Here is a 143,777-nt window from a genome sequence, read left to right as displayed (position 1 = left end):
GAGCTTTAACATTTGTCCAGGTCCACTGCAGCCATTATTTACTGACAGAGCTACTAGTGCATACATATTTACTCAAGACCACCACAGGGAGAAATTCCCTGTCCACTTGTTAGGATGGCAGGGGCACTTCTAAGGCTTCAAAAGATGTCCCCCCATCCCAGGATCAACATCTCTAGCTACCAAGATCCTATTGGATATGTTGTCCAAGACGAGATTTGAGTCATTAATACCTCAGGGGCTCTTGTGCTGGGCTCTGAAGTCTGCTCCCACAGCAACAGCATGAGAAATAATTGTTGCTACAAAGTGTTCTTTAATATGCCGAACCTGTTGTATTTCTCCTGCCATTTTCATGGGCTGATTATTAATGGCCACCAACTTTACTCCTGTGGAAATGGTTCTCTTCCCCTTCAGCACTCAGGGTTCTCCAGGAATCAAATTAATTTGGGAAGCTGAATCCAATAATAGTGTAGTTCTCCAGTAATTAACCACCCTGGTGACAAGCACATCCACTGGTTCAGATGCCAGTTGCGGTGTTTGTCAGAGCTGGGATGAGGTGGGAGTTTTAAGCTGGAATGCAGTGCTGACTGCTGATTGCTATGTGATAACTAGGGGAGAAAAAACACTGCTGCTTTGGTTGATTTTTGTATTGAATTTAGTTTGCTGTTGTGCAGATATTGGAGAATCATGACCACTCCATCAACTTCATTCCTGTACAAACCTGAACTCTTGTGCAACCATGTGGCAGGAGGTCAAGGTGAACAGGAGGAAAAGAGAATAGAAACAGCACTACAGACAATGGCTATCATCATTGATAGTGGCTGTTGGGAGTTTACTTTGTACCTTTGAAAAAAATTTCTTATTTGTTTTTTCCCTGTCTTTGATAGTTATAAAAGTTGTTCTGTGCACAGTTGAATGTTTATATAGATCACTTGGTTATTTATTATTTGGTTTTTTTTGCACAGGTGGAAGTTATGGTGCACTTATGCTTTACTGAACACTTAGTTATGTATTTGTTTTCCCCTTGTTTGTTTGCTATTAAAGCTGTAGTTGGCACTGATGGAAGTATTTCACACCTGTGCTTTACTGCAGTGAACAGTGAGACATTGGCGGGATCATAATAAAGTGGTGCAGCTTCACATTCAGGGAAATTACACATACAGCTGCATCTGAGACCCTGTAAGTTACCAGACACCTACACAACCACGTGTGTGGTGCATGCATCCATCTCTGTTCACTACTTACATGCCTGAGCACCTGTGCCATCTATCCACCAAAACAGTGCACATGGCTTGGTCATCCACTCATGAACCCATGATGTGTGGTGCATGCACCCTCCCCAGCATTAGAGTGTCAACCACGAACCAATTCAAGCATATATTGATGTAATATGTAAATGGAAAAGCTTGAATTTATTAACAGTCAAAACAGTTCCGGATCCCATTACATCATCAAATGTCATTAACTTTACCCTGGATTGCAAACATGTGGGCACACAGTGCATCCCTTATTTCCCTTGCACTCTAGGAAGCAGCCTCAGAAAGGACAGGTGCACTTTCTGGTTCTATGTACTTGGCTGGCAAACCAGCATTGTCTTGCGCCCACTCCATATGAAAATGTTCACTTTAGCCTCACAGATGTTGTGGAGGGCACAGCAGGTCACAATCATATGGACAGAGTTGGCGACATTGGCATCCAAACTGTTCTGTAAGCACACTCCACAGTCACCCTGCACCTGCTGAACATGTAACTGAACTGAACCTGCCAGGTCCTTTGTTGCTGGGGTAGGCTTTCATGAGCCATGGTAGCAACAGGTAGCCAGGATCCCCCCAAATAACAGTAGGCACCAATACCCCATTGATGATATTATCTAGTTTGTTTTTGAACCCAGTTATACTTTTGGCCTTCATAACATCCCCTGGCAATGAGTTCCATAGGTTTACTGTGCGTTGTGTGAAGAAGTACTTCCCTATGTTTGTTTCAAACCTGCTGCCTATTCATTTCATTGAATGATTCTGGGTTCTTGTGTTATGTGTTACATACCTTTGTCTGCCAATTTGAAGAGCCCTCTATTATCAAATTGTGTTCTCCATGTGGGTACTTACAGTCTGTGATCAAATAACCCCTTAACCTTCTCTTTGTTAAGCTAAATAGATTGAGCTCCTTGAATCTATTACTATAAGGCAGGTTTTCCAATCCTTTGATCATTGTTGTGGCTCTTCTTTGAATCCTCTCCCATTTATCAACATTCTTCTTGAATCATGGACACCAGAACTGGACACAGCATTCCAGCAGTAGGTGCATCAGTGTCAAACACAGAGGTAAAATAACCTCTTTGCTCCTACTCAAGATTCCCCTCTTTATGCATCCAAGGCTCACATTAGCCCTTTTGGCAACAGCATCACATTGGGAGCTCCTGTTCAGCTGATTATCTATCATGACCCCAAGTCTTTTTCAGAGGCACGGCTTCCCACGAGAGTCCCCCATTGTGTAAATACAGCCTGCTTTCTTTGTTCCTAGATGTATGTGTGATGTACAGGGAATTGTTATGTATTAATCTCTGAAGACTGATATATAATAATGGAATGAATATTATAAGTGATCTGGTGAGTGACGTAAAGTTACTGTATTCCTATGGTGGGTTATTAGAATTTCCTGTATGAATGTATAGCTGCAGGAAGAGAAAACAGGAAAGCAACACAATATATCTAGGTAAGGACCCCAGTATAAAGTTGAAGGACAATGGGGCAACCTGTAGCTTCAAGAAATCCTGACTTCTGTTTCCAACAGGTTGAAAACCTTGTTTTGCCAGAGCTGAGAGCCTGGAGGTCAAAAGAACCACTAACCAGTGGTAAAGCCCTTCTCAGGGGGCAAAGGGTTTACTTGTCAGAAGCTAGCTAGGGGACAGGCTGACACTCTGAGGACAGTGTCTTAGCCATAGAGCCATCCCCAGCCCAGGGAATGCTAAGCCTTAGGGAAGGGCAGGCATGCATACAGCTGATTTTATTGCTTGTAACTTCTGCTTTCTCTGAAATGTTTTTGTGCTAAATAAATAATACTTTGCTCTCGGAGGCTGTTTGATCACTTGATCCCACTGCCTTTGCCCCAGAGTGAACAGACCTGTAGGTGCAGGAGACAAATCAGACCTGCTGAGATACACAGGGATTGAAGCCCAGGGCCTGGTCTGTGAAGGCAAGAGTCACATGGTCCCACCCTGAGAGACAGGTGACCAGTTGGAGCCTGAGAGCTAGAGGGGGCATGCTCAGAGAGACCAGGAGGGGTCAGAGGAGCAGTTTGCCTGGATTATGCATGTTAACAGGAGACCCCCTCCCATTGGCGTAGGTAGTGTCTACACTGAAGCACTGCAGCGGAGCAGCTGCAGTGGTGCCTCTGTAGTGTTTTAAGTGTAGACAAGCCCTCAGACACCCCTCTGATGCACAGTTCCCTTCCCTGCTTCCCCCTTGCTCCTGGGGCAGGTAATTTGTTGCTGGCCTACCCCAGGAAGTCATCCCAGGAAGCTGTCTCCTCTGAGACAAGGGATTCACTTTCATTCCAAAGGCTAGTTTTGGACATTTCATTTCAGGTGTTTAGTTAGGAATGAGAAATGGGGAGCTGAATTGGAGAAATAAATTCTGCTAGTCAATTCTGCTGCCTGAAGTGAGGAATATTTGTTGTCTGCAATGTTTGTTAAGAGATTTCTTTCTCAAGTAGGCTCCACAGTCTACACCGCCCAGCAAGATCTATTCAAAGGGAATATTTGGAAGCCCCATAAATGGTGTGTGCGTGGGTGAAGAGAGACTCCTTACTTAAAAAGAACTTGTAATGTTTAAAACAAATGTATAAATCCCTGAGTTCATATATTTGGCCCAGCTCATATTCCCACTGCAGTTGGCAAAGCCATATGCTGCACTCACTCACTCCCCTGAGAGGCCCAAACTCCCCCTCAAGTATTAAGATGTCAGCGAAAAACTAGCTTCTTTCTGCTGAAACCTAACCCCAGGGAGCAGGGATACCGCTGCACATAAAAATAGCTTTCTGGTTCCTTTGAGACATGCTTATGAAGGAATTGCTGAGCCCAGGATAGAACACAGATTTTCATACCAAATCAGACCATGGTGGGTCCCTCTGATCTGGAATGCTCCCTGTGTGGGAGATCCCTGCACATCCCCCCGTGTTGGGGACAGAGGGGCAGCTTTCCCTCATGTCTCAATGTGCACCCCAGTCAAAATGCTGGTGGTTCTGATGCACTCAGGGTGTGTGTCCTGCCAACAGAGGAGATGTCTGAGGAAAGTGGGGCGTCAGTGGGGTATTGACAAATATTATTTCCCTTAAAAACACTCCTGCTGTTGTTACTGTTAATATTACCACTAACACTGCAGCAGTGCTCAACGGCCCCCGCTCAGGATCAAGCCCCATTGCCAGTGTTCGGCCCTAGACAAACACAGTCAAAGAGACAGACCCTACCTCAAAGAGCTTAGGAGCTACTCTCTGCTGTTTAATTAGTCTGAGGGAGACATTGCTCCACTGGGCTTCAGACAAGGACAGAATACACTTCCCTTTTCAAGGGACATGCAGACTGGGCAGAGAGAACAGGCTGAGTCTCTCTAGATACAGCAGCTGTGAATGGCTCCAAGTGAGGTGTAAACATTGTGAGGTGGAGTACACGATGCACAGATCTGGGAGCCCATAGCCACATGACTCCGTGAGAGAAACAGGGCAGCTTTCTCTTATTCTTGCCAACTGCAGAAAGTAGCTAAGCTGATGAGGAATTCCTGTCTTTACCAGGATAATAACACAACAGATGCAGAGCAAATACCAACATACCAGTTAGTTTTTCCCACAGCAAATATTTCTGAAGAATTCAGACTAGATGTTCCTATGGTCACCTCTCATTCTGTCAGAATCCCACCCTCTCCTTCCTTTAGTTTGGGAGCCAGAGCTGTTTTATCACTTCCGGTTGTAGCTGGAAATTCAGTATTTAATAAATAAATAAATATATGGAGATATACTTATCTCATAGAACTGGAAGGGACCTTGAAAGGTCATTAAGTCTAGCCCCCTGCCTTCACTAGCAGGACCAAGTACTGATTTTTGCCCCAGATCCCTAAGTGGCCCTCTCAAGAATTGAACTCACAACCCTGGGTTTAAGCAGGCCAAGGCACAAACTACTGAGCTATCCCTCCCCCCACATAGGTGTGCAGGTGTGTACATGAGGGGACCCATTATCTCTGTTGTCATGGTCAGACACCCTGGCTGTCAGCTAACTGTGCACATTAGACATGACTTTCTGCTCCAATAAGACAGGCTCCTCTCACCTGAGCTGAAAGAGTGTCTCCATGCACTGGCGGTATTGTGAAAGGAAAAAAATGGCTTTGTGCTCGTTATTTCTTCCTCGTGGTGTATGCAGCATGAAAGGTTTTTAAAAAGCTATCTGCTCACAATTCAGGTCTGGCCTGCGCTGGACGGCTCTGGCAGCTGGAGAGCCAGTGACATTCTGACACCACAAATGTGCAGAGAGTGCAGGCTGAGACATGAGGGGGCAGGGATTGCTGTCAGACTCTTTAACACCTTGGGGACTGACTGGTTTTGTTAACACCTACTGAACTGCCTACTGAAGGGCCCAGTAGAGGCGAGGATGAAATGACGGCTCAGAAATATTCAGCACCTCGTCTGCTCCGCTGTCGGGGAGGTCCCAAGAGCATCCTCAGAGAACCACCTGGTAGCCCAGAGTGACTCGAGTAGATTGTAATGGTTTCACCTCTCCCTCCCCATTGCCTTTCACTCCTTTCTGAGCTGCAGAGAAGCAAAACAGGACATGGTTATACCCACCTGGGCCTCCAGCCACTAAGGTTATGTCTGCACTCCAGCTGGCAGCCTGGGTAGACAGGGCCCTAGCTAGTATGCTAAAAATAGCAGTTGCAGCTTGGGCTGGAGCTTGGTTCTTAAGTCCACCCAGGAGCGGTGCCAGGGTTTTTGCTGCCCTAGGCGGCAGCGCTCCTCCTCTGAAGCTGTGTTCTCGGCGGCGGGGGTCCTTCAGCTCCGGGTATTCAGGGCACTTCGGCGGTGGATCCTGGAGCGAGTGAAGGACCCGCCGCCGAATTTCTGCCGAAGACCCGGAGCGGAAGAAGCCCCTCTGGGTGGCCCTGGTTCTCGGCGGCATTTCCACGGCCGCTTTTCTTCCCGCCCAGAGGAATCGCCGCCGAAATTCCGCCGAGGACGGCAAAATGCCGCCTCCCACCTCCTGCCGCCCTAGGCGACTGCCTAGGGTCACCCAGTGGAAGCGCCGGCCCTGAGTCCACCTCTATGCACCAGCCCCAGCCACAACATCCACATTGGTACTCTTAGTGCTCTAGCTCAAACCCCACTAGCATGTGTCTGTCCACCGGGCTGGGAGGCTCGATCCCCGCTGCGGCACAGCTGTACCCTACTGGGCAAGACAGTTACAAATGACTCAACACTCCATTGGGCAGGTGGGACATTCCACCGGGGCCGGCTCTAGGACTTTTGCCGCCCAAAGCAAAAACAATTTTGGCCGCCCCCCTCCCCCCCCGTTTTTTAATTACCCCACCCCCGGCCCCGCCTCAACTCCGCCCTTTCCCCAAATCCCCAGCCCTGCCTCCTCCCCCCTAGGCTCTCAAGCCTAGGAGGGAGGGGGAGAAGCGGCGCCCGCGCCGCAGCCACTCAGAGTCTCCCCCTCCCTCCCAGGCTCTCAAGCCTGGGAGGGAGGGCGAGTAGCGGCGCGCGAATCAGCTGTTTCACGCGCCGTGGCGCGCAAGCGGCAGCAGCAGCGGAGGTGAGCTAGGGCGGCCGGGGCACATTTTTAGGGGCGGCATTCTGGCGCCGGCCATGGTGCCCCTAAAAATGTGCCGCCCCAAGTACCAGCTTGTTTTGCTGGTGCCTAGAGCCGGCCCTGCATTCCACTGTGTAGAGGGCAGGCGGCACAAACACACTAAGCCCGGATCTTCCCCGCCAAGCTCCTCTGCTGGCATCTGGGGTTCAGAGGAGATCAAACCAGCTGCCAGGAGCCAGGCACCCCAGTACCAGTCAGAACCAGGGGCCTTCTCATAGAGTCATAGAGTGAAGGCAAGAAGGGACCACTAGAGCATCCAATCTGACCTCCTGTGTATCACAGGTCACCACCACCACCAGCCCCCACACACTAAACCCAACAATGGAAAAGAGACCAAAGTATCGCAGCCCACGGGAGACTAGACTAGTCTGTGCCACAGGCAGCGAATAGGAGGGACCGAGGTGCATCAGTGTCCTAGGGCATGGAAATGATTAAGTGAGATGAACTAAGATAAGCCTGGCAAGTGTCCCGCATCCACATGCTGCAAAGGAAGGTGGATGCCCTCCAAGGTTACTGCCACTCCAACCTGGGGGAAATTCCCATCCAACCCCAGATGTGGCAATCAGTTAGACCCTGAGCATGTGCGTAGAACCAGCCAAGCACCTGAGAGAGAATGCACGGTGCCACCTCAAAGCAATAGCCCTCCCCAATGTCCCATCTCCAGCCATGGTCATCCCTGATGCTTCAGTGGAAGATAAAAAATACCCTCTCCAAATACATTGGGGGAGAGTCCCTTCCTGACCCCTGCTGGTGGCCAGCTGACACCCTGGAACATGAGCTTTAGGAACATAATACATACAACTCCCCCATCATCACAAACAGCCCCGTCAAACAATTGCACTCAAAATTTGTCCAACTCTCTTTTAAAAGTACTTAAGTTGTTTGCCCCACAACTGCTATTGGGAGGTTGTTCCAGAACCTCACCCCTCTGATGGTTAGAAAGCTTCTAATTTCCAGCCTGAATTTGTTCATGGCCAGTTCAAATTTGTTCTTGTGCCAACATTGGCCATTAGCTGAAATAACTCTTCACCCTCCCTGCTGATGTTTACCCTCCTAAAGTATTTCTAGAGAGCAATCCCATCTGCCCTCAGGCTTCTTTTGGCCAGGCTAAACAAGCCAAGCTCTTCCAGGCTCCTCTCATAAGACAGGCCCTCCATTTCCTTGACCATGCTAGGAGCTCTTCTCTGCATCTCTTTCAGTTTGAATTAATCTTCTGCACATGCTCAGACTGCCTCTGTGGTAATGCTCCCCCACTTACTGGTGTTAAAGATACTCCTCCTGATTACTCGTGAGATGATGGATGGATTCTTCATGTGTGTGTGATGAGTGGCTGGAAGGAGAGCAGGCCTGGGGCTGTGATACGGAACAGTTCCTTCACAGATTTTGGCATCCATGCTGAGTTTTCAGTTTCACGATCAAGCGGCAGGGCAGGGTGCCTGGGAACTGTAGCTCTTATCTCAGGCTGAGCACTTCATCTCTTCCTGCTTGTTTGCTAAGCACAGCCCTCTGCATGTCTGTCAGCCCTGGTGGGGGAAGAGCTGCCACAGAAGAGAGAACAATGCCCTTGTTTTCCACTGGGAAAGAGTTGTTCATTTATTTTTCTAATGAGGAGCACTATTTCATCATTAGGGGGAATGACATCAGCTGTCTTGAAACCATCCCCCCAAATAACCGGTAACATCTGCCCCCCCCAGCTGCCTGTGGAGATACAAGAGCACAACTAGGTCACTCCTCACCTACAACATGGTGGCCTCATTCTGTGGGTCTCTTTTAGTGTTTCATAGCATAATTTATTTATTTTTTTTATGGTGGAAGGCCAGTGATAAAAGCCATTTGGTCTTGTTCCCTTTCGAAGCCCAGGTTCTCAGCTGAGAAAAGTGGAGTTTGCTGCTAGTTGTTTTATATGGCCATGGTGCCTGCTTGGGTATGTTAGGAAACCAGACAGGCCACTGTAAGGGCTTGTCTAGACAGAGAATTAGCGCACAGCCAGTTGGGGTGTGAATCTACAGGACGCCAGCCTGCTGTGCACTAGCTGGCTGCGTGGCTCTGACACCATGCACTAAAAGTTGTCTACTAATCTTTGACGTACTGCTGTTTGAAACGGGAGTAGACTCTCCATCCTGACAAGCCCCTACTCTACTTTAAAACCCGACCCATACATTGTAAGAGACTGTGCTATACAATGGGAGGACTCTATCTGTACCAAGCCCAAGTGGCAGAGGGAGAAGACTGCTATAGTGTGAGATATGAGAAGGGCAGGGCAATTGTGACAATCAGGGAAAACTAGTGCATGTCTCCTCAGCCCTCGTGTGCTACTGGCAGCCTCAGGCAGCTCCCGCCAGACTGACGTGCAGACCTCCTAGCACTGAGAACCCCGTTGTAACTGGGTGGTAAAACTGTGCTAGAGCCAGCGCTGCACAGAACCCAGTCAAAACTCTCTGTTTACAATTGCTGTGTCTGCCATCCTGTGAACAGGGCCTAGAGGGGTCTCCAGGAGGACATGGATGGTTCAGAGACACAATACAAGTACTGCACAGTCTGCCCCTTCTCTAGCAATGGCTCCAGGGAAGAGGAACAGGGAGGGAAGGTGTTTGCTCCCATGCACACAGCCCCGAGTGACAATATCCACTGCAGAACCGGGTTGGTGTTGTGGGTTCACTGGTGTCCTGGCAAGAAGAGTTTACCCTCAAAGTGTCTGGGATATGAGAATATCATCAAGTGTCAAAGGAAGTGTGGGGACTGAAGTCACCCTATTATCTCTACCTTGGGAGTGTATCCATGTCCTGGCTTGCGGGTATGCATCCATGTGTTAGCTAACCCTGCTGCCAGAGTCCATACTGCAGAGACATGTGTATGCCACCTTCCACGCTGACACTGGAGCTACAAGTTGTTCTGCACCTAGCTTTGTAGGTGCCTATCCCATAGTCCTTAGCATCTTCGCCCCGTGGAGCCACTCTACTACTACAACTTGTCTGTGCTTTTTCAACACCTGTGCAGAACTGCTTTCAGCCCGCCATCCTGTAGGTCTCTTCTGCCTGTGCAATGTGCTCAGCTTGTCGCTTCTAACCCAGGGATGAGCCATGAATCCGTTTGATCAGCTGCTCCTGTTTACAAGTGAATGGTTTATACAGCAGCACCAACGTTTGACGAGATACTGGCTAGCATTTCAGGAACAGTTTCTGAGACAAGGCAGAAGGACTCAGGGTGGGATCCTTTCACATCAGACCATATAGACCTATTGAATGCAGCAATTACAGCTTAGTTTCTATATGTGGAGTGGTGGTTCTGGTGCAGGATAACTAGCATAGTGTGGTGGGACCTCATCAGGCCTGGGATGACCAGCCATGGGGCCAGAACTTCCACATGAAGGAACAGACCTTCCTGGAACTGTGTGAGGAGTTTGTCCTGACCCTCCACCACCACCACCCTCTATTGAGGGAGACCATATCAGTGACGAAGCAGGTTGCAATACCCTTGACTGCTTCAGGTCCATGGATAGCCAGTCAACTGTGAGGGTTGTGGTAGTGGAGGTTTGCCAGGTGATTGTTACTGTGACATACCACGTGTGATTGGCATTAGAAGTGTGCCAAAAATAATAGCTGGCTTTCCAAGAATGGGGTTCCCCAAGTGTGAATCGATGGCACATGTGCCTGTAATTTGCCTACCACAAGGACAAGTGAATATATAAACTGCGAAGGGTACTACACCATCATTCTGCCGGCCTTGGGAACCACAGAGGCAGGTTCATGAACACCAGAATGGGCAGTTCTGGCAAGGGGCATGGCACAAGGGTTTTCAGGAGATTTGGACTGTACCTCTTGGGAGAAGCAGGCACATTATTTCCCCCTAATAATATCATCATCAGTGGGGTGTTGGTGCCTACTGTTATTTTGGGGGACCCTAGCTACCCGCTGCAATCATGGCTCATGAAAGCCTACCCCAGCAACACAGGACCTGCCAGGAGAAGGTTCAATCATGTGCTCATTGGCTGCAGGATAGTTGTGGACTGTGCGTTTGTCAGGCTGAAGGCAGCCTGCCACAGATTACAGAACCCTTTGGATGCATATGGAGTGGACTCAAGACAGCATAAGTTTGCACGCCGAGTACACGCAACCGGAAAAGGCACCTGTTCTCTCTAGGTCTGCTTCCCTGCATGCAAGGGAAGTAAGGGGTGCCTCTGGGCTCCTATTTGTGCACATCACAGTGAACTTACTGACATTTGATGATGTCCTGTTGTCCTACACTGTGTGCTCTGTTAATTAATGTTACTTCTGTTGTCAGTTTTCCAGTGTTAATTACCAATCCATGCATTTCTTTATGGTTAGTTGCGGGGAGGTGTCAGGGTTCCTTCCCCACTCTGAACTCTAGGGTACAGACGTGGGGACCCGCATGAAAGCCCCCTAAGGTTATTTCTACCAGCTTAGGTTAAAACCTGGTACGCTGCTACCACCAAGTGATTTAACAAGAAACAGGGAAAGGACCATTTGGAGTTCCTCTTTCCCCAAATTATCCCCCCAAGCCCTTACACCCCCTTTCCTGGGGAGGCTTGAGAATAATATCCTAACCAATTGGTTACAAAGTGATCAAAGACCCAAACCCCTGGATCTTTGCCACAATGGAAAAATCAGTCAGGTTCTTAAAAGAAGGATTTTATTAAAAAGAAAAGGTAAAAATCATCTCTGTAAAATCAGGATGGAAAATAACTTTACAGGGTAATCAGATTCAAAGAGCCCAGAGGAACCCCCTCTAGCCTTAGGTTCAAAGTTACAGCAAAACAGGGATAAACCTCCCTCTAGCAAAGGAACATTCACAAGTTGAGAAAAACAAAGATAAACTAACACGCCTTGCCTGGCTGTTACTTACAAGTTTGAAATATGAGAGACTTGTTCAGAAAGATTTGGAGAGCATGGATTGATGTCTGGTCCCTCTTAGTCCCAAGAGCAAACCCCCACCAAAACAAAGAGCACAAACAAAAGCCTTCCCCCCCCCAAGATTTAAAAGTATCTTGTCCCCTTATTGGTCCTTTGGGTCAGGTGTCAGCAAGGTTACCTGAGCTTCTTAACCCTTTACAGGTAAAAGGATTTTGGTGCCTCTGGCCAGGAGGGATTTTATAGTATTGTACACAGGAGGGTTGTTACCCTTCCCTTTATAGTTATGACAGGAGGGGAGACAGTACTGCATGGGGCCATTGCTGCTCCGGAGCCTAGCACACACCCTGGGTTCCCTTTGTGGGTGAGCCCACCCCAACATGCAATGGACAATGAGTGTACTCAGGGATCATAGTGAAGGGGTTCAGAATCACAAAGGAAGAAATGACACATGGAGCCCTATGCAAAGCCAGTCACTAGACACCTGTACAACTTTGTGAGTTGCCTGCATACATCACTGTCTACTTCGTAGACGGAGGAGCTGTCAATCCACTACCCACCAAGACAGTGCATGTTGGGGTGTGGTCAGCCATAAAGGGAACCCAGGATGTGTGCTGGGATCTGGGGTAGCAATGGCCCCACACAGTACGGTCTCCCTTCTCCCCCCACGAACCCTAAAGAAATGCATGGATTGCTCTGGTGTCCGGTGGCTGTCCTGCTCAGCTTGCAGCCACAAAAATCTTTTTGTAGAGATGAGGATTATGGGAATTTCTGCTAAAGTCATGGCTCTGGATGTAGTCACCCCACAGGGTCACCAGCACCCTGGTATGGCTCTCCAGCCAGCTTGCAGCATGCTGAGGGATGGAAATCTTTTTTTAAATGGCAGGGCAGGTAATAGTGGGAGCCAAACGTTGGAGCAATCCACATGCACAAAAGGAAAGGCTTCACCATGCTCAGGAGAATGTGAAAACGGCAGTAAACTTCTGGAGAAAAAGTGGGAGGCATGAAGATACAGGACAGGGGATTGTGGGAGTGATGGTGGAGGTCTATGGGGAGTAGAGAGCAATTCACTGCCTCATTGCTACGTTCACATCACAAAATGGGCGGGTACAGAGGCGGCCAGATGCTGACATGTAGTCTTAACCAGACCCTGGGCAGGTATGCTACCTCGCATTCTACATGCCCCTGGATGTGTGGCTAAGGGCTTCCAGTGTGGTTGCTGGGGAGGTAGGGACAAAAACCCGCAGCTTGCTGTGCCGAAAGCTGGAAGTGTAGACAGGCCCTGAGAGAGGAGAGAGGGTTACATTTCCCAGACCCAGAGTCTGGAAGCCTTTCAGGGAAAACACAATTTACCCCCACTACCTTCTTACACCTGGAATCTGCTTTTCTGACTGCTTTTTCTGTGCTGAGCCTCTCACTGCCCTGAGTGCTTGGTTGACGGTAGCTGTCACAGACCCTGGACAGACAGAGAATTAACATCTCCAGCAGGGGTGTTCTTTATCACTCTGCTCGTTATCTGTTGCCCAAGCTTGGCCCAACTGAGAGCACTCACAGCTGTCCAGCAGCCTCAGTGCTCTGCCCGATATGCATAGCTTGGGCCAGAAGGCAGCCACCCTTTTCTTTAATAAGGAGTGGTGGCCCTTAGAGGCTATGTGTTTTGACCAGATAGCTCTGTCCCTTTCGATCAAGGTTCTCCAATTGCATCCTGCGACATGTAGGGCCTGATTTGCATCTGGCTTTTAGTTTGTATACTCGTTGACACCTGTGCAATTTGGGCATAAAATGCTCCCAAAGCAGAGTTCTTTCCTCATTCACAATCATGACAGCCTTTCCTAGGCACTCTGTACAGGTGTCATTGGCTGCTCTCGCTCCAGGGCCCCAAGCTCTCAGAGGTGAGTGTAGCTGCAGCCCCATTGGAAAATGCTCTGCAAAGCGCTCCTGGGCTCTGACGTATCAGGAGAGGAACTGCAGAGGGGCATGTGAAAGGGATACTGCACAGTAGGTCACTGAAGGAAACTGAGTTTCAAGACCTGGTTCCTCATTTCAGGGAAGATTTTCTCATTTTCTCCTACCAGGTAAAGGAGCTTTTAAACAGACTCTGGCGGCCGCACTGCTGGGACTGCAGGGAGAGGCAGCGCTGGTCTCCTCATGGTCACTGATGTGACAAGTGTGTGCTGCATCAGGCTTTCAACTCACACATTAAACAGGGCAGGCTCTCAGCTCCAGTGTAAAGTCACGAGTTTGCCTCCAAAGGGAAACAGCTCCGCTAGGTATTTCTGTTCCTTGGGTACAGGAGACGTGGCCAAGTTAACAGAAGGGAAACAACCAGAGAGTTGCAGAGAGGATTCCTGCTCCATCTTAGAACCACCAGTGCTGTAACCAATTGTAGTGTTATTCTGCTAGTTGCTGGATGTGATGTTGAACTTAATTATACAGTGGTCACTATTAGCTACTTGAACCAACTCCTGCATTTTAGTTAGGACCAAGTTAGAGTAAAATGGAGCAAAATGAGCTGTTCCAAGAAGGAATTGCTTAAAGTGATGAGAAATTACTTCTCTAAACCTTGTCCATTGGGACCATTTGCCCAGGTTATATGCTGATAGCTGAAGGCCCCATTATTACTATTTTATTAGACATCATTACCATTGACTCCCTCAACACTGTGTACTCAATATGCTTTCCCGTCTCTGCAAGCTAGTAGTATGACCCCTTGTCTTCATATGGATTGGGATTTGCATCCATCCGGAGTCCTCTCCACTCAGTATTTTTACTTCACTGGATTCTAGGCAATCTTTTCATTTAATCTTTTGACTGAACAATTTTCACTTTAGGCTCTTGCTCTTTCTTTTCTTCCTCCAGTTTTTGCTCCATTTTTCTTTCCTCTACTGAATGAAGAATCTCTTTTCATCACACTCTTTCAGTGTCTATTTTTCCTGAGTCTGACTTCTTCTTGTTCTTCCTTTATCCTCCTCTGATCCCTTCCCCCTTTCTTTCCCTTTGATCCTCCTGACTGTACATTCTTTCATTCTCCTCACCCCACTGCCCTATAACCATCTCTCATACTCCCGCACATTGGCACTAACTCCATCATTCACATTCACTCTGGTGCTCTTACCCACACACACTTGTGCAGTTGCTCCTGCCCCCATTCACACTAATGTCTTACCTCGCATACCCATACATATGTCCTCCATCCTCACTCATGCTAACACTGCTGGTGCCAGGCCTAAGCAAGGATCTTCTTCTCCTCCTTGATTTATTGGGGATGGGTGGCCTTCCCCTGACTTCATAGGAATGGGTGGGAAGCCACTGGGAGAAGCTCTGTTGTAACTCAACCCCCCCGCCCCCAGGGGACCCATGGGAGCCCTATAGTAACACCCTGATATGGTGGGCCATCACCCATGGAGCACCCTTTTGTCGCCCAGTGCAGAATTGCAGTGCATTCCTGCATTCCAGTTTCCCGTAGAGGACGTTCAATGTGGCTTTTAAGTAGTGAACAGTGCCCCTTCAGGTGTCTGATTTATTTGAACAAAGGCCAAAATGTGGTACATAAACAAGTGTTTGCCCCAGCACCCTAGCTTGGAGGTGGGGGAGTTAAACTTAGTCTGTCTGCTTCCCATGAGCCCATCCATCTCCTCAGTCCAAGCTCCTTACCAGTAAAGCTCTCTTAGCTCAGGACTTCCTCTAGAGCCAGGCCTCCTGCCCTCAAGTGGGAAGGGTTCCCTCTCTAGACGCAGGGCTCCTGGAGAGGTCAAACCTCCGCAGCTCTTTTCCAGAGTTGTGTGTAAGTCCTCTTTGATATGGACCATCTGCTGTTCTCTGGTAAGGTCCTTTTGCTGAGACCAGGCCACCCTAGGGACTTGGCATTCATAGCTCTCCCCTTTCAAAACCTCTTCTCTCCAGAAGGACCTTTCCTAGGTCCCCTTTCCTGGTGAGCTCCCTAACCAGCTTCCCTGAGAAGCCCCTGTCCTCAGGAGCTTCCTGTCTTCTGCAGGCTTTCTGCCTGAGCTCTAATAACCATTTCATTAGGCCCAGATGTTCCTTAGCTAATTGACTGCCACCCAGCCACCCAGGCAATTAACTAATCACAGATGGCTCTGGGGTGGCTCATTCTCCTTAGTGGAGCCTGTCACAGGTAGGCTGGGTGCTTGAAGACTTGGGTGAGAGGATAGCTGCTGAGTCAAGAGGGCCTGCAGTCACCCTGCAGCTCCAGGGTGGTGGGGGATCTGCAGGGAAGGTCTGTCCCCTCCTGCAATGTTCTTATTCAAGGAGAGGGAAGGAAAAGAAGAAGGAGGAAGAAGAAGGGAGGAGGGCAGAAGGAGGCATTAGGAATGGCTGGAGTAATGGACTGGCACAATGGGGAGGTTACAGAGAGCTGTTTGGGACAGCCCAGGAGGGCTGGGGCAGGGGAGAAGGTGCCCATCTCCTAAGCCTGGGAGTGGGGAGAAGGACTTCTCTGGGGAGCCTGCCCCACCAGGGAAGTTCTTGCAGCCAGTAAACCAAAGGGCTCCTGAGAGGAGTGAGTAGGTCAGGGAACAAGGCACGATGTTGGGGTTCAGGAGGACTAGTAGTCTGGAGAGGCTGGGGAAGGAGACCCTGGAGAGGGTGAAGCGCTGTTGAGCAGTAACAGTCACAGGACTGGGGTGGGAGAAAAGCATTGTTGCACAGGGTGGCTGCTCTGAATTCTATTGTGGAACAGGGTGTTCGACAGCAACAGAAGGAGGCAGTGCCAGGGGGTGTCGAAAGAGGATATGGGTATGAGCCAGGCCCCTCTCTCTCCCCCAGTTGCTGAGATAGAGTCATGAGGTCTGGCAGTAGCAGTAGATGCTAATGAGCGAGGAAGCAGCAGGCAGGTAGTGGCAGAGGAGGCCGGTGTGCAATGCTAGTGGAAAGGCAGAGGCTTGGGGTGTGGTAAGCTGCACCTTCGGTGCCCAGTGAATCATCAGAGTGGGGGGAACCCAGTATGGGGCTGGTGGTGAAGGCGGCTGCTACTCATACAGAGTTCGGTTTCAGGGCTGCACTGAACAGAGATGCAGATGTGGATGATGGAAGCCCTTTAGTAACACCTCCAGGGGAACCATGAATGACCCATAGTAACTCCGCCAAGGGAACCATAGCTCCCCTATAATAACACCACAGGGAAACCAGGGGAGTCCTGTAGTCACCTCCTAGGGGAACCATGAGTGCTCTCTAGCAACACCCCAGGGGAAACACAGGAGTCCTGTTGTAACACTCTCAGGGGAAACATATTTTAAACAACCACATTTGTCTTGTAAAACTAGTTTAATGTACTCTGGGTCCACAAACACAATAATGCCTTAATCATACAGTTATTGTATGGCATCACTCTAGGGCAGAGTTCATTTAGTCTGGAGACTGTAACTGTGCATTTCAGGAGCTTAATTTGTTTGGGTTTCTTTTAAGCGTAACCGTATCTGTGAATTTCCTGCGTCTGTAATGTTTTTTGTGATTAAAAACAATAGCCCTGTAATGTTTTTTACCCTTCTGTTACTGATAAGTACTCTCAATTTTAACATATGGAGTGATCTCTGCCTGAATCTGCAGAGAGCCAAGAACAATAGTTCTAAGAGATGTGAACTGCTCCATTCTTTTCACTCAAATGCCTGTGGACTCTGCCATTTTGCAGCCAAAAAATGTGGCATTTTTAATTTATGTGGAGCTGAGCTTTATTTTATTTATTTATTTATTTTGCCTTGGAATGTGGCACTTTTCTGCACTGGGAGCCCAACATTTTGGTTTGTTTCCCTGCCTTGCTGGGACCTGCCTGCTGCTGAATCTTGCCCTCCAGCTTTCCCCATAAGGGGAGTTGACTGGATTACAATGCATGTTCCCTGCATTGATCCATGAAGCCAGGAGCAGGGTGGGTCACCTCTGCTCTCCCTATCTTACCCTTTCTTCCCTCTCCGATGATGCCATTGGACCAGAACCACAAAGGTAGTATTTAGCCTCTTTACTTCCACCAAAATCATAGCGTCATAGAATCAATGAAGCCTAAATACTTTTGTGGATCTGGGCCACTGCTTGCAACCTGATTTTCCTATCTGGTGGATCAGATCAAAACACACCCCACAATGCTTCTCAGCTACATGGCACTTCAAAGGGTTGTTGCAGTAGCTGGTACAGGACATGCATGCAGCCATTAGAAGGAGGGACACTACATCATTTGAGCTCAAGGATCTTTGCACAAAAACCCCATGGAATTCCTCTTGCAAATTCTTAAGGTTTTCAAATTCAGGAGACTGTTTTATTGCAGCAATGATGCAAACAGGAAGGTCCTCTGAGCTCAGACTTGGTGTTACTATGAATGGCAAGAGCCACCAAGTGTGACTGTAATTAGGGAAAGCGATGCTACGACATTTGAGACACAGGGCACAATCAGTGTTATGCTGGGCTCTGCTGCTGCTAGTCAAGACACATCAATTCTCCTCTTTGAAGATGCAGTCAGGTGACAAACTGATCCCCTAGTTGCCGATGTTCAGTACAGCCAGTACTTCTCTAGGCAATGGGGTGAAACTGCAGATGTCTTCTTCTGCCTAACTTTCAATGTTTGTCCAGTATGAGTAGGATGCACCCATACACAAAGAGTTCCTGTTTTGCTATTACTGACAGGATGTCCACTGGGCAAGAAACCCCACAAACAAACAAAACCTCACAAACATTTGTATGAAATATTTGTCCTTTTCCCCAACCCACTCCCCGGGAAGCTTTGGTGGGAAGAGGATGCCTGTAGGACTGAACAAGGTACTTGATGAAGCTGTGTAAGTTGTGCTCTTTATAATAGGTGAGCCTGAGGCATGCCACTGCTGCACTATTAGATGAGAAGAAATCGGTGCTCATTGGCAGCTCCTCTTCCACACTGGAGTTCTTTCATGGGGCAGAGTCTTGAACCACATGTTTTTGCTCAGAGAAGGTGCAAGGATTTTCCTGGCTGACTGAGTTTCTTCCCTTGCTGAATGCATCCCTGCTCAGTGCTGGCTTTCTCCAAATGCTTCTCTCCAGGAAAAGACTATGCCATGGGGCTGCAAACATGAGTCATAGAGTTGTGCCCACCCTGCCCTTCCTACGGTGCTAAATGGGACAGAAGTCCTGATTAGAAGAGTTGGAAGCACCAGAGTGGTTCTGGTGTGGAAAATGTGGAGAACCACTGCATTAGAGCTGTGGCACACTGATCCCTCCCCTCAGTGTCAGTGTGTGAAAGCTCCTTCTATAATGGTGTATTATCAATAGAGGGGTTCCTTCCAATGATGGGAGTGATACCTAACAAACACACAGGGTGGGCCAGGGCTGAGGAGAAGGCTACAGACTGGGAGTCTGGAGATATATCTACCTTCCCTCTTATGCTTTGCCTCCATGCTAGCACGCGTGACTTTCCCCTAGCCTCCCTTGTAATCTCAGGGCTTGGGGGAGGGGGAATTCTCATCTTACAGCAGGCAGTAAGCAAAGCAGCTGGCTGATCTCCGTCTCAAGGAAGGATCTATTTTCAGCACATCTGAATCCCCTCTCCTCTGTGGAGAATGTCAGCATTCCAGCCACTTGCCCACATGGCATTGCTTTGCTGGACGTGCTGTAGCTAGACATAGCCTTTCTTCTGCCACTTCTGTTTTAACATTTGTTCTGCCCTGGGCTGCTGAGAATCTGGTCACATACTCTGTTTCAAGTCCACGCAGATGCATTTGTGTGCATGGTGTCTATGTGCTTACGTGCCTGTCGATGGTATAACTGTGCCATGTGAAGTATCAGGGGGTAGCCGTGTTAGTCTGTATCTACAAAAACAACAAGGAGTCTGGTGGCACCTTAAAGACTAACAGATTTATTTGGGCATAAGCTTTCGTGGGTAAAAACCTCATTTCTTCAGATGCATCTGAAGAAGTGAGGTTTTTACCCACGAAAGCTTATGGCCAAATAAATCTGTTAGTCTTTAAGGTGCCACCAGACTCCTTGTGCCATGTGAATGTCTGGCCTCTTCACAAAAAGGGCAGTCATCCATCTGGCATGTCTGTTTTGAGCTCGGTGCACTCTGCTCAGTCCCAGCAGCTTGTGGTCTGGGCTCTGAGACTCGCTGCCATGGGCTGCCACTCACTGTGTACTTTCTCACTCAGAGAAAGTAATAACTGGGCATCTCCAGGAACATCCAACTTAGTAAGGATGGTTTTTCTTACATCTTTTGAACAGTCTGCAGCCTGTGCCATGGCACTGAGAGCCCTGATTTGAGTGGCTATAAATCCCTGAAGGCAATGGCCAATAAAGAACCTGCTTCCATTGACTGTTCCCATTAGCTATTTCTGCACTCTTCTGTGCCATTGACTACTGGGGGTTGATAATAAAACTGGAGTCCATGCCAGGTGATCATGGGGCTGTTCTCAAGTGGCTGTGCTTGATAGATATGGGTATGGGTGCTTGATAGATTTCACCTTTGGAGTTTTTCCAGTGCAAAGTGGTAGGGTTAGAATAGTAGAAATCTGTTCCACAGAAAATTTCCACCAGTGCTAGCACAGGCACAGTTGTGCTGCTGGAGTAGAGAAGGTGCCAGTAGTGGTTTTACCATTGTGTTGTCTAACACCAGCACTCTTACCAGGGCTGCACTGGGGACAGCAATATCTGGAAACTTTTGGCAAAAGGGTCTAGTGTAGATAAGTCCCCAGGGAGCAGTGTTAGGTCTCTTCTTATTTATCATCTTCATTAATGCTCTGACCATGGTAGTAAACAGCAGAGAGAGGCAGAAATAATACAAAGGGACCTAGAGAAATTAGAAACATAGGCAGGGAAAACAAAATGAGATTCAGCTTGAAAATTCTCCTAATACCTCTGGCAAAGATCATCTAAACCTCTCATTGCTAGGGCTGGTCAAAAATCACCATCAAAACATTTTTTTATACAAAATTGGGTTCTGAGTCTTTGACTAAATACATTTTTTCACAGAAAGACTCTGCTTTCCTTGAAACTTTTTGAGTTTTTGAAAACTGAAAAACAAAAAATTTCTACCAGTTTTTATTTAAAACATTTTCTGCTGAGAATTTTGACCAAAAAAAAAAAAATTACATTAAAATTTTCCACAGAAAAGAAACATTTGCCAACCAGCCCTTCTCTTAGCCCATGGGAGGAGGAACCTGAACAGGGAGCAAGGGATGTCAATAGAAAGTTAGACGAGAGCTCACAATGCAGTCTGGCAGGGAAGAGACCCATGTGGGTTGGGGTACACCTGCAGATTTGGTAGAGTATGAAGAGGCAGCAGGAGAGTCCACAGTAAAATATCAGGAGCAGAACACTGGAAGGAGATCTTTGTTCAGTGCCTCTGCATGGGGGAAGATAAAAAATACAGTTATCATCAATAATGAGAGTCAATGATATTCCTCTTTGGGAAGTAATGAAAATTGTCATGGCTGTTTGCAGGCAACATTTATGCTGAGTCCTTATTCCATAGAAGAGAAACTTGGTGCCACAAAAAGCAGGGTGTTCAGTGAAGTGGCCACTCTACTGAGGATTGCCCTGGGCTGCTGGGAAAGTACACAGTGAGTGGCAGCCCATGGCAGCGAGTCTCAGAGCCCAGACCACAAGCTGCTGGGACTGAGCAGAGTGCACCGAGCTCAAAACAGACATGCCAGATGGATGACTGCCCTTTTTGTGAAGAGGCCAGACATTCACATGGCACAGTTATACCATCGACAGGCATGTAAGCACATAGACACCATGCACACAAATGCATCTGCATGGACTTGAAACAAAGTATTTGACCAGATTCTGAGCAGTAACATTGCACTCTCGAGCACCTTGTCCCAAAATTCATCTCCTGTTGCTGTTCATTGAACCAATGATTTCTCAGAGGCTAAAGGAAGGGTAGGGGCTCCTAGATGCCATCTCCTCCATAGGAAAGACCAAAGGCTCATATATATGTATTCATGGCCAGCATAATCTAACATTGAGCTCTGGGTCAACAAAGGGATTTAGGTGTTGCCACACCTAACTTTTAGGCACCTTGAAAATCAGTGGGATCCATAAAGGCTGAGATAGGCACCCAGGTTCCCTATGGAGCAAGAGATAGGGGCCTGAGAATTGGCTCAAAAGCCAGCATTTTAGGGTTGTGATGTCCTGATTCTTGCCAATGTGAGACAATGAGCTGGCCACAAAAAAGGGACATCCTGGCCAATCACGGTGCATGGAGGCATGACATTCATAAACATATGGGCCAATGAAGATGAGCTGTCATCTACACAGATGTCACAGTCTCCCAGGAGGCTCCGTCATCAAAACAGAAAGTAGCCCCTTGATTTCTTCAGGAAATTTGAGGTGAACTGAGCAGGTTGGTACAGCAAAAGCATTCTGAATACAAACCTGTCTCAGGAGCTTTATGAGGCTATCATGTTCTTTAAGTCCCATGTCTCATGAGGCTGTATTCAGAAGAAAACCACAGCAGCACCATTACCCAAACAATTCCCCCTTGTCTGATGAAGAATTAACTCAGCCAGATTAAGATGTGCCAGTACTGGCACAAAGCATGTCCAAGCTGATCAGGAGGTGTGATCCAGATCAGGGAGTCTGTCTTATTACCCACTAACATTGCATTGAACATCACCCCAAGGGAATCTGCAATTCCATTGGCTAGAGGTTGCAGAGCTAAATCTCTTGCAAGTGCAAGAGGAACTTGGACTAAGCAGCTTTATAGTCGCTGACCTGACCACAGAACTTGTTCCTACCTATCTGCCCATGCTGAGATTCACAAAGGAGACTCAGACTCAGCATTGCAATGCCTAATTTTTAGGTGGACTCCTCAGTCCCAAGTTAGGCATGCAGGCTCCCTATACAATGTATTGGGAGGGTTAGGTACCTAAAAGAGGGATTCACAGAACCCAGCTTGCTGAGCAGGGAGCCACCTAAACTAACCAGTAGGAAATGCCGAGGAGAGGGGTGTGGACTAAGGGAGTTAGGTGCCTAAGTTTGGGCCAGAGGGAGGTCTACCACTTACGTGGGATTCTCAGCCATGAGCTCTCTCCAGGAGTTAGGAATCTAAGCCAGATCAGCCCTTTCTCACACTGTCACAAAACTGAGGCCCTGGTGACTGTGTGCCCCTTACACCCAATAGCCCATTGATTAATGTGCTCTCTGGGGATGTGGGAGACCTGGGTTCCCAACCCCACTCTGTCTGATTTTGTGTAGGGACTTGACCACTCAGGTGAACACCTGAACCACTGATTGATAGAGTCAATCTTTCTCTGACTCAATGAATAGTTAATTATTTATGCAAGTTGGAACAGTTTCAACATGAAAGGCTGAGAGAGACCCCACCCAGAATAGCTTATCTATTCAACTCCCTGTACCACATCAGCCAGAATAGGGATTTTAATTTGGGTCTATGTGTTTCAGTGCACTAACCATGGGGCTACTGGGGGAAGGGGAGGGCACTGCTATGATAACTATGTTTTATATGGGGCCCAATCTATTAGGCATGTTCTGAAGTGGCCTCTCAGCATGCCTACCAGATTGGGCCCTGCTGAGGAGATTGGCAGAGGAACGGCTAGTTTGTGAGATGCTTGGTGCCGTCAGGATTTAGGCAGATCTGCGTATGCCCACAAACCGAAATTTAGGCACTTGGGGGACTTTATAAGTAGAAACTTAGGCATCTAAAGGGTTAGGCAGTAGCTGAGCAGAGGTTTTGTGAGTATTAGTGGAACCTAGATGTTGGACTTAGGCACCTAAAGGGGCAATTAGACACCAGAGTCCCTCTTGTGTATCGAGAGAGTCCAGAGTCTCCAGCTGCCTTCCCCTCATGAAAAATGGTAAAGTCCTGTTCTCCCCTAGTGCCCTATAGGCAGACCAGTTGGTTGTGTTGTTATAGCTAAGGTGGAGACCATCCTTTCTATTTTAAATACCTATTTTCAGCTTCAGATGCATTTGTTTCAGGTGTTTCTTTTAGGTTGAGATATTTGGTCTCAATCCAAACGGAATTACTCAAGAAAGGGTGCAACAGAATTTCTTACTTAGAACCCAATTGTTCAGATACTTTTTCCTCTCAGATGACTCAAGAATGGCTTTGCCTTGGAACCTCATTGAGCAGTGTGGACTTTGCTAGGCTTAAAAAGCATCAGCTTTGAAATAAAATTTCGGACATCTGACAGTGCACAATCTGCACTTTGTCATTAGTAAGTTGAACGTATGCTGTTCCAGCAAGGTGCTTGTGGTCTGACAGGAAGTCTGTACATTTTAAAACAGGCAAGAGACGTCATCCAGGCATCGAGTGGTATTGCAGGGATGGACGGCAGCGTGACGGGTTCTGCAGTCTTGTTGCATGGGTGGGGATAACTTTTGAGGAGGTTTATCGATGGGGTGAGTGAGCTGTGTCATGGGTTTCTCACTGTGGTGGGGAAGCAAGCGGGTTGCATCAAGGGTCAAACTGGTCAGTCCTTAAAGGAAGTCCCGTAACCTCGGCACTCATTTTTCTGATGGGTTTGGAATTCGTTTTCTTAGGCTTTTAAAAATATTTTGAATAACAGCTAACTTCTGTTCTAGTTTGTTTCAAAGTGCAGTGAACTGATAGACACAGATGGTGCCTTCTAAACGCATTTCCATTCGTATTGGACTAATGGTGTAGCTGCTAAAACATCAGCTTCTAATTAGCTGGTGTAGTATTTGGAAGTTAGTAACAGATCTAATGCTGTTACTCAGTTACTTTTATCACAGTGTGTGCCAATACAAATAATTATGCTATCTTGAGATGATACTGAACTGTACTCCACTCTCAGTGTGCCTGGTGCTGTTCTTAAAGAATGGAAAAATGCCTCCATTTCAACTAAAAATTATCCCATCAAATGTGGCCATGAGTATTTCGCTCAAAGGGAGAAGAGATTCTATCAGAAAATTTGCCTTAGGTTTTTAAACTGGTTGGACACATTCAAAGTTCCTAACTAAAGGAGCGCTTCAGATCTCCTAGGTTCTCTGTGTAACTTGGCTTTGGGTAACTTGAGCATAGCCATGGACACTTGATAAGATCCACAGTAACTTATAGCTCTTTGGTGATAGGCACTGACAAGGAGCTAAAATAAATTTTCAGCATTAAAAGGTCAACAGCTTACACCCAAGATAAGTTCAATGCAACCGACTAAAGTATCAGTTTCTCCTGTTTGGAGTTACCTACTGTTTGCAATGGGCAGAGACCAGCTACCATGAAAACCACTAGTTCAAATAGAATGTAAAATGAACATTATTTACTATGTGCTTGCATAGCGCCCACTATGCACAGGGCACTTTCAAACACTTTAGGACAGCCCCTGTTCTGAGGAGTCACAATCTAAAGACAGAACTCAGGGAAGAGGCATAAAAATAGGCAGCTTATAAATGATGTATCTACAAATGAACAAGCATCAGTAGAGGCAAGGTGACGGAGGTGGGTCTGTAAGAATGTGGCATGGGTAAGGGGATGAGGTGGAAGTAGGCACTAGAATCTCCTTGCATTGGGCCAGGCTATGTACTTTACACAGTGCCTGTGTGAGGGTTAGTGCCGAGTCGAGCTGCACCATAGGGTGAGCATTGGGAGAGATGGGGCCAAGTGCCCTGCAGGAATGCCCCCGCTGCCCCCGCCCTTCTAATGGCACACTTTGCGCCCTGCGTGGTGTTCCAGCTCTGTGAACTGATGCAGAGAGGGGGATGCTATAACTCCATCTCCTCTCTGCTGCCATTGTGGTGATTTTTCCTAGGCCACCCCTCTCCCCTGGCTGATGGGATGGGAATGAATAACAAATACCTTTAACTGAACCAAAGAGTGTTCCTGAGCTGCAACCAGCCTGTAACTGCCTTCAGGCTGGGAGTCTCCAAAGGGTGCGGCATTGGCCTAACTGCTGCCATTCAAGTCCATGGGAGATCTACCATTGACTTCAGTGGGAGCAGATAGGCTAAGGGTGAACCCTTTGGCAAATCCCCACCCCCACCTCCCCCAATGGATACGTGTGTTTCACTCACACGTTTCCCCCAGCTGCCCAGAAATAACTTTGAGTCCATAAGCGGTTGAGAATGCTGACATGGGAAGCTTTATCTCACTTGTTCAGCATGGCATCACTTCCACAGGTTCACATGCAGTAAAAAGTGAGCTGGAAGAAAGCATAACTGCCTATATACACTGGAGCCTACGGATTTTCAGCTAACACATGCTTTGTGAAGTCACATGATATTGAGAGGTTCTCAGGCAAAAGAAAACAATGCTTGAATTAGTGTGTAATGAGCTACAAGATAAAGAGTTCTCTGTTGTTTTATCATTTGGTTACAGTAATCATAAGATCTAATAGAAAACTATGGGTAGGGCTACAAATTACCTACAGATACACCTATTGGTGGATTTCAAGATAATTTGGAGGTGGGTTTGTATCACCCAGTCCTGCAAAGATTTACACGTGTACTTACCTTTGTGCATTGACTTCAGCGACTGTACTCGTGCGTAAAGTTCAGCATGTGTACAAGTCTTTGTAGACTCGAGGTGTAAGTGCACAGCTGGAGGTTGTGTGTGATGTTTGTGCAGATGGGGGAATGAGAAAGGCTGAGCTCTGTGTAATTATCTGGGGATGCAATGTTGGGTTAGACTGACATTCCAGTCATTAGGTAATTAGTTTAATTTCAAAAATTCTAATTTAGTATTGTCTTTGGTTTAACTGTAACGGACAGTCTCATTACTTTTGATTATGATAAAGTATGGCTGACAAATCCACATAGGCCTGTATTAAAGATCCATAGCTCCATATTGGTATCAAAATGACCTCTCCGGAACCAAACAGTATGGAATTAGCATGAATTTACCACTGTGCTAAGACGTAGGGTTCCTGTGATTTGATTTGTTAGCGCTTGATACAATTTAACGGTCAAGGGTAAATTAATAGATTTGCAGCTTTTAAACACCATTTTTATTTTATTTTCTGTAATTTCTTATTTAACTTGAAATTCTATTTTGAGTAATAACACATCGATTTATTAGAATTCTTGAGCCTGTACTCAAGCCTGCACTAAATCACCTGAAATACAATGAATCTGACATTAAAATAGTAATGAAAATTGCTTATACTAATTTTTATACTGTTTTAACCCTAATGCTTTTGCATCAGCCTAATTTCCCCCCTTCTTTATTTCATCCCATTACTCTCAATTAACCCCCATATCTCACACTCCATACTTCCTCTCCTTCCTTTGGATTTGCACCTTTCTAATACAGTACGTGCAGACTGGCATGCCCATCCTTTACTCATTGCTCCCACAAGCTCTTTTTAATCTTTAAAGACTTTAATTTTTCACCATAAGGACAATTGGTCAAATAATTAATGAGAAATAAATTAACCAAACAAATTAACCCTTTTACAGGTCATATATGGTTGTGAACCAGGTGATTTTTGCAGGAGTAGTAGAGCAGGTACAGTAAAGGATACAATAGAGATCACTTGATTTCTTGGTGTTGGTATTTACATAGCTCGCTAACCGTATTTTCTTCTGACATGTTTACGAAGGTTAGTTAAACTAGAGCTGTGCTGTGTAACTGCAGTGCTGCAAGTGCTTGGCGGTGGACTCTCACTAGAGGAAAGGAGGAGGTACAGTACAAGAGGCTGGAGAGGGAAGAGACAACTGTTCTCTTGTGGTGCAGGCAGCAGAAAAGGGCATATGGACGCACATGTTGTTTCAGCAAGAAGTTTGTTAAAGCCGTGTTGTGTGCAAAGTGTCTCCTTAACTCTGCATTTCCTGGTTCTCCTGTGGTGCCTGTCCTGATACAGAGTGAGGGTTGGAGGGATGATGGGAGATCTCTGAACACAGCTAAGGGACATTTGCTCTTGAGACAGTGCGAGGTAGAATACTTGAGAAGATAAGATGCAGGAATGGCTCTTTGGACATGTCAGACTCTCCACTTCACTGTGGAATTAAAAGCCAAGAGACCTTCACCTCATTTACTTTAAGAGTGTAAAACTAGGTATGTTAAGCACATTGTTTATTTTGTTCTTACTCAATTTCCTCTATTTTTACTAAATCTTGTTCTTATTAGGAGATATGCTGTTGTGTGTGTAGAAGCTTCATCCAGTCCATCCTTGAGAAGAGAAGCCACTGGCAACCTTGAAAAGAGCAGAACAGAAGGCAAAAGAGGTTTTGGAGCCTGAATCCCCACTCTTCTATAAGGCCTGGGCAAAGATGTTCACTTCCCATGAGATGTGTTACTGTTGGGCTGCAGTGGGCAAACACCTGGGGAAATGCTGACAGGACGGGACCAAGGAAGAGATGAGAGTTGGAGGTGGGGTCAGGGCACAGGTGGAAATGCTATTGGCAGAGGGGTGTAATGAGCAGCTCTGACTTTTTGTGCAGAGGTATTTGAAAAGCCCCTGCTGTTGTAATTCCTTTAGTAAAGTTGGTTGCTCCTGCCAGCTGGGCCCACATGTCATCAAAAGCAAAGTAAATGTGTCTTGTGCTACAAACATTTTCATTCAATTAAGCTACATCCACCCAGGATTTTATGCTTTCACCAGCTCTGCACATCATGAACATGGTGGCACACCGGTTAGGGGCACCTCTATGCGACTATCTCACCCCACTGCTCCATCCACTCCAGCTATTTTTGCACTTTCCCCACTCAGGGTAACATAACTCTCCCCAGGGGTGAGAGGGCATGTGGCCACACTGAGTCCTTCAGTTTTGGGGCTACATGAAAAAGTTGCACTTGTTTCACTAAAGGTGAGATTTTAAACCTGGTTTCTGACACTGACATCTATCCCTGTGTGGATGCTCTGTTTCCAGTTTAAATCAGGCTATTTCAGTTTAGCTTATGGGAATGAGGCAATAACGACGTTCACAGAGCCGATGGTCGTCTGAAGTTTAAGTGAGATGATATGTCTGACTTCCAAATGTGTGTTTTTAGGAGCTTTACTCACTTGTTTCTCACAGTGAAACTGATACCATGCAGACGATTTTCTTTGCTGCTTCTACCTTGCCAAAAGAAGGTGTAATTGGCTTCTTGGACAGAACCAGCATCTGCAAGTCTTGTTTCCTGAAGTGCTGCAATGTCAACATTGAGTTTATACAGCTCACAGTCTATCAAAGCTGATTTCCATATGCTGCTTATGTATTGTAGGTCCTCATCGCCTGTCAATCCTGGACACATGGTCCTGACATTCCAGCTTCCAAGCCAGAAAGTTCTTGGTTTCTTATTTTTGCCAGGTGCAAGGTTTCTGTCTGCCTTTCAACTTTTGATCTAGCCCCACGCACCCCATTAGGTGGACAGATCGTGGCGGGTCAGCACCTAACTGTTCGGGGGCTACCTGGCTTTGTGGGGGGCGGTGGCTTACCAATGGAATGTAATGATTCCTCCCACCATTGAAGGTGACCCATGGCACCCTCCTCTATGCCATTCAAGTAAGAACTTATAACCCATAACTTCCACGTTGTGTCCATGTTGCAGCAAGGATGGAGTGTCCTCTCCATGTAATGTGGCTGCAAGAGCCTGGGCAGTTGATATGGAGGCACTGCTTTGCCCATGTGTCAGTGTCCCCCTTTTGACTTCACTGGTTTGGACCAAAGGAAGGATTGGAGTCGATACATTTGGAACCAGCTATGCTGCAGGAGTTGCCAGTGCAGAGGAGATCTTCCATCTGCCTGCCGTCCAGAGCTCCACTCCTAGATTAGTTATCAGCCACAGCTGAAGCGCCCAATCTGTCCTGTGTGGATGTCGTTGGCAAAAACACTGAGTGAATTTACTCATCCTCCTTTCGATGGCATTTCCTCCATCAAGGTTTCCACTACCCTCCTCAGGCACTCATCAGCCTGAAGCCGTTGGTGCTTCCTGAGGTTTCTGGGTTAATTAACCACTGCCCAGCACTCGGCGTCGACGAGTACGGGTTGTACCACCTATGGTCATAGCAGTAGCAGGTTTTCAATTCTGACCTGACCTTAAAGGAAATGGCCTTCTGATAAAGGTGGAGAAGAGTTGCACAGTCTGGGATCCTTCCTACCACTTTATTGAATGAGCATGCTATCTTCATCCAAATGCATGTTTCTAGAATGAAGTCCATGAAGAAGAGATACTAGTTAACTGTGAACAGAAGGGTTACAGCAGCCTATTGATGAGCAGACAAGTGGGTTAATTACTGTGTGAAGGCAGCAATGCATTGAAAATTAGATCACTGGGTTATTTTGATGATTTTGGTGATCCCTGATGATTTTGTTGATTCTCCCTTGGGAGTTGTCAGATATTATAGTGAGAACCCCAATAGACATCTTGTGGATGGCAGCCTCCTCCATCCCACACTCCCCAGCACTACATTGCCAATGTTTCAGACACCTGAGGGAGGGATAGCTCAGTGGTTTGAGCATTGGCCTGCTAAACCCAGGGTTGTGAGCTCAATCCTTGAGGGATCTGGGGCAAAAAATCAGTACTTGGTTCTGCTAGTGAAGGCAGGGGGCTAGACTCAATGACCTTTCGGGTCCCTTCCAGTTCTATGAGATAGGTATATCTCCATATAAAATTTTTTTTTTTACAAATTTGCACAGAAATATTAATATGCCCAAATATCTGATTAATAAATTCATAGATTTTAAGGCCAGTGGGGACCATTAAGATCTTAATCTAGTCTGATCTGTCCAACACAGGCCATAGAATTTCAACCAGATACCCTTCCATTGAGCCCAGTAACATGAGTCTGGCTAAAGTATATCTTCTAAAGTATATCTTCCAGGAAGGCACCTAGTCTGGATTTAAAGAGGTCAAGAGATGGAGAATCCACCACTTCCCTTGGCCATTTGTTCCAATGGTTAATCACCTTCAATGTTAAGAATTTGTGTCTTATTTCTAATCAGAATTTGTCTGGCTTCAGCTTCCAGCCATTGGATTGTGTTAGACCTTTCTGTGCTAGATTAAAGAGCCCTTTAGTACCTGATAGTTTCTCACTGTAAAGGTATTTTCTGACTGTAATTAAGTCATGCTCCATCTCTTTTTTTGATAAACTAAACAGATTGAGGTCTGTACATCTCTCACTGTACAGCATTTTCTCCAGCCTTCAGATAATTTTTGTGGCTCTTTTCTGCACCCTCACCAATTTTTAAACATCCCTTTAAAAATGTTGACACTAGAACTGGGTGCAGCATAGCAGTATTGGTCTCACCAATGCTGTATACAGAGGTAAAATCTCCTTCCTACGCCTACCCACTACTCCCCTGTTTATAGACCCAAGAATCGCATTAGCCCTCTTTGACATAGCAACACACTGGTGTCAAGGCTGCATCCCCACTTTGAACTTTAGGGTACAAATGTGGGGGCCTGCATGAAGACTTCTAAGCTTAACTACCAGCTGAGATCTGGTCCGCTGCCACCATTCCCAAAGCTAATTCCCTTCCCTGGGAAGCCTTGAGAAACCTTTCACCAATTCCCTGGTGAATACAGATCCAAACCCCTTGGATCTTAAGACAAGGAGAAATTAACCATCCCCCTCCTTTCTCCTACCAACTCCTGGTGAATACAGATCCAAACCCCTTGGATCTTAAAACAAGGAGAAATTGACCATCCCCCTCCTTTCTCCCACCAACTCCTGGTGAATACAGATCCAAACCCCTTGGATCTAAAACAAGGAAAAATCAATCAGGTTCTTAAAAAGAAGGCTTTTAATTAAAGAAAAAGGTAAAAATCATCTCTGTAAAATCAGTATGGAAAATAACTTTACAGGGTAATCAAACTTAAAGAGCTCAGAGGATTCCCCTCTAGCCTCAGGTTCAAAGTACAGCAAACAGAGATAAACACTCTAGTAAAAGGTACATTTACAAGTTGAGAAAACAAAGGAAAACTAATACGCCTTGCCTGGCTGTTTACTTACAAGTTTGAAATATGAGAGACTTGGTTAGAAAGATGTGGAGAACCTGGATTGATGTCTGGTCCCTCTCAGTCCCAAGAGTGAACAACAACCAAACAAAGAGTACAAACAAAAGCCTTTCCCCCCCCAAGATTTGAAAGTATCTTGTCCCCTTATTGGTCCTTTGGGTCAGGTGTCAGCCAGGTTACCCAAGCTTCTTAACCCTTTACAGGTAAAAGGATTTGGAGTCTCTGGCCAGGAGGGATTTTATAGTACTGTACACAGGAGAGCTGTTACCCTTCCCTTTATAGTTATGACACGCCCCCCAAATCACAGATAGTGTTGGACGTCCGGTTCCACACTGGCTGTGATTTCTTCCTGGAGCTCTAGGAGAAAACAGAGTTAATAAGACACATGTACCTTTAGACATACTACTGATTATATAAAAACTAACAATATGTTCCAGTCCAAGAACAATTTTTAACCAGTTGACTCTGGGAAACTTTCCCGGGAGAGTGCATCAGCCACTTTGTTAGGGTATGTCTACACTACAGGATTAATTCGAATTTATATAATTCGAATTTAGGAAACCGATTTTGTAAATTCGAATGTATTCGGCCACACTAGGCACCATTAATTCGGTGGTTTGCGTCCAAGCTACCATAGTAGCTTCGATTTCCAGAGCGTTGCATTGTGGGTAGCTTTTACATAGCTATCCCATAGTTCCCGCAGTCTCCACCCCCCTTGGAATTCTGGGTTGAGACCCCAGTGCATGATGGGGCAAAAAACATTGTCGCAGGTAGTTCTGGGTACAGCCTCCCCCTCCCTCCCTGAAAGCAACGGCAGACAACCATTTCGCGCCTTTTTTCCTGAGTGAACTCTGCAGACTCCATTCTGCATCAAGCATGGATCCCGTTGTGCTCCAGAACGCAGTCTTGAACATTATAAACACCTCGCGCTTTCTCGTGGAGTTTATGCTTACACAGGACCAGAAACAAGAGGCGAGGAGGAGGAGGAGGCGGCGATTGCAGCGCAGCGACCAGCGTGATGAGGACATGGACACGGACACAGAATTCTCTGAGACCGCGGGCCCCGGTGCTTTGGAGATTATGATGTTAATGGGCCAGGTTATAGGCTTTGAACGCCGATTCTGGGCCCGGGAAACAAGCACAGACTGGTGGGACCGCATAGTGTTGCAGGTGTGGGACGATTCCCAGTGGCTGAGAAACTTTCGCATGCGTAAGGGCACTTTCATGGAACTTTGTGACTTGCTTTCCCCTGCCCTGAAGCGCCAGAATACCAAGATGAGAGCAGCCCTCACAGTTGAGAAGCGAGTGGCGATAGCCCTGTGGAAGCTTGCAACGCCAGACAGCTACCGGTCAGTCGGGAATCAATTTGGAGTGGGCAAATCTACTGTGGGGGCTGCTGTGATGCAAGTAGCCAAAGCAATCACGGAGGTGCTGCTACGAAAGGTAGTGACTCTGGGAAATGTGCAGGTCATAGTGGATGGCTTTGCTGCAATGGGATTCCCTAACTGTGGTGGGGCAATAGATGGAACCCATATTCCTATCTTGGCACCGGAGCACCAGGGTACCCAGTACATAAACCGCAAGGGGTACTTCTCAATGGTGCTGCAAGCACTTGTGGATCACAAGGGACGTTTCACCAACATCCATGTGGGCTGGCCGGGAAGGGTTCATGACGCTCGCGTCTTCAGGAACACCAATCTGTTTAAACGGCTGCAGCAAGGGACTTACTTTCCGGACCAGAAAATAACCGTGGGGGATGTTGAAATGCCAATTGTTATTCTTGGGGACCCAGCCTACCCCTTAATGCCATGGCTCATGAAGCCATACACAGGCAGCCTGGACAGGAGTCAGGAGTTGTTCAACTACAGGCTGAGCAAGTGCAGAATGGTGGTAGAATGTGCATTTGGCCGTTTAAAAGGTCGCTGGCGATCCTTATTGACTCGCTCAGACCTCAGCCAAACCAATATCCCCATTGTTATTACTGCTTGCTGTGTGCTTCACAATCTCTGTGAGAGCAAGGGGGAGACCTTTATGGCAGGGTGGGAGGCTGAGGCAAATCGCCTGGCTGCTGATTACTCGCAGCCAGACACCAGGGCGATTAGAAGAGCACACGATGAAGCGCTGCGCATTAGGGAAGCTTTGAAAACCAGTTTCATGACTGGCCAGGCTACAGTGTGAAATTTATGTTTGTTTATCCTTCCTGAAAACCCGCCCCCTTTATTGACTCATTCTCTGTAAGGAACCCACCCTCCCCCTTCCCCCAGCTTGCTTTCAAAGGAAATAAAGTCACCATTGTTTAAAAATCATTTATTCTTTATGAATTGATTATAAAAAGAGGGAGAGAACCTGAGTGGGGTTTGGGAGGAGGATCAGCGGGAAGGAAAAGCCCAGTAAAAAAAGGTTAAGAAAATGGCAGCCTTTTGCTTGGGCTGTCCACTGGGGTGGAATGGGAGGGTGTACGGAGCCTCCCCCCCCCCCGTGTTCTTACACATCTGGGTGTGGAGGCTATGGAAAATGGTGAGGAGGTAGGGGGGTTATACAGGGGCTGTAGCGGCACAGAACCTGAGTGGGGTTTGGGAGGAGGATCTGCGGGAAGGAAAAGCCCAGTAAAAAAAGGTTAAAAAAATGGCACCCTTTTGCTTGGGCTGTCCACTGGGGTGGAATGGGAGGGTGTACGGAGCCTCCCCCCCCGTGTTCTTACACGTCTGGGTGTGGAGGCTATGGAACATGGTGAGGAGGTAGGGGGGTTATACAGGGGCTGTAGCGGCACTCGGTTCTCCAGCAGCCGTTCCTGAAGCTCCACCAGACGCCGGAGCATGTCTGTTTGCTCACGCAGCAGCCCCAGCGTTGCTTCCCGACTCCTCTGATCTTCCTGCCGCCACCTCTCATCTCGAGCGTCTCTCCTCTCCTCACGTTGGTCCCTCCTGTCCTCACGTTGGTCCCTCATGTCCTCACGTTGGTCCCTCCTGTCCTCACGGTCACTGGCTTCTTTCCTATACTTGCAAACCGTCTCCTTCCACTCATTCAGATGAGCTCTTTCATTCCTGGTGGATTGCATGATTTCGGAAAACATCTCTTCTCTCGTTTTTTTTTTACGACGCCTTATCTGGGATAGCCTTCGGGAAGGAGGAGGGAGGCTTGAAACATTTGCACCTGCTGGAGGGAGTGAAAAAAGGAGAGAATTTTTTTAAAAGATACATTTTTCAGAACAATGCTTATACTCTTTCACGGTGTATACTATTCACATTACATAGCACATGTGATTTCTGTGCAAGGTCGCATTTTGCCTCTTAATATTGAGTGCCTGTGGCTTTGCTGCTAGAGATCACAGACGCAGGTCGGGGAAACAGAATTCACCTTGCATGCTGCCATGGTAAGCCACTGTCTTTAGGCTTCTGCGCCCTGCTTTCCCACATACCAAGCAAAGCCCGTTGTGCTGCAGTTTTCCTGTTAGCTTGTTTTCTGCTGCTGAAGGTTAACACCCCCCCCCCATCCAATTCTCTGGGATGAGTGCTTTATCCCTCCCCCCACCGCGTGGCTGGTATCAGGGAAGATCCCTGCAGGAACCAAACTAACACCCCCCCCCCCACCCGCCATGAATTCTCTGGGATGAGTGCTTTATCCCTCCCCCCACCGCGTGGCTGGTATCAGGGAAGATCCCTGCAGGAACCAAACTAACACCACCACCCCACCCGCCATGAATTCTCTGGGATGAGTGCTTTATCCCTCCCCCCACCGCGTGGCTGGTATCAGGGAAGATCCCTGCAGGAACCAAACTAACACCCCCCCCCCACCCGCCATGAATTCTCTGGGATGAGTGCTTTATCCCTCCCCCCACCGCGTGGCTGGTATCAGGGAAGATCCCTGCAGGAACCAAACTAACACCACCACCCCACCCGCCATGAATTCTCTGGGATGAGTGCTTTATCCCTCCCCCCACCGCGTGGCTGGTATCAGGGAAGATCCCTGCAGGAACCAAACTAACACCCCCCCCCCCCCACCCGCCATGAATTCTCTGGGATGAGTGCTTTATCCCTCCCCCCACCGCCTGGCTGGTATCAGGGAAGATCCCTGCTAGCAAAACGCGAAAAGCTCTGGGCCAATCCTCCCCCCCCCCTTGCACTTGGCTAAATGCAGGGAAGGATTTCTTTTCAGCCACAGGCAAACAGCCCAGTAGGAACGGCCACCTCAGTCCCCTTAATTAAATTCCCTTATTTCAACCAGGTTACCCTAAGCGATATCACTCTCCTGAGGATTACACAGCAAGATAAAGAACGGATGTTGCTTGAATGCCAGCAAACACCGGGACCATACGCTGCCAGGCTCTGTCAGGCAATGATACCAGATTACTTGCTACTAGCATGGCGTGGTCAAGTGTCCTACCATGGAGGACGGAATAAGGCTGCACTGCCCAGAAACCTTGTGGCAAGGCTTTTGGAGTACCTCCAGGAGAGCTTCATGGAGATGTCCCTGGAGGATTTCCGCTCCATCCCCAGACATGTTAACAGACTTTTCCAGTAGCTGTACTGGCTGCGAATGCATCCCAAGTGCTCAGGGCAAATTAATCATTAAAAATGCTTGCTTTTAAACCATGTTTTATATTTTAAAAGGTAAACTCACCTGAGGTCCCTTCCATGGGGTCATGGTCTTGGGTGCTGGCTTGGGAGGCTTGGGAGGGTACTTCAGTCAGGGTGAGAAACAGTTCCTGGCTGTTGGGGAGAACGGAGAGCTGGGTGCTCTCTGCCAGCTCGTCCTCCTCCTCCTCCTCCTCTTCCCCTTCCGCGGAATCATCAGGTGTCCCTGATGAGATTATCCCCAGCTCGGAATCCACAGTCAGAGGTGGGGTAGTGGTGGCGGCCCCCCCTAGAAATGCATTTAGCTCAGCGTAGAAGCGGCATGTCCGCGGCTCTGACCCGGAGCGACCGTTTGCCTCCTTTGCTTTTTGATAGGCTTGTCTGAGCTCCTTGACTTTCACGCGGCACTGATCTGTGTCCCTATTGTGGCCTCTCTCCATCATGCCCTTGGAAATTTTTTCATAAGTTTTGGCATTTCGTCTTTTCGAACGCAGTTCAGCTAGCACTGAATCCTCTCCCCATATAGAGATCAAATCCAGTACCTCCTGTACGGTCCATGCTGGTGCTCTTTTTCGATTATCAGCCTGCATGGTTACCTGTGCTGATGAGCTCTCTGTGGTCACCTGTGCTCTCCACGCTGTGCAAACAGGAAATGAAATTCAAATGTTCCCGGGGCTTTTCCTGTCCACCTGGCCAGTGCATGCGAGTTCAGATTGCTGGCCAGAGCGGTCACAATGGTGCACTGTGGGATAGCTCCTGGAGGCCAATAACATCGAATTGCGGCCACACTAACGCTAATTCGAATTGACAAATTCGATTTTGGCGCTACTCCGCTCATCGGGGTGGAGTACAGAAATCGAATTAAAGGGCCCTTTAATTCGAATTAAATGGCTTCGTTGTGTGGACGGTTCCAGAGTTAATTCGAATTAAAGCCACTAAATCCGAATTAAAGGTGTAGTGTAGACCAGGCCTAACTGTTAAGGCTAAAAAGTGTCAAATAGGCCAAAACAGAGTGACGTACCTGGGGCACCAGGTGGGTCAAGGAACTATAAATCCCCTACAGGCCAAAGTGGATGCTATCCAAAAGTGGCCGGTTCCAAAGTCAAAGAAACAGGTCCAATCCTTCTTAGGCTTGGCCGGATATTATAGGCGATTTGTACCACACTACAGCCAAATCGCCGCCCCGCTGACAGACCTAACCAGAAAGAAACAGCCAAATGCAGTTCAGTGGACTGATGAGTGTCAAAAGGCCTTTCACCAGCTTAAGGCGACGCTCATGTCTGACCCTGTGCTAAGGGCCCCAGACTTTGACAAACCGTTCCTAGTAACCACAGATGCGTCCGAGCGGGGCGTGGGAGCAGTTTTAATGCAGGAAGGACCGGATCAAGAATTCCATCCTGTCGTGTTTCTCAGCAAGAAACTGTCTGAGAGGGAAAGCCACTGGTCAATCAGCGAAAAGGAATGCTACGCCATTGTGTACGCGCTGGAAAAGCTACGCCCATATGTTTGGGGACAGCGTTTCCAAAGACAAACCGACCATGCTGCACTACAGTGGCTTCATACCGCCAAGGGGAATAACAAAAAACTTCTTCGGTGGAGTTTATCTCTCCAACATTTTGATTTTGAAATACAACACATTTCAGGAGCTTCTAAGGCCTGGTCTACACTACACCTTTAATTCGGATTTAGTGGCTTTAATTCGAATTAACTCTGGAACCGTCCACACAACGAAGCCATTTAATTCGAATTAAAGGGCCCTTTAATTCGATTTCTGTACTCCACCCCGATGAGCGGAGTAGCGCCAAAATCGAATTTGTCAATTCGAATTAGCGTTAGTGTGGCCGCAATTCGATGTTATTGGCCTCCAGGAGCTATCCCACAGTGCACCATTGTGACCGCTCTGGCCAGCAATCTGAACTCGCATGCACTGGCCAGGTGGACAGGAAAAGCCCCGGGAACATTTGAATTTCATTTCCTGTTTGCACAGCGTGGAGAGCACAGGTGACCACAGAGAGCTCATCAGCACAGGTAACCATGCAGGCTGATAATCGAAAAAGAGCACCAGCATGGACCGTACAGGAGGTACTGGATTTGATCTCTATATGGGGAGAGGATTCAGTGCTAGCTGAACTGCGTTCGAAAAGACGAAATGCCAAAACTTATGAAAAAATTTCCAAGGGCATGATGGAGAGAGGCCACAATAGGGACACAGATCAGTGCCGCGTGAAAGTCAAGGAGCTCAGACAAGCCTATCAAAAAGCAAAGGAGGCAAACGGTCGCTCCGGGTCAGAGCCGCGGACATGCCGCTTCTACGCTGAGCTAAATGCATTTCTAGGGGGGGCCGCCACCACTACCCCACCTCTGACTGTGGATTCCGAGCTGGGGATAATCTCATCAGGGACACCTGATGATTCCGCGGAAGGGGAAGAGGAGGAGGAGGAGGAGGACGAGCTGGCAGAGAGCACCCAGCTCTCCGTTCTCCCCAACAGCCAGGAACTGTTTCTCACCCTGACTGAAGTACCCTCCCAAGCCTCCCAAGCCAGCACCCAAGACCATGACCCCATGGAAGGGACCTCAGGTGAGTTTACCTTTTAAAATATAAAACATGGTTTAAAAGCAAGCATTTTTAATGATTAATTTGCCCTGAGCACTTGGGATGCATTCGCAGCCAGTACAGCTACTGGAAAAGTCTGTTAACATGTCTGGGGATGGAGCGGAAATCCTCCAGGGACATCTCCATGAAGCTCTCCTGGAGGTACTCCAAAAGCCTTGCCACAAGGTTTCTGGGCAGTGCAGCCTTATTCCGTCCTCCATGGTAGGACACTTGACCACGCCATGCTAGTAGCAAGTAATCTGGTATCATTGCCTGACAGAGCCTGGCAGCGTATGGTCCCGGTGTTTGCTGGCATTCAAGCAACATCCGTTCTTTATCTTGCTGTGTAATCCTCAGGAGAGTGATATCGCTTAGGGTAACCTGGTTGAAATAAGGGAATTTAATTAAGGGGACTGAGGTGGCCGTTCCTACTGGGCTGTTTGCCTGTGGCTGAAAAGAAATCCTTCCCTGCATTTAGCCAAGTGCAAGGGGGGGGGGAGGATTGGCCCAGAGCTTTTCGCGTTTTGCTAGCAGGGATCTTCCCTGATACCAGCCAGGCGGTGGGGGGAGGGATAAAGCACTCATCCCAGAGAATTCATGGCGGGTGGGGGGGGGGGGGTGTTAGTTTGGTTCCTGCAGGGATCTTCCCTGATACCAGCCACGCGGTGGGGGGAGGGATAAAGCACTCATCCCAGAGAATTCATGGCGGGTGGGGTGGTGGTGTTAGTTTGGTTCCTGCAGGGATCTTCCCTGATACCAGCCACGCGGTGGGGGGAGGGATAAAGCACTCATCCCAGAGAATTCATGGCGGGTGGGGGGGGGGGGTGTTAGTTTGGTTCCTGCAGGGATCTTCCCTGATACCAGCCACGCGGTGGGGGGAGGGATAAAGCACTCATCCCAGAGAATTCATGGCGGGTGGGGTGGTGGTGTTAGTTTGGTTCCTGCAGGGATCTTCCCTGATACCAGCCACGCGGTGGGGGGAGGGATAAAGCACTCATCCCAGAGAATTCATGGCGGGTGGGGGGGGGGTGTTAGTTTGGTTCCTGCAGGGATCTTCCCTGATACCAGCCACGCGGTGGGGGGAGGGATAAAGCACTCATCCCAGAGAATTGGATGGGGGGGGGGGTGTTAACCTTCAGCAGCAGAAAACAAGCTAACAGGAAAACTGCAGCACAACGGGCTTTGCTTGGTATGTGGGAAAGCAGGGCGCAGAAGCCTAAAGACAGTGGCTTACCATGGCAGCATGCAAGGTGAATTCTGTTTCCCCGACCTGCGTCTGTGATCTCTAGCAGCAAAGCCACAGGCACTCAATATTAAGAGGCAAAATGCGACCTTGCACAGAAATCACATGTGCTATGTAATGTGAATAGTATACACCGTGAAAGAGTATAAGCATTGTTCTGAAAAATGTATCTTTTAAAAAAATTCTCTCCTTTTTTCACTCCCTCCAGCAGGTGCAAATGTTTCAAGCCTCCCTCCTCCTTCCCGAAGGCTATCCCAGATAAGGCGTCGTAAAAAAAAAACGAGAGAAGAGATGTTTTCCGAAATCATGCAATCCACCAGGAATGAAAGAGCTCATCTGAATGAGTGGAAGGAGACGGTTTGCAAGTATAGGAAAGAAGCCAGTGACCGTGAGGACAGGAGGGACCAACGTGAGGACATGAGGGACCAACGTGAGGACAGGAGGGACCAACGTGAGGAGAGGAGAGACGCTCGAGATGAGAGGTGGCGGCAGGAAGATCAGAGGAGTCGGGAAGCAACGCTGGGGCTGCTGCGTGAGCAAACAGACATGCTCCGGCGTCTGGTGGAGCTTCAGGAACGGCTGCTGGAGAACCGAGTGCCGCTACAGCCCCTGTATAACCCCCCTACCTCCTCACCATGTTCCATAGCCTCCACACCCAGACGTGTAAGAACACGGGGGGGGAGGCTCCGTACACCCTCCCATTCCACCCCAGTGGACAGCCCAAGCAAAAGGGTGCCATTTTTTTAACCTTTTTTTACTGGGCTTTTCCTTCCCGCAGATCCTCCTCCCAAACCCCACTCAGGTTCTGTGCCGCTACAGCCCCTGTATAACCCCCCTACCTCCTCACCATTTTCCATAGCCTCCACACCCAGATGTGTAAGAACACGGGGGGGGGGGAGGCTCCGTACACCCTCCCATTCCACCCCAGTGGACAGCCCAAGCAAAAGGCTGCCATTTTCTTAACCTTTTTTTACTGGGCTTTTCCTTCCCGCTGATCCTCCTCCCAAACCCCACTCAGGTTCTCTCCCTCTTTTTATAATCAATTCATAAAGAATAAATGATTTTTAAACAATGGTGACTTTATTTCCTTTGAAAGCAAGCTGGGGGAAGGGGGAGGGTGGGTTCCTTACAGAGAATGAGTCAATAAAGGGGGCGGGTTTTCAGGAAGGATAAACAAACATAAATTTCACACTGTAGCCTGGCCAGTCATGAAACTGGTTTTCAAAGCTTCCCTAATGCGCAGCGCTTCATCGTGTGCTCTTCTAATCGCCCTGGTGTCTGGCTGCGAGTAATCAGCAGCCAGGCGATTTGCCTCAGCCTCCCACCCTGCCATAAAGGTCTCCCCCTTGCTCTCACAGAGATTGTGAAGCACACAGCAAGCAGTAATAACAATGGGGATATTGGTTTGGCTGAGGTCTGAGCGAGTCAATAAGGATCGCCAGCGACCTTTTAAACGGCCAAATGCACATTCTACCACCATTCTGCACTTGCTCAGCCTGTAGTTGAACAACTCCTGACTCCTGTCCAGGCTGCCTGTGTATGGCTTCATGAGCCATGGCATTAAGGGGTAGGCTGGGTCCCCAAGAATAACAATTGGCATTTCAACATCCCCCACGGTTATTTTCTGGTCCGGAAAGTAAGTCCCTTGCTGCAGCCGTTTAAACAGATTGGTGTTCCTGAAGACGCGAGCGTCATGAACCCTTCCCGGCCAGCCCACATGGATGTTGGTGAAACGTCCCTTGTGATCCACAAGTGCTTGCAGCACCATTGAGAAGTACCCCTTGCGGTTTATGTACTGGGTACCCTGGTGCTCCGGTGCCAAGATAGGAATATGGGTTCCATCTATTGCCCCACCACAGTTAGGGAATCCCATTGCAGCAAAGCCATCCACTATGACCTGCACATTTCCCAGAGTCACTACCTTTCGTAGCAGCACCTCCGTGATTGCTTTGGCTACTTGCATCACAGCAGCCCCCACAGTAGATTTGCCCACTCCAAATTGATTCCCGACTGACCGGTAGCTGTCTGGCGTTGCAAGCTTCCACAGGGCTATCGCCACTCGCTTCTCAACTGTGAGGGCTGCTCTCATCTTGGTATTCTGGCGCTTCAGGGCAGGGGAAAGCAAGTCACAAAGTTCCATGAAAGTGCCCTTACGCATGCGAAAGTTTCTCAGCCACTGGGAATCGTCCCACACCTGCAACACTATGCGGTCCCACCAGTCTGTGCTTGTTTCCCGGGCCCAGAATCGGCGTTCAAAGCCTATAACCTGGCCCATTAACATCATAATCTCCAAAGCACCGGGGCCCGCGGTCTCAGAGAATTCTGTGTCCGTGTCCATGTCCTCATCACGCTGGTCGCTGCGCTGCAATCGCCGCCTCCTCCTCCTCCTCGCCTCTTGTTTCTGGTCCTGTGTAAGCATAAACTCCACGAGAAAGCGCGAGGTGTTTATAATGTTCAAGACTGCGTTCTGGAGCACAACGGGATCCATGCTTGATGCAGAATGGAGTCTGCAGAGTTCACTCAGGAAAAAAGGCGCGAAATGGTTGTCTGCCGTTGCTTTCAGGGAGGGAGGGGGAGGCTGTACCCAGAACTACCTGCGACAATGTTTTTTGCCCCATCATGCACTGGGGTCTCAACCCAGAATTCCAAGGGGGGTGGAGACTGCGGGAACTATGGGATAGCTATGTAAAAGCTACCCACAATGCAACGCTCTGGAAATCGATGCTACTATGGTAGCTTGGACGCAAACCACCGAATTAATGGTGCCTAGTGTGGCCGAATACATTCGAATTTACAAAATCGGTTTCCTAAATTCGAATTATATAAATTCGAATTAATCCTGTAGTGTAGACATACCCTGCCTGCCGGATGCGCTCGAAGACTTTTTCCAGGTGCTCCAGGTGTTCTGTCCATGAATCAGAAAAAATGGCCACATCATCGAGGTAGGCAACTGCAGATTCTCCCAATCCCGCTAGGAGACCATCTACAAGTCTTTGGAAGGTGGCGGGTGCATTTCGCAACCCGAAAGGGAGTACATTGAATTCATACACCCCTGCCTGGGTGACGATGGCTGACCTTTCCTTAGCGGGTTCATCTAGTGGTACTTGCCAGTACCCTTTGGTTAAGTCTAAAGTAGAGATGAATTGGGCATGTCCCAATTTTTCCAATAGCTCATCTGTGCGTGGCATTGGATAGTTGTCAGGACGAGTTACAGCATTTAGCTTACGGTAGTCCACGCAAAAGCGTATTTCCCCATCTGGTTTGGGAACTAGAACCACTGGAGATGCCCATGCACTGTTAGAGGGGCGGATTATACCCATCTGTAGCATGTCCTGGATCCCCCTTTGTATAGCAGTTTGGGCATGAGGTGACTCCCGGTAGGGTGGGGTTCTAATTGGGTGAGCAATACCTGTGTCAATGGAGTGGTATGCCTGTTCGGTCCGTCCTGGAGTGGCTGAGAAAATTGGTGCAAAGCTTGTGCACAGCTCCTTGATCTGCTGTCTCTGCAGACGTCCAAGGGTCGTGGAGAGGTTCACCTCTTCCGCGCCACCATCCTTTTTTCCTTCGTAGTAGACACCTTCCGGCCACTCCGCGTCATCTGTTTCCTGGGCTGTAAACTGGCAAACGTTTAATTCTCTGGAATAAAAGGGCTTAAGAGAATTAACATGGTATACCTTAGGCTTTATGTTGGAGGTGGGGGAGGCTATGAGATAGTTAACAGCTCCTAGGCGCTCCTGGACCGTGAATGGTCCTTCCCACGACGCTTCCATTTTATGGGCCTGGAGCGCCTTTAAGACCATGACTTGGTCTCCTACTTTGAAGGACCGTTCTCTGGAATGTTTATCATACCAGGCCTTTTGCTCTTCCTGAGCATCCTTTAGGTTTTCTTTAGCAAGGGCTAAAGAGTGTCGGAGGGTGCTTTGTCGGTTGCTTACAAAGTCTAGAATGTTAGTTCCTGGAGAAGGCGTAAACCCCTCCCATTGCTGCTTCACCAACTGTAATGGCCCCTTAACCTCGCGGCCATACACAAGTTCAAATGGTGAAAACCCTAAACTGGGATGTGGTACAGCCCTGTAGGCAAAAAGCAACTGCTGCAACACTAGGTCCCAATCATTGGAGTGTTCATTTACGAATTTACGTATCTTGGCCCCCAAAGTTCCATTAAACCTCTCCACCAGACCATTGGTTTGATGGTGATGAGGGGTGGCAACCAAGTGATTCACCCCATGAGCTTCCCACAGGTTTTTCATGTTCCTTGCCAGGAAATTAGTTCCCGAATCTGTAAGGATGTCGGAGGGCCACCCTACCCTGGCAAAAATGTCGGCTAATGCCTGGCACACACTTTTAGCCCTGGTGTTGCTTAAGGGTACAGCTTCCGGCCATTGGGTAGCAAAATCCATGAAAGTCAGTACGTACTGCTTTCCTCTGGGTGTCTTCTTTGGGAAAGGACCCAGAATATCCACAGCTACTCGCTGAAATGGGACCTCAATTATGGGTAGTGGCTGGAGAGGGGCTTTAACCTGGTCTTGGGGCTTTCCCACTCGTTGGCACACCTCACAAGACCGGACATAATTAGCAACGTCCTTGCCCATTCCCTCCCAGTGGAAGGACTTCCCCAACCGGTCTTTGGTTCTGTTCACCCCAGAATGGCCACTGGGATGATCATGGGCTAAGCTCAAGAGCTTTACCCGATACTTAGTGGGAACTACCAACTGTCTTTGAGGATGCCAGTCTTCCTGGTGCCCACCAGAAAGAGTCTCCTTGTATAAAAGTCCTTGTTCTACAACAAACCGGGATCGGTTAGAAGAGCTGAGAGGCGGTGGGGTGCTCCGCGCTGCCGCCCAAGCTTTCTGAAGGCTGTCATCTGCTTCCTGCTCGGCCTGGAACTGTTCCCTTGATGCTGGAGACATCAGTTCCTCCTTGGACTGTGGGCTGGGGCTTGGTCCCTCTGGAAGCGATGCAGGTGCTGGGGCTGTTTCCATTGACTGTGAACCGCTGTCCGCTGGTGCACTATGTGGTATTTCAGGCTCTGGCTGAGCCTCTTGGGTAGGGTTAGCTGCTGCTTCCACCAGTTCAGGCTCGCTGGTGCCCTCTGGCCTTGGAGTTGTAGATGGGTTTGCAAGCGCTGGACTCAGTGCTGGCAATGGTTCTGGTGCTGGTTGCGTTGCCAGTTCCGGTTCTGGGACTGGCTTTGGCTGGGTCTCTGGGATTGGATCCGGTTCCACCACCTTTGTTTGGGTCTCTGGTAACACAGACGGGGCCCTGGTGGACGGCTCAGGAACAGGGATGGGGGTGAAAGCTTCTTAGCCTGGCTGCGGGTGACTATTCCCACCCTCTTGGCTAGCTTCACATGGTTGGCCAAGTCTTCCCCCAGCAGCATGGGGATGGGATAATTGTCATAGACTGCAAAAGTCCACATTCCTGACCAGCCCTTGTACTGGACCTGCAACTTGGCTGTAGGCAAGGTTACAGACTGTGACACGAAGGGTTGAATTGTCACTGGAGCTTCCGGGTTGATGAGTTTGGGGTCCACTAGGGATTGGTGGATAGTTGACACTTGTGCCCCAGTGTCCCTCCAAGCGATAACCTTCTTTCCGCCCACTCTCAAGGTTTCCCTTCGCTCCGAGGGTATGAGAGAGGCATCTGGGTCTGGGGATCTTTGGTGTGATTGGGGTGTAATGAACTGTAATCGGTTGGGGTTCTTGGGGCAGTGAGCCTTTATATGTCCCAGTTCATTACATTTAAAACATCGCCCTGCTAAGGTATCACCGGGGCGATGTTGGTTGGTGGAGACTGGTGGGGTGGGGTGAGAAGGCGTCTGGGGTTTCCCTTGGGATGTGGGTGGGGCCTTGGGTTGTCCCCAGTGGTAAGGTTTTATTTCGGCTTGCCCCTTCTGGTATTCGCTCCAGCTGCTACTAGTTTTTTTCTTTTCTGCCACCTCCACCCATTTGGCTCCAATCTCCCCCGCCTCGGTTACAGTTTTGGGCTTCCCATCTAGGATGTACCTTTCTATTTCCTCAGGAACACCCTCTAAAAACTGCTCCATTTTTACTAGGGAAACCAGATCTTCCAGAGATTTAACATTTGCTCCTGATACCCAGGCATCACAATTTTTATCAATGTGGTAGGCATGCCGGGTAAATGACACATCTGGTTTCCACCTTAGGGCTCTGAACCTCCGACGGGCATGCTCGGGTGTTAGCCCCATTCTGAGTCTGGCCTTGTTTTTAAAAAGTTCATAACTGTTCATGTGTTCCTTAGGCATTTCAGCCGCCACCTCTGCTAAGGGTCCACTGAGCTGTAGTCTTAGCTCTACCATGTACTGGTCTGGAGTGATACTGTATCCAAGGCAGGCCCTTTCAAAATTTTCTAAGAAGGCCTCAGTATCATCGCCTGCCTTGTAGGAGGGGAATTTTCTGGGACGGGAAATGGTACCTGGAGAGGAGTTGCTAGGATTGGCTGGTGTACCCGGCCTAGCCCTTGCTACTTCCAGCTCATGCTTCCTCTCTTTTTCTCTCTCCTCCATCTCTTTTTCTTTCAGCTCCATCTCTCTCTTGTGGGCCTCCTCTTTGGCTTTTTCTTCTCTTTCTCTCTGCTCCCTAGCCCTCTCATCAGCTTCTTTCTCGAGTTTTTTAATTTGAAGCAGTCTCTGATGTTTTTTCTCATTTTCTTCTGCTTCTAGTCTGGACAGTTCTATTTTGTTAGCTACTTCTTTAGTACTCATTTTCCTGTTTTCTTGTGCTGGGTCACACCCCTCTGCAGTTGACTGAAACTGGGATGTACTCAGCTCAGGCTGCTGCTGAGTTAACAGAGACTTTCTAACTAGCTACTCCCGAGGATGTAAAAAGAAAAGAAAAACAATTCAGCTTGTAAATTCCTTTTACCAGTCGTTTGCTCATTAATTGAACCCTTCTCTTAACAAAGGCTCTTGTTAAAAAATCTTAACACCTCTGCCTTCAGGCAAGGAGAGATAAGATATGCATCTACCTTCAGCTCTGCTTTCCAAGCAGCTAGAAGGAAAAAAAATCTTACTGGCTTTTGGGTTTAAAATGTATCCCACCTCTGCCACCATGTCAAGGCTGCATCCCCACTTTGAACTTTAGGGTACAAATGTGGGGGCCTGCATGAAGACTTCTAAGCTTAACTACCAGCTTAGATCTGGTCCGCTGCCACCATTCCCAAAGCTAATTCCCTTCCCTGGGAAGCCTTGAGAAACCTTTCACCAATTCCCTGGTGAATACAGATCCAAACCCCTTGGATCTTAAGACAGGAGAAATTAACCATCCCCCTCCTTTCTCCTACCAACTCCTGGTGAATACAGATCCAAACCCCTTGGATCTTAAAACAAGGAGAAATTGACCATCCCCCTCCTTTCTCCCACCAACTCCTGGTGAATACAGATCCAAACCCCTTGGATCTAAAACAAGGAAAAATCAATCAGGTTCTTAAAAAGAAGGCTTTTAATTAAAGAAAAAGGTAAAAATCATCTCTGTAAAATCAGTATGGAAAATAACTTTACAGGGTAATCAAACTTAAAGAGCTCAGAGGATTCCCCTCTAGCCTCAGGTTCAAAGTACAGCAAACAGAGATAAACACTCTAGTAAAAGGTACATTTACAAGTTGAGAAAACAAAGGAAAACTAATACGCCTTGCCTGGCTGTTTACTTACAAGTTTGAAATATGAGAGACTTGGTTAGAAAGATGTGGAGAACCTGGATTGATGTCTGGTCCCTCTCAGTCCCAAGAGTGAACAACAACCAAACAAAGAGTACAAACAAAAGCCTTTCCCCCCCCCAAGATTTGAAAGTATCTTGTCCCCTTATTGGTCCTTTGGGTCAGGTGTCAGCCAGGTTACCCAAGCTTCTTAACCCTTTACAGGTAAAAGGATTTGGAGTCTCTGGCCAGGAGGGATTTTATAGTACTGTACACAGGAGAGCTGTTACCCTTCCCTTTATAGTTATGACAACTGGGTTTGCCATTTATGTCACCTAAATCTTTTTCAGGGTTCCTGCTTTCCAGCATGCAGTCCCCAATCCTGTAGACATTGCCTGCATTCTTTGTTCCTAGGTGACTTTTCTGTGGTGCACCTACCACAAAGTGCTGCAGCGCTAAGGTAGGCTAGTACCTACCTGTCCTTGCTGGCACTGCGCTGCACCCCAGAAACAGGCAGCAGGTCCAGCTGCTAGGCAGGGAAGCCATGGGGCATCAAGCGCTGCCCCCTCCCCGAGCACCTGAGTGGGAAGAGGAGGGTCAGGCTGGAGGTGTATGAGGCACAGCCAGTGTCTATTTGTTCTGTGCCTCGGAGATGACGACCTTCATGCCTGCCCTCTCTTCTAGCTTGGCTTTCCTATCCTGCAGGGGATGGGGGAGGGAAGCTGGCAGCAGGAACTAGGAGTGGGATTTCCTGCTAGCTCCATGGCCAACCCAGGGGCTTAGGGGGTGGGTTGGGGGAAGAGGCCCATCCCCTGACCAATCAGGGTTTCAGGTCTTCACAGCACTGCTGCTGACATGTGGAGCAAGGGGCTTCTCACACACACATAGATCCAGTGGTGGTGCAGTCCTGTACACACTATGAGGCTTTTGGAGGAAGTATCAGGGCACGTTCTTTTACAAGGTGCCTTCATAGTTTTAGCTGAGCTCAGTTTATAGGCATTTCCCAAAACAGGTAACTAACTGTACACAGATATACACCACATTCAGCTTCAAGTGTGCATCTTGACATTAATTGAATTTTGCACTGCTCATAGTTATAGCTAATTCAATTTTGTTCTAAACCTAGGAGTGCATGGTCTTATGAGCTCTCAAGCCCCATTCTTATGTGCAGCATTTCACAATTGGCCAAGTGAGTAATGTGGGAGGTTTTTATGAAATGTAGGGCCAAAGCACTGTAATACTGTACTAGATTTGATAGATAATTGTTCTGATCTTGTATGTGTTTTGTTTTTGGAACTATTTTAATAATCTAACAATTAATGAGCAGGAGAACAAATTGTTTATAGCTTGACAGGATTTAAAACTGCTCAAGCAAGTCTGCCATTTTCTTAAAACTACAGCAGTACTCTCATGTTCTGTCTTAAAATTTCCCCTTGCTTATAGTATTAGTATATTGAAGGATCAGTACATTACTCTCTAATCCTGCTCTCTAGGTAGTATACTTGTGCAAAATGGTGAGCTTTCTTATGTCTGTATGGGATTGTGTGAAGTTGTGAGTAAGTCTGCAAGGTATATGTGGTGGGGGGCAGAAGTGTTGGCTTGAGGGTGTATTAATACTAGGAGTTGTATGCTCATGTGATGTTTGTGTGTGTGCATGTTGGGATGGATGAGGTGTTTATGAGTGTTGGGTGTGGGGACTGGGTATATGTGGTTTTGGTGTTTGGTGATTTGCCTGAGGGAGTTGTTTGTGTGGGTTAACAGTGGGAGTGTAGATATGTGAGATGGAGGCGTAGGGAGTGGGTGTGTTTGTGTGTGTTAGGAGGAGATTTTGTTATTATGTGTTTGTGGATTAAGCATGTGTTTGGGGACTGTCTGTACAATTGCATGAGTCATGTTTAGGCTTGAATCGATTTGCCTCTGGAAGGACAATACAAGGATAGGAGGAGAGGCAGCAGAAAGAATTTTGACTGATATGGTCCCTGTGTAACATCCTCCATTAGTAACATGAGCTTTTAGGATATGATACATTTCTATGGGCTGAGCTCTATAACTCAAGTATTTGCTCTATTTACTTTAGAGATCACCGGGAATGTTTGGGGGGAAAGGACAAGGGAAAGAAAGGAGGTCCCTATCACAGTGCCAGGGGGAGGAACACCTAGATTAATAGAGTTTCAAGGTTAAGGCCAGAAGGGTCTTAAAGCATTTCTTCATAAACTTCACAACAGCCTTTGATGTGGATAAATATTATTATGGCACTTTTATAGCTAGAAGAATTGAGGCAAAGCAATACTAAGTAATCTGCCCTAGGACATTCCAAGAGTCAGTGGAAAGCCAGCAATAGAACTTTGGAGTCTTGGATCCAGTTCTCTAGCTGACCCATTAGGCCAGATTCCCTTGTCAAGTCAAATTATTTATAGGAGATTAATTCATATAGCCGGTAAGACATCAAAAATTTCTAATTATATCTAGTCATGTCAAATGACAATTATGCCTTTAGTTAAGTATGCCATACAATACTTTGCCAGAGAAAGGTTAGCCAAAAATGCTTTGACTGAAGATCTGTTGCAGATGCAGATCAGACCCTATAAAAGGACCCCTGGGAAACAATTTGCCTTGTCCTTGCACAGAAAGCTTCAAGGTAAGCATATGGAGGGACCTGGGTTTGTGGAGAGGGGAAATTTCCCCTGCATTCCACACATCCAGCTACATTCCTGAAGCCGCTAGCACTAATTTCCATGAGGGATTGACTCTGTTAGCAGTGATTTTAAATCTGCTTTTCAAGGTGTCTATATATTTTCAATCTATAATTTATCACTGGCGTTTCGTGCAGCAATAAGAAGGGAATTTCTATTTCTATTTTACAGTATTGATCAGCTTCCAGACTGCATACTATCCATCTGTTATCACAAGAGGTAAGATTCTGATTTACTAATTCCAAGGGGATAGTAAGAGACTATCTAGGGTGGGATTTCTGTGTTGCTGAATGGACAGTTGCTGTATCCCCTAATATTTATGCCCATTGTGCAAATGCATTACATATTGTGCTTGGCCTGTGCTGCCTATGGTGGTCAGGGTCTCTACAGTGGCTGAACTTGAAGCCAGTGACCGATGATGCTGGGCTCGCCAGTGCCCTGTCCTAGATCCTCACTTCTAACCAATCAGTTTGATCAGTTCTAGACTTTAAGTCTTTGATATGACTGTATCCAAGGTGGCTAGAGTCCACCAGCTGAGAGAATATTGCAAAATCGTATTCTTTTTCCTCAGACATATGTATTATTGTAATGATCATTTTGTCAGGAATTTACCGTACCAAATTTTATTGAAGAAGTTTGTCATCTGAACATACAAGTCATTTTATAACATGTAATACAAAGGTCTCATTTTCAATACTGCGGAGAACTCAGCAGTTCCCTGTTGTTATAAATCCATAGTTTATTTAAGAGCCTAATAATGGGTTTAGAATTCCAACTCCTATTTTTGGCCTTAGTTATTTTTATAAATTATATTCCAGCACATTTACAACTGTACTAAGTGTTATAATAAATAATTCAAATTGAACAGTGGCAATTCATTAAAAAAGTTGTGTTATTCATGGTTTTTATTGTTTGTTCACTTTGTTTTATTGTTTGAATCACTGAGTGCAAAATAGCAAGGGTCTTCTCCATAGATTTAGGCCCAGATTGTTAAACTATTGCTCTGCTCTGCAATGCCTAACTAAATTAGGAGTCAAACTCCCGCAAGCCAATGGCTCATCAGGCTGATGTAGTTAAGGCATGTTAGTGTCATAGCTAACAGTACACAAGGGAGCAACGTGGCAGCATCACGTCTGATTACCTTGGGGTACACCAACCCAATGGAATGGGAAACCAGTCTGCAGCTAAGTGAACGCAAGGTGGCCTTTTAGTGTGAGGCAGGCAAGATTCAAACCTTCAGGACTGTAGTTCAGAACCTTACCCTCACATTCCTCACACCTATGAGGAGCCATACGCCCACTGATTTTCAACAGATGCCTTACAATTTACCCCCACTAAACCATCCCAAGGGTAGAAAATGTCCCAACGGATGCAAAATATTATTGATTCATCAGTGTAACATTTTCTCCACATCAGAGCTCACTGCTGAGCTGCCCTAGATAAACCGCAGCCATGTCGTCGGATGCTGAGATGGCCGTCTATGGGGTGGCAGCTCCTTTTCTCCGAAAGTCGGAGAAGGAGAGAATTGAGGCCCAGAACAAGCCTTTCGATGCTAAGACATCGGTCTTTGTGGTGCATCCCAAGGAATCCTTTGTGAAAAGCGTAATCCAGAGCAGGGAAGGAGGGAAGGTCACAGTCAAGACTGAAAAAGGAGAAGTGAGTAAAAGCAAGGAGTAAGGAACAGCATTTTGTTCCTCCTCTGTTCTTAGCTGATAGAAATGGGTCTCTTCTTTCCTTCCAGACTTTGACTGTTAAGGAAGATCAAATCTTCTCCATGAACCCTCCCAAATATGATAAAATCGAGGACATGGCGATGATGACCCATCTCCATGAACCTGGCGTCCTGTATAACCTCAAAGAGCGTTATGCAGCCTGGATGATCTATGTAAGCACAGGCCAAAGTCTTTCCTGGACTTCCAAACTAACAGCTACACTAAATCATGTGGAAGCCAATCACGTTATCTCCCTTTCTTTCAGACCTACTCGGGTCTCTTCTGTGTCACTATCAACCCCTACAAGTGGCTGCCAGTGTACAACCCAGAAGTTGTGTCTGCCTACAGGGGCAAAAAGCGTCAAGAGGCCCCTCCCCACATCTTCTCCATCTCTGACAGCGCCTATCAGTTCATGTTAACTGGTGAGTGGCTCAACTCCTGAAAAGTGATTATACAATGAAAATTTCATATGAGGAATCACAGTGGCTGAGTTTTAGCATTCACTGGTGAGCAAATATCTGTGAGCCTTATTTCCTTCACAGCCATCATCAGTACCAGTGCAAATTACACATATTTTTGCACTTAGTTTTTCTAAATATCAAACCCATAACATATAGCCAAAGACACTGAAAGTGCTAAGAATAGTGATAGGTAAAGTGGTTCAGATGAAACAAGAATTCATTGAAACCCACACTGAAACTGACCCAAAACTTTGTCCAGCACTTGAATCTAAACCTGACCCAAAATTTCACACAAATCCTTTTTGATATTCTGGAAAGTTTGGTTAATTTTTCTAAAAAAATAACTGTTCTTTGTTCCTAGGTTTCAACCAGGCTTAGAACAAAAGTGTAACATGCTTTGATAAAATGTTGATCTCATGGTATTTCCAGCATAGCTGGATTCAGAAACTACTATGATCTCATGAAATTTCAGCTCCAAGAGGTTCGGATGAACTTGCAAACTTTTAGCTGTCTTTTAGTTAAGAGTATTGTTTATATAATCATTTGCCCTACAGAGATTTAAGTCACTTGTTCAGATTTCTGAATAATAAAATTTGATGAAAGGAAAATGTGTATAAGTTGGTCTGAAGTCCACGTATCCTGTGGTTCTGTCAATCCATGTGAATTTAACTCAAAACCTAAATATCATGGAATTGATACATTGATTGTTTGAGAGAGAGAGAGAGAGAGAGAGAAAACAGTTCATGAAAAAAATCAAAATTTGGAAGTAATTTCATTACAAACTGAAATGATTTTTAAAATATTGGTTTTGTTTTCTTCCTTTCTCTTTTTTTCCTTTTACCACTGGATGCAGTAGAATGGATGATGCTCATAGCTTTATTTTATCTTCACATTTTCATTTTGTTTTTTCCTTTTCCCACTTTGTAACTTTTAGAAACTTCCTCAACTCTGGAAACTTACAGAATAGGTAAAATTAAGAGAAGGGTAAGACTAGTGCTAAAATGAACAAAAAAGAAAAAGAAAACAGAAAAAGTGACCAGAACCCCCCCCCCCCCAACCCATTCTGGGCATAATTCATTCTATTGGCATTCAGTGACAAAAAAGAAAACAAAAGGGGGAAAAAAAGGATTTCCTAAAAACTCAAACATTTCCAATGCTGATTAAAAACAAAAATCTCAAGAAATCGGAAGCTACTAGAGAAAGTTTCTAGTTTTGAAAAAAGGCTAGTTTTTGTTGAAAAAAGTTTCAGATAAAAATGTTGACGATCTCATATTTACTTCAAACACATTTCAGTCAGTTCAACGTTACTCAGTAACTCTTTTAAAAGTCTTTTTGGTTCTGTCTCTTTCACAGATCGGGAGAATCAGTCGATCCTCATCACGTATGTATATTTCCCTGCCCTGGTTTTTGCTGGCTTTGCTATGTGCTGCAGGAAGAAACTCTTTGGTTATGTGTGTTCTTTCCTTCTCTGTTTGATTTGACAGCGGAGAATCTGGTGCTGGAAAGACTGTGAACACAAAGCGTGTCATCCAGTACTTTGCAACAATTGCAGCTAGTGGGGAGAAGAAGAAGGAAGAGCCAGGCAAAATGCATGTGAGTTGGTCACTAAAGATGGGATTAAATGCTCTTTTCTGAAACTGCCACGTATATACTGGTTTAAAACAACCTTAATTTGACAATAATTATTACTTTGTAGGGGACCCTTGAAGATCAAATCATCAGCGCCAACCCCCTGCTGGAGGCCTTTGGGAATGCCAAGACTGTGAGGAATGACAATTCCTCTCGTTTTGTAAGTCTTTTTTGTCAGAAATGCTCTTAGTTCTAGGCAAACATGAGGGTACGGTGTCTGCCACTCACTCAAGTGCAGTGATGGGACAATTTATGTTCATATAATTAGAATTTTTTATCATGTCTTTACTGGTTTTCAAACAAGGACAGATTAAACATACATATAAATAACAGAAATTATAGTAGAGAGACAAGGTGGATGAGGTAATATCTTTTATTGGACCAACTTCTGTTGGTGAGAGAGAGAAGCTTTCCAGCCACACAGAGCTCTTCTTCAGGTCTGGGAAGGGTACTCTGAGCATCTCAGCTAAATGCAAGGTGGAACAGATTATTTAGTATAAGTAGTTAACACATATTGTAAGGGCACATTCAAGGTAGAGTGCCCCATTAACACCTCTGCAGTCATAGGACAAAAATGGGGGTTAGTGGGTTACATTTTGTTGTAATAAGCCATAAATCCAGAGTTTCTGTTCAGTCCATGGTTTTTAGTGTCTAGCAGAGTGATGAATTTAAGCTCCCAGGCTTTGGTTTCCTTTGAGGATGAGCACTGAGAGGTCAGACATAGAGTGATCACTCTGTGAAAAGTGTTCACCCACAGGTGATAGAGTGTTTTTTGTCTTTTATCATTTTCCTGTGAGTGTTCATTTGAGAGGTAGTGATTGTCTGGTTTCACCCACATTGTTGTTATTGGGGCAGTTAGTGCACAGAGCTGGGGCAGCAGACCTCAAGTGAACCACCCAATGACCACAAGTGAACCACCCAATGACCACAAGGTCTGAAGGCACCCAGCCAGGTTTATTGTCGACAAAGCACAGTATTGGTGCCCTATACTTGCTACAAGTACACTCAATGCATGTATGCCCATGACAATGGATGCAGCTCAGTGAATGGTGGGACTTTCCATTCCCCCCTAGACTGGCCAAAGACACTCCCTCTGAGACTCCATTTTATACACCAATACAAACAATTATGTATTGCCCCTCTGATGTGGTTAGATACTGCCCTCTGACATAGCTAACCACCACCTTGTACCTGTTGGTTCAATCAAAACATCTCTATCCATCATGCTGTCATCCTGACGTTATCTTTAGGATGGGTCAGCATATTCCTGTTATCTTGGTGAATGTGTTTGGTATCGAGGCGTTCTGGTACCACCTTCTGGAATGTGTTTGTGTGCATGGCCTGTGTGTAGCACTTCTTAGGAATGTGTGTTTCTGCAGTGTCAGCCCTGTTCTTACCAGATTATGTGAGCAGGGCCTGCCTCTAGCTTACAGCCTGACTTTGCTTGATATTAGCAAAGCTTTGACCACTACTTTAGCCCAGGCCTCAGGTCTCATACCAGGCCTCTGATACAAGGGCTTATGTCTCATGCTCTTTTCCTACTACAACCCCCAGTTCAAGTCCCACTGCCATTGGATGAGGAGAAGGGATTTGAACAGTATCTACCACCTCTCAGGGGAGAGCCCTAACCATTTATTCTGATGTGGGGCTCCTTCAGTCTCTCCTGCTGAAGCTGTCTCATTCTGGATCAATAATTAAAGAGTCATTGGAGTGGGACCCTGGGTCTCCCCTCCTTTCACGTGAGTGCAGTAATCACCCAGCTATGGAGTCATTCTCATGCTTCTGCTCTCTGTGTGGGGGAGACTGAAGTGAGAGAATGACTCTATAGATCTGGTGGTTCGCGCACTCACCTGGGAGGTGGGAGACCCAGGATCCAGTCCTCCTGTTCTAGTGACTCTTTATTTTTATCCAGAGTGCAACAGCGACAACAGGAGAGACTGACGGAGCCCCACATCAGAAGAGTCCACAGCCCAGTGGTTAACATACTCATCTGAACGGAGGTACTTGTTCAAAACCCTTCTCCCCTCAGGCAGAGGGGGGTCTCCTACATCCCAGGTGAGCACCCTAACCACTGGGCTAAAGATTATGAGGGAAGTCCTTCATCCCTGGCTGCTCTTTGTTAACTCATCTGAGGGGCCTGATCCAGGAGGAGTCCTCTGAGCATGCCTGCCGGATCAGGCCCCCCATGCGATTTAAGCAGCTGAATGCCTGTCTTCCCCTGGTACATCAATCATTCTGGGGCTTAGGCAGGAGATTGGCACCTATGGCTAGAGGGAGGCAGAAGTGCGCACACCCAGAGGAAAGAACATAGATGACGGGGAACTTTTACTGCAAAAACATAGGTGTCAAGGGAGTTTAGGCACCGACAGGGTTCAGCAGGAGTTTTGTGCGTCACAATGCTGATTAAACCAGGACTTAAGTGCCTAAAACAGGGACTTTGGCGTCTGGATACTTTTGTGCTTTCAGGCCTTCCTTTCTCCTGTGCATTCAACTTATGTGAACTGTACAATTGTGGCTATATTGGTCACTATGGATGTTAATAATTTAGCATAGGTCTTTACCTAAATATTTAGTAGTGACATAGGCTAAACATTTCACTACATATTAATAAAATACATCTAGGGTGAAGCCTTGGCCTCTCTGAAGTAAAAGGCAAAATTCCCATTGATTTCAATGGGGCCAGGATTTCATCCCTAGTCTGCCTCTGAGGGTTTTAAATTAAATGACTTTTTTTTCCTTTAAAGGGCAAATTCATCAGAATCCACTTTGGTACCACAGGGAAACTGGCTTCTGCTGACATTGAAACATGTAAGGGACCTCCCTTTAAGGGTCACAATTCTCTGTCTCTCTTTCTTTCTCATTGTGTTTTCTTGTGGCTAATTGTACTTTACCTGCCTTGCCAGATCTGCTGGAGAAATCTAGAGTCACTTTCCAGCTCAAGGCAGAAAGAAGCTATCACATATTTTATCAGATCATGTCCAACAAGAAGCCAGAACTAATTGGTAAGAAACGTTTTAACTCTTTTGGTGGAACTGGTCACTGAGTAACACTAACTGATAAGCTTTGTTACATGGGCAATTATGGGCATGTCTGCACTGCATTGTAAACGCAGGCTCAGACTCAGGTTTGAGCCCAACCCCTCCTCTACAGTTCACACTCAAATCTATCTGACTCAGGTCAGTAAGTCCTCAGGGTCAGAGTCCTAGGACCCACGTGGGGTGGTAGGTCCAACCCCAAATCCTGCTGTGATTTGGGTCCAAGCTCCGTCATTTCACAGTGTGGACACAGCACAAGCCTGGGTCCCCAGAAGCAGAAGGTCTGACTCGAGTCTGCAAGCAGTATGGATGTATCAGCATGGTTCTGAGAACTGAGTCCATCAATTGTAAACCTGGGTTTACAATGCAGCATGATGCACATGTGTAAACTTGGAAACACTGAATCTGTAGGCGTGGGGCCCACAGACCTGGATTTGCAATGGAGTGTAGACATACCATTAAAGCCCTGTATTACCCTGAGGCAAGGTCTGGAATAAATATGTGACCAAAGACCAAACTGCAGCAGGTAAAAATTGGGATCTATTCTTGTTTTCAGAGATGCTTCTGATTTCCACCAACCCATATGACTTCCCCTTTGTGAGTCAAGGTGAGATCACTGTAGCCAGCATTGATGACCAGGAAGAACTCATGGCCACAGATGTGAGTAACACATGATAATTATTATGTGAAGTATTAACTTTACTAGATAAGATCTTTACTTTACTGATTCTGTTGACAGAGCGCCATTGACATCTTGGGCTTCAGTTCTGAGGAAAAAATGGCCATTTACAAGCTGACAGGGGCAGTACTGCACTATGGGAACATGAAATTCAAGCAGAAGCAGCGTGAGGAACAGGCAGAGCCAGATGGCACAGAAGGTATTAGCAGAAATTACACTCTCAATAACGCAAGCAATAAATCAATCCGTAGAAGTTGAATTATGTCAAAATGTCAAGCTTTAGCTTTCAGTTCTGTTTGAGGAGTCTCTTTTACAATCATCCTTTATTTTTAGGTGCTTAGGGGTACATTTTCAAAGGCACTGAGTGCTTAACTCCCACTGACTTTCAAAAAAAGCCTACTTTTGAATTTCATGTCTTTTATGCCTGCACAATCTCTACTATAAGATTACATTAATAGAATTGCATGAATAGAACATTTAACATTACATTTGCTTTTGAGAGAAATCTCACATACACCACATTCTATTTGTTGTCCAATAATTGATTCCTCTGACTGTGTCCTTTTAGTGGCTGACAAAGCAGCCTACCTGATGAATCTGAACTCAGCTGATCTGCTCAAAGCCATGTGTTGCCCCCGAGTCAAGGTTGGGAATGAATATGTGACCAAAGGTCAAACCGTGCAGCAGGTAACAATTGGTGATCTAGAATTCTGGTTTGAATTAACACACCCGGGTTTCTTCCTCTGCTTTGTATGGTAACTCCAGTCCTTCTCCCGCTGGTTTAGGTGCACAATTCGGTGGGTGCTCTGGCAAAGGCGGTCTATGAGAAGATGTTTCTGTGGATGGTCATTCGTATCAACCAGCAGTTGGATACCAAGCAGCCCAGACAGTACTTCATTGGTGTCCTGGACATTGCTGGCTTTGAGATCTTTGATGTAAGGAGCAGGGATTTGACAGCAGGTTCCTGGAAGGGACACTGAGGGGTTGTGAAAATTCAGAGAAATATGTTTTTCTGAAGATCTTAGAACTTTTCAAATCATTTCAAATTTTCTGGAAAAGCCTGCCTTTTCTGGAGAAGTGCCCTGTCTCAGCTTCTGCAGAGCATGACACTCAAAGGGCTTCACTTTTAAAAAGATGGAATTAGGTTTTGTATGTAGAAATAAATAGCAACTGCAGTATTATGCGCTTTCAACTTTTCAACAGGTTGAGCTTATCAAATAAACTATTGTGTAATGAGGTGAATGCTCAGAAGCACCTGAGCAAGCGTGGGGCAATGAACACAAAGGCAAGCCCAAGGGCTGAGGCACATACAGGTCTGGGCCAGGGTATGGGAATTCCTGGGTGGGCCAAGTCAATAGTGCATAAACGCCTGGTCAGAAGGGTCAGATGGGTTAGTACCGGGCGCCAGACCCCACAAACAGCCTGCAGTGAGAGTGAGGAAATGCTGGTGCAGCAGGGAGCTTATCTGGGCCAGAGCCTGGAAACAAGCATGGCCTTGATCTGAAAGCATAGAAATTCTGGTGTGGGCAGGCACTGAAAATGTTGACATGTCCCAGGAGATATGATAGTATAGTAAATAATAGATTTTACCTTACTATTGACTTCAAAGGAGCTCTCCTGGGAACAATGAATTCAAGGTCTTTTTGCTCTCCCATATTCATGCACAAATCCCATTGAGGGAATTGCAAACAGGGCCTGAACTGGTGGTGCCTTGTCAATACAACCCATTACATTTACACTGGGAAGCCCACTTTAGGATTAGAAGTGCCACCACAGCTTCACAGTTGCTGTTACATCTTTAAAATCTTTAATACACATACATTTGTCTTTCCCTTTGTGTAGTACAACAGCCTGGAGCAGCTGTGCATCAACTTCACCAATGAGAAACTGCAACAGTTTTTCAACCACCACATGTTCGTGCTGGAGCAGGAGGAGTACAAGAAGGAAGGAATTGAATGGACATTCATTGACTTTGGGATGGACCTGGCTGCCTGCATTGAGCTCATTGAGAAGGTATCTTTTCAATTCAAGTGCCTGATTCATTCGAGAATTCTTTAGTTGCTGGGGGTCGTATTAAATTTTAGAGGGACTCTTCCCTGCTCAGGTCCATATATTCAGCCTTAGTTATTAAAAATACCTTGTCCCACAATTTAATATATTTTGGGATAAAAACATTAGTCATAGAATCATAGAAATGTAGGGCTGGAAGGGACCTCGAGATGTCATCTAGTACAGTTCCCTGCACTGAGGCAGGACCAATGATGGGAATTACACAGCCCCCCCTGGAAGCCTATTCCAGAGCTTAACTACCTTTAGAGTTAGAAAGTTTTTCCTAATATCTAACCTAAATCTCCCTTGCTGCAAACTAAGCCCATTACTTCTTGTCCTATCTTCAGTGGACATGGAGAAGTATTGATCAGCATCCTCTTTGTAACATCCCGTAACATATTTGAAGATTGTTTTCAGGTTTTCTCTTCATCTTCTTTTCTCAAGGCTAAACGTGAGATTTTCTAAACCCTTTATCATTATTGTTGCTTTCCTCTGGACTCTCTCCAATTTGTCCACATCTTTCTGAAAGTGTGGTGCCCAGAAGTGGGCCTCCAGCTAAAGCCTCACCATGCTGAATAGATGGCATAGACGATAGACAATTACTTCCCACGTTTTACCTACCATACTCCTGTGTCTTATATATGACATCCCAGAATATTAGCCTTTTTTGCAACTGCATTATATTGTTGACTTATATTCAATTTGTGTTCCACTATAACCTACAGATTCCTTTCAGCAGTACTACTGCCTACCCAGTTATTTCCCATTTTTAATTGTGCATTTGATTTTTAATTCCTAAACGTAGTATTTTGCACCTGTCTATTGAATTTCATTTTGTTGATTCCAGACCAGTTCTCCATTTTGTCAAGGTCATTTTTTGTTCTAATCCTGTCCTCCAAAGTGCTAGCAACCCCTCCCAGCTTGGTGTCATCCACAAATTTTATAAGCATACTATACACTCAATTATACAAGTTATTAATGCAAATAGTGAGTGGTATCAGACCCAGGACTGACACCTGTGGGAGCCCACTAGATACATCCTCCCAGTTTGACAAGGAACAATTGATAACTATTCTCTGAGAATGGTTGTTCAACCAGTTTTGCATCCACCTTATAGTCATTTCATCTAGACTACATTTCCCTAGTTTGGTTATGAGAATGTCATGTGGGATAATGTCAAAACCTTACTAAAATCAAGATATATCCTGTCTACAGCGTCCTTGCTATCCACTAGGCCACAACTCTGTCAAAGAGGGAAATGAGGTTGGTTTGGCATGATGTTTTTTGACAAATCCATATTGGCTATTACTCATTACCCTTCTATCTTCTAGGTGCTTACAAATTGATTGTTTAATAATTTGTTCTAGTATTTCTCCAGGTATTGAAGTTAGACTGACAGTTCAGCAATTCCCTAGGTCCTCTTTGGTCCCCCTTTTAAGATAGGTAGTATGTTTGTCCTTCTCCAAAATGGAAAAATGACCTAAATTACCTTATAACAGGACCCTTTTCAGAAACCTGGACACAGTTTCCAATTTAAAGCATGCTTCTGTACTCTTTAGTACTGAAAGAATTAATTCTTCAAAGCAAACCATGGAGAAATCTGAAAAAGTAGTATATTTTGGTTTCTTGATATTATTGCCCAAGTAACATGAAGATTATATCAGTATGATAACTTCATTAAAATAATGTTCTACATTTGTGCTCTACAGGCCCTGTCATATCCAGATAATCAGTGTCATATCCAGTTAATCATTTCCTGGTAGATTTGGTGAGGAAGGCAGAAATATAATATTCTGATCACTTTGACATTGTCTTCAACATTTGTAGCTAAGAAATTTTGTTCATGGTGAATATAGAAAATGGAAAAATACAGTTCTGGGCAAATATGTTCTTTCTCTCTAATGTATACATCTTCTGAGTGCAACAATGAGGAGGTGGTGATTTTGAATGTAGGGCACATAGAATTAAGAACATTTGCTGAAAGTATACAGTTCTGGAGAACAACAGGCTTTTTTAGCAAGATATCTTCATGTTGTGTGAGCTCATTTGGGTAAGGACTTTTATGTAAACATGACAATATTGTTGCACCTTTCAAAATGTTTGTTACAAAAAAGTAAAATTTCCATGAGCGATTATGTTACATTCAAAGCTGAAATAGATGAAATTCAGCTTGTTTAATCTCCCATTTTGTCAGGAGATGTACTTGGAGTACATCCTTTTCTGACCTGTTTCTCAACCTCTGGACTCTGTCAGTCTTCTGACCAAGAGATGGCCACATTGTCCAGGACGGCAGTTTGTAATCAATTTCTCCCTCTTTCTACTTATTTGTTGCTGTTTATTTCAGCCAATGGGTATTTTCTCCATCCTGGAAGAGGAGTGCATGTTCCCCAAGGCAACTGACGCTTCTTTCAAGAACAAGCTCTATGACCAGCATCTTGGCAAGTCCAACAACTTCCAGAAGCCCAAGCCTGTCAAAGGAAAGCCTGAGGCCCACTTCGCCCTGGTGCACTATGCTGGCACTGTGGACTACAACATCACTGGCTGGCTTGAGAAGAACAAAGATCCCCTGAATGAAACTGTCATTGGGTTGTACCAGAAATCGTCAATGAAAACACTGGCTTTTCTCTTTGCCGCATATGGTGGAGATGCAGGTATTTGTATTCATCCACAATATCCAATATACACAGAGATACTTCTTCTAGAATCACAAAAGGGAACATAAAAAATCTAAAACATGTTTTCATTCTCTTTCATTGTGCAGATGGCGGTGGCTCCAAGAAGGGGAGCAAGAAGAAGGGTTCTTCTTTTCAGACCGTTTCTGCTCTTTTCAGGGTACAGTACAGTGTTCATTATCGTGTTCTCTGTCAAGATAATGAGAAATCTCACTTTAAATCTGAAAAGGTTATTTTCCAGCTGGCTCAGTTGTGGTAAAAGCCCCTTGATTCTTATGGGAAGTTAACCTGCTGTGTCTCCATTTCATTGAGTGCAGAGTCTGTCCTTTCTTCCCTTCCCCAGGATGATATAATAAACAATGATGTTAAACAAAAGTAGTTTCTAAGAAAGGCCCTCCTTGCACCAGCTCTGGATTCAGAGCTGTATGTGGCCCTGTAATGGGGTTCACTTCTCCCATCTGGTTAGGTGTCTGCTGCCTCAGTTTCCCTGACTCTGCTCCCTGAAGAATGCATGTAGACTTATGTGGTTCAAATTCGTCTCCTTCTTGAGGTGTGGCGTATAACACATCATTTCAACTCAACTCACCACAAATCTTCCCCACAGACTTTACAATTCCTTCCCAATGCCAGCCTCAGCTGTCTGGCCTTTCCTAAAGCTTTTACCAGTCAAGGCTTCTATTCCTTCTCCATGCAGATATCTCCTGCCAGGTCCTTCTCCTGACTCTGGGTCACACTCCTCTGTACAAACTGGCTCCCTCTTAAGTACCACTCACAGGCCACCATCATGTGACACTGGCCCATCTGCTGGCCAAAGTCTTGAACCAGGATACTTGGATACATGCATAGGCCCCAGGAGCATCCTATTGTTACAGGTCCAGACTGCTTACATTTAAACCACCTGAAAACTTAGAAATGTCTCACTTCCCCCACTGCTCTGCTCCTTTCCATTCTCATACTCTTTTCCCCCCGTTCACATACACCCCATAAAAAAAACAAAGGATCTCCATCCAGGGCTCCCAGGATATGATGCCCTTTCTGACACTGGTTTCCTGTCCTGTCTTGGTGAACATTTTCAGTATTGCCAACCAGTGGCATTTGAGAGCCATGAGTTGAGCCCCCAAAACTCATGAGAGTGAAATATGATTTCAAGAAATAATCAGTGTTGGCTTTTTTTCTTGCCCTCTGCTCTCTGAGCCTTTAGTACACACTTAGGACACATTTTCCAGCTTTTATCCTCAACCCTGAGGTTCAGAAACTTACTTTTATTTTTCAGTTAAAAACTGACATTTCCCCCAAATCAATTGATTCCAGGAACTGGGGCATAAGAAAAACACCAAATGTAGTGAGACTCATGATAAAATTGTGAGTTGGGAACATTACATTCCACACTTCTAGGTAGCACTATTTCTACAGTTTTATACCTCACTTTAATGACCATATTTAAGATACAAAGGAAGAAGAGAACGTAGGTTAGAATGATTCCGGCTGGGACGTTTTGCAAGCTAGTCTGTCTACATTGGTTATGCGCTACTCCTGACAGAATTCTGCACCACTGTGGGGGCGCAGAATTCGTATGGTCCGTATATTTCTGTGGCCCCATCATGAAGAAAAATGCAAAAGAACTCTGCGGGGGGACATGCGCCTCTTCTCCGGCAGCACATCTGTTCCAGCATGCCTGGAGCAGCCTCAGAGATGCAAATCTCAGTGAGGGGAGGAGGGCTGGGCATGCATGCCTCTGGGAGAGACATTGATCACCATCAGGGGGCGGGGCTGGCACTTTTTTTGCTGTTTGGTGTTCTGTAATGTAATTTAAATGAAAATCCAGGATTATTACTGGAATGCAGGGTATTAGTTACCAAGTTAACTTTCATGTGTTTAGGAAATGCTGAATAGTTACTGTGACTTTTTTCTGTACTGTAGTTTAAATAACTTACTAAAATAATTAAAACTGGTGTGATTATATTGCATTATTTTGACAAATAAAATTGGCAGAATTTTGCAGAATTTTTAATTATTTGGCACGGAATCCCCCTCCCCCCAGGAGTAATGTGCATGATCCCATTATAATGAGTTTACTGCTTCTATCAGTGCATATGCAGTGTAACATTGGTTAACCTAAACCTTTGCTTATGCTCTCACAGGAGAATTTAAACAAGCTGATGAGCAATCTGAGAAGCACTCATCCTCACTTTGTGCGATGCATTATTCCCAATGAAACCAAGACACCCGGTAAGAAGTGCCGGTGTGCAGAAATATTAGTGAGGTTTCTGCCATTCCCTCTGGGCTGCACAAGGAGGTACTAATTCATGCTGTGATTTGTTAAGGTTCCATGGAACATGATCTCGTACTGCACCAGCTAAGGTGTAACGGCGTGCTGGAAGGGATCCGAATTTGCAGGAAAGGATTCCCCAGCAGAGTCATTTACGCAGACTTTAAACAGAGGTCAGAGAGCTCCACTATACTGCCCCATTATGTTTGTGCTGAGTAGCTTGTATTTCCTAATTATTTCAAATACTATATTCACTGAAGTATTTAGCATATATTTTCTTTACTCTGTTGTAAATATCAAATTAAAGTAATGTACTGTGGGTTAACAATGAGATTGATATCTTTGGAATCTAAGGTCCTCTCTCCAGAGAACATGTGGTAGGATATAATTGCAGTACAAGCTTTCTCAGACTATCCTAAAATTGTTCCTCAGCCTAACAGATGGACAGCCTCTAGGCATGAGAACTGGTCCAGTCAGCCCTTTTTCTGGCTTCCAGTTATAACATGGGAGCCACTTAGTGTCAATGGTGATGGTGGTTTTGGCGATAGGAAAATCCTTATATTCAGTTTTCTCCTACAGATACAGGATTTTAAATGCAAGTGCTGTTCCAGAGGGACAGTTCATGGACAGCAAGAAGGCTTCTGAGAAACTACTTGGATCCATTGATATTGATCAGACCCAGTATAAATTTGGTCACACTAAGGTACAGACACTCTTTGATTCAAACACCATCTATTTGTATTTTGTCCAGAATGAAAGTGATGTTTTGTAATATTCCCTTTTTCAAGGTGTTTTTCAAAGCGGGACTTCTGGGTCTTCTAGAGGAGATGAGAGATGATAAACTGGCAGAGATTATGACCCGCACGCAAGCCAGGTGTCGTGGCTTCCTGATGAGAGTGGAGTATCAAAGAATGGTGGAAAGGAGGTAGCAATATGTCATCTTGCATGGGACTTGTTGTGTTTGGGCTATTGCATCTATATTCATCACACACATAACACTTAATATATATTTTAATTACATTAGAGAGTCCGTCTTCTGTATCCAATACAACGTTCGCTCGTTCATGAATGTCAAGCACTGGCCCTGGATGAAGCTGTACTTCAAGATCAAGCCCTTGCTGAGGAGTGCTGAATCTGAGAAGGAGATGGCCAACATGAAGGTAGAGTTTGAGAAAATGAAGGAAGAGCTTGCTAAGTCTGAAGCAAAAAGGAAAGAACTGGAGGAAAAAATGGTGACCCTGATGCAAGAGAAAAACGACCTGCAGCTCCAAGTGCAGTCTGTGAGTATCACCAGTGCATTCGACCCTTATTGCACAGGGGAAACTAAGCCTGAAATTTCTAAATGCAACTTTCCCAGCAAGAGAAGTACAAACTGATAGTTACCTTCCACTAGAAAAATGTTGCAAGTCAAATTAAAATTCAAGGATTAAATGTTACATTTTCAAATTTAAGCATGTGCATTTGGGCACTATCCAAAATGTATGGGTCCAAATATCTGGAGTATACACATACGTAAGCATATATAATGATGCCCCTTGGTGGGTCATCTGTGGGGATGGAACTTGGGACCTCCGAATCCTTTGTATTTTCTTGATGCAGACCAATTAAACTATTTTTGTTTTGGATGGTGTAACTTTTGGGATGCTATCCTAGATGTTTATACATCTGCTGTACTGTTAGTTCTATTTGTTATACTACTCTATAGACCATGAGACATTTGCTATAGACCATAGCATTTTGAAAGCTAAGAAGGGTGGGTTTTTTTTTTTTTTTACAAGAAGAGATGATTTGCTTTGTTCACAATGAGTGAGATGGCCAACCTCTTTAAGGGGCACATCAGCACAATACTAAACAAAATGCCCCTCATTAAGAAAATACATAGTTCAAACCCACTCTCTGCCCCATAAAAACTACATATTGGGAGCATTAAACATAAGTAAGTGGCTCAAAGAGAAAGTCACCTATTTCAAGTGTGTTAGAGAAACCAGGTGGGGGAAGTAATATCTTTTATTGGACCCACTTCTGGTCACAGAGCTTTTCTTCGGGGCCTAAAGAAGAGATCTGTGTAAGCTCAAAAGCTTGTCTCTCTCACCAACAGAATTTGGTCCAATGAAAGATACTGCCTCACTCACCTTGTCTCTTTAATATCCCAGGACCTACACGGCTACCACAACACTGCATATATCAAGTGTAGCAATTTTATGTAGCTATAATTTAGTTATTTCTAAATTAAATTCTTTTAACAATAACAAAGTCTTTCGTCTTCAAATAATACTACGTACAGTATATGTCAAGTATGATATTTTAAAGCATACCCATTTTTGAGGTGTCTGAACACAAAAAAGTTTCTACATTCTTTTTAATTGGTAAAATTATAATTTTTATTTCTACAATGCTCAAATGTGAGTGATGTACTTTACAAACATATAAAAAAATGCAAGACCCCGGACATAAAGAGCCAGATTTTCAAAAGAGCTCAGTATCCAAAACAGCTTCCATTGTTCTCAACTGACAACCTTCTTACTGAGAATAATCAGTGTTGCTGGGTGCTCAGCATTTTAGAAAATTAGGCCATTAAAATCCAAATCATATGCAAATACAATAGGTGACACCAACCAACAGTGGGGTAAGAAACCAGTGAGGAGAAGATAAAATTAAAAACAGTGTATGCAATTATATAGGATGTTTATATGCATGTCTAGGCTCTGACCCTGCTCACATGCTTAACATAAACCACCATACAAGCAATGGAAAGTCAGGAGGAATACTCATATACTTCAGGTTGAACATGTGCAAAATTGTTTGTAGGATGTGGGCCTTAATGGTTTAGGGACAGATTATATACATTCATATGTAGTTATTACATTAATTTGTCTATGAATAGACTAAAAAAAATTAATCTAGTTGCTAATTTTCATGATCAGACATCTCATAAGAACATAAGCATGGTCAAACTGAGTCAGACCAATGGTCCATCTAGCCCAATATCCTGTCTTCTGACAGTGGCCAATGCCAGGTGCTTCAAAGGGAATGAACAGAACAGGGCAATCATCAAGTGATCCATCCCCTGTCATCCAGTCCCAGCATCTGGCAATCAGAGGCTAGGGAGACCTAGAGCATGGGGTAGCAATCCTGACCATCTTTGCTAATAGCCATTGCTGGACCTATCCTCTTAACAACAAGTAAAAATCAATCATATTTTGTGCTGAGATGAAATATAATTATTTTCAGCCTTTATTACAATACCACTATTTAGTGTGATATAAGATAGAGCTAAAAGTCACCAAAACACAAATACATGGAAAAACTACATTTCCCCAACAGGAATCTGAAGGCTTGGCTGATGCTGAGGAAAGATGTGATCAACTGATCAAAACCAAAATACAACTTGAAGCTAAAATTAAGGAGGTGACTGAAAGAGCAGAGGATGAGGAGGAGATGAACGCTGAGCTGACAGCCAAAAAGAGGAAACTGGAGGATGAATGTTCTGAGCTGAAGAAAGACATTGATGACCTTGAGTTAACATTGGCCAAGGTTGAAAAGGAAAAACATGCCACAGAAAACAAGGTAAAGGCCATATATATATATTTATATATATAAAATTGAGAGAGAGAGAGAGAGAGAGAGAGAGAGAGAGAGAGAGAGAGATCTGTGCATTTGTGCCTGAAGGGAGACTGGGGCTGGCAGTCAGTAGGATGAGAAATGTGGGCAGGAGGAACAAGGGGGTGAGGGAAAGACAGATCAGACAAAAAACTAGGAAGGGAAGAACTGGGACTAGCTGGGCAAAGAGACAGTGCACCATCTATTCTGTGTACTGAATGAGGCAGGAGTCCTAGGGGGTCCTATGGTAAACAATAGTATGTAATCACATAATTAAAAACTCTATCATAATGGATATGTTGCACAGACAACCTTAATTCAGGAATTTCCTAACCTTGGAGTGCTTGACTTTGAAACCTTACTTTGCTTTGAACATTGTTTTTGTGTGTGAGATAATCACACACACACACACACACTTTCTTAATTTACATATTTAGTTTATACTTTGCATTCATTTTAAAAAAGATCAATACATAATAATGTATTTATTTATCTTTATCATTTACTCTCCAAGTAAGGAATAATAAATACATTAATGCACTTATGAGGTATGATATGCCACCAGTTGAGTAGGCTCCATTCTAATTTATATTTCAGTGGTAAACAGACAGATTTTCAAAATGGCCCAGAGCCCCCAATTGGAGTAGAAATTTCTAAAGCCCTCATAACTCTAAACTGTCCACTGAGAACAAAGGTTGTTGCTGAGTACTTAGTATTTTTAAAAATCTGAACATATATTTCAGTGCCTAAAAATTGTGAAGTGACCTCTTTTGAAACACAGGCATTAAAGTTGTTCTTTGGTCTCTTATTGTTGAGGGAACAAACTGACTGAAATGGGACAAGTCTAGACCTTAGTAGGGCAGATGTGGGGGTTTTCAGTTGTAAGTGACTACAGTTTCATGAGAATCTCTTGCCAGTTTTTTCTGAGTTCACTCAGAGAAAAGATAATGAAGTAGCTATGACTTCAGACGTGACCGTTCTTTCTGCTTATTATATTACATTTCCATGCAGCCAGTATCTATTGCTTGAATCTTACAAAATCTTGGTTAAAAACATCAAATTTAATAAATCTAAATTTTAAATGACACTGTCATTTCACAAACAATGATGTTTTATATCCATTTTTATAACTATCTTTATTCAACTCGGAAGGTGAAAAACCTCACCGAGGAAATGGCAGTCCTGGATGAGACCATCGCTAAACTGACAAAGGAAAAGAAAGCCCTCCAGGAGGCCCATCAGCAGACCCTGGATGACCTGCAGGCAGAAGAGGACAAAGTGAACACACTGACCAAAGCTAAAACCAAGCTGGAGCAGCAAGTAGACGATGTAGGCACAATAATTTGTGGAGAGAATAAAACCAGTGTGAAATTAGGCTCTTGTTAGCAGAGAATTAATGACCTTTTTCTGTTTAGCTTGAAGGGTCACTGGAGCAAGAGAAGAAGATTCGCATGGACCTTGAAAGAGCTAAGAGGAAACTTGAAGGAGATTTGAAGCTGGCCCAGGAATCCACAATGGATTTAGAAAATGATAAACAGCAGCTGGAGGAAAAACTGAAGAAGTAGGTATGGTTTGTGGGGGTATCCTGCAGATACATTTTGTTCCAACACTAACTCTTTTTTTTCTGTGTGTGTGTGTAAAGGAAAGACTTTGAAATCAGTCAGTTCCTAAGCAAAATAGAGGATGAGCAAGTCCTGGGCATCCAGCTGCAGAAGAAGATCAAAGAGTTACAGGCAAGTCATAGTTTATCTTTGTTCCAGCCCAAAAGGGAGTTCAGTTTAAAGGAAGGCATCGCTCTTAGTGAACATGATGTATCAGGGACCCAAATTTCTCTCAATGGGTATTTGGATGTAGCTACCTCAGTTCAGGGAGGTGATGTTCCTTTGCCACCAGAACCCCTGTTGTCAGTGTAGGCTGCATCTATTCTACGGTGTTATGCCAGCAGAAGTCTGCCAACAGCCATACTGGTGTTGACCCCAGAATGAAGCCACAGTCTTAGTGTTTCCTGTTGTTCTCTAGGCTCGTATTGAGGAACTGGAGGAGGAGATAGAGGCTGAACGTGCCTCTCGGGCGAAAGCAGAGAAACAGCGGGGTGATCTCTCCAGGGAACTTGAGGAGATCAGTGAGCGTCTGGAAGAAGCTGGTGGAGCCACAGCGGTTCAGATTGAGATGAACAAGAAGCGTGAGGCAGAATTCCAGAAAATGCGCCGAGACCTTGAAGAGGCCACTCTGCAGCATGAAGCTACAGCTGCCGCCCTCCGGAAGAAGCACGCAGACAGCACAGCAGAGCTTGGGGAGCAAATCGACAACCTGCAACGAGTCAAACAGAAGCTGGAGAAGGAGAAGAGTGAACTGAAGATGGAGATTGACGACCTGGCTAGTAACCTGGAGACTGTCTCCAAAGCCAAGGTACAGAAACGAAAAATATGTATATAAACATATATGTTTATTGCAGAAAACAGACTGCACCTTCAGATTTGCACTTGTAGTAGTAGTCTTAAATAATAATAAAGAAGAAAAATTCTCTGATGTTATTGCTGTTGTTATGTCACATATATAATACGATTTTTATTTTACTATTTGCATAATATTCAGTTTTATGAAGGGTGAGGTTTCCTTACTAATTGAGCCCATATGTAGTTTGTCATGACAAAGATCCCAATGATCTCAGAATGCTGGAGAGCCCATGTGTTTAATCCTCTTTCTTTTTGTCCATTTCACACAAAGGCAAACCTTGAGAAAATGTGCCGCACTCTGGAAGATCAGCTTAGTGAGGTTAAGACAAAGGAAGAAGAGCATCAGCGTATGATCAATGACCTCAGTGCTCATAGAGCTCGTCTACAGACAGAATCAGGTAAAACATACATGTTGTACAACTGTGAGCGCATACAGGAGATGCTGGAATAGGAGGAAATTTCCATTGTATGCACAACATCTGATCCACCATAAGAACGGCCATACTGGGTCAGACCAAAGGTCCATCTAGGCCAGTATCCTCTATTCTGACAGTGGCCCATGCCAGGTGCCCCAGAGGGAAAGAACAGAACAGGTAATCATCAAGTGATCCATCCCCTATTGCTCATTCCCAGCTTCTGGCAAACAACCTATCCTGCCTGCCAATCTTGACTAGCAGTCATTGATGGACCTATCCTCCATGAATTTATCTAGTTATTTTTTGAATGCTGTTATAGTCTTGGCCTTCTCAACATCCTCTGGCAAGGAGTTCCACAGGTTGACTGTGCATTGTGTGAAAAAATACTTCCTTTTGTTTGTTTTAAACCTGCTGCCTATTAATTTCATTTGGTGACCCCTAGTTCTCGTGTTATGAGAAGGAGTAAATAACACTTTCTTATTTACTTTCTCCACACCAGTCATGATTTTATAGACCTCAATCATATCTGCCCTTAGTCGTCTTTTTTCCAAGCTGAAATGTCCCAGTCTTATTAATCTCTCCTCATATGGCAGCTGTTCCATGCCCTTAATCATTTTTGTTGCCCTTTTCTGAACCTTTTCCAATTCCAATATATATTTTTTGAGATATGGCGACCACATCTGCACAAAGTATTCGAGATGTGGGCATACCATGGATTTATATAGAGGCAGTATGATATTTTCTGTCATATTATCTATCGCTTTCTTAATGGTTCCCAACATTCTGTTTGCTTTTTTGATTGCCACTGCACATCGAGCAGATGTTTTCAGAGAACTATCCACAGTGACTCCAAGATCTCTCTCTTGAGTGGTAACAGCTAATTTAGACCCCATCATTTTATATGTATAGTTGGGGTTATGTTTTCCAATGTGCATTACTTTCCAGTTATTAACATTGAATTTCATCTGCCATTTTGTTGCCCAGTCACCCAGTTTTGAGAGATCCCTTTGTAGCTCTTCGCAGTCTGCCTGGGACGTAACTATCTCGAGTTGTTTTGTATTGTCTGCAAATTTTGCCACCTCACTGTTTACCCCTTTTTCCAGATCATTTAGAAAATGTCGAATAGGACTGGGCCCAGTACAGACCCCTGGGGGACACCACTATTTACCTCTCTACATTCTGAAAACTGACCATTTATTCCTTCCCTTTCCCCCCCTATCTTTTAACAAGTAACAAATCCATGAGAGGGCCTTCCCTCTTATCACATGACTGCTTAATATGTTTAAGAGCCTTTGGTGAGGGATCTTGTCAAAGGCTTTCTGAAAATCTAAATACACTATATCCACTGGATCCCCTTTGTCCACATGCTTGTTGACACGCTCAAAAAATTCTAGTATATTGGTGAGGCACGATTTCCCTTTACAAAAACCATGTTGACTCTTTCACAACAAATTATGTTCATCTATGTGTCTGACAATTTTGTTCTTTACTATAGATTCAACCAGTTTGCCCAGAACTGAAATCAGGTTTGCCTGTAATTGCCAGGGTCACCTCTGGAGCCCTTTTGAAAAATTGGTGTCACATTAGCTATCCTCCAGTCATCTGGTACAGAAGCTGATTTAAATGATAGGTTACAGACTACAGTTAGTAGCCCTGCAATTTCACATTTGAGTTCCTTCAGAGCTCTTGGGTGAATACCATCTGGTCCTGGTGACTTATTACTGTTTAATTTATATTATATTAATAATTTATTAATTTATATTATTGCCCTTTTATATCAGAGTTCTTCCCCAGCAGTAACCCACATTCTATGGTACAGTTTGGTTCAGTTATGATTTTTACTTCATTTGATTCTACACTTTCTTTCACATAGAGTGTGACTCCCCCACTAACACGACCTGTTTTGTCCTTCTGATATATTTTGTATCCTGGTATTACAGTGTCCCAGTGATTATCCTCATTCCATCAAGTTTCTGTCATGCCTATTATATCAATATCCTCATTTAATACGAGGCACTCTAGTTCACCCATCTTATTATTTAGACTTCTAGCATTGGTATATAAGCACTTTAAAAACATGTCACTTTTTCGCTGTCTCCCATTACATGATGTAATTGAATGAGACTTTTTTTCATTTGACTGTTTCTCATGAAAAAAAGTTTCTGCTTGACACCGGCTGTTAGCACTGATTACATCAGATTATCATCCTCTAGAAGACCCTCCTAAATTAATCTCTTTTAAAATAATAAATTATTTTATTATGTTCACTTAATTGCCATTTAATATAATCTATCTGGAATCTTTCTTAGGTGAATTTGCGCGCCAGGTAGAGGAAAAAGATGCTTTGATTTCTCAGCTCTCAAGAGGTAAACAGGCATTTACCCAACAGATTGAGGAACTGAAGAGGCATCTAGAGGAGGAGATAAAAGTGAGGATTTTTCCAACAGCCTTTTCTGTGAAGCTGGATTCTTGTTGTGAGCAAGATGCTTTAACCTCTAATGAAACCATAGCACCCTAGAGAATAGAGGGGGAAAGGTCCTGTTAGGTCACCTAACCCAGCCCCTGCCAATGCAGGATTGTTCCCTACATTATATTTATGAATGCTTTCATAGAGTCAGAATTTCAGACCTGAAAGGACCACTGGATCATTAAATCTGACCTGTATATCAGAGGCCCCCAACACAAATCAGCAACCACATACTAAGCCCATCATCCAAAATTAGACTGAAGTGTTACAACCCTCCGGAGACTAAACTATTGTGTGCCACAGGCAGTGAATAGGAGAGATCAAGGTGCGCTAATGCCCGAGGCACCTGCAGTTATCAAAACCCAGCGTAAAGTTTATCATCCATCGAATCTAGCACCACTTCCCCGGGATAGCTTTCCACAGTCTGACAGAGTTCAGTCAGGAGGATTCCCAGGATATTTAGCTATATCACTGTGCTACTCCTGTTGTTTCTCCAGGCTAAGAACGCACTGGCCCACGCCTTGCAGTCTGCTCGCCATGACTGCGACTTGCTCCGGGAGCAATATGAGGAGGAGCAGGAAGCCAAGGGTGAGCTGCAACGTGCCCTGTCCAAGGCCAACAGTGAAGTTGCCCAGTGGAGAACCAAATACGAGACGGACGCCATTCAGCGCACAGAGGAACTGGAAGAGGCCAAGTATGTGCTGGGGTGGAGGACTGGAAGAGGCCAAGAACTAAATGGGGAACTGTGAAGAGGCCAGTGATTTGCTCAGGGTGGGTCTGGAGGAGGCCAAGGATGTGCTTTGGGGAGGGTGATTAGAGGAGATGCAGTATATCCATTTAGTGGTATGGATTGGAAAATGGCAAATATGCTCATTAGGTTTAGAAAGACAGAGAGAGGCCCTATACTCTGTCGATAATGTGTGTGAGCTGATGGCAGAGGGATTATCAGAGACAATGTACTGTATATGAATTGGATAAGAGTGACTGAGAAAGCACCTATACTGTGTATGCACTGGGGTCACTGCCCAGAAGATGTGACACAGTTTGCTTCCCATATTGCTCAGTAAATGGAAGCTGTATTTACTCACTAAGTGGGAGCTGTATTTACTCACTAAAGTGGGAGCTGTATTTACAATCTTCCAGGAAGAAGCTTGCCCAGCGTCTGCAGGATGCTGAAGAACATGTTGAAGCTGTGAATTCCAAATGTGCTTCCCTTGAAAAGACGAAGCAGAGGCTGCAGAATGAAGTGGAGGACCTGATGATTGATGTGGAAAGATCTAATGCTGCCTGTGCAGCTCTGGATAAGAAGCAGAAGAATTTCGATAAGGTATTTCAGCCTTGTGGATGTTGGATGGAGCATCCTCTAGTGATTTCCATTGCTTAGAACAGTGGTCTACAAACTTTTTTGATGGTGTACCCCATTAGGGAGGGGTAGCTCAGTGGTTTGAGCATTGGCCTGCTAAACCCAGCGTTGTGAGTTCCAACCTTGAGGGGGCCACTTAGAGATCTGGGGCAAAATCAGTACTTGGTCCTGCTAGTGAAGGCAGGGGGCTGGACTTGATGACCTTTCAAGGTCCCTTCCAGTTCTAGGAGATAGGATATCTTCATTTATTATTATCAGTAAAAAATTTTTGAGAACGCACCCCCGCCGCGCAGGCGCTACCATTTTTGCTGAAGAAAAAAAAAAAGCCACTCGGACCCCCGCCCGAACTGCCGCACACCCCCAAGGATCCTCTTGCGCACCCCACTTTGAAGACCACTGCCTTAGACTAAGGTCTTGTTGTTTTTCAGGTTCTGTCAGAATGGAAGCAGAAATACGAGGAAACGCAGGCTGAACTGGAAGCTTCCCAGAAGGAGTCTCGCTCTCTCAGCACGGAGCTGTTTAAGATGAAGAATTCTTATGAGGAAACCTTGGATCAACTTGAAACTCTGAAGCGTGAGAACAAGAACTTGCAGCGTAAGTCCCTGGATTTCTTCTCCTAACATGGGGCTTCTGGAAAGCTTGTCAACACTCTAAAGTGAATCTGTCTGTGCCTATGGCATTGCTAAGGAGTCTCTCTCTCTTTGGGCCCTTTGTCTGACTACATTATTTGTCTGTAACCCAACAGAGGAGATTTCTGACCTTACGGAGCAGATTGCAGAGGGGGGAAAGACCATCCATGAGCTGGAGAAAGTGAAGAAGCAGATTGAGCAAGAGAAATCAGAAATCCAGTCCGCTCTGGAGGAAGCTGAGGTACACACGCCATTAGTCACTGCTTTACAGAGAGAAAGTCAGAAAACCTTGGAGCTGTATCCTATTGTAAACACGGTGGGATAATTCAAAGGGACAGAGGACAGCACATGCTGTGCTGGAAGCTATGTACTCAGTGTCCATACTACCCATAGCACTAAATTCCAGTCTGTGGGAGCATTTAACACTTTATTTGGAAGGAAAAAACTATTTTTGTCCCTTTATTGACCCTTCACTTGCTCTTGTTAAGGCTTCACTAGAACATGAAGAGGGCAAAATCCTCCGCATCCAACTTGAGCTGAACCAGGTAAAGTCTGAAATTGACAGGAAGCTTGCTGAGAAAGATGAGGAAATTGAACAGCTGAAGAGAAACCATATCAGAATTGTGGAGTCCATGCAGAGCACCCTGGATTCTGAGATCAGGAGCAGAAATGAAGCCATTAGGCTAAAGAAGAAGATGGAGGGGGATCTGAATGAAATGGAGATCCAGCTGAGCCATGCCAGCCGCCTGGCTGCAGAGGCACAGAAGAACCTGCGAAACACACAAGGAGTGCTCAAGGTACAGTAAGCCACACATGCCTAATGCGATAGCTCAGCTGGTCTTTTCAGCATGCCAAGGAGTCTGCGCCTCCAGCTAATTTCTCTCACTCGTTTTACAGGATACCCAGATACACTTGGATGATGCTCTCCGAAGCCAAGAAGACCTGAAGGAGCAGGTGGCCATGGTTGAGCGCAGAGCTAACCTGATGCAGGCTGAAATTGAGGAGCTGAGGGCAGCTCTGGAACAGACAGAGAGGGCCAGGAAAGTGGCTGAACAGGAGCTTCTGGATGCAAGTGAACGAGTGCAGCTCCTGCACACCCAGGTCAGGGTCTAGTGTGAAAAGAAAGAATAGAATCATAGAATATCAGGGTTGGAAGGGACCTCAGGAGGTCATCTAGTCCAACCCCCTGCTCAAAGCAGGACCAATCCCCAACTAAATCATCCCAGACAGGGCTGACCTTAAAAACCTCTAAGGAAGGAGATTTCACCACCTCCCTAGGTAACCCATTCCAGAGCTTCACCACCCTCCTAGTGAAAAAGTTTTTCCTAATATCCAACCAAGACCTCTCCCACTGCAACTTGAGACCATTACTCCTTGTTCTGTCATCTGCTACAACTGAGAACAGTCTAGATCCATCCTCTTTGGACCCCCCTTTCAGATAGTTGAAAGCAGCTATCAAATCCCCCCTTATTCTTCTCTTCTACAGACTAAACAATCCCAGTTCCCTCAGCCTCTCCTCATAAGTCATGTGCTCCAGACCCCTAATCATTTTTGTTGCCCTCCGCTGGACTCTTTCCAATTTTTCCACATCCTTCTTGTAGTGTGGGGCCCAAAACTGGACACAGTACTCCAGATGAGGCCTCACCAGTGCCTAATAGAGGGGAATGATCACGTCCCTCGATCTGCTGGCAATGCTCCTACTTATACAGCCCAAAATGTCGTTAGCTTTCTTGACAACAAGGGCACACTGTTGACTCATATCCAAATTCTCATCCACTGTAACCCCTACGTCCTTTTCTGCAGAACTGCTGCCTAACCATTCAGTCCCTAGTCTGTAGCAGTGCATGGGATTCTTCCGTCCTAAGATCAGGACTCTGCACTTATCCTTGTTGAACCTCATCAGATTTCTTTTGGCCCAATCCTATAATTTGTCTAGGTCCCTCTGTATCCTATCCCTACCCTCCAGCGTATCGACCACTCTTCCCAGTTTAGTGTCATGTGCAAACTTGCTGAGGATGCAGTCCACGCCATCCTCCAGATCATTAATGAAGATATTGAACAAAACTGGCCCCAGGACCGACCCTTGGGGCACTCCGCTTGATACCGGCTGCCAACTAGACATGGAGCCATTGATCATTAACCGTTGAGCCCGACGATTTAGCCAGCTTCCTATCCACCTTATAGACGATAAATCCCACAAATCCCTAAGCAGGAGACTGCTATGTACGTACCCTGCTCCAAAGAGAAGTGCTAGGGGGTGTTTAGAAGATTTTTATTCCTGAAATGGCCTTTATGCTAATGTCCATAGGATGGACCTTTGTTAAACAGAAAGCGTGAAGCTGGAAGGTCATCCTTGGTTTTCCTCATGTTGCTGTGTTGAAGGTGACACAGGGATGACGAAGGTTATAATTGCATGATGTGATGGAGCAGGGCAAGTGTCTCAGAGGCTCTGGGAGTGGCTTTCCTGCCTCCTATCCAGTTTCCATCATTGGATACTTTTAAATCATCTCTGCCATCCCCTGGGGCTCAGGAAGTATTTCTACACGGTGATTATTTTGTTTTGAAATGGACCAGATTTACAACAATTGGCACATAGGGTTTGTCACAGGCTATGGGGGTAATGTTAGTGAGAGCCTTTAAAATATTCACAGCACATCACTGACTAGCTGTCAATGTTCTGCAGTGATGATACGTTTAGAGGAGAGTTCTGCTGCACAATAATGTTAATAGTAACCTGTACATTAAATACAAATATTCAGTTCGTTTTCCAGAGTCATATTTTGGGACTAACTGTAAAAACGTCTTGTCTATTGTTAAACAGAACACCAGCCTGATCAACACGAAGAAGAAGCTGGAAACAGACATTTCCCAAATCCAGAGTGAAATGGAGGAGACAATTCAGGAAGCACGTAATGCAGAAGAGAAGGCCAAGAAGGCAATCACTGATGTGAGTTGAAGGCACCTTTCTTTGGAGAACATGGCCATGTTTGCACCTGAAATGGCTGGTTTTCTGAATCAGTTTCCTTTCTTTACTCACTAGGCGGCCATGATGGCGGAGGAGCTGAAGAAGGAGCAGGACACCAGCGCCCATCTGGAGAGGATGAAGAAGAACCTGGACCAAACAGTGAAGGACCTGCAGCTCCGTCTGGATGAGGCAGAGCAGCTGGCACTGAAGGGTGGCAAGAAGCAGATCCAGAAACTTGAGGCCAGAGTGCGTATTCCCCATATTTGTGCATTTAGGAGCATTTCCTGTGTCCAGTCACAGTGAAACTCAACAATCCATTTCTCATTTCAGGTGCGTGAGCTGGAAGGTGAGGTTGACAATGAGCAGAAACGCAGCACTGATGCTATCAAGGGTATGCGCAAGTATGAGAGAAGAGTAAAGGAACTGACCTATCAGGTAAGGAGGGAGGCCCTTTGTGCTGTCACATCCTTCTCTGGGGAGCACAAATTGTTTTCATTTGAACCTGCAGGGGATAATTTTATTTTATCATATGGGCAAATGAACTTACCTCTTTCTTGCTTTATTAACTGCTTTCAGTCTGAGGAAGACCGGAAGAATATTCTCAGGCTTCAGGATCTGGTTGATAAACTACAACTGAAAGTGAAATCTTACAAGAGACAAGCCGAGGAGTCTGTAAGTATGAGTCTGAAGAGGGACGATAGTTACCTGCTAACAATGTGGGAATTGTACTAGCATAGGATGTGTGGTGGGTATCATAGGCTCGGGGAGGCTAAGCCTCCCCAAACAGCCAGGTGTGGCCCTGCCCATTCTCTGCCCCAAGGCCCCCTCCTGCCTCCCTCCCTTCCCCCCTGGTCCCAGCCCAGGCTGCTCCTCTTCCCCGAAGCGGCCTGGGACTCGGGGCAGGCTGGCCAGAGCGGGTTGGCCTGGCCGGGGTGGCTGGTGGCCTGGCCGGGGTGGTGCAGCGGGACTTGGGGCAGCTGGGACGAGGCCAGGGGCTAGCCTCCCCAAATGGGAGGTTCACGTGCCGCCCATGCTAACTAGTGGATATAAGAAATTATGAAGTTGCATTTGTACAGCAGAACAAGGTTTAAGGATCAACAGAACTTTGATAATTCATGCTTATATATGAGGAACTAATTACTGAAAGAGTAAGCAAAGAAACAATACAAAATCATAAAAGAATAATATATATAAGTAAATTTGATAAGCATAGTTTATTTGTCAGTGTTTAGGTTCATAGTACATTATATAGAGGATTTAATAAATGATAAGAAAACTGAGCAATATAAGAATTCTACAGCATTTTGCAATTAAATTTTTGCTGAAAGTGGAGAAATGTTGCTGTTTTTTGTATATGCCAGTTAGGGACCAGTGCCTAAATCAGCAATCACTGACTCGTGCAGATGAAAACCATATGTGCTAGGCACATGCATTTTTTTCATCTCTCCCCAAAAGAGCTCTCACCTCACTGAAAATTTCTTTTTGCTACTCCGTAATTTTTCAAAATCTTCTCAACCTTGGAAAAGTTACAGAATGCAAAGTTACAGAGATCCTTTACCCTTTTGCTATTGTGCAACTTTTCCAAAGTTGAGAACATTTTGAAAGGTTACCTAGTGGGAAAAGGAAAAAGAAAACAAAGGACAGATGAAACATCATTCATTTGATCACATTCATTTTGCAAAAGGGAAAAAATGGATAGGATGGGGTGAAACAGTTTGAAATTCAAAATTTCGAAATTTTCAGTTTCAATGAAAAGCAGTTTTGAAAGGTATCTGTGAAATAATTTGTTTAGAAAAAAAGACTATTTTTCATTAAAATGAAAAAAATTCTAGCAACTCTACTGAATACTTTGCTTAGCTCTACTAATAACTCAATCGCAGTTGCACAAAAAATCTTCCAGATTTAGCATGTGGCAGATTCTTCTTGCTGGGTTTGTGGAGGGACGGTTTAAAATAACAAAAAGTGCTAAATGATTGGAAGCGCACATCTGAGTCAGCTGGCAACTCAACTGCCAAGGTTGTTAGCATGGCCTGATGAGGCCTTGCCTCTGTGAACGTGCTCCTTGTGTTGCCTGCCCCAGGCCCAGTACAGATAAGGATGTCTGGTCTCTGCTGATGGGACAATTTGGAAGAGGGAGATTGTGAGTGTCTCATTACTCACCAACTCTTCCAAATCCCTGCCTTCACCTCAGGGGCAGCAGGATAATAACGTTAAGCAGAATGGAAGATCCCATGATTTAAGCTCTCTCTGAATTTTTTTCATCATTCCACAATTTTATGCAAATTCTCAGCTTTCATTCTAAACCAAGAATCAAATTTCATTTTCCTCTGCAAAGATCCATCCTTCCTAAGAAAGAGCATTATGCTGCTGCCTTGGTAACCCAGACAGCTGCTTGAGGATAGTTAGGGACTGAGAGGGGAGCTGCCCGGCTGGAAGAGAAGAAAGGAAATAGGGAGCTGCCTGATCTGAGTCTATGCTGCCTGACTGGGAGAGAGAAGAGGGAAAATGAGTGGGAGGCAAGTGCTTCCTCTGTGAGGACCTGATCCAAACCTCACTGGAATTACTGGAAAGGCTTCAGTTAACTTCAACGGACTTTGGATCAGGCTCTTAGGGAGGACTAGGATTGTGACAGAATGAGAAATTCCTACTTTTCTCTTGAAACTGTTCCTCATTTTCTCATTCTGTTCAGGGCAATCTGACTCTTTGAATATCCCATACTGGTTCAAAGTACCCAGACTGCCAATCAAAAGATCACTTTCATAAATTGCAGTTGTGTGCACACAATACATGGCATACCTGACTGTGTGGAGCTCAGTATTCAAATGGTAGATTAATGGTGCGGATGCAACACTAACTCCCAGTCCTGCTCACTGAAACACACTGTGTTATCAAGGCTGTGTCTCCTGGAACTCAGCTTCAGGGTGGATGCACTCTTGTTGTTGGTGCTACGATGTAATGAAAGGTGGTTTGTTCATAGTCCAGTCCTGAACTCGGAGCATACAAACTGCAGACCTAAAACTGTCTCCTGAAAGGCTCACAAGCTAGAATGGATGGCACTTCTCTTCTGGATTTTCATCACTTCCCTGACTCTAAGTGAATAGACTCCTAGTAGCAATTACATGTGCAGCATCATTCTACATTTAAAAAGGCTTTTACCTCGTTTTGAAAGAATTTTCTAACTTAGAAAATGGTGAGTGTAAGAAGGTCTGTACTTGGTTTTCAGATAAGAGATGGCAAGTGAGTGACAGAGTCTGGGCCTTCTCCTCATCAAGCAATTGTATCCCATAAAGTTCCAAATGCAGGAAAAGGGTGTCAGTCACAGTCACATCTAGTGGTCAGAGCAGGTGTTAGACCTAGTGGTTAGATAGCCTAGTTGGTAGCCAGAAATTGGAACCCAGGGTCAAAACTGCAACCAGAGTCCAGACGCCAGAGTCAAGGGTCAGGGACAAAGTCATCAGTCAGGAGTCGGAGTCCAGGGGCAGAACTGGCTTACCTGGAGTGAGGCAAGGCAGGGACAACGTTGGAGCCAAGGCGAGCAGGGCAGGAACAAAACAAGAGCAAGGCTGGGAACAAGGCAGGAGCAGGCACTACCACACCTCTGGGTACATGCTTTGAGCAGTTGTTGAACTGCTGCTGTTGCTGGGTTTAAGAGCCAATCTGCTGAACCTTCCAACCAATCAGGCAGCCTACTATAGGCCAGCTGTGCTCGTTAAGATTGCCCAGAGACTGGCTCTGCTTTGGGCCCTGCTGCCAGACTGGCTCTGCTACTAGCCCTGATTCCTTTCGAGTGCACCTCCTATGACCCAGGGCCTGGTTTCTCAGGGTACTACTGAAAAACTCTTGCAATAGGGCCAGGGTGTGGATGTTCATTCCCATGACCGCTAGTTCATTCTGTAGCCTTCCCAGTCCACCCCTTACTGGAGTCTTCCCCTAACTTGCCAAAAGTGGAGGATTCAGTGGACCAAGTACTCCTCCTGTCCATGGACTGTTATGGATGGCAGTGGAAGGTCAGAGCGGTTTGCGTATGGTTTCTCAATGTAGGGCTTTAAAAGCGTGATGTGAAAGACAGCGTGTATCTTCAAGGACTTGGGCAGCTGTAACCTAAAATGCATTGGATTCACACATTGTATAACACTGAAGGGGCTCAGGTATTGGTAGTCTGGCAGATGGGCAGCTAAATTTAAAGTTCTGGGCAGAGAGCCACACCTTGTCCCCTATGACCAGATTGGGGGTGGCCCTGACGACCTCAGTCAGCATAATATTTATTGGCAGACTGGAACTGTTCCCTGAGCTTCTGGTGCACCTGGTGTAGGTGAGAGGCTTTGTCAGTGGGGTACAACTGTGGGCACAGCAGAAATAGGAGCCAACACTGATTTAGAAATCCACAAAATTTGTTGCAATTGCCATTAAAGTTGTTCTCATGGGGAGTGAGGGTTGGAGCTGAAGACAGCACAGATTGAGCTTGCAGGATGGCATGCTAAACCTACAGGGTGGCAACTTGGTCCAGCAAGGTATAGGGCTCCCACTATCTCTCTCAGAGAGATATTGGCCTTTGTGGAATTCATGCTCCCTGTATCAGCTTTAGTTCTTGTATTGTTTTGTGCTGGGCTGCTCAAACTGTCAGTGACTGGAATATGAGCAGTCGCTGCCTAGTGGTCAGAGCAAAAGTCAGATCTAGTGGTCAGAAGAGCATTTGATAGCCAGGAATTGGAGCCCAGGGACAGAGCCAGAGTCAGAGGTCAGAAATCAGAGCCAAGGGTCCAGCTTACCTGGAGTGAGGCAAGGCAGGAGCAGGGCTGGGAACGAACAGGAGATATCATAGATATAGGTGAATGCTGTGAGAACTGCTGAACTGCTGCTGCTGCTGCTGGGTTTAAGAGCAGGTCTGCTGATCCTTCCAACCAGTCAGGGTGTGTAGCCAATCAGGCAGCCTACGTTAGGCCAGCTGCATTCATTAAGGTTGCCCGGAGACTGGCTGTACTGCAGGCACTGCTTCCAGAGTGGGTCTGTTGCAGGCCCTGATTCCTGACAAAGGGCAACTGTCAGCACTTTGGTTTTCACAACACTCTCTCCATCCTCAGGAGGAACTATCCAATGTCAACCTCACCAAGTTCCGCAAGATCCAGCACGAGCTGGAAGAGGCTGAGGAGCGGGCTGACATTGCAGAGTCCCAGGTTAACAAACTGCGGGTGAAGAGCCGCGAGGTTCACAGGAAGATTGAAGGAGAAGAGTGAGGATGTCTCCATGCTTCAAAGTGACTGAAGAAATGCACAAAATGTGAATCTCTCTGTCACTTTGTTGTATTTATTGGTTATTCTGTCCTCAGTGTTTAGGAAATAAAGATTGTAGAGACCTTTGCATACAAAGAACTAGTAGGGACTTTTGTTTTTTACAGATTAGCTTTGGGGTCTTATTAAGATTTGTGCATTATTGAATGTTTAATTTTAACTCTTGTCCTTTGCATGCATCCATTACAACACAGTCTTTAATTACCCGATCACATAGTATTTCTCCATTATACATTATAACATTATTCACTGAGAGGAAAAATAATGTTAAATGTGACACAAAGATTGAGAAAGTGAGTGCTCAAGAGTAAGAAATTCCAAATGTTAATGTTGAAAGTTCAGCCTAAACTCTACTCTATTCTATTCTATTCAGGTTCTTATACCATCCTCATCATCATGGTATCTGAGCACCTTCCAGTAGTGTATTAAGCAATGTGATTAACAATTCTCACATGTGGTTTGTTCTTTCTCCCAGGAAGGAATTGTTGTGCAGAGGAGTGTTTACTTTTGATAGGGTTTTTTGTTGGTGGTGTTTTTACATTAGGTAACACAGGTCGGAGAAGTGCCTCTGGCACTTGGAGTGGAAGGTGGGGATTCGTGTGATCGTGCTTAGTTCATTGGGGAGTTTGTTCCACAGTCTGGGACCAGCACTCCTCCAGGAGTTCTCAAGACCAAACGTGCCCAGTTTTTTTAACCTTTCTTCATAGGTCAGATTTTCTAAAGCTTTTATCATTTTTGTTGCTCTCCTCTGCACTCTCTCCAATTTGTCCACATCTTTTCTAAAGTGTGGCACCCAGAATTGGACACAGTACTCCAGCTGAGGCCTCACCTGTGCCAAGAAGAGTGGGACCTCCCTTACACATGACACACGTGTTAATACACCCCAGAATATTAGCTTTTTTCTCAACTGCATCACATTGTTGACTCATATTCAATTTGTGATCCACAAGAACCCCCAGATCATTTTCAGAAGTACTACCACCTAGCCAGTTATTCCCCATTTTGTAGTTGTGCATTTCATTTTTCCTCTCCAAGTGAAGTACTTTGCGCTTGCCTTTATTGAATTTCATCTAGTTGAATCCAGACCAATTATATAATTTGTCAAGGCAGTGCTGAATTCTGGTCCTGTCCTCCAAAGATCTTGCAGCCCCTCCCAGTTTGGTGTCATCTGCAAATTCTATAAGCACACTCTCCACTCTATTATCCAAGTCATTAATGAAAATATTGACTAGCACTGGACCCAAGACTGACTCCAATAGATACACCATCCCAGTTTAACACTGAACCATTGATAAGTACCCTCTGAGTGCAGTCTTTCATCTGGCTGTGCACCTACCTTATAGTAATTTCATCTAGCCCACGCTTCCTTAGTTTGCTTATGAGAATGCTTATGAGAATTTCCTATTCCGCTGGTTAGGAAAGATAGAAAATGTGGCAAAAGACCACCTTGGCTTAACCACGAGATCTTGTATGATCTAAAAAATAAAAAGGAGTCATATAAAAAATGGAAACTAGGACAGATTACAAAGGATGAATATAGGCAAACAACACAGGAATGCAGAGGCAAGATTAGAAAGGCAAAGGCACAAAATGAGCTCAAACTAGCTACAGGAATAAAGGGAAACAAGAAGACTTTTTATCAATACATTAGAAGCAAGAGGAAGACCAAAGACAGGGTAGGCCCACTGCTTAGTGAAGAGGGAGAAACAGTAACAGGAAACTTGGAAATGGCAGAGATGCTTAATGACTTCTTTGTTTCGGTCTTCACCGAGAAGTCTGAAGGAATGCGTAACATAGTGAATGCTAATGGGAAAGGGGTAGGTTTAGCAGATAAAATAAAAAAAGAACAAGTTAAAAATCACTTAGAAAAGTTAGATGCCTGCAAGTCACCAGGGCCTGATGAAATGCATCCTAGAATACTCAAGGAGCTAATAGAGGAGGTATCTGAGCCTCTAGCTATTATCTTTGGAAAATCATGGGAGACGGGAGAGATTCCAGAAGACTGGAAAAGGGCAAATATAGTGCCCATCTATAAAAAGGGAAATAAAAACAACCCAGGAAACTACAGACCAGTTAGTTTAACTTCTGTGCCAGGGAAGATAATGGAGCAAGTAATTAAGGAAATCATCTGCAAACACTTGGAAGGTGATAAGGTGATAGGGAACAGCCAGCATGGATTTGTAAAGAACAAATCATGTCAAACTAATCTGATAGCTTTCTTTGATAGGATAACGAGTCTTGTGGATAAGGGAGAAGCTGTAGATGTGGTATACCTAGACTTTAGTAAGGCATTTGATACGGTCTCGCATGATATTCTTATCGATAAACTAGGCAAATACAATTTAGATGGGGCTACTATAAGGTGGGTGCATAACTGGCTGGATAACCGTACTCAGAGAGTTGTTATTAATGGTTCCCAATCCTGCTGGAAAGGCATAACGAGTGGGGTTCCGCAGGGGTCTGTTTTGGGACCGGCTCTGTTCAATATCTTCATTAACGACTTAGATATTGGCATAGAAAGTGCGCTTATTAAGTTTGCGGATGATACCAAACTGGGAGGGATTGCAACTGCTTTGGAGGACAGGGTCATAATTCAAAATGATTTGGACAAATTGGAGAAATGGTCTGAGTTAAACAGGATGAAGTTTAACAAAGACAAATGCAAAGTGCTCCACTTAAGAAGAAAAAATCAGTTTCACACATACAGAATGGGAAGAGACTGTCTAGGAAGGAGTACGGCAGAAAGGGATCTAGGGGTTATAGTGGACCACAAGCTAAATATGAGTCAACAGTGTGATGCTGTTGCAAAAAAAGCAAACATGATTCTGGGATGTATTAACAGGTGTGTTGTGAGCAAGACACGAGAAGTCATTCTTCCGCTCTACTCTGCTCTGGTTAGGCCTCAGCTGGAGTATTGTGTCCAGTTCTGGGCACCGCATTTCAAGAAAGATGTGGAGAAATTGGAAAGAGTCCAGAGAAGAGCAACGAGAATGATTAAAGGTCTTGAGAACATGACCTATGAAGGAAGGCTGAAAGAATTGGGTTTGTTTAGTTTGGAAAAGAGAAGACTGAGAGGGGCCATGATAGCAGTTTTCAGGTATCTAAAAGGGTGTCATAAGGAGGAGGGAGAAAACTTGTTCACCTTAGCCTCTAAGGATAGAACAAGAAGCAATGGGCTTAAACTGCAGCAAGGGAGGTCTAGGTTGGACATTAGGAAAAAGTTCCTAACTGTCAGGGTGGTTAAACACTGGAATAAATTGCCTAGGGAGGTTGTGGAATCTCCATCTCTGGAGATATTTAAGAGTAGGTTAGATAAATGTCTATCAGGGATGGTCTAGACAGTATTTGGTCCTGCCATGCGGGCAGGGGACTGGGCTCGATGACCTCTCGAGGTCCCTTCCAGTCCTAGAATCTATGAATCTATGAATGTCATAGGGGACTGTGACAGAAGCCTAACTAAAATCAAGATACATCATGCTTACTGCTTCTCCCCTATCCACTAGGCCAGTGACCCTGTCAAAAATGGAAACCAGGTTGGTTTGGCGTGATTTCTTGACAGATCCATGCTGGCTATTCCTTATAACCCCATTTATCCTCTAGGTGCTTACAAATTGATTGTTTAATAATTTGTTCCAGTATCTTTCCAGGTATTGAAGTTAGGCTGACTGATCTATAATTCCCCAGGTCCTCTTTGTTACCCTTTTTAAAGATAGGTCCTATATTTGTTCTTCTCCAGTCCTCTGCGACTTCACTCGGCCTCCAGGAGTCCACAAAGATAATTATTAATGGTTCCAAGGTTGCTTCAGCTAGTTCCTTAATTACCCTAAATTGAATTTCATCAGGCCTCACTGACCTAACTACATCCAACTTATCTAAATATTCTTTAACCTGTTTTTTCCCTATTTTGGCTTGCGTTCCTTCCCCCTTGTTGTTAACATTAAACTGTGCTGAGTATTTGGTCACCATTAACATTTTTAGTGAAGACTAAAGCAAAATAGGCATTAAATACATCAGCCTTCTTGATGTCATCAGTTGTTAGCATCTGCTAAGTAGAGAACCTACATTTCCTTTGTCATTCTCTTGCTCCTAATGTATGTCACTTGCTAGGTATAACTCATTTTGTGGCGTAGCCTTTCGATTTTGTTCCTACAAGCTTGTGCTTTTCTTTGGTACTCTTCTTTTGCAATTTGTACACGTTTTCACATTTTTTAGGATTTTTTTATTTTTATTTTCAAGTAATTAAATAGCTCCCAATGGAGTCAGATTGGCCTCTTGCTGTTCTTGCCAACTTTCCTTAACATCGAGATAATTGTATGCAGTGTAGTTGTAGCCATGTCGGTCCCAGGATATTAGAGAGACAAGGTGGGTGAGGTAATATCTTTTATTGAGCCAACTGCTGTTGGTGAGAGAGACAAGCTTTCGAGCCACACAGAGTCTTTTTCAGCAGTTGTGCCTTTAATATTGTCCCCTTGAGAAACTGCCACCTCTCCTGAATTCCTTTATCTCTTAGACTTTCTTCCTATGGCACCTTACTTACCAGTTCTCTGAGTTTGTTAAAGTCTGTTTTTCTAAAGTCCATTGTTCTTTTTCTGTTGCTCTCCCTCCTTCCTTTACTTAGAATCATGAAATCTATCATTTCATGATCACTTTCACCCAAATTGCCTTCCATCTTCAGATTCACTACCAATTCCACCCTGTTAGTCAGGATCAAGTTTAAAATGGCTGTTCCTCTGGTTACTTCCTCCACTTTCTGAAAGAAGAAATTGTCCACAATACTTTCCAAGAACGTATTGGACATTTTGTGTTTTGCCATATTACATCCAACAGATGGCTGGGTAGTTGAAGTCCCCCGTTACTACCAGGTCTTGTGTTTTGGAAATTTCTGTTATTTGTTCTAGAAATGCCTGATCCACTTCTTTTTCCTGATTTGGCGGTCTATAGTAGACTCCTACCATGACATAATTCCTCTTTTCCCCCTTTTATCTTTACCTAGAGATTTTCAACTGGTCTGTCTCTCACCTTCTTCTGCACCTCAGAACAAATGGATATATTCTTGATGTACAATGAAGCACCTCTTCCCTTTTTCTCCCTGCCTGTCCTTCCTGAACAAGTTATACCCCTCTGTACCAATATTCCAATCATGACATTCATCCCACCAAGTCTCAAGTGATACCAATTAAGTCATAATTTAGCTTATATACTAATACTTCCAGTTCTTCCTGTTTATTCCCCATATGCCTTGCATTTGTGTAGACATCTAAGATGTTGAGCAGATTTTCCCATTGATTTCACTCTTGTTGCTCCTATGACCCTACTGTAATTTTCCATTTCTCCCCCACATCTAGCTGTTTGTTAAAGTTGCCTTTTTTATGTTTACCAGTGGGCTTTTATTACCTGCCCCCTTTGAACCTAAGTAAAAGCCCTCCTCAGCAGGTTGGCGAGTTGGTGCATGAAAAATCTTCTACTGATTGGTCAGGTGGACCCCATCCCTTTCCAGCAGGCATCCTTCCTGGAACAGCATCCCATGATTGAGGAAGCCGAAACCCTCCTGTCAACACTATCTGTGCAGCCATACATTAATTTCCAGGATGCGCATATCCCTGCCTGGCCCCTTTTCTTGAACCGGGAGGCTGGATGAGAACACAACCTGTGCCCCCAACTCCTTCATCCTCGCTCCCAGAGCCCTGTAGTCATTGCTCATCTGCTCAGGGTTATACCTAAATCATACATAAATCACTGCATGTAAATCAAAGCTTATGAATAGCCAAATACCTAACCACAGAGCAAGGAAAGGACGAGATATGATAGCATGGGAACATTCATCCTGCAGATCACAGCGTAGTAAGCCAGCTACAATCAACAGCAAATTCTTTAATGCACTCAGTGTACAAGGAACATGCACAAAGTGCTGGCTTTGAAGCAAGAATATGCCCATTTTGTTATCATGTATCACAGAAGGAGAGTAGGAGCATAAGAAAATGACAAGGCATCCATCATTCCTTCTTGGATCTGTTGCCTTCCCAGATGATTTTAGTTAGCCCTGGGAGGTAAAGCTAGATATCAAATTTAAAATTGACACGGAAGATATATATGTGGGATCTCTGAATCAGTGTAGTGGAATCTGAATAATCCTCCTCAGTTAACACACACTATGTCTATCATAGGGAGTCCAGAAGTGAAGCTTCTGGACTCCCTATGATAAGAGACAGTTTCTAGTTAAAACTAAACATAAAGATAGAGTACAGATTAGCAGTCCAAAGTGTATAGCTTCGGAGCGCCACAGATTAACAACTGTTTCACCCAAGAAGAAGTGTAACAGGAGGCTAGTGCTCTCGTAACAAAATCATACTGATGCTTTTGGGGAGAGATGAGCACTGCAGTGCGCCTCATCAAAATTAAAATAAGAGTGGAAGTTATTCCTTACAGTCTTCATGCAGTGCTGGAGAATTTCAATTCTAATGTGACCTGAACAGGAATTAGATCAAAAGTCTAGATGTGGGTTTATACAAGAAATTACAAAGCCCACTTAATGTTACTGTCATGTGACAATGGCAAAGAATCACAGAGTCATGTTCTTTTAACACTGAACAAGACATTTTTATTAGAATAAGGAAAAAAAACCCTGTTATCCCCTCTCTCTCTCTGATTCGCTACAAAGCTTCTTCCTAGACTAAAAGTTGCTAAACTTTTTCATAGCCATATATTAATAGGATTTTATAGTGAATCCTCCCTTTACATTCACAACCACAAGTACTGTCTCCTCTTTGCAATTGCATAACAGTCTTGTGGCAACTACAGCAATAGCTGACAGAGAGGAGACATAGTAGAAAAAATGTCATGTATTTTTAGCTTCTTTTAATGCAATTTAGCAGTCAAGAATAAGATAGAGACACCCGCACCAGGTGACTAGCACCAGGTGACGCTGGCTCTGGTCACGGTGCTGGGGCTCAGGCAGGTGGTGACGCTGGCTCTGGCCACGGGGCTGGGGCTCAGGCGGGTGGTGACGCTGGCTCTGGCCACGGGGCAGGGGCTCAGGCGGGTGGTGACGCTGGCTCTGGCCACGGGGCAGGAGCTCAGGCGGGTGGTGACGCTGGCTCTGGCCACGGGGCAGGGGCTCAGGCGGGTGGTGACGCTGGCTCTGGCCACGGGGCAGGGGCTCAGGCGGGTGGTGACGCTGGCTCTGGCCACGGGGCAGGGGCTCAGGCGGGTGGTGACGCTGGCTCTGGCCACGGGGCAGGGGCTCAGGCGGGTGGTGACGCTGGCTCTGGCCACGGGGCAGGGGCTCAGGCGGGTGGTGACGCTGGCTCTGGCCACGGGGCAGGGGCTCAGGCGGGTGGTGACGCTGGCTCTGGCCACGGGGCACGGGCTCAGGCGGGTGGTGACGCTGGCTCTGGCCACGGGGCACGGGCTCAGGCGGGTGGTGACGCTGGCTCTGGCCACGGGGCTGGGGCTCAGGCGGGTGGTGACGCTGGCTCTGGCCACGGGGCAGGGGCTCAGGCGGGTGGTGACGCTGGCTCTGGCCACGGGGCAGGGGCTCAGGCGGGTGGTGACGCTGGCTCTGGCCACGGGGCAGGGGCTCAGGCGGGTGGTGACGCTGGCTCTGGCCACGGGGCTGGGGCTCAGGCGGGTGGTGACGCTGGCTCTGGCCACGGGGCAGGGGCTCAGGCGGGTGGTGACGCTGGCTCTGGCCACGGGGCTGGGGCTCAGGCGGGTGGTGACGCTGGCTCTGGCCACGGGGCAGGGGGTCAGGCGGGTGGTGACGCTGGCTCTGGCCACGGGGCTGGGGCTCAGGCGGGTGGTGACGCTGGCTCTGGCCACGGGGCAGGGGCTCAGGCGGGTGGTGACGCTGGCTCTGGCCACGGGGCAGGGGCTCAGGCGGGTGGTGACGCTGGCTCTGGCCACGGGGCTGGGGCTCAGGCGGGTGGTGACGCTGGCTCTGGCCACGGGGCAGGGGCTCAGGCGGGTGGTGACGCTGGCTCTGGCCACGGGGCAGGGGCTCAGGCGGGTGGTGACGCTGGCTCTGGCCACGGGGCAGGGGCTCAGGCGGGTGGTGACGCTGGCTCTGGCCACGGGGCACGGGCTCAGGCGGGTGGTGACGCTGGCTCTGGCCACGGGGCTGGGGCTCAGGCGGGTGGTGACGCTGGCTCTGGCCACGGGGCACGGGCTCAGGCGGGTGGTGACGCTGGCTCTGGCCACGGGGCAGGGGCTCAGGCGGGTGGTGACGCTGGCTCTGGCCACGGGGCTGGGGCTCAGGCGGGTGGTGACGCTGGCTCTGGCCACGGGGCAGGGGCTCAGGCGGGTGGTGACGCTGGCTCTGGCCACGGGGCTGGGGCTCAGGCGGGTGGTGACGCTGGCTCTGGCCACGGGGCAGGGGCTCAGGCGGGTGGTGACGCTGGCTCTGGCCACGGGGCAGGGGCTCAGGCGGGTGGTGACGCTGGCTCTGGCCACGGGGCAGGGGCTCAGGCGGGTGGTGACGCTGGCTCTGGCCACGGGGCAGGGGCTCAGGCGGGTGGTGACGCTGGCTCTGGCCACGGGGCTGGGGCTCAGGCGGGTGGTGACGCTGGCTCTGGCCACGGGGCAGGGGCTCAGGCGGGTGGTGACGCTGGCTCTGGCCACGGGGCAGGGGCTCAGGCGGGTGGTGACGCTGGCTCTGGCCACGGGGCTGGGGCTCAGGCGGGTGGTGACGCTGGCTCTGGCCACGGGGCAGGGGCTCAGGCGGGTGGTGACGCTGGCTCTGGCCACGGGGCAGGGGCTCAGGCGGGTGGTGACGCTGGCTCTGGCCACGGGGCTGGGGCTCAGGCGGGTGGTGACGCTGGCTCTGGCCACGGGGCTGGGGCTCAGGCGGGTGGTGACGCTGGCTCTGGCCACGGGGCAGGGGCTCAGGCGGGTGGTGACGCTGGCTCTGGCCACGGGGCTGGGGCTCAGGCGGGTGGTGACGCTGGCTCTGGCCACGGGGCTGGGGCTCAGGCGGGTGGTGACGCTGGCTCTGGCCACGGGGCAGGGGCTCAGGCGGGTGGTGACGCTGGCTCTGGCCACGGGGCTGGGGCTCAGGCGGGTGGTGACGCTGGCTCTGGCCACGGGGCAGGGGCTCAGGCGGGTGGTGACGCTGGCTCTGGCCACGGGGCTGGGCCTCAGGCGGGTGGTGACGCTGGCTCTGGCCACGGGGCTGGGGCTCAGGCGGGTGGTGACGCTGGCTCTGGCCACGGGGCAGGGGCTCAGGCGGGTGGTGACGCTGGCTCTGGCCACGGGGCAGGGGTTCAGGCGGGTGGTGATGCTGGTTCCAACCACCAGGCAGTGTGGCCTGGCATGGGCTGTACTCAGATCAACTTATTTGAACCTGCCTGTCTGACAGCAAAGTGGGAAGTGGGCTGGGACATGTGGTGAGGGGAGGAATTGAAGACACTAGACCTTCTAAAACTCTGGGTTTCCTGGGAGACTCCTGGAGTTGGGCTCCCTCTCTAGGCCACCCAATCAGACGCCTGCCTCTCTTGTTGCTATTGGCAGGCAGTGACTTCTTCTGTCACACAGCAACTTGAAAAGCAGCACTAAAGGGTGATGCCCCAGTCTGCCTCCACTGGGTGGCTGCCAATGGCATGGACCGAGTGACGGCTGTCCTTCCAGGATCTGATCAGACCAAGGCTCACTAGGTCCCATATCGGGCTGCCCTTCTTTGTCCATTAGTGTAACGGGTAATTGCACTGCTTGCAGGACACCATTCAGTGACTCTGCCTCACTCACATGATGGGGAGCGGCTTTAGGGAACCACAGAGCGACTGATTTTGGAGAGAGCAACCTCAGCAAAGTCCCTGCAGCAGGAAAGACACATACTGGGGGAGGAAACAGGGAGAGCAGCCCCTACTGGTGGGAGTGGCTTTCTGCAAATCAGTAATTCCAAGCAGGTCAGCTGGGGTGCAACAGGGGTTGCTTGAGGGGAAACGGTGGTCACTCAGAGCAGAGGTGGCACAGCAGGAGGGCAAGGGGAAGGTAACTACTATTCTAACCGCAAGGAAATTTGAAGGAAATGTGGGAATGCGGAAGACTTGTTGAGACTGGGATTTGGCTGGGACACTTATGTTCATGCCCTGATTTTTGTATGAAAGGAGTTAAAAGCCACACAATATCTTTGAACATCCCACATAGCTGCATAGCATCTTAGTTTTATGTCTCACCTGGCAACACAGACATATTTTTGAGGTGTATAATTGCGATCCAGTTTTGTAGTGTTTTGAACAAGCCACAATTCCCACCCCAAAGCTGGCCAGGTGCAGGAGTGGACATGATGCTGAGCTCCTCACTGAGCAGTAGCTTCCTCCTCAGCACTTTTGAATGACTCCCATTGTAAGGAAAAAGCTTATGAATGTGATGGAGAGGTAGAAACATCTGAGGATAGCTAGCTAGCAGTGTATTCTGAACTCTGGCGGGTTATAACCTGCATTCTTTCTGCTATTTATGTAAAAGAGTGCAAGCATATTCTCAAAATATGTGAATTAATATACTAGTCATTTGCATGAAGCCTCCAGATTTCTGGACCTTCAGCATTAACAGGTATATCTGTTGATGGAAGAGGACAGAGGTGGTACAGGTTGTAGGCTCCAAAATGGCTGAGCTGAGCTCTCAGGCCAGTGCAATAAGGTGGCTCACAGCAATGCCTTCTCAATGGCGGCTGACAGGAAAGATGGCACATCCAAAGCCCTACTTATACTGACAGGCCTGGGAGTGAGGGTATGAAGTGATGTGGGGGTTGTGCATGTAGAGTCCATGATAATTGTAGAGAACCTGAGGTCAGGCCTGAATGGAAAAAAACCATCAATAAAGGTTGTAAACAGTTTAAGAAAGACAGACATGAAAAACGGATTGAAAAAAGGGCCAAGCATCATGCCAAGTCTTCAGTGGGAGCCTTTACATTCCTATGTGACATCTGTTCGTGACCTTGCTCCCTACAGATCAGACTATACAGTCACAAGAGAACACATGAGATGCCATGATGGCATAGTTGGATATAATGGAGCCACACCATTTGCAGTGAGGTGAAAGTCTTGGGAGAACAAGAGCACTGCCTTCATTCTGAGTTTAGTTTCAGAAAGGCAGAATGAAGACAGGAGAAGAGATTAGCCATGATTGATAAGTTGATTATATGTCATCCCCTTTACTGGGTAATATGAGCAACTGGGATGTGATACTGTTCCATGGCTGGTCTCTGCAATGCAACTCACTACACAGATTGACACTTAAAAAATGAGGAACAATATGTGGAATTAAAAATAAAGTTACCGTCACCCTTCAATGTGTTTGCAAGTGGCTCCCAAATACAGCTGGGCAAAATGTTTCTACCAAAACGTTTTTTTTTTGGGGGGGGGGGGTGAGGGAGGCACAAAAATGCAGCTTCTTTGATACCAAACATTTTGTGATTTCATGTTGATTTTGCTGAATTGTTTTGGTCAAACCCTTAAAAATCAGAAATGTTTCAATTTGACGTTTTCTAAACAAAAGGTTTAAATTTTTGGTTTCAAAATGTTCTTAAATTGTATTTTGAAAAATTAAAAAATGTTTAAGAAGCTCAAAATCTACACAAAACATTCTTCTTCTTATTATTATTATTTAAGTATCTGTTTGCGACACTAGGCATGTACTTGGGTGGCTAGCCCTTCCCACCGCTTGGCCGCCACAGCGACAGCTAACCACTGCTCTGATTAGTGCTGATTAGCCGAGCTAGTGTGGGTATATTGCCTGGAGCTGGAATGGAATTTGTAGCTCCAGCTCAAAGTGTAGATATACTATTTGTCATTTCCAGGATCAGGACTATTCCAAATCTCTCTGTTTGCTTTATTGCAGGATTTCCCAGACCACAGTTGCCAAAAGTCTTTATAATAATAATAATAATTAATAATGATTAAACCATTTAATCTCTACCAAGCTCTATGACACAGAAATCTAAAATGTCACATAGAAGTCAGTGGCCCAGCCAGAACTAGAAGCCAGCAGTTCCAACAGTGCCCTGCTCTAACTACTACAGAGCACTTCCTCTTCAAATTCCCAGTCATAATATTTATAGGAGATTTATTCACATAGCTGGTAAGACAGCAAATATTTCTATATATATCCACGTCTTATATGAATGACAATTATGCTCTGAGTCAAGTTTGCCAAACAATACTTTGCCAAAAATGCCTTGACCTAAGAAAGAGGAGGAGGCTGTTACATGTGCAGATAAGACCCTATAAAAGTGCCCCTAGGATGAATCTGCCTTGTCCGTGCACAGAAAGCTTCAAGGTAAGCGTATGGGGGGATCTGGGCTTGCAGAGAGGAGAAAGTACCCCTGCATTCCACACATCCCACTGCATTCCTGCTGCTGCTAGCACTCATTTCCAGGAGGGATTGTTTCTGTCATCAGGGCTTTTAAATGCACTTTTTGAGTCATCTATACATTTTCAATCTCCAGTTTATCACTGGAGTTTCATGCAGCAATAAGAAAGGAATTTCTATTTCTATTTTAGAATATTGACCAGCTTCCAGCCTGCATACTATCCATCTGGTATCACGAAAGAGGTAAGATCCTGATTTGCTAATTCCCAGGGGATGGTGAGTACCCTCTTGGGTGGGATTTCTATATAGCTCAATAGGCAGTCATTGTATCCCCTAATATCTATGCCCATTGTGTAAATGCACTGTATATTGCGCTTGGGCTCTGTTGCCTGTGACAGGCAGGTCTCCAAAGTGGCTGGACTTGAAGCCATTGACCACTAATGCTGGGCCAGCAAGTGCCCTCTCTGAGATACCTCTCCTGAATACACACATCACAACGTAATTGTACACAGTGAACTCCTACATGCCAGCTCATAGATCCCTAATAAACCAGGACAGAGTGGCCCAACAGAGGAGACCCACCAGGGGACAGAATCTAATTATTTGTCCAGAGAATAAATCTATTCTTTTAATGAGCATTTATCCAGAATTTGCTTTTCCCCCACACGCCAAACATCACTGACAATAATTGTGCCCCAGCTGAAAGAGAGACACATTTCTCTGGTAAATGCTAATCAAGTTTTCATCTCTTAATGCGCAGAGTAGCTTAGTGAGTGGCACTTAGATGCCATGTGTGAAAATGCCTTCAGAAGAGGGTTTCAGGTAGCGTTTAAGGCAGTTGGTGGCCCTTTCACACTGACTCCTTGACCAGTCTGACAGTGCCACTAATGCACTGGATAGTTCTTATATAATTAAGTAAGGAAACTATAAAAGGAGTAATGGCAAATAAAGGCATATTGATAATATTTGGTTAACTGGAGTGGGAGAGACAGACAGACAGAGCTTAAATTACATGAGAACCCAGTTTTTTATTAACTAATACCGGAAAATTCTTTATCAAAAGCACTGACAATAGTAGCCTCCCCTTTGCACCTCTCCTAATATCCACCCTCCTGCTCCCTTTCCCCCACTGCCCTTCCATTGTAAGCACACCACACAGTCTAAAATGTAGCCAGAAGAGAGAATGTAAGAGGGCTTTCATAATTCCTAGTATGTTTTTGGCTCTTCCTGGTCCCTCATGTAGGGATCTGCTTATGCTATTCCTACCAACAAATGCGGTGGAAAATGGACTTCATCCCAAGGGAACTGCACACCCCCTAGTTATAGCGATCTGAACAGGCAAGATGAAAAAGGGATGAGAATGAAAAGTGTGATAAAGTGAAGCCCCAAATGAATGTCTGGGTCTAAAGTGAGTGAGACAGCCTATCACCCAGCTCTGGGGTTTCTTTCATTCCAGGTCCTGAGTCAAAAATGTAACATATTTTCTCCCCATCAGAGCTCACTGCTGAGCTGCCCTAGATAAACTGCAGCCATGTCGTCGGATGCTGAGATGGCCGCCTATGGGGTGGCAGCTCCTTTCCTCCGAAAGACAGAGAAGGAGAGAATTGAGGACCAGAACAAGCCTTTCGATGCTAAGACATCAGTCTTTGTGGTGCATCCCAAGGAATCCTTTGTGAAAAGCGTAATCCAGAGCAGGGAAGGAGGGAAGGTCACAGTCAAGACTGAAAAAGGAGAAGTGAGTAAAAACAAGGAGTAAGGAACAGCATTTTGTTCCTCCTCTGTTCTTAGCTGATAGAAATGGGTCTCTTCTTTCCTTCCAGTCTTTGACTGTTAAGGAAGATCAAGTCTTCCCCATGAACCCTCCCAAATATGATAAAATCGAGGACATGGCAATGATGACCCATCTCCATGAACCTGGCGTCCTGTATAACCTCAAAGAGCGTTATGCAGCCTGGATGATCTATGTAAGTACAGGCCAAAGTCTTTCCTGGACTTCCAAACTAATAGCTACACTAAATCATGTGGAAGCCAATCACGTTATCTCCCTTTCTTTCAGACCTACTCGGGTCTCTTCTGTGTCACTGTCAACCCCTACAAGTGGCTGCCAGTGTACAACCCAGAAGTTGTGAATGCCTACAGGGGCAAAAAGCGTCAAGAGGCCCCTCCCCACATCTTCTCCATCTCTGACAACGCCTATCAGTTCATGTTAACCGGTGAGTGGCTCAACTCCTGAAAAGTGATTATAGAGTGAAAATTTCATATGAGGAATCACAAGCTTCTTTCCGGGAAATATGACATGCAGCTAAAGACACCAAAAACATTGAAAACTAGCAATGTGCAAACACGAATTCGTCCAAAGACAAACTGAACCTGACCCAAACATTAGCCCAGCTCTCACAGAACCCAAAGCAAACCTTTTCAGAAGTTCACAAGCGTGTGGTTAATGGAAAAAGTACAGAATGTCCATATCTGCTTCTGCACATTCTGGCTCTAGCTGGGACCAAAGAAGAACTGCCAAAAATCATGACACTCTGTTCTCAGGAAGCCTGATTCTTCCTGACTCTGCATCTTGTGTGTCATTTACACTTGTGGAAAGTGGTGCATCAGAATTCTCCACTCCCCTACACTTGTGTGGTAATTCACACACACTTTGCACTCTTTTTGCACTGGTGCTATGCAGATGGTTATAAATTGAGGATCAGGTCATTATTCTGTATAACCCTTTGCTGTCCAGAGATATAAATAGCTTCATCAGATTTCTGTAAGAGGGAATTCTGTGAAAGGGAAGTGGGTATAAGTATCCTGTGATGGTTCTATTGATCTGCATGAGCTTATATTTATTATTTATTCCTGTGGACTTTTAGTTAGTTGCCTGATGCCCTGAGGCCCCTTTGCAAATCCCAGCATTTATTTGTTTCACTCAGTTTTCAGTTTTCAGAGTGGTAGCCGTGTTAGTCTGTATCAGCAAAAAGAACGAGGAGTACTTGTGGCACCTTAGAGACTAACAAATGTATTTGAGCATAAGCTTTCATGGGCTAAAACCCACTTCATCGGATGCATGCAGTGGAAAATACAGTAGGAAGATATATATAGACAGAGGACATGAAAAAATGGGTGTTGCCATACTAACTATAACGAGAGTATCAATTAAGGTGGGCTATTATCAGCAGGAGAAAAAAACGTTTGTAGTGATAATCAGGATGGCCCATTTCCAACAGTTGACAAGAAGGTATGAGTAACAGTAGGGGGGAAAAATTAGCATGGGGAAATAGTTTTTACTTTGTGTAATGACCCATCCACTCCCAGTCTTTATTCAAGCCTAATTTAATGGTGCAAATTAAAAGTTTTCAAATTAATTCCAATTCTGCAGTTTCTCGTTGGAGTCTGTTTTTAAAGTTTTTTTGTTGGAGTATTGCGACTTTGAGGTCTGTAATTGAGTGACCAGGGAGGCTGAAGTGTTCTCCGACTGGTTTTTGAATGTTATAATTCTTGACGTCTGATTTGTGCCCATTTATTCTTTTGCGTAGAGACTGTCTGGTTTGGCTAATGTACATGGCAGAGGGGCATTGCTGGCACATGATGGCATATATCACATTGGTAGATGTGCAGGTGAACGAGCCTCTCATAGTGTGGCTGATGTGATTAGGTCCTATGATGGTGTCCCCTGAATAGATATGTGGACAGAGTTGGCAACGGTCAACTTCAGCCCCCAACTAAAATCTCTCCAGCGCATCATCAAGGATCTACAACCTATCCTGAAGATCGATCCCTCACTCTCACAGATCTTGGGAGACAGGCCAGTCCTCGCTTACAGACAGCCTCCCAACCTGAAGCAAATACTCACCAGCAACCACACACCACACAACAAAAACACTAATCCAGGAACCTATCCTTGCAACAAAGCCCGTTGCCAACTCTGTATTTTCCACTGCATTCATCCGATGAAGTGGGTTTTAGCCCATGAAAGCTTATGCTCAAATACATTTGTTAGTCTCTAAGGTGCCACAAGTACTCCTCGTTCTTTCAGTTTTCAGTGAGTTCAATGTTACTTAGTAACTCTTTTAAAAGTCTCTTTGGTTCTGTCTCTTTCACAGATCGGGAGAATCAGTCGATCCTCATCACGTATGTATAATTCCCTGCCCTGGTTTTTGTTGTCTTTGCACTGCAGGAAGAAACTCTTTGGTTATGTGTTCTCTGCTTCTCTGTTTGATTTGACAGCGGAGAATCCGGTGCTGGAAAGACTGTGAACACAAAGCGTGTCATCCAGTACTTTGCAACAATTGCAGTTTCTGGGGAGAAGAAGAAGGAAGAGCCAGGCAAAATGCATGTGAGTTGGTCACTAGAGATGGGATTAAATGTTCTGTTCTGAAACTGCCCGTGGTTTAAAACAACCTTAATTTGACAATAATTGTTACTTTGTAGGGGACCCTTGAAGATCAAATCATCAGTGCCAACCCCCTGCTGGAGGCCTTTGGGAATGCCAAGACCGTGAGGAACGACAACTCCTCTCGTTTTGTAAGTTTTTTTTTTTTACAAAATTGCTCCTACTCACAAGTGCAATGATGGGCCATATACATTCCTATCATTAGACAGATAATATAAATTTTGGCTGAGTTTTCAAACCTGCTGAAGGGACCCCCAGGGCAGCTTTGCAAATCCCACTTCTGGAGTCTGCCTCTGAAGGCTTTAAATGAAATGACTTTTTTCCTTTAAAGGGTAAATTCATCAGAATCCACTTTGGTACCACAGGGAAACTGGCTTCTGCTGACATTGAAACATGTAAGGGACCTCCCTTTAAGGGTCACAATTCTCTGTCTCTCTTTCTTTCTCATTGTGTTTTCTTGTGGCTAATTGTACTTTACCTGCCTTGCCAGATCTGCTGGAGAAATCTAGAGTCACTTTCCAGCTCAAGGCGGAAAGAAGCTACCACATATTTTATCAGATCATGTCCAACAAGAAGCCAGAACTAATTGGTAAGAAACGTTTTAACTCTTTTGGTGGAACTGGTCACTGATGAACTCAGTAACATGGTCAATTAAATTATACCCATGTATATCCTATGCTTGTTTTCAGAGATGCTTCTGATTACCACCAACCCATATGACTTCCCCTTTGTGAGTCTAGGTGAGATCACTGTAGCCAGCATTGATGACCAGGAAGAGCTGATTGCCACAGATGTAAGTAACACATGAGAATTATTATGTGGAGTACTAACTTTACTAGAGAAGATATTTACATTACTGATTCTTTTGACAGAGCGCCATTGACATATTGGGTTTCAGTGCTGAGGAAAAAACAGCCATTTACAAGCTGACAGGGGCAGTCATGCATTATGGGAACCTGAAATTCAAGCAGAAGCAACGTGAAGAGCAGGCAGAGCCAGATGGCACAGAAGGTATTAGCAAAATCTGTATCTAAACTCTCAAGCAATAACTCAGGACCAGATTTACAGATATGTTCTGGATGTTTCATGCAACTCTGGCATTGCAAATCCAACATTAATTTTGCTTAAGCAGATAATTCAGTTGAGTTCTGACCTGCTTTGCATCACTGGAACAGCACATAACAGACAGAGTTGTCCCTATGGCTGCCACTATATTAGACACTGATTTGCCACTCCGTCATCAGTTTTACATTGATGTAAGTCCACTAATGTCAATGGTGTTGCACTGGTGTAAAGCTAAAGTAATGCAGTGAAGAATCTTCCAAAGTCTCCTCCAACAGTGATGAAGAAACAGAGAAGCAAAGGGCCTAATTTTACATGGCCTGGCACCTAATCCCTCACTAGTACCGCTTATTTAGTCTGCAGAAGAGAAGAGTGAGGGGGGATTTGATAGCAGCCTTCAACTACCTAAAGCAGGGTTCCAAAGAGGATGGAGCTAGGCTGTTCTCAGTGGTGGCAGATGACAGAAGAAGGAGCAATGGTCTCAGGTTGCAATGGGGGAGGTCTAGGTTGAATATTAGGAAAAACTATTTCACTAGGAGGGTGGTGAAGCACTGGAATGGGTTACCTAGGGAGATGGTGGAGTCTCCATCCTTAGAGGTTTTTAAGGCCCGGCTTGACAAAGCCCTGGCTGGGATGATTTAGTTGGGGATGGTCCTGCTTTAAGCAGGAGGTTGGACTAGATGACCTCCTGAGGTCTCTTCCAACCCTAATCTTCTATGATTCTATGATTCTATGATTATGCCTTGCAAAGTGTGTATAAAACATTGCTTCCAGGATATGTGAGCAGATAGTTCTGAACTAGCAGGGTGTCACATCCAATTTGCATTCACTTTGTACGAGGTGGCAGGCAGTGGAGAATGAGGCCCTTAGGCACGGACTCTAAGCTTCATTTGGGCTGAGCCTGGCAGATCTCAGGAAGGGCAAGGGTGGCAGTGCACCACCTCTGCAGTCCCTGGGATTCTGCAGCTTGCTGGGGCCAACCCTGCTGACTAACATAAGCTGGTATGGCCAGAGAGCTGCTGTAATGTATGCTCAACTATACCAGCCTCCAAGGGCTGTTTTTTCAGCGGAGAATATCTACAATCCTGCAGCAGTCCTGCCATAATCCCTTTGTCGGGAGCACTGCTGGGACGCCCCATAGCTGATGGGCTGCAAGGGGAGCACTGAAGAGCTGTTCCAGCTGCTTTACACCTTCCAAGGAAGTCCCTTATGCTGAGGATGTTTCCCAATGCTTGAAACTGTCTGGTTGATGGCATTTTATTTCAGAAGAGGTGGTGTAAAGGCACAGCAGCTGAGGCCAGAATTGGGGCCCTAGGGTTTGAGATCCTTCCATTAGATAAAAAGTGAGAGGTCTGTGCTCTGCCCAGAATTCTGATCTTCCTCTCTCTAGGATGTACGTCTCTGGAAGGGAATGTAGGAGTGGTTCTATAAATAGACATTATTTCAAGGTCAGTTTAGCACTTTGTCAAAAGCTAACTGCTCTTCACAGAGTGAAAACGCTTCACTTTCTTGAGAGGATTAGGATCTAAGGGCAAATGCAAACAGAACTAAAGAAAACAGTTGTAAGGAAACATGACCATTATAGACCTGGTCGTGATATATTCAATAATGGCATTACATGCTGTTATTAATAATAAAATCATTTAAGTAATTTCAGCCAATGCTGGAGGCCGTAGGAGCTGTGGGAGCTGAAGTCAATGGAATTGCACAGGTTTAGGTCAGGACAGTGTTTGGCCATTAGCCTGTTTGCTTCTGATCATTCAGAAATCAGAATCCCTAGACAAGCTGCACAGTAAAGTGGCAAAGAAAGAACTTCAAAGCCATCTTTTCATTCTGTCTGTTCATCTGCTTCTTTCTCCTTAAAAATTGTTTTTATTTGGCCCTTATGAGGTATTTGTGAACAAATTCTTACAATCACTTGATGTACAGACCCTCTCAATCAAATGCAAAACAATTAATCAAGAAATCAAGAAATAAAGGAAACTCTAAATTCCATAATTACTGGAGTTATTAATCGATGTGGTAGCTGGTAAAACAAAAACAGATCTCATTACTCTTTTCTAGTCATTATAAAAGACACCAAAGCCTATCTTTGAGCTACTAATTCATTCCTCTCCTTGTTTAGTGGCTGACAAAGCAGCCTACCTGATGAATCTGAACTCAGCTGATCTGCTCAAAGCCATGTGTTACCCCCGAGTCAAGGTTGGGAATGAATATGTGACCAAAGGTCAAACCGTGCAGCAGGTAACAATTGGTGATCTAGAACTCCTGGTTTGAATTAACACACCCGGGTTTCTTCCTCTGCTTTGTATGGTAACTCCAGTCCCTCTCCCACTGGTTAGGTGCACAATTCGGTGGGTGCTCTGGCAAAGGCGGTCTATGAGAAGATGTTCCTGTGGATGGTTGTTCGTATCAACCAGCAGCTGGATACCAAGCAGCCCAGACAGTACTTCATTGGTGTCCTGGACATTGCTGGCTTTGAGATCTTTGATGTAAGGAGCAGGGATTTGACAGGAGGTTCCTGGAAGGGACACTCAGGGGTTCTGAGAACTTTGAGGGGTTTTTTAACATTATATATTTTGTATTTAAATAATTTCCTGGAAAAGCCTGACTTTTCTGCAGAAACAGTCTTGATCTTGATCTTCCACTAAGGCACCACGAGCCTCTAATGAGTCCATTTTTGGATAGATTTGTGTGGTGCATGTAGAAATGACAACTGCATTGAAAGTGCCTTCAAGTTGTTAACAGGTGGTGCCTAATAGAAAAGAAATGATTGTGTACCTAACACAAATTATTGTAGGTGTTTATGGCACCTAGTGGGCAGCTCGCTAACTCCCAGGCAGGCTTGGGGCTTAGGGTTTGGAAATGTCTGGGTATGCCAGAGGGCTGAGAGCTCAGAAGGAGTTGGCCAGGCTCAGACCCAAATGCCTGGTCAAGGATCAGGGACAAGAGTTGAGAAATGCCTGAGTAGGCTTGGGTCCCAGAGCACAGAAATACTTGGACAAGCCTGGGCCTGACACTGCAGAAATGTCTTGGCAGAGCTGAGAATAGAACTCCCAAAACATCTGGCTGGCTCTAGGGATAAGAATTCAGAAAGTGTCCCAGGATTTGCTGCACAATAGTAGCATTGTTCTTCAAACTTTAGCTTTTTCACATATACATTGAAAGTAATCAGTTTCGTTGCATTTTTGTAGTACAACAGCCTGGAGCAGCTGTGCATCAACTTCACCAATGAGAAACTGCAACAGTTTTTCAACCACCACATGTTTGTGCTGGAGCAGGAGGAGTACAAGAAGGAAGGAATCGAATGGGAGTTCATTGACTTTGGGATGGACCTGGCTGCCTGCATTGAGCTCATTGAGAAGGTATCTTTTCAATTCAAATGCCTTATATGTTCAAGAATTCTTTAATTATTGTGGGTTGCATTGAATTTTAGATGGATTTTCCATGCTCCGGGCCATAAATATCTTGACCCATAATGTTCTAATTTTTTGCTCTGAAACATTAAGAAGACCACACATAGCTTTATGACAACAGTCCTGCACCCTCTTCTTTCCAAGAGTGGAAAGATGGCATTGTTTACCTTTAGCAGGATTCTTTTCAGAATCCTGGACGCAGATTTAATTTTAAAGCATACCAGAAAGCCCCACTATCACAACTCAAAGAGATAGTATCCAGGAAGTTAAATTTTTCTACTTTTTGTCAATAGTATACATCATTCTTCTCAGGAAAAACAGAAGTAATTCCTGAAAAAGATGTAAATTTTTCTGTCTTGATGTGATTATTGTACACATAGCAGGAACTTTATGCCAATGTTATGTGATTAAAGGTCTGTGTGTTGTTGTCAATAGGACAGCTAACCTGCTGGGAACTCAATTTTCACACTGAAATAGATACTGATTATTTTGTTGTCTTTCTTCACGGATACTGTAATCATTTTTGACAAGCTAAATGTTTGTAATGCACATGAATTATTAATCATTATTATTATTTGTAGTGCAGGAGCTCCCAGGTCACTAACTGGGATCCTATTGTGCTAGGTACCGTATACCTTATATACATAAGGTGACAATCAGTCTGGGCCAATATAGATGCTCTTTCATTTCTATGGCCTTTTTGGATGTGAAGATGAGGATTTTGTCCGTGTTTCCACTTTTTTGTAGAATTCCTTTTGATTTTCAGGTTGTTAAAGAACCATATTAACCTCTTACTATTCTTCCTGTCTTTCCTTTGCATTGGGATAGTTTACAGTTGTGCCTTTATGTTGTCTCCTTGAGAAACTGCCAGCTCTCCTGAACTCCTTTATCCCTTAGATTTTCTTCCCATGGGACCTCCCCTGCCACTTCCGGCGGGTAGCAATCGGTTTTTCGGGGATCGACTTACCGCGTCTAGTGAAGACGCGGTAAAATCGATCCCTGATCGCTCTGCCGTTGACTCCAGAAATCCACCTCGGCAGGAGGCGGCAGCGGAGTCGGCGGCAGCGCGGCAGCGGTCGACTTTTCCGCGTCCTCACCGCTAGGTAAGCCGACCTAAAATACGCAACTTCAGCTACGGTATTCACGTAGCTGAAGTTGCGTATCTTAGGTCGGACCCCCGCTGCAGTGTAGACCTAGCCTGAGTCTCTTAAAGTCTGTTTTGCTGAAGTCCATTGTCCTTATTCTGCTGCTCTCACTCCTTCCTTTCCTTAGAATCATGAAATCTGTCATCTCATGATCACCGTTACCCAAATGGTCTTCCACCTTCAGATTCACTACCAATTCTTCCCTGTTTGCCAGAATCAAGTCTAAAATGGCTGTCCCTGTGGTTACTTCCTCCACTTTCTAGAAGCAAAAGTTGTACGCAGCACATTCCTAGAACTTATTGGACATTTTATGTTTTGCAGTATTACTTTCCTAACAGATGGCTGGGGAGTTAAAATCTCCCATTACTACCAGGTCTTGTGTTTTGGTTATTTCTGTTTTTTGTTCTAGAAATGCCTCGTTCACCTAATCTTCCTGATTGAGTGGTCTATAGTAGACCCCATACCATGACATCATCCCTATTTTTACCCCTTTTGTTTTTAACCAGACACTCTCAATTGGTCTGCCTCCCACCTACTTCTGGACCTCAGGACAAATGGATATATTCTTGTCAGCACCTTCTCCCTTTTCCCCCTGCCTGTCCTTCCTGAACAAGCTGTACCCCTCTGTACCAATATTCCAGTCAGGAGATTTATCTCTCCAAGCCTCTGTGATTCCAATTCAGTCATAATTTAGTTATTTTATTTTTCACATCCTTTCTAGCATAAATAAAATTAATTTTCATGCGCCATTAATGTATCTAGGGTTGATTGAAAAATATCAAATGAATAATTTATTCAGCAAATGTTCATTTTTCAAACGAATCATTTGATGATTTTAAAAAAAAATTCTTCACTCAGTTCTATATGTTACATGCAAAGCTGAAAATATGTCAGTATTCAGTTGGTTTAATTTTGCTTTGTCCATGGCAGTTTCAGTGAATTAAAGTTCATAGATTCCAAGGCCAGAAGGGACCATTGTGATGATCTGGTCTGACCTTCTGTGTAACACAGGCCAGAGAACTGCCCCCAAATGATTCCTAGAGCAGATTGTTTAGAAAAATATCCAATCTTGATTTAAAAATTATCCCTGCTGGAGAATTCACCACGACCCTTGGTAAATTGTTCCAATGGTTAATTACCCTCTCTCTTAAAAAATTACACCTTATTTCCACTCTGAATTTGTCTAGCTTCAAATTCCAGCCATTTCATAGTGTTATACCTTTCTTTGCTAGACTGAAGAGCCCATTCTTAAATATTTGTTTCCGATGTGGATACCTATAGACTGTAATCACATCACTCCTCACCTTCTCATTGTTAAGTAGATTAACCTCCTTGAGTCTATCACTATAAGGCAGGTTTTCTAATCCTTTAATCATTCTCATGGCTCCTCTCTGAACCCTCTCCAATTCATCAACATCCTTCTTGATTTGTGGGCACCAGAACTGGGTGCAGTATTCCAGCAGCGGTTCTAAGCAATCTCTGGGCAGTTCTGCCAAATACAGAGGTAAAATAACCTCTACTACTACTCAAGATTCCCCTGTTTATGCATCCCAGGATCACATTAGCCCTTTTGACTGCACTGGGAGCTCATGTTCAAGTGATTATCCACCATGGCCCCCAAATCTTTTTCAGAGTCGCTGCTTCCCACGATAGAGTCCTCCATCCAGTAAGTGTGGCCCACATTCTTTGTTCCTAGATGGATACATTTACATTTAGCCATATTAAAATGCATAGTGTTTGCTTGAGCCCAGCTTACCAAGTGGTCCAGATCACTTGGTGTCAGTGACCCTGTCATCTTCATTATATACCATTCCCTCAATTTTTGTGTCACCTGCAAACTTTATCAGTGATGCCTTTATGGTTTCTTTCGGGTCATTGATAAAAATGTTAAATAGTGTTGGGCCAAGAACCAATCCCTGTGGGTTCCCATTAGAAACATACCCATTCAATGATGATTCTCCATGTACATTTAGATTTTGAGACTTATCAGGTTAGCCAGCTTTTAATCCACTTAATGTGTGCCATGTTAATTTTATATCTTTCTAGTTTTGTAATCAAAATGTCATGAGTACAAAACCAAACGCCTTACAGAAATGTAAGTATATTACATCAACACTATTACTTGTCCTCTACAGCACTAGTAATATCCTCTTTTTAACTAGACCAAGAGATGGTCACATTGTTGCATCCAGAAAATCCTCATGTAATCTCTCTCTCTCTTCTCCTATCCCCCTTCTTATCTGTTGCTGTGTCTTTCAGCCAATGGGTATTTTCTCCATCTTGGAAGAGGAGTGCATGTTCCCCAAGGCGACTGATGCATCTTTCAAGAACAAGCTCTATGACCAGCATCTTGGCAAGTCCAACAACTTCCAGAAGCCCAAGCCTGCCAAAGGAAAGGCTGAGGCCCACTTCGCCCTGGTGCACTATGCTGGCACTGTGGACTACAACATCACTGGCTGGCTCGAGAAGAACAAGGATCCCCTGAATGAAACTGTCATTGGGCTGTACCAGAAATCGTCAATGAAAACACTGGCTTTGCTCTTTGCCACGTATGGTGGAGATGCAGGTAATTTCTGTGAAATCCGTATTTTAATTGATTCACAATAAACTGATTCCTCTAGAATCCCTACCAGTTCTAATCTAGTGGCACACTGTAGAGAGTGAAAAGTCATCTTCTGCCTGTGGCTTGGTCTTATTAAAAAGGAAATAAAAAATCTGATCAAGTGTATCTCAAGCCTCCTCCTTAGTATTGTCAAGATTGTGCGTTGCACACCCTAGTTCCTCTTTCTCCAGACAGTCACGCCTACCTCCCTTACATATGGGTGTGATAGTAGTGCTGTCAAGCAATTAAAAAAATTAATCGTGATTAATCGCACAATTAAAAAAATTAATCGTGATTAATCGTGCAATTAATCACACTGCTAAAAAATAATGGTATACCATGTATTTAAATATTTTGGATGTTTTCTACATTTTCAAATACATTGGTTTCAATTACAACACAGAATACAAAGTGTACAGTGCTCACTTTATATTTATTTTTGAGTGCTGTAGCTATCTTTAAAAATCTCACATTAGTACCTGCTTTGTGTTTTGTCAAATCTGCAGTGAAAGTGTTCTTAAAATGATCAGCATGTGCTGGGTCATCATCCGAGACTGCCATAACATGAAATATATGGCAGAATGTGGGTAAAACAGAGCAGGGGACATACAATTCTCCCCCAAGGAGTTCAGTTACAAATTTAATTAACACATTATTTTTTTAATAGCATCATCAGCATGGAAACATGTCCTCTGGAATGGTGGCCCAAGCATGAAGGGGCATATGATCGTTTAGCATATCTGGCACATATTAAATATCTTGTAATGCCGGCTACAAAAGTGCCATGCAAATGCCTGTTCTCACTTTCTGGTGACATTGTAAATAAGAAGCAGACAGCATTATATCCTGTAAATGTAAACAAACTTGTTTGTCTTAGCCATTGGCTGAACAAGAAGTAGGACTGAGTGGACTTGTAGGCTCTGAAGTTTTACATTGTTTTGTTTCTGAGTGTAGTATCAGAGGGGTAGCCGTGTTAGTCTGAATCTGTAAAAAGCAACAGAGGGTCCTGTGGCACCTTTAAGACTAACAGAAGTATTGGGAGCATAAGCTTTCGTGGGTAAGAACCTCACTTCTTCAGATGCAAGACCATGAAAGCTTATGCTCCCAATACTTCTGTTAGTCTTAAAGGTGCCACAGGACCCTCTGTTGCTTTTTTCTGAGTGTAGTTATCTAACAAAAAAATCTACATTCGTAAGTTGCACTTTCATGACAAAGAAATTGCACTACAGTACTTGTATGAGGTGAATTGAAAAACACTATTTCTTTTGCTTATCATTTTTACAGTGCAAATATTTGTAATAAAAAATAATATATACTGATTTCAATTACAACACAGAATACAATATATGTGAAAATGTAGAAAAACATCCAAAATATTTAATAAATGTCAGTTGGTATTCTATTGTTTAACACTGCGATTAAAGCTTCAATTAATCGTGATTAATTTTTTAAATTGCGATGAATTTTTTTAGTTAATTGCGTGAGTTAACTGCGATTAATCGACAGCCCTAATAATGAGCTGTCTGCTGTAGCAGAAACCATTAGCCTTTTCTCAGCATGACCAATGGTTATTAACAGGGTTGGCTGTTACAGGCAAACACCGCCAGCCTGTGAGAGTAACCGTTCAAACCCCAAAGTGCATCCTTTTAATTTTGTCCTTTTTGTGTGTGATTCAGAGGGTGGTGGCAAGAAGGGAGGCAAGAAGAAGGGTTCTTCTTTCCAGACCGTCTCTGCTCTTTTCAGGGTACAGTACATTGTTCCTTATTGCGTTCTCTGTGATGGTGGGTTGGAAATTCCCTTTATATCTAAAAAGTCTATTTTCCCAGTGGTCTCAGTTGTGAACTTTTTAAGTCAAAAAGCCTCTTTCAGTTGCTCTTAAAGGGCCTGATCCAAAGCCCATCGAAATCAGTGGAAAGACACCCAGCTTTGGATGATGTCTAAAGTACTTGGGCCAGATTCTGTTCTCATTTACACAGGATTAAACCAATTTTGCCCCCTACTGTGGCCACTATGTACTAGTATTAGTGGGTCTGGCTGCCCGCCTTAGTCTGGCTGCCTGCCGAGCATGGGGGAATGTGCAGAAGGAGTAGGGCCAGCACAGTGGGTCCAAGACCACCTGCTTTCCAGCAACTGGTACAGGGGATATGGCAGAGGGAAAGCGGCATGGTCCAGCTAATGTCTGGAAGCCAGAACAGGCTGTTGGTGCTATGGGCAGTAGGCACATCTTAGAACTGCCCAGGGATTGCTTAGAACTGTGTCTCGGGGCAGCCTTTATAGCTAACAATGCAGCCTCCCTCCTGATTTGTGCCAAGTGTAGCAGCGTCAGATCTGAGGAGGTGGCTCATAGTAACTCCATTTCTATTCCGTGGCAGAGTTCCTCTGAATATACCTAGGTGTAACGGAAAGCAGAGTCTGTCCTTTTGTCTCCTCTCCCAGGATGAAGATGTCAGAAACAATTATGTCAAACCAAATTAGTCTTAAGAGACCCCCCGACCCGAGATGTTGTTATAGGATTTAATATTCCCCTTCCTGCTTCCTTCGCTTTCAGTGGAAATTGTTACAGGATCATGTGCAGCCTTCCACTCAGCTCTGGATTTCAGGGATGTTAATGGCCCATACTGCCTACATTTCAAACACCTGAAAACACAGAAGTGTGTCCTTTGTTAGCCTCTTCTGCCACTGCATCTGCTCCCTTCCTCTCTCATCCCCTCTGCATTTTCCAATATAATCAACAGAAAGAAATATCTTGTTCAGAAGGATGGCCTGATGTTTGCAGATAATCATCTTCCTTTGAAAATGTCCTCCTTTGGCTTCCATAACAGCCCTTGTGGCCATTTCCCATTAGTTTCTGGTCCTGTCTTGGTAGCCTTTTCCAGCTTGCACAAGTAGAGCTACTTTCAGAGTTTTATATCTCACTTTAATGAACGTGTTCAAGCTCCAAAGAAAGAGGGCACCTTAGGTTAGAATGACCCCAGCTGGAAAGTTTTGCAAGCTAGTTTGTCTACATTGGTTATGGGTTTACTGCGTCTATCGGTGCAGATACAGATGTAACATTGGTTAACCTAAACCTTTGCTTATGGTCTCACAGGAGAATTTAAACAAGCTGATGAGCAATCTGAGAAGCACTCATCCTCACTTTGTGCGATGCATTATTCCCAATGAAACCAAGACACCCGGTAAGAAGCGCCAGTGTGCAGAAATATTAGTGAGATGCAGCCATTCCCTCTGGGCTGCACAAGGAGGTACTAATTCATGCTGTGATTTGTTAAGGTGCCATGGAACATGATCTCGTACTGCACCAGCTAAGATGTAACGGCGTGCTGGAAGGGATCCGAATTTGCAGGAAAGGATTCCCCAGCAGAGTCATTTACGCAGACTTTAAACAGAGGTCAGACTCCTCCAGTCCCTGTTCCATTCTCTCTCTGTGGAGTAGCTTGCATTTTCTAACTACTTTAACTATCGTAGTCACTGCAGCACCCAGCACATGCTGTGTGTATAGAAGAAATTTAGGACCAAACTGGTGTAATCCAAAAAGCAGCAAAAATGCCACACTTTTCCTGTGTGGGGGGAGGGGAATGGGCTGGGTGGGCAGTGGAGTGGCCATGCTAGATGACTATGTAGCCCTTTAAATACCATAAAGCTGAATTTCATGATGGGTCTGTCTGTGGGAACTCAGAATAGGGGCTTCATGGGTGGACAAAGGCAGTGACAGAGACATGGCCAATGTGGCCAAGAATTCTATGGCCCACTGAGTCACAGCTGTTGATAGTGTAGGTGCATTGGGATATGGCTACTACTGATTCTCATGGGCAGTATTAGCAGCTAGATTGCACTGATGCACTGTTTCCTGTCTCGGGTTTGGTTTCTCTCCACATACATGCTTGCATAGTTCCCCGCACACAAGGTTCTTTACTTGGGGATGACACTGTTACCCTTGGAGATGGTGAAACATATCAGACTCACATCCCTGGAGACCAATCTCCTCTATGCACTGAGACTAGTTAATATAAATACACTGCAAGCAGTCATAGTGCAAGCTTTTTCACTTTAGCCTGAAAATGTGCTTCCTTCTGACCTTGAATGTCATCTCAAAGCATGAGAAGGAAATTCATTCTTCACAGCTCCATTCATTCCTTGATTCTACTGTGGAGAATCCTAACAATGGGGCCCGTTAGTGCCACATGTGATTATGGTTTCAGCAATGTACGTATCTTCATAGTCCATTTTCTCCCACAGATACAGGATTTTAAATGCAAGCGCTGTTCCAGAAGGACAGTTTATGGACAGCAAGAAGGCTTCTGAGAAACTACTTGGGTCCATTGATATTGATCAGACCCAGTATAAATTTGGTCACACCAAGGTACAAACACTTTTTCATTCAAACACCATCTATTTGTACAATGTACAGAATGAAAGTGATTGTCTGTAACATTCTCTTCCTCAAGGTGTTCTTCAAAGCAGGACTTCTGGGTCTTCTAGAGGAGATGAGAGATGATAAACTGGCACAGCTTATCACCCGCACACAAGCCATGTGTCGTGGCTTCCTGATGAGAGTGGAGTTCCAGAAAATGATGCAAAGAAGGTAGAAATGTACAGTACTGCATTTGGTCTGTTGGGTTTATGTCACCCCACAGAGGTGAAATGAACAGAATTGGAGGGGTGGACTCAGTCTGACTTAGATCTCATTAATCCACTGTATCAATGTGTGAGCACTTAGGAGTAGAGCTGGGTGAAAATTTTCAGACAAATAGTTCATTTGCTGAAAAATGCAGTTTCAGGTTGACCTAAACTAGTCACAAAATTGCTGATAGTTTAGTCCCAAAAACTGGGGCTAGAGTCACAAGGAAACTTAAATGCTATATATAGACAACCAGAGGAGAAGGCAGAGACATAGCACCACATCCACCTTCCCCTCTGGTCTGGGGAATCTAACCCTTCTTTTCCTTTGCTTTTATTAAATGAAAGTTTAAAAAGCCTGAACTCAAAACAAAAGGTTTTATTCAATCTTAAATGAAATTTTCTGCCTTTTTCAATTCACTGAAAATTCAGAAAAACATTAGTTTTGGTTCAATCCAAACTGAATTTTTTTAAATTTTATTTTTCGGAACTGCCAGTGAACCAACAAATCAATTATTTGCACAGCTCTATCTGGGAGTGTAAATCAGTATAACTGGTATACCAAGGAGCAAGAAGAAGGTGTAATAAAGTGTGCGTTAGACTAGGGGTGGCCAACTTTAACTTACACCTTTCAGTTGGGTACTTTTGTTCTAAATTCTCTTTGGCTCCTCAGCATGTGAGTTACACCAGTTCAGAGTCCCTTAGACTCCAAAACACTCATCAGAGGGAGTGGGTCAGTTACAGATGTGATGTGTAAAGAGGGAGCAAAAGTTCATCCCGGTTTGTGAGCGTGAGTCTACAGAGAACAGACATTAATTCAACATGCACATTGAGGAGACTGGCAGTGGAGTTTTACTTCCCCTAGACTTTCTAAGGCTCAAGCAGGTCCAGAGTCTGTAACCCTTAGAGTAGTACTTTTTCATATGAATGGCCCCATTTGAACTCAAATGAGGCTACTTGGCTGAATAAATGCTACTCACAATTAGTAGAATTGCAGTATCTGTCCTTTGGACTCACCTCTGAATTTGGCCCATAACATTGACCATATATTCTGATGACATTATAGAGAGTCCATCTTCTGTATCCAATACAACGTTCGCTCGTTCATGAATGTCAAGCACTGGCCCTGGATGAAGCTGTACTTCAAGATCAAGCCCTTGCTGAAGAGTGCTGAATCTGAGAAGGAGATGGCCAACATGAAGGAAGAGTTTGAGAAAACGAAGGAGGAGCTTGCTAAGTCTGAGGCAAAAAGGAAAGAACTGGAGGAAAAAATGGTGACCCTGCTGCAAGAGAAAAACGACCTGCAGCTCCAAGTACAGTCTGTGAGTATCACCAGTGCATTCAACCCTTATTGTACAGTAGAAAGGTCCAAGCTGAAAGTTCCCAATGCAACTTTCCCATGAAGCATCCCATTAACAGCACTGGGATCAGTGTTTGGCCAAGATAAAATATTCCCTGTGTTTAAAATATTAAGTATCAAAAAGAAAGTATATGCGTATAAATAAATAAATAACAATACTCCCAGCCACGTATGACAGGTCATGCCCTAAAACAAGGTGAGAGCAAGCAAATTCGGCGAAGCAAAGTTATGCTCTTTAAATACTCCTGCCTCATCCATGGCAACTTAGGCTACATCTACAGTACAAACTATGGCTGGTGGCCTGTAGGGTACATGTGGCTACCCACGGCAGTGAAAAGCAGGCTACGGCCACATTGCAGTGTGCAGCTACATGTGTTGTGTAAGGCTCTGGCAGAGAGTAGACAGCAGGAAAAGGTTTCAGCTGCCTCTCCCCTGCCAGAGCCTTTCCCCGCTGGTGGAGTCTTTCCATGTGGGGAAAGCAGAGGACAGCAGTGTAGGCAGGGAGGCCCGGCTTGGGCAAGTAGAGAGCCATATATGTGCGTGAGTACATACCCACACCCTTCAGGCATGTCTGTACTCTACTTGCCTAAGCATGGCCTCACCATCTACACTGCTATTTGTTACCCATGCTAGGGGCTACTTGGATGTGTGCACTACACAGAACCAAAAGAAGTGTCAGTGGAGACATACACTTACTGTGACAATCCCAATGTATTCACATGCCATGATGAATTCACACATCTGCTGTACTATTTATATTTATTGTGCCACTGATGTTACCAGTTGGGGGCCCTACACAGACCATGTTATGGAGCCTTCTGTGGCTCCACCGCTACAGCCCCACCACATAATGTGGTCCCCCCACACAAACACACTTAGAGTGGCAGCGGCAGGGAGGCTACTCCCTGGGTTCAGGGTCTCTATTGCCCACCAGAGTAGCAAGTCTTCGAGCTCACACCCTATAGAGAGGAATGGGGCAATTCTGCCCTCTCAGACTTTTGTTTTAGGCTGTCTGCAAACTCATGCAGTTGACACTGCATCAGATAAACTTGGGTCACATTTTCAACCTGTTCTTCATAACCATGAGGGCTAGAAACTTACTCTATTTTCCTAACTGTGTGCTGAGATTTTCCTGTAATCACACGACAGAGTAGAGGCCCTATACATGAGTTTTAGTGTTTATGCCTTAATCTGTCTCAGTTACCACCCTGTGAAAACAATGAACCGTAGAAAAAGTTTCGAAACATAAGCCACAGGATGGGCATAAAACGTTAAGGAAAGTAGATGAGTGCATGCTCAGTAGATGATTTTTGCATTGGCTGTAACCCTTTTATTTCTCAGGCAAGTTCTTTGAAGGATTAGTCCTTAGTTTTAACACTATGTAGATGTAAAAGCTAGACCCTGCAAATGGATCTGCCCCCAGGAAGCCTCATTGACTTCAGTGGGGCTCTGCGTGGGTGCAGAGTCCACCCATGTGGACTCCTATAAAGTCATGGGTTTCATGAGAGTAGATCCATTTGCAGGATCTAGCCTCAAATTTGATCTTCAAAGTAAAGCCATACTTGAGGCACTAAAAATATTTGCCAAATATGTCAACTGGTAAGAGATGCTTCATTTATGGTGAGATATTGAAAAATATTCATTTTTCATTTCTAAATTGTGTTGAAGACATAGAACTTTTAGGCCAAATGGTTGTTGTTGTTTTTTTTAAAGAATATTATGAGTCATTGATAGTATGAGTTAAAAATAGAAGTGTCATCCCAACAGATGTGGTAAAAATCATTATGATACAAACACCAGTAAAAAAGAAAAAGAAAAAACCTTTTAGAAAAGATCCTAATAATGGATTCACTGTAGGAATCTGATGGCTTGGCTGATGCTGAGGAAAGATGTGACCAGCTGATCAAAACCAAAATTCAACTTGAAGCTAAAATTAAGGAGGTGACTGAAAGAGCAGAGGATGAGGAGGAGATGAATGCTGAGCTGACAGCCAAAAAGAGGAAACTGGAGGACGAGTGTTCAGAGCTGAAGAAAGACATTGATGACCTTGAGTTAACATTAGCCAAGGTTGAAAAGGAAAAACATGCCACAGAAAACAAGGTAGGCAGAATCTCTAACGAACATTCTAAAATATGAAACGGTTGGTTCACAAACAATAAAGTTTTGTATCCATATTCTTTAACTACTTTTGTTCAACTCTGCAGGTGAAAAACCTCACCGAGGAGATGGCAGTCCTGGATGAGACCATTGCTAAACTGACAAAGGAAAAGAAAGCCCTCCAGGAGGCCCATCAGCAGACCCTGGATGACTTGCAGGCAGAAGAGGACAAAGTGAACACACTGAGCAAAGCTAAAACCAAGCTGGAGCAGCAAGTAGACGATGTAGGCACAATAATATGTGGAGAGAATAAAACCAGTGTGAAATTAGGCTCTTGTTAGCAGAGAATTTATGGTCTTTTTCTGTTTAGCTTGAAGGGTCGCTGGAGCAAGAGAAGAAGATTCGCATGGACCTTGAAAGATCGAAGAGGAAACTTGAAGGAGATTTGAAGCTGGCCCAGGAATCCACAATGGATTTAGAAAATGATAAACAGCAGCTGGAGGAAAAACTGAAGAAGTAGGTATGGTTTGCAGGGGGTGTCATGCAGATACATTTTGTTCCAGCACTAACTTTTTTTTTTTTTTCGTGTGAAAAGGAAAGACTTTGAAATCAGTCAGTTCCAAAGCAAAATTGAGGATGAACAAGTCCTGGGCATCCAGCTGCAGAAGAAGATCAAAGAGTTACAGGCTAGTCATACATTTTTTCTTTTCTGGCCTTCAGTACAAATTCAGTTAAAAGGAAGCCATCTTTCTTAGGCTTGGTCTAAGTTAGGTTGACATAGTCATGTCTGCCAGGGGTTTGATAAAACCACATCCCTGACTGACATAGTTTTGCCAACCTACCCCCCAGTGTAGATGCAGCTGTGTTGGTGGAAGAAAGCTTTTGTCGATATAGGCAGTGCTGACGAGAGGAGGGAGAAAGGAGGGAGAGTTGTACCAGGGCCCTGAGGTCAGGGGACCCCAAAAACATCTTTAACATCTTTGTAAATAAAGTGAAATGGAAAGAGGTGGACTCAGTGAACATGATGTATCAGAGACCCAAATTTCTCTCAATGGGTCTTTGGATGTAGCTACCCCAGTTCAGGGAGGTGATGTTCCTTTGTCACCGGAACCCCTGTTGTCAGTGTAGGCTGCATCTATTCTGAGGTGTTATGCCAGCAGAAGTCTGCCGACAGCCATACTGGTGTTGACCCCAGAACAAAGCCACAGTCTTAGTGTTTCCTGTTGTTCTCTAGGCTCGTATTGAGGAACTGGAGGAGGAGATAGAGGCTGAACGTGCCTCTCGGGCGAAAGCAGAGAAGCAGCGGGGTGATCTTTCCAGGGAACTTGAAGAGATCAGTGAGCGTCTGGAAGAAGCTGGTGGAGCCACAGCGGTTCAGATTGAGATGAACAAGAAGCGTGAGGCAGAATTCCAGAAAATGCGCCGAGACCTTGAAGAGGCCACTCTGCAGCATGAAGCCACAGCTGCCGCCCTCCGGAAGAAGCACGCAGACAGCACAGCAGAGCTTGGGGAGCAAATTGACAACCTGCAACGAGTCAAACAGAAGCTGGAGAAGGAGAAGAGTGAACTGAAGATGGAGATCGACGACCTGGCTAGTAACATGGAGACTGTCTCCAAAGCCAAGGTACAGAGCTGTGTATTGAAAGTGCTGTCTTTATCCTAAGTGTTATTGCAGCTAAAAAGAGTGAAAGATTTTTAATCATCATTTTATCATGTTTAATTATACAAAAGATTGTAAGAGTAGGATATGAGCTGACTGTAAGTTGGATTCTAACAGAATTATTTACAGTTTAATTTGTATAAAACATACATAAAATCTCAAACAGGACCAAGAAGTTTATAAGCTCCAAATACAGTTATTACTGAGTTAATAGCCATCACACTTAGAGGATGATAATAATTAGCATTATATTGTTTTTTAAACTGAATTATTAAAATTTATATGAAACATATTACTCTACCATAGAGTACTGAATATGCAAGTCTACATAGAATTACCTTTATAAACTACCTTAAAAGAATATTAAAGTTGCAGTCAAGCACAAGCACACAAAATTAAAATGGTCATAGAGTAGTTTTTAAACTAAGGGCTGGGGGGAAGCTGACAGGTGCAGAGGAGTACGTTTTTCGGACAGAGACATCCCTTAGGGGAGGATCTATTTATGGAGAGTCTCTATGTCCTAGTAAGGAAGAGAAGATGGAAGATGATAAAATAAGGGTAGGAACTGATGAGAAACAGTCAAATGAAAAAGAGCCCCTTTTAATTACATCATGTGATGGCAGACAGCTAAAAAGTGACAATTGGTTTAAGTGCTTATATAGAAATGCTAGAAGTCTAAATAATAAGATGGGTGAACTAGAGTGCCTCGTATTAAATGGGGATATTGATATAATAGGCATCACAGAAACTTGGTGGAATGAGGATAATCAATGGGACACAGTAATACCAGGGTATGAAATATATCGGAAGTACAGAACAGGTCGTGCTGGTGAGGAGTGGCACTATATGTGAAAGAAAGCATAGAATCAAATGAAATAAAAATGTCAAATGAACCAAACTGTACCATAGAATCTCTAAGGATAGTAATTCCATGCTTGAATAATAATAATATTGCGGTAAGGATATACTACCGACCACCTCACCAGGATGGTGATAGTGACTGTAAAATGCTCAGGGAGATTAGAGAGGTAATAAAAATAGAAAACTCAATAATAATGGGGGATTTCAACTATTACCATATGGACTGGGTACATATCACCTCAGAACGGGATGCAGAGATAAAGTTTCTTGACACCTTAAATGACTGCTTCTTGGAGAAGCTTAGAGAACCTGGAACCCACAAGAGGAGAGGCAATTCTTGATTTAGTCCTAAGTGGAGCACATGATCTGGTCCAAGAGGTGAATATAGCTGAACCGCTTGGTAATAGTGACCATAATATAATTAAATTTAACATCCCTGTGGCAGGGAAAACACCACAGTGGCCCAACACTGTTGTATTTAATTTAGAAAGGGAAACTACACAAAAATTAGGAGGTGAGTTAAACAGAAATTAAAAGGTACAGTGCCAAAAGTAAAATCCCTGCAAGCTGCATGGAAACTTTTTAAAGATACCATAATAGAGGCTCAACTTAAATGTATACACCAAATTAAAAAACATAGTAAGAGATCCAAAAAAGAGTCATCGTGGCTAAATAACAAAGTAAGAGAAGCAGTGAAAGGCAAAAAGGCATCCTTTAAAATGTGGAAGTTAAATTCTAGTGAGGAAAATAGAAAGGAGCATAAACTCTAGCAAATGAAGTGTAAAAATATAATTAGGAAGGCCAAACAAGAATTTGAAGAACAGCTATCCAAAGACTCAAAAAGTAATAGCAAAATTTTTTTAAGTACATCAGAAACAGGAAGCCTGCTAAAGGATCAGCGAGGCACTGGAAAATCGAGATGCTAAAGAAGCAATCAAGGACGATAAGGCCATTGCGGAGAAACTAAATGAATTCTTTGCATTGGTCTTCCCGGCTGAGAATGTGAGGGAGATTCTCAAACCTGAGCGATTCTTTTTATGTGACAAATCTGAGGAACTGTCCCAGATTGAGGTGTTATTAGACGAAGTTTTGGAACAAATTGATAAATTAAACAGTAATAAGTTGCCTGGACCAGATGACATTCACCCAAGAGTTCTGAAGGAACTCAAATGTGAAATTGCAGGACTACTAACTATGGTATGTTACCTATCATGTAAATCAGCTTCTGTACCAGATGACTAGAGGATAGCTAATGTGATGCCAATATTTAAAAAGGGCTCCAGAGGTGATCCCAGCAATTATAGGCCAGTAAACCTGACTTCAGTACTGAGCAAACTAGTTGAAACTATAGTAAAGAACAGAATTGTCAGACACATAGATGAACATAATTTGTTGGGGAAGAGTCAACATGGTTTTTGTAAAGGGAAATCATGCCTCACCAATCTACTATAATTCTTTGAGGGGGTCAACAAGCATGTGGATATAGTGTACTTAGATTTTCAGAAAGTCTTTGACAAGGTCCCTCACCAAAGGCTCTTAAACAAAGTAAGCTGTCATGGGATAAGAGGAAAGGTCCTGTTATGGATCAGTAAATTGTTAAAACAAAGGATAGGAATAAATGGTCAGTTTTCAGAATGGTGAGAGGAAAATAGTGGTGTCCCCCAGGGGTCTATACTGGGATCAGTCCTATCCAACATATTCATAAATGATCTGGAAAAAGGGGTAAACAGTGAGGTGGCAAAATTTGCAGATGATAGAAAACTACTCAAGATAGTTAAGTCCAAAGCAGACTGTGAAGAGCTACAAAGGGATCTCACAAAACTGGGTGACTGGGCAACAAAATGGCAGATGAAATTCACTGTTGATAAATGCAAAGTAATGCACATTACAAAACATAATCCCAACTATACCTACAAAATGATCATGTCTAAATTAGCTGTTACCACTCAAGAAAGAGATTTTGGAGTCATTGTGGATAGTTCTCTGAAAACACCCATTCAATGTGCAGTGACAGTCAAAAAAACAAACAGAATGTTGGGAATAATTAAGAAAGGAATAGATAATAAGACATAAAATATCATATTGCCTCTATATAAATCCATGGCACACCCACATCTTGAATACTGCGTGCAGATGTGGTCACCCCTTCTCAAAAAAGATATATTGTAATTGGAAAATGTTCAGAAAACGGCAACAAAAATGACTATGGTTATGGAACAGCTTCTGTATGAGGAGAGATTAATAAGACTGGGACTTTTCAGCTTGGAAAAGAGATGACTAAGAGAGAATATGATAGAGGTCTTTAAAATCATGACTGGTGAGGAGAAAGTAAATAAGGAAGTGTTATTTACTCCTTCTCATAACACAAGAACTAGGAGTCACCAAATGAAACTAATAGGCAGGAGGTTTAAAATAAACAAAAGGAAGTATTTCTTCACACAAATTGCAGGCAACCCGTGGAACTCTTTGCCAGAGGATGTTGTGAAGGCCAAGATTATACCCGGCTTTGAAAAATAACTAGATAAAGTCATGGAGAATATGTCCATCAATGGCTATTAGCCAGGATGGGCAGCGATGGTTACCCTAGCTTCTGTTTGTTAGAGGCTGGGAATGAGTGACAGGGGATGGATCACTTGATCATTACCTGATTTGTTCATTCTCTCTGGGGCACCTGGCATTGGCCACTGTCAAAGACAGGATACTGGGCTAGATGGACCTTTGGTCTGACTCAGTATGTTCTAACAGCAATGAATATGCCAGAATTATCGCTGCCCATGGACAGGCAAACTTAATACTGGTATCACTTAGCTTTTGAGTGCTTCAGTTTGCAATCGTAAAGCTCTTTTAAAGTAGGGAGATGGTGTTATGCAAAATTTTAGGTTTTTTTTTAATAAAGCAGACTGAAAAACCAGAAATTTCATCAAGTGTAATCATGTTAATCCCCCTAAAATGGTCATCAGTAGGGTTGAAACCTTTAGATCCACAGCAATCTGAGCTAAATGAATAACTGGTAGCAGTAGTAAGCTCTTATCCTCTGTGTGGACCAGTCTCTAGAGAGGCATGACACACGTTTTATCAGTGGGTCATACAACTTTGTGATATAACTGAGGAATGTTAGGTATAAGTAGGGTTGGCAGAATTTGATATTTATTTTTTTATAATTTTGATGGATAATATTGATGTTTATTTTGAAGTATTTTTAATTTTTTTTATCTATTTCATTTTTCACAGTTGTACAAAATTATGGGTTTTAAGCATTTTTATGTATTTAAATTTTCACATTTTCAGAAAATTATGAGGGGCCAGACAATGTAGGGGATCAGACAATTATTTAATGACAGTAGAGGTTGAGATTCAAAAAGTTAAAGCTTTTTCAATGTTAAAACACAAACTGACAGCATCACATGTCAAAATATACAAAGTAAAAAGCCTTAAATCAAACTCTAAGAAGTTTTCGGGCAGCATTTTTCTGCCTTTTCCTATCTGTAAATTTCGTTTATTATCAATGGAAATTTTTTTATTGGTTTGTGTGCATGGTGATATCGATGATTACTGATAAAAATCTAATCCTTCCAAGCTTAGGTGTAAGGATTTCTTGGTTGTATTCCTGATTTTGGAGGGGAGTGTGGGCTAGCAGTTACAGACAGCACAGTCAACCATATAAGTTTGCCACATTCATTCTGCAAAGCGGAGTGGCTGGAGTTTGGATTTTCCATGTTAGCACACTGGATTCCATGCCACAATCTGCTGGAAGTGACTTGTATAACCTCATATTTCCCATCTGTAAAATGGGGGGAAATTATATTTGCCTGACTCCCAAAGTCAGGGCATGAATCCTTGTTCAATAATAAGGGCTATGGAGTGCATAGAACGTTAACATCAGTCAGTAAAAGACCTGGAACTAGAAGTCATGGCCTACTCCTGCCTCCCAGATCAGCACCACACCCCATAGCCTTGACCACAATTGTCAAGCTCTGTGTGGCTCCATGTGATATTTCCTGCCAGTGGGAAGTAGACACCTATTTAATCACTTTGCCCCAGGGCACCCCAGAGCACAGGGGACAGAGTGGAGGGAGGCAGGAGCCTACTTGTCACATCAGAGGGGATGGCTGGAGAGGCTTCTTGGGCAGTCTGCAGAGGAGAGAGGCCAGGGACCTTCTTGGGGTGGTGATAGGGCTGATACAGTCTCTACCATCTGGTGTCTGCTTCCCATTACCATACTTTCTGCCCCATTCCACTAAGGTCTCAGCCTGTCCCTCTCTCCCCAGGCCCCCTCTTTGCTCCCTTCCCCTTCTTATTTTACCTTTTGCACACTTTTTTGCACACAGATTTATGAAGGGTGAGGTTTCCTCAATAATTGAGCCCACGTGCGTTTGTCATGACAAAGCTCTCAATTATCTCAGAATGCTGGAGAGTGCATGTGTTTATCCTCTTTCTTTTTGTCCATTTTACACAAAGTCAAATCTTGAGAAGCTGTGCCGCACCCTGGAAGATCAGCTCAGTGAGATTAAGACAAAGGAAGAAGAGCATCAGCGTACGATCAATGACCTCAGTGCTCAAAGAGCTCGTCTACAAACAGAATCAGGTAAGATGCATACATGTTTTTTGATGTAGACATTTTGAGTGTATGGAGGAGATATGAGGTGCAAAAGGGAGGAAATTGCCATTCTATGGAAAAACTGCATATCCACCATGCTGCTTGACACCTGCTATTAGAAGTTCTCTAACGATGATTTGGATGAATTGAGAACTCAAGTTATTTCCTTTTCTTTAAAGCATTTCCATTTGTAGTTAATAAATGACTATATCATTTTCCAGTCAGTGAAATTAAATCCCTCCTATTTCATTTTCACTTTTTAAGGTGAATTTGCACGCCAGGTAGAGGAAAAAGATACTTTGATTTCTCAGCTCTCAAGAGGCAAACAGGCATTTACCCAACAGATTGAGGAACTGAAGAGACATCTAGAGGAGGAGATAAAGGTGAGGATTTTTCCAACAGCCTTTTCTGTGAAGCTGGATTTTTGTTGTGAGCAAGATGCTTTAACCTCAAATGAAACCATAGCACTCTAGAGAATAGAAGGGGAAAGGTCTTGTTAGGTCACCTAACCCAGCCCCTGCCAATGCATGATTTTTCCCTACAATATATTTAAGAATGTTTTATTCAGTCCCAGCTTTAAATTTGCCGTCCATTGAATCTAGCACCACTTCCCTGGGATAGCTTTCCACAGTCTGACAGAGTTCACTGTCAGGAGGATTTCCAGGATATTTAGCTACATCACTGTGCTACTCCTGTTGTTTCTCCAGGCTAAGAACGCACTGGCCCACGCCTTGCAGTCTGCTCGCCATGACTGCGACTTGCTCCGGGAGCAATATGAGGAGGAGCAGGAAGCCAAGGGTGAGCTGCAACGCACCCTGTCCAAGGCCAACAGTGAAGTTGCCCAGTGGAGAACCAAATACGAGACGGACGCCATTCAGCGCACAGAGGAACTAGAAGAGGCCAAGTATGTGCTGGGGTGGAGGACTGGAAGAGGCCAAGAACTAAATGGGGAAATGTGAAAAGGCCAGTGATATGCTCAGGATGGGACTGGAAGAGGCCAAGGATGTGCTTTGGGGAGGGTGATTAGAGGAGATGCAGTATATCCATTTAGTGGTATGGGTTGGAAAATGGCAAATATGCTCATTAGATTAAGAGAGACTGAGAGCGACCCTATACTCTGTCGATAATGCATTGAGTTGATGGCAGAGGGATTATCAGAGACAATGTACTGTATATGAATTGGATAAAAGTGACTGAGAAAGGACCTGTACTGTGTATGCACTGGGGTCACAGCCCAGAAGAGGTGACTTGTGCTGCACACAGTTTGCTTCCCATATTGCTCAGTAAATGGGAGCTGTATTTACTCACTAATTGGGAGCTGTATTTACAATCTTCCAGGAAGAAGCTTGCCCAGCGTCTGCAGGATGCTGAAGAACATGTCGAAGCTGTGAATTCCAAATGTGCTTCCCTTGAAAAGACGAAGCAGAGGCTGCAGAATGAAGTGGAGGACCTGATGATTGATGTGGAAAGATCTAATGCTGCCTGCGCAGCTCTGGATAAGAAGCAGAAGAATTTTGATAAGGTATTTCAGCCTTGTGGATGTTGGATGGAGCATCCTCTAGTGATCGCCGTTGCTTAGATTAAGGGCTTGTTGTTCTTCAGGTTCTGTCAGAATGGAAGCAGAAATACGAGGAAACGCAGGCTGAACTGGAAGCTTCCCAGAAAGAGTCTCGCTCTCTCAGCACGGAGCTGTTTAAGATGAAGAATGCTTATGAGGAAACTTTGGATCAACTTGAAACTCTGAAGCGTGAAAACAAGAACTTGCAGCGTAAGTCCCCGGATTTCTTCTCCTAACATGGGGCTTCTGGAAAGCTTGTCAACACTCTAAAGTGAATCTGTCTGTGCCTGTGGCATTTCTAAGGAGCCTCTCTCTCTTTGGGCCCTTTGTCCGACTACATTATTTGTCTGTAACCCAACAGAGGAGATTTCTGACCTTACGGAGCAGATTGCAGAGGGGGGAAAGACCATCCATGAGCTGGAGAAAGTGAAGAAGCAGATTGAGCAAGAGAAATCAGAAATCCAGTCCGCTCTGGAGGAAGCTGAGGTACGCACGCCATTAATCACTGCTTTACAGAGAGATAGTCAGAAAACCTTGGAGCTGTAAACACGGTGGGATAATTCACAGGGACAGGGGGACAGCACATGCTGTGCTAGAAGCTATGTACTCAGTGCCCATGCTACCCATAGCACTACATTGCAGTTTTTGGGAGCATGTAACACTTTATTTGGAAGGAAAAAACTATTTTTGTCCCTTTATTGATCCTTCACTTGCTCTTGTTAAGGCTTCACTAGAACACGAAGAGGGCAAAATCCTCCGCATCCAACTTGAGCTGAACCAGGTAAAGTCTGAAATTGACAGGAAGATTGCTGAGAAAGATGAGGAAATTGATCAGATGAAGAGGAACCATATCAGAGTTGTGGAGTCCATGCAGAGCACCCTGGACGCTGAGATCAGGAGCAGAAACGAAGCCATGAGGTTAAAGAAGAAGATGGAGGGGGATCTGAATGAAATGGAGATCCAGCTGAGCCATGCCAGCCGCCTGGCTGCAGAGGCACAGAAGAACCTGCGAAACACACAAGGAGTGCTCAAGGTACAGTAAGCCACACATGCCTAGTGCGATAGCTCAGCTGGTCTTTTCAGCATGCCAAGGAGTCTGCGCCTCCAGCTAATTTCTCTCACTCGTTTTACAGGATACCCAGATACACTTGGATGATGCTCTCCGAAGCCAAGAAGACCTGAAGGAGCAGGTGGCCATGATTGAGCGCAGAGCTAACCTGATGCAGGCTGAAATTGAGGAGCTGAGGTCAGCTCTGGAACAGACAGAGAGGGCCAGGAAAGTGGCTGAACAGGAGCTTCTGGATGCAAGTGAACGAGTGCAGCTCCTGCACACCCAGGTCAGGGTCTAGTGTGAAAAGTAATCCCACAAATCCCTACGCAGGAGACTGCTCTGTACGTTCGCTGCTCCAAAGAGCAACGCTAGGGGGTGTTTAGAAGATTTTTATTCTGAAATGGCTTTTATGCTAATGTCCATAGGATGGACCTTTGTTAAACAGAAAGCAAAAAGCTGCAAGGCCACCCTTGTTTTTCCTCATGTTGCTGTGTTGAAGGTGACACAGGGATGACGAAGGTTATAATTGCAGTGATGTGATGGAGGGGGGCTAGTGTCTAAGAGGCTCTGGGAGTGGCTGTCCTACCTCCTATCCAGTTTCCATCATTGGATACTTTTAAGTCATCTCTGACATCCCCTGGGGCTTAGGAAATATTTCTACACAGTGATTATTTTGTTTTGGAATGGACCAGTTTTACAACAATTGGGACATAGGGTTTGTCACAAGCTCGGAGTGGGTAATGTTTGTGTTCACAGCACATCACTGACTAGCTGTCAATGTTCTGCAGTGATGATACATTTGGAGGAGAGTTTTAGTGCAGTAAAATGTTAATAGTAGCCTGTACCTTAAGTACAAATATTCAGTTCATGTTCCAGAGTCAATATTTTGGGACAAACTGTAAACACATCTTGTCTGTTGTTGTTAAACAGAACACCAGCCTGATCAACACGAAGAAGAAGCTGGAAACAGACATTTCCCAAATCCAGAGTGAAATGGAGGAGACAATTCAGGAAGCACGTAATGCAGAAGAGAAGGCCAAGAAGGCAATCACTGATGTGAGTTGAAGGCACCTTTCTTTGGAGAACATGGCTGTGTTTGCACCTGAAATGGTTGTTTTTCTGGACCGGTTTCCTTTCTTTACTCCCTAGGCGGCCATGATGGCGGAGGAGCTGAAGAAGGAGCAGGACACCAGCGCCCACCTGGAGAGGATGAAGAAGAACCTGGACCAGACGGTGAAGGACCTGCAGCTCCGTCTGGATGAGGCAGAGCAGCTGGCACTGAAGGGTGGCAAGAAGCATATCCAGAAATTGGAGGCCAGAGTGCGTATTCCCCATATTTGTGCATTTAGGAGCATTTCTTATGTCTAGTCACAGTGAAACTGAATGATCCATTTCTCATTTCAGGTGCGTGAGCTGGAAGGTGAAGTTGACAATGAGCAGAAACGCAGCGCTGATGCTATCAAGGGTATGCGCAAGTATGAGAGAAGAGTAAAGGAACTGACCTATCAGGTAAGGAGGGAGGCCCTTTGTGCTGTCACATCCTTCTCCTAGGAGCACAAGTTTGTACCTGAACCTGCATGGGGGAGTTTTTATTGTCCTTCTCAAACAGTAAGACAGTGAACAGTAATACTATGGAAAAACAAAGAGTTCACCAGGAAATCATTTGAAAGAGAATGTTAAAATATCCGTTATAATCTTTATTATCTATCTTATATACTTACCAAAATATTTATATGCAACGTTGCTTTCACTGTATAATATGAAGGAAATAGACAAATAATTTGGTAATGAAATTACTCTTTTCCACTACAAACTGTTTCTAGACTGAGGAAGACCGCAAGAATGTTTTCAGGCTCCAGGATCTGGTAGACAAACTACAACTGAAAGTGAAAGCTTACAAGAGACAAGCTGAGGAATCTGTAAGTATCATTCTGAGGAGGGACAATATGCATCCTTTGATATTGCAGAATGTTTTGGGGATATTATAATACACCTTTTCTAAGTCTCCTTTGGTAAAAATGTTTGGCTCTCATTAACAGATACTTACGTGTGTAGAGCTTAGTGAGGAACTCTGACTGTTTCTCTGTCACTTTTTGTTAGGGTAATAAAAGATCTCATTAAGTTTGACAGTTTTCATAATTCTATAGTGACACGCTACCTGGATCTGCGTATGTCACTTAGACATGGTTGGAGATGCAGGCTCTGTTTGCTACTACAAATCATGTAGAATTGAGAGATGAGGAAGCAGCTATTTTACCTCTTTTACTTGAAATGCATGAGGTGGCCAGTGGGGATATGGATTTTTTTTTTTAGTTTATACTTATGTTCTGATAGGCTGGTTTAGAATCTTCTGGGATGTCACAGCTGTCGGACTGTCACAGTTCAGGACTAACTGCACCTTTGACCCCTTTTGGTCTGTCTAAGTGCAACCCCCTTGGGTGACAGGCCTTGAAACTTCACCTTTCTGCAGCAGAATTGCAAATTTCTCCTGCTCCCAGACTGGGTCCCAGGGTACAGTACTGCAACCAACTGAGATTCTTCATCAGGCCTGACCCAGTCAGCTGCCTTGCAAGTCTTTTCTTCAGGAGCTGTGACCGGTGCAAACACAAAGGATATAAATAGCGGCGGCTCCAGGCACTAGCGCTCCAAGCACGTGCCTGGGGCGGCAAGCCGCGGGGTCGCCCTGCCTGTCCCTGTGAGGGTGGCAGTCAGGCAGCCTTCAGCGGCATGCCTGCGGGAGGTCCGCCGGTCCCACGGATTTGGCGGCAATTCGGCGGCGGGTACGCCGAAGCCGTGGGACCGGGGACCTCTCGCAATCATGCCGCCGAAAGCTGCCTGCCTGCCGTGCTTGGGGCGGCAAAAAAGCTAGAGCTGCCCCTGGATATAAAACAGCCTTTTCAAAACAATATATTGTTTAATCTCAGCAGAAGGAACACAAAGTAACAAGAGCAAATGGTTATTAACACAACAGTCTACTCACAAAGCTATGTTACCCAAAACGTAGGAAGGCTTAGCTTATCCAGACACCCCCTTTTTTAGGCATAGGGGTGGGCACAGCCTGATTTCCCACAATCCTCGTGACACCCTCTCTCCCTGCGCTGCAGTTGCTCAGTTTTCCCCCCACTCCTAAGCCCTGTTGCCTCAGTTTCCTGTCTGGGTTACCCATTCCCTGTACCAAGCCAGGATGTTGAACTCAGCATGGTCAGAGGGAAACTTCTGACACCTGCTTTAAGTACTGGTGAATGGTGCTGAAACTCTTGTCTCTCTTCCTGCTTACATGTGAGCTATGCCTGGTTTAACCCTTTAGTAATCATATAGCAACCAACACAAACACAACCAAACAGATGAACATATAATGGTCATAAAATGATATTGGTGTTTTCCAAGTCCTTCCCAGGGATCTCTTCACCAAAGGGAAGAGTAGCATCCCTCTGCTCATTATATTAAAAAGAACTCCACTGATTCTTTTAAATTTAGCTGGGGTGGGAGGAGAAGAGGAGGAGAGTGATTAAACTCAGGTGGCCATTTTGATCATGCTGATTTGACTTCTTAATAGCTTTTACTATGACCGTGACCATGGTTTTGGTGACTAAGTGATACAGATTGCTGATGTATACAGAGTTTGTTCACCCATTTGCTGCCTCTCTCCCAATGTACTGCTGCCTCACTGTTAACCCCATATGCTGCCCCCATATGGCCCTACCCCTATTTACCCCATGTCTTGCCTCTACCCTTCTTGGTATGACGTCCCATGACCCATGTTGATGTGCTGCTGTCTCTACCATGTCTCAGACCTACCCCCAGGTCCCAGTTCCCCCTGACCGCAGGGCACTTCTGGGGGACCTGATGGCCTCTCTGCTCCCAGCCCACTGGCTTCAGCGGGTGTCCGGCTGCATTCCCCATCTCCCTGTTTTTGGGGAACCATTGAAAAGGGCCACTGACCCCCAATCCCAAGAGAAAGCCTTCCGGGGAAGGGATGTGCTCATGCCAACCAGCAGGGCCCAGCCCCACTGGCAGATTGACACCAGCCCTGCCAGTTTGTGGTTACTCCATGCCCATGGTCAGGGTTTCTGTACTCATGGAATGGAGAAACCCCCTTACAATAAATTCACATTACAATTAAACTACTAGCATTGTCTTTCTATATAATACATGCATACGCACAGTTAAAATGTACATCTCTTGCTCAATTCCATCCTGTGTGATAGGGTTAGAGAGCCTCTCACACTGTACAAGCTCCATTAATTCAATGCCATCTTCTTCCCCTCTCCCTTTGAATAGGGCACCTCATTACAGTTAGTAGAAGCTGGGTGTATCCTAAGTTTTTTGTTATGAGGAAGAATAATTTCTGATTGTCTAACCCTGAACTCTAAGCCTATGAAATTGCTGACCTGAAAGACTTACAAACTAGAATGCTGTCACTTTCCTAAATTGGATGCTTTCATTTCTGTATCTATCACCAAGCCTATTGTTGGTAACAAATAAGTGTCATGTATCTATATTTAAAATAACATATACTACTGCATTAATGTGGCCTGATTAGGAAAAAGGAGTTATAAATAAATGTATAAACCTAAGAAAAATCACTCCAAAATGTTTAGAAATCTATTTTCAATTAGTTTTTAATGATTTTTTTAAAAAAGTAGAAAAGGACAAGAGTGAGAAGGTCTGTGCTTAGATTTGAGATATGAAATGGAAAGTGGGTAACAGTCTGGGCCGTCCCTGTCCCCTCAGCAAACAAGCACATCCTATTAAGTCCCAAATGCAGGGAAAGGGGAACCCTCAGACCTTTGGTTTACAACTCTCTTTCTCCATCCTCAGGAGGAACTATCCAATGTCAACCTCACCAAGTTCCGCAAGATCCAGCACGAGCTGGAAGAGGCTGAGGAGCGGGCTGACATTGCGGAGTCCCAGGTCAATAAGCTCCGGGTGAAGAGCCGCGAGGTTCATAAGAAGATTGAAGGAGAAGAGTGAGGATGTCTCCATGCTGCAAAGTGACTGAGAAATGCACAAAATGTGAAACTCTGTCACTTTGCTTTGTAATTATTGTTTATTTTGTCCTCAGTGTCTAGTAAATAAAGATTGTAGAGACCTTTGCATACAAAGAACCAAAGGGGCTTTTGTGTTGTACTCATTAGCTTTGGAGTTTTATTAAGGATTGTGCATTTACAAGATACATTTGCACAATCAAACATATGTTAAACACTTATCCCTAAATTTTACAAAATAATTGCACAGGTTTTAGCTTCAGAACTCCTGTCAATTGAATGAATCAGACCTCTTGTATGGAGAAAGATGCCAAAGCCCTCTGATATAATTCATGGCTTTATTATTTCAAGCAGCACTCCAGATAGAATTATAGAGACAGTTTTGCTTTAAAATAGGATGGAAATTTTCCTGACAATTACCATCTGGTAAGCTAAATATAATCCCCCCAAAACAATGGAATAAATATATTTTTTTAAAATTTGCAAACATCTAAAGTATTATAATGTGCTGTGCAATAATAATAAGCAGCACAGATGATAAAGTACAAGATAATGCCAGACAAATATGATTGACTTTTTTAATAAGGTACAGCATTAGAGACAAAAATGCAGTAATTCTGCATTTTAGTGTGGCATTTGACACAGTGCAGCATGATGCTAAATCTATACACTGGTAACTTTGGGATGGGGAGGTATCTGGTGAGGAGCCATAGAGATTAGTGTAAGGCCTGGTTTTATTAAACATGATTATTAATGACTGAGAGATGGGGCAAATGGAACTTTACACAAGATACCGAAGTGGGAGGGATTACAATACAAAAGAATTCAGAGGGTTAGAAATATGGGTAGGGAATAACAAAATGAAATTCAACGGGCTGAAATCTAACACATCTGGATAAAAGTACAGAAAAGATATTTTCTTGTAGGAAATAATGACAAAAGACACCTAAGGGGGACAATGGAGAGAAACCGAATGATATCACAATGCAATATCATGTGAAAAAGTGCAGCAGACCCAGACAGCAAATTACCTGAGAGTCTCAGTCTGACCAATCCATATGGTTTATTGGGCCAAACTTGTGATGGGGATGGAGGCATGAGGAGCAGCCTGAGGGACCACATGCGGGCAACTTGAAACTTTACAGTTGGTCTCTGTGTCCTCTTTACAATGTCTTCAGTTTTAAAACGTAAAGAATCCAGCAAAATTCAAACATACAGAAAAAATTGCTACAAACAGTTTCAGGTTGTTACGGGTAACTTATGTCCAGCTCAAAACCACAAAAACAACAAAATAAAGCATAAGGCCATATAGCTACATACATCACCTTCTCACATATACACACCCAAACCCACTCACAATTCCATATCATCCTTACCACAAAAAAATCAACAGTAACCAACCAGGGTCACTAACATGATGTCCAGACAACCCTAACCCAATAATGCAAAGTTATGGTAGCTCTCCCTTGCCTAATAACAATAACAAGTGCTTTATAAACCATGCAGCAACACTTCAGTGCTCCTTACTAATAGCAACACAATGTAGTCAAATATCCAATATTACCAAAATTACACAAAAAATTCCTTAGAAAACAATTAAAGTTCTAAAGGACAAATGGCACCCAAGTCAAAATCACACAAACTAGGAAATACAAGATCATACCACTATCATTGCACTCTTGAAGAGTCTGAGCTTTATACAATTATAGCATAATCCATTTTGCCTTCCCACTCCACGTCACATTCAGAAACCTCCACGATGGTCCACTAAAGTTTCCAGTCACCTTTCTCTCTTCTTTTTCTGCTTAGTTATCAACATTATGCTTCTTATTTTTCTCCTTGTGGCCTGTCACCAACATCATTTTCTATTTTGTATTCAGTCATCATTGTCATCCTTGTCCTTTTATTGATTGTCTTCCTCTAGCCTTTCATGCTTGGTCATCTTCATTGTCATAGCCTTTCTTCTTTTGGTGGTTATTGTCATCCTCCTCCTTTTTCTGCAACCAGTCACTGGGATTATTCAGTTTTTGTTCGGTTGGTCGTCATTGTCCTTCTTTTTCTTGTATGCGTTTGGCCCTGTACTTCTTTTGCTGTTCAGTCATCACTCAGTCATCTTGAGTATTTTTGGTCATCATCATCTTTCTTTATTTTGTGTTTGTGAAACATTATTGTTCTTCATTTACTGACCAGTCGGCTTTTGTCCTTTTAATTTGTGTACTGTCATAAGAATGGCCATACTGGGTCAGACCAATGGTCCATCTAGCCTAGTATCTTGTCTTCTGACAGTGGCCAGTGCCAGATGCTTCAGAGGGAAGGAACAGAACCGGGCAATTATTGAGTGATCCATCCCCTATCATCCATGGCCAGCTTCTGGCAGTCAGAGGTTTAGGGACATTCAGAGCATGGCGTTGCATCCCTGACCACCTTAGTTAATAGCCATTGATTACTCCTGGGGGGATTCTGTGCCAAAAAATTCAAAATTCTGCAAAATTCTGCATATTTTATTTGTCAAAATAATGCAATATAATCACACCAGTTTGAATTGTTTTGATAATTTATTTAAACTACAATACAGAAAAAAGTCACATTAACTATTCAGCATTTTCTAAACACAAGAAAGTTAAGTTACAAACACTTGGTAACTAATACCCTGCATTCCAGTTATAATCCTGGATTTTCATTTAAATTACATTACAGAACACCAAACAGCACCCCCCCCCCCCGCAAAAAGTAAAATGTTATTTTAAATTGTTCAGACTTTCACACATGAAAGTCATACAGTTTTGCTAATCATTGTCCTGGACCTGGTTGGGTACTTTGGGAAGTGCTTGATTGTCCTGACATTTTATTGACTGCTTGGTAAATGTTTTATTTGCCCTCAAAGTCTTTTTTTTTAATGGGTAAGTAAAATAAATCCTGAGCTGTAATCCAACCCCATTGAGCCACTTTGGCACAGGAAACAAATGAAAAAGCACATAGATCTTCCTAGCTGAGGATTGCCTTATTGTCATTTATAATAAGACTCCTTTACATCACTCTGGCAATGTAGGGGCCTTAAAACTTTCACAGGTTTTAATGCTCCTGGGGCAACTGATTGAGGGCTTGTCTACACTGGCAATTTACAGCGCTGCAACTTTCTCGCTCAGGGGTGTGAAAAAACACCTCCTGAGCACAGCAAGTTTCAGCGCTGTGAAGCGCCAGTGTAAACAGTGCTGGTAGCTACATCTCTCATTAAGGTGGTTTTTTTAGAGCGCTGGGAGAGCTCTCTTGTGTGGTTGAGACCACACAAGGCATGTAAAAGCGCTGCCGCGGCAGCGCTGCCATGGCAGCGCTTTAGCATTACCAGTTTAGACTAGCCCTGAGAATGGTAACAGCTAACTAACAATAAGAACAATAGGCAGGCTGCTACATTTCTGCCTCAGAGAATGAGATCAATTAACTCAGGCAGGCTGCTTCATTTGTGCCTCTAACCTGCCTCGTGCATAATAAAAAGCCCTACCCTTACATGCCAGGGAGCTGCAGTCTCAGTTATTTGGCATGCAGGCAGTCTCTCTCGCTTGTTGGCATGCATGTATGCCCAGACCCCCATCCCCGACACTGCTCACGCAGACACACATGCCCAGCCACCCCGACCTCCCCATCTCTGAAGCTGAAGTTATAAAAGACGAGAATAGAGTGTACTTTGGAGCAGTTCTCTGAAGCTATCCTGAGAGACGTTTTCCTGACACCAGACTCGCCAGTGGGGAAGCAACTGGCCATTACTGATCTGCTGAAAATTACACAGTACCATCTCAGATTCAAGGTAATTATTTGGGATGTTCTAAACCTATTACTTATGTCTCTGTGTCCTTAAATCTAATAAATTGTAGTTTCAGATAAGAGCATAAGAACATAAAAATGGCCATACTAGGTCAGACCAAAGGTGCTTCTAGCCCAGTATCCTGTCTTCTGACTGTGGCCAATGCCAGGTGCCCCAGAGGGAATGAACAGGACAGGTAATCATCAAGTGATCCATCCCCTGTCGCTCATTCCCAGCTTCTGGCAAACATAGGCTAGGGACACCATCCCTGCCCATCCTGCCTAATAGCCATTGATGGACCTATCCTCCATGAACTTATCCAGTTATTTTTGGAACCCTATTATAGTCTGGGCCTTCACAACATCCTCTAGCAAAGAGTTCCACAGGTTGATTGTGCGATGTGTGAAGAAATACTTCCTTTTGTTTGTTTTAAACCTGTTGACTACTAATTTCATTTGGTGACCCTTAGTTCTCGTGTTATGAGAAGGAGTAAACAATACTTCCATATTTACTTTCTCCACAACAGTCATGATTTTACAGACCTCTATCATATCCTCCCTTAATCGCCTCTTTTCCAAGCTGAAAAGTCCCAGTCTTATTAATCTCTCCTCATATGGAAGCTGTTCCATGCCCCTAATAATTTTTGTTGCCCTTTTCTGAACCTTTTCCAATTCTAAAATGGGGCAACAACATCTGTACACGGTATTGAAGATGTGAGTGTACCGTGGATTTAAATAGGCAATATGATATTTTCTGTCTTATTATCTATCCCTTTCTTAATGATTCCCAACATTCTGTTAGCTTTTGTGACTGCCACTGCACATTGAGTGGATGCTTTCAGAGAACTCTCAGCAATGACTCCAAAATCTATTTCTTGAGTGGTAACAGTTAATTTAGACACCTTCATTTTATATGACTAGTTGGGATTATATTTTCCAATGTGCATTATTTTGCTTTTATCAACATTTAATTTCATCTGCCATTTTGTTGCCCAGTCACCCAGTTTTGTGAGATCCCATTGTAACTCTTCACAGTCTGCTTTGGACTTAACTATCTTGAGTAGTTTTTTATCATCTGCCAATTTTGCCACCTCACTGTTTAACCTTTTTTCTAGATCCTTTATGAATATGTTGAACAGTACTGGTCTCAGTACAGATCCCTGGAGGACACCACTATTTACTTCTCTCCATTCTGAAAACGGACCATTTATTCTTATGCTTTGTTTCCTATCTTTTAACCAGTTACTGATCCATGAGAAGACCTTCCCTCTTATCCCATGACAGCTTACTTTGCTTAAGAGTCTTTGGTGAGGGACCTTGTCAAAGGCTTTCTGAAAATCTAAGTATATTATATCCACTGGATCACACTTGTCCACATGCTTGTTGACCCTCTCAAAGAATTCTAGTAGATTGGTGAGGCATGATGTCCCTTTACAAAAACCATGTTGACTCTTCCCCAACAAATCATGTTAATCTGTGTGTCTGACAATTCTGTTCTTTACTATAGATTCAACTAGTTTGTCCTGTACTGAAGTCAGGCTTACTGGCCTGTAATTGCTGAGACCACCTCTGGAGCCTTTTTTAAAAATTGGCATCACATTAGCTATCCTACAGTCATCTGGTACAGAAGCTGATTTACATGATAGGTTACATACCACAGTTAGTAGTCCTGCAATTTCACATGTGAGTTTCTTCAGAACTCTTGGGTGAATACCATCTGGTCCTGGTGACTTATTACTGTTTAGTTTATCAATTTGTTCCAAAATCTCCTCTAATGACACCTCAATCTGGGGGACAGTTCCTCAGTTTTGTCACTGAAAAAGAATGGCTGAGGTTTGGGAATCTCCCTCACATCCTTAGCCATGAAGACCAATGCAAAGAATTAATTTAGTTTTTCCGCAATGGCCTTATCATCCTTGAGTGCTCCTTTAGTGTCTCGATAATCCAGGGGCCCCACTGGTTGTTTAGCAGGCTTCCTACTTCTGATGCACTTGATTTTTTTTTTTTTTTTGCTATTACTTTTTGAGTCTTTGGCTAGCTGTTCTTCAAATTCTCTTTTGGCCTTCCTAATTATATTTTTACACTTCACGTGCCAGAGTTTATGCTCCTTTCTATTTTCCTCACTAGGATTTAACTTCCACTTTTTAAAGGATGCCTTTTTGCCTCTCACTGTTTCTTTACTTTGTTGCTTAGCCAGGGTGGCACTTTTTTGGTTTTCTTGCTATGTTCTTTAATTTGGGATATACATTTAATTTGAGCCTCTAGTATGATGTTTTTAAAAAGTTGCCATGCAGCTTGCAGGGATTTCACTTTTGGAACTGTATCTTTTAATTTCTATTTAACTAACTTCCTCATTTTTGTGTAGTTCCCCTTTCTGAAATTAAATGCTTCCGTGTTGGGCTGCTGTGGTGTTTTCCCCGCCACAGGGATGTTAAATTTAATTATATTATGGTCACTAATACCAAGTGGTTCAGCTATATTCACCTCTTGGACCAGATCCTGTGCTCCATTTAGGACTAAATCAAGAACTGCCTCCCTCTTGTGGGTTCCAGGACTAGCTTCTCCAAGAAGCAGTTATTTAAGGTGTCAAGAAACTTTATTTCTGCTTCCCGTCCTGAAGTGACATGTACCCAGTCAATATGGGGATAATTGAAATCTCCCATTATTATTGAGTTTTCTATTTTTATTACCTCTCTAATCTCCCTGAGCATTTCACAGTCACTATCACCATGTTGGACAGGTGGTCGGTAGTGTATCCCTACTGCTATATTCTTATTATTCAAGCATGGAATAAAACATCCTTAGAGGTTCTGTGGTACAGTTTGGTTCATTTAAGATTTTTACTTCATTTGATTCTAAGCTTTCTTTCACATACAGTGCCACTCCCCAACCAGCACAACCTATTCTGTCCTTCTGATATATTTTGTACCCTTGTATTACTGTGTCCCATTGCTTAGTTTCATTCCACCAAGTTTCTGTGAAGACTATTGTATCAATATCCTCATTTAATACTAGTTCACCCATCTTATTATTTAGGCTTCTAGCATTTGCATATAAGCACTTAAAATTGTCACTTTTTAGCTGTCTGCCATTATGTGATGTAATTGAATGGGACTTGTTTTCATTTGACTGTTTCTCATGAGATTCTACCCGTATTTTATCTTCCATACTCTCCTCCTTATTAGGACATAGAGAATCTTCATTAATAGATCCTCCCCTAAGGGATGTCTCTGTCCAAACCAAGTGCTCCTCTGTACCTGTCAGCTTTCCCCCAGCCCTTATTTTAAAAAACTGTTCTACGACCTTTATAATTTTAAGTGCCAGAAATCTGGTTCCATTTTGGGTTAGGTGGAGCCCATCCTTCCTGTATAGGCTCCTCTTTTCCCAAAAGGTTCCCCAGTTCCTAATAAATCTAAAACCCTCCTCTCTACACCATTGTCTCATCCACGCATTGGGACCCTGCAGTTCTTTCTGTCTAATTGGCCCTGCACGTGGAACTGGAAGCATTTCAGAGAATGCTACCATGGAGGTCCTGGATTTCAATCTCTTACCTAGCAGCCTAAATTTGGCCTCCAGGACCTCTCTCCTATCCTTCCCTATGTCATTGGTACCTACATGTACCACAACTACTGGCTCCTCCCCAGCACTACACATAAGTCTAACTAGATGTCTTGAGAGATCCGCAACCTTCGCACCCAGCAGGGAAGTCACCATGAGGTCCTCCCCGTCATTGCAAACCTAGCTATCTATGTTTCTAATGACTGAATCCCCCATTACTATTACCTGTGTCTTCCTAATAACATGCTTACTTGTCTTAATCTTTCTTCAGACAGAATTACTATGTTCCCATTGATTTATTCCTGACATCACCCGGAGTGAAAGATCGTCGGGCTCAACGGGTAGTGATCAATGGCTCCATGTCTAATTGGCAGCCGGTTTCAAGCGGAGTGTCCCAAGGGTCGGTCCTGGGGCCGGTTTTGTTTAATAACTTTATTAATGATCTGGAGGATGGTGTGGACTGCACTCTCAGCAAGTTTGCAGATGACACTAAACTAGGAGGCGTGGTAGATACACTAGAGGGTAGGGATCGGATACAGAGGGACCTAGACAAATTAGAGGATTGGGCCAAAAAAAACCTGATGAGGTTCAACAAGGACAAGTGCAGAGTCCTGCACTTAGGACGGAAGAATCCCATGCACTGCTACAGACTAGGGACCGAATGGCTAGGTAGCAGTTCTGCAGAAAAGGACCTAGGGGTCACAGTGGACGAGAAGCTGGATATGAGTCAACAGTGTGCTCTTGTTGCCAAAAAGGCTAACGGCATTTTGGGCTGTATAAGTAGGGGCATTGCCAGCAGATTGAGGAACGTGATCGTTCCCCTTTATTCGACATTGGTGAAGCAATGGTAACTTAATTCATAGAATCATAGAATATTAGGGTTGGAAGAGACCTCAGGAGGTCATCTAGTCCAATCCCGTGCTCAAAGCAGGACCAACACCAACTAAATCATCCCAGCCAAGGCTTTGTCAAGCCAGGCCTTAAAAACCAGTAAGGATGGAGATTCCACCACCTCCCTGGGTAACCCATTCCAGTGCTTCACCACCCTCTTAGTGAAATAGTGTTTCCTAATATCCAACCTAGGCCTCCCCCACTGCAACTTGAGACCATTGCTTCTGTCATCTACCACCACTTGAGAACAGCCTCGCTCCATCCTCTTTGGAACCCCCCTTCAGGTAGTTGAAGGCTGCTATCAAATCCCCCCTCACTCTTCTCTTCTGCAGACTAAATAACCCCAGTTCTCTCAGCCTCCCCTCGTAAGTCATGTGCCCCAGCCCCCTAATTATTTTCGTTGCCCTCCGCTGGACTCTCTCCAATTTGTCCACATCCCTTCTGTAGTGGAGGCCCCAAAACTGGACGCAATACTTCAGATGTGGCCTCACCAATGTCAAATAAAGGAGAACGATCACGTTCCTCGATCATCTGGCAATGCCCCTACTTATACAGCCCAAAATGCTGTTAGTCTTTTTGGCAACAAGAGCACACTGTTGACTCATATACAGCTTCTCGTCCACTGTAATCCCCAGGTCCTTTTCTGCAGAACTGCTGATTAGCCAGTCAGTCTTTAGCCTGTAGCGGTGCATAGGATTCTTCCGTCCTAAGTGCAGGACTCTGCACTTGTTCTTGTTGAACCTCATCAGATTTCTTTTGGCCCAATCCTCCAATTTGTCTAGGTCACTCTGGACCCTATCCCTATCCTCCAGCGTATCTAACTTTCTCCCCAGCTTAGTGTCATCTGCGAACTTGTTGAGCGTGCAATTCATCCCATCATCCAGATCATTAATAAAGATGTTGAACAAAACCGGTCCCAGGACCGACCCCTGGGGCACTCCCTTGATACCAGCTGCCAACTAGACATTGACCCGTTGATCACTACCCGTTGAGCCCGACAATCTAGCCAGCTTTCTATTCACCTTATAGTCCATTCATCCAATCCATACTTTTTAAACTTGCTGGCAAGAATACTGTGGGAGACCATATCGAAAGCTTTGCTAAAGTCAAGGTATATCACATCCATCCCTTTCTCCATATCCACAGTTATCTCATCATAGAAGGCAATCAGGTACGTCAGCAATGACGTGCCCTTGGTGAATCCATGTTGACTGTTCCTGATCACCTTCCTCTCCTCCAAGTGCTTCAAAATGGAATTGCTCAGTTATGAACATAAATTATGAACATACATTTAATCTAGTTGGTGTTAGTGAAACCTGCTGGGATGATTTGCATGAGTGGAATGTTATCAATAGTTATATCCTATTTAGGAAGGATTGAGTGGGCAAAAGGGGAAGGGAAGTGGCACTCTATGTCAAAAATGACATCTGTTCCCAAGTCACTGACAACATGGAAGAAAATGCTTGAATGCTTATAGATCAATGTCTGCTACAGAACACCAAATCACACTAGTGTTGCATGTTCAAATTTAATGATAATATTACTAACATGAGATGTCAGATAATCGGCTCAACTGAAATAATTTAATCAGAGATTATTACTCAGAGATTAACATAGCATAATACAGAATACAGAAAGAAAAGCATATTTTACCAAAACCTCAGTAAGTGGTTAAGGGATAGCAGGTTGTCCACTTCCAACTTAACTCCCCCAAAATCTTCCCTTTTATAGGATGTAGGACAAAAAAATTCCTGTGTGAGGAAAAGAAAGTACTTTCTCCAATTGATCCCACTATGTTTTCAATAGTTCAATTTATCTAATTACTTATGGATCTTCTTTTATGGTATCTCAGTTTATGTGGCTAACAAGCTAAAGGGACTTCTAACTCAGTCATTATTATTATTAAGGTCATCTGTCGCAACTAGCAACTCTTAATGAGTTACAAACATCTTTGAATAGGTCATTATTTTGTAAATCACAGAAAATATCTACAATAACAAATATCCCTTATCTACAACAGAACATATCTGGATTATTCTTACCTCTCATCAATCACACCATCTTGTCCATTACAACACATATCTGTAGTAATAGACATCCATTATCAGCCACCTCTCTGGACATGTGTGACGTTCCCCTCTGGTGTTATCTGGACCGGTGATCTGCTAGGCCACTCCAATCCTTGACTCTGGGAGCCAGCCTTACCCTGCTCTGCTGTGAGAACCCCCACTCCTGGACTGTTCCCGCACAGCCTCTGGCATGTAAGCTGCTCCCAGCTACTTGTAACCGAATGACACTAGCCAATGTCTCCGGTTCCAGACACAAACCTAGAAACCTCTGTCTTGCAGTGTCCAGTTATACCCACTGGACGCTGCAAGCTTATATAAGTTCGTCAATTTAACAAAGAAATTGATATGTACCAAGCTTGTTATCCCAAGGGGAGTCTCTGACACACTTCAAATCAAACACACTGCTTCAGGTAGAATAAACAAATAGATGTATTAACTATAAATATGGATTTTAAGTGATTATAAGTCAAAGCACAACAAGTCACAGTGGTCACCAAAATAAAATAAAATATAAACACGCAGTCTGAACTCTCAAGCCTGTTAGACTGGGTAACAACTAGATTAAGCAGTTTTTCTCACCCCACTGGATATTGCTGTCCTTAACATACAGGCTTGTTCCTTAAACCTGGGCCAATCTCCTGTGTTGGAGTCTTGTCTTCTCAGTGTCTTGGTTGCTTGCAGCATAGGTGGGGGCAGGAGAAGGGCCAGTATGTGTCCACTCTGTTTTATACTCTCAGTCCATGTGCTTGTAGAACACAAGTCCAGGCATGTCTGGGGGGCATTGCTGAGTCTCTCCAAGCAAGGTTGAGCAATTCCCCTGGTGTGGCCTCATGCAGGTGAGTCATCGCATTGTAGCTCCCTTGCTGGACAATAGCTGTTGATGGGTTGATTGACACCCCACCCGGTATTGGCTACTTTCCTTGCTGTTGCCTCTGGGGAGCTAATATCTGGCTGATTCCCCAACTTACAGCGTGTTTTAGTGACAACCATACTACACAATTCTCATAACTTCATATGCATTAATGATATACATATATGGATAGAGAAATGACTTTCAGCAGATCATGACCTTTCCCCTGATACCTTACAAGGCATGCTTAAGATCGTGATTATATGAAAATGAGGAATATGGGGATTAGAGTACGCTCCCCCAAAGTATAGAATGTCACAACATGTAGATACAATTATCCACATGTCATTGGAGTCAGAGTAATAGATTATACACATTCCATTATTGACCACATATATTACTTCTTTTGGTCACCTGCTATGGTTTAACCTGAGTACAAAGAACTTTTCAGAGCACTAAATTTTACAGATACAAAACACTTTGATTTATACACAGAAAGGATTTTGTTAACATATATATACATGAATTATAGGGGGTTTAATTTGTACTGACAGTGGGGACAGGATGACTGTCTCCTTAAGCATTTATCTATAATGTGTAGGAAAAAAAGCTGTGTGATCATGGAGGACTTCAATCTGAGTGACATATGCTGGAGATCTTATGCGGCCAGTATTTAAATATCCTTGGAATTTTTAGATGTTATATATGACAATTTCCTAACTCAAAAAGTGTTACATCTAACACAGACCTCATCTTGACAGATAAAGAGGAATGATCACAGCACTAAAACTTAGCGATTGCTTAGGTATAAGTGATCATGATTTGATTACACTTGTTATGTGCAAGCAGAATAAAGTTCAAACCAGAAATATATATACTTGGTGCCTTAAAGGGGCCAGTTCCACAAAGCTGAAA

The 143,777-nt window shown here is 44.7% G+C and overlaps 2 protein-coding genes across 10 annotated transcripts; both read left to right on the top strand.

Moving 5' to 3' along the window:
- The first annotated feature begins 51,757 nt into the window (after nt 1-51,757).
- LOC135887907 (myosin heavy chain, skeletal muscle, adult-like) lies at nt 51,758-83,941 on the top strand. 3 transcript variants are annotated; one of them, XM_065415704.1, is made up of 38 exons: nt 51,758-51,961; nt 52,047-52,190; nt 52,283-52,439; nt 53,832-53,859; nt 53,963-54,071; nt 54,175-54,267; nt 56,852-56,915; nt 57,011-57,109; nt 57,699-57,802; nt 57,882-58,020; nt 58,390-58,508; nt 58,607-58,756; nt 59,664-59,834; nt 62,215-62,521; nt 62,632-62,702; nt 64,684-64,771; nt 64,867-64,984; nt 65,391-65,514; nt 65,600-65,736; nt 65,836-66,091; nt 68,136-68,378; nt 69,564-69,740; nt 69,827-69,972; nt 70,054-70,144; nt 70,431-70,820; nt 71,139-71,265; nt 73,593-73,711; nt 74,248-74,444; nt 74,894-75,077; nt 75,542-75,707; nt 75,859-75,983; nt 76,231-76,539; nt 76,640-76,843; nt 78,564-78,689; nt 78,783-78,953; nt 79,038-79,142; nt 79,284-79,379; nt 83,789-83,941. In XM_065415704.1, exons 1-38 carry the CDS (start codon nt 51,758-51,760, stop codon nt 83,939-83,941), a joined length of 5,811 nt encoding a protein of 1,936 aa, XP_065271776.1. The 3 variants fall into 3 exon arrangements, with proteins under 3 accessions (XP_065271776.1, XP_065271775.1, XP_065271774.1); XM_065415703.1 differs by having other exon boundaries at nt 62,215-62,527; XM_065415702.1 differs by having other exon boundaries at nt 53,963-54,101.
- Nucleotides 83,942-97,829: 13,888 nt separating this feature from the next.
- LOC135887905 (myosin heavy chain, skeletal muscle, adult) lies at nt 97,830-131,682 on the top strand. Of its 7 annotated transcripts, none has more exons than XM_065415701.1 (39): nt 97,830-98,033; nt 98,119-98,262; nt 98,355-98,511; nt 100,393-100,420; nt 100,517-100,625; nt 100,721-100,813; nt 101,014-101,077; nt 101,173-101,271; nt 101,372-101,475; nt 101,555-101,693; nt 103,870-103,988; nt 104,087-104,236; nt 104,939-105,109; nt 108,565-108,859; nt 108,963-108,982; nt 110,586-110,651; nt 111,996-112,083; nt 112,178-112,295; nt 113,144-113,267; nt 113,353-113,489; nt 114,591-114,846; nt 116,742-116,984; nt 117,089-117,265; nt 117,352-117,497; nt 117,577-117,667; nt 118,216-118,605; nt 123,961-124,087; nt 124,364-124,482; nt 124,807-125,003; nt 125,438-125,621; nt 125,702-125,867; nt 126,019-126,143; nt 126,382-126,690; nt 126,791-126,994; nt 127,639-127,764; nt 127,858-128,028; nt 128,113-128,217; nt 128,532-128,627; nt 131,530-131,682. In XM_065415701.1, the coding sequence occupies exons 1-39, from the start codon at nt 97,830-97,832 to the stop codon at nt 131,680-131,682; spliced, it is 5,814 nt and encodes a 1,937-aa protein (XP_065271773.1). The 7 variants fall into 7 exon arrangements, with proteins under 7 accessions (XP_065271773.1, XP_065271771.1, XP_065271770.1 ...); XM_065415699.1 differs by lacking the exon at nt 108,963-108,982 and adding an exon at nt 109,956-109,964 and having other exon boundaries at nt 108,565-108,871; nt 110,584-110,651; XM_065415698.1 differs by lacking the exon at nt 108,963-108,982 and adding an exon at nt 109,902-109,915 and having other exon boundaries at nt 108,565-108,871.
- Nucleotides 131,683-143,777: the final 12,095 nt, after the last annotated feature.

Source organism: Emys orbicularis, chromosome 13, assembly GCF_028017835.1.
Source record: "Emys orbicularis isolate rEmyOrb1 chromosome 13, rEmyOrb1.hap1, whole genome shotgun sequence".
Classification (NCBI taxonomy): domain Eukaryota; kingdom Metazoa; phylum Chordata; order Testudines; family Emydidae; genus Emys; species Emys orbicularis.
The sequence above is the reverse complement of the archived record's forward strand: the minus strand, read 5'-3'. Positions and strand labels throughout refer to the sequence as shown.

What these genes read in the sequence shown, in the direction of transcription:
- LOC135887907 (XM_065415702.1), top strand. Translation starts at nt 51,758, where the DNA reads ATGTCGTCGGATGCTGAGATGGCCGTCTATGGGGTGGCAGCTCCTTTT. An exon ending in AATCAGTCGATCCTCATCAC is followed by an intron (nt 53,860 to 53,962) that starts GTATGTATATTT and finishes TTGATTTGACAG; the next exon opens with CGGAGAATCTGGTGCTGGAA. An exon ending in AACATGCCACAGAAAACAAG is followed by an intron (nt 68,379 to 69,563) that starts GTAAAGGCCATA and finishes TCAACTCGGAAG; the next exon opens with GTGAAAAACCTCACCGAGGA.
- LOC135887905 (XM_065415694.1), top strand. Translation starts at nt 97,830, where the DNA reads ATGTCGTCGGATGCTGAGATGGCCGCCTATGGGGTGGCAGCTCCTTTC. An exon ending in ATGCAGCCTGGATGATCTAT is followed by an intron (nt 98,263 to 98,354) that starts GTAAGTACAGGC and finishes CCTTTCTTTCAG; the next exon opens with ACCTACTCGGGTCTCTTCTG. An exon ending in CCGCTCTGGAGGAAGCTGAG is followed by an intron (nt 126,144 to 126,381) that starts GTACGCACGCCA and finishes GCTCTTGTTAAG; the next exon opens with GCTTCACTAGAACACGAAGA.